General features: G+C 40.2%; 2 protein-coding genes across 2 annotated transcripts; one reads left to right on the top strand and one right to left on the bottom strand.

Annotated features, from left to right (window-relative positions):
- The first annotated feature begins 1696 nt into the window (after positions 1-1696).
- On the top strand, positions 1697-37728 carry LOC139911235 (VPS10 domain-containing receptor SorCS1-like). Its single transcript, XM_071898728.2, has 27 exons — positions 1697-2428; positions 13009-13076; positions 13899-13998; positions 14413-14571; positions 16208-16281; positions 19455-19519; positions 20262-20380; positions 20720-20809; positions 21898-22077; positions 23169-23315; positions 24960-25062; positions 25438-25514; positions 25776-25867; positions 26010-26117; positions 26455-26572; positions 26736-26869; positions 27902-28015; positions 28369-28540; positions 28904-29090; positions 29474-29607; positions 29727-29850; positions 29978-30090; positions 30988-31122; positions 33933-34032; positions 34368-34476; positions 35562-35716; positions 37670-37728. The coding sequence occupies exons 1-27, from the start codon at positions 1697-1699 to the stop codon at positions 37726-37728; spliced, it is 3768 nt and encodes a 1255-aa protein (XP_071754829.2).
- Positions 37729-42002: 4274 nt separating this feature from the next.
- LOC139929208 (VPS10 domain-containing receptor SorCS3-like) lies at positions 42003-79220 on the bottom strand. Its single transcript, XM_078288617.1, has 27 exons — positions 78504-79220; positions 64836-64903; positions 62365-62464; positions 62021-62179; positions 61751-61824; positions 60789-60853; positions 59647-59765; positions 57791-57880; positions 57304-57483; positions 55675-55821; positions 54637-54739; positions 54122-54198; positions 53896-53987; positions 52848-52955; positions 52435-52552; positions 52078-52211; positions 51401-51514; positions 51060-51231; positions 50248-50434; positions 49738-49871; positions 49257-49380; positions 48861-48973; positions 48367-48501; positions 47796-47895; positions 46726-46831; positions 44714-44874; positions 42003-42310 (listed from the first exon to the last, which is right to left on the bottom strand). Exons 1-27 carry the CDS (start codon positions 79218-79220, stop codon positions 42246-42248), a joined length of 3762 nt encoding a protein of 1253 aa, XP_078144743.1. The 3' UTR covers positions 42003-42245.
- Positions 79221-104433: the final 25213 nt, after the last annotated feature.

Raw genomic sequence — 104433 nt, 5'->3', positions numbered from 1 at the left:
AAACCAAACAGCACATACACATTCACAACCAACCATCCATGTCTAAACTAAGCAGACAGGTCAGGCAAAAATCCTCTATGATCATTCTGCAATTTCACTGTAGATGAATCTGTGACAGAGTCGCAGCAAGCAGAAACTACAAGTTCCAAATACATGCAAAAGTCACATACAAATGCCAAACACTCTTTTGCATTTCTATAGCTGGGCCAACCTTTTAGTTTACATTACAGTTCAGAGTTGAGCTTTTTAGCCAATGTTCTCCATGATTGAAATTCTCAATCAGCCATCAATCTAGATTATAGACTGGTTTCCTCTTGTCTGGTGGGGGCTAACTGAAACAGATTGAGACAGCTCTTGCTCACTGCATCACTAATGGCTGCCAATGAAAGACGTCTCTGTGCTGTTGACCCGTATGTGGAACAGGAGCACGTCGGAGCTCAGAGCGATGGGGGGAACAGCTCAATATAGAGAGTCTCTTCGGCATCAGTCACCAGTCAACAGCATCCTCATCCTATTGACTAAATGTTGCCCAGAAATAGAATCTAATCAGAGGGTTAGGACAGGCTCTAGTTCTCCTAATGGTTTACCATTAACTGGCTGGATCAAAGCCCAAAGTATAGTGAAATGTGAACAATATATTCCAAAGGTTCTTCACAGCCATACTGTAATAAACTATAGTTAGCTGTATTTTTTATCAAGTTTATGGTTGGCAAGAGTTGAGAAGAGTAAGCCTAGGGCAGCAGCGTCGACCAGAGTAGATTGATAGAGAATGTGATAATAACATACTTACCTCTGGTTTGGATTCTTCTAATCATCATCTGTCAGAAAACCCTTTAATAACCTGAAAAGAGGGCACAAAAGACAGTAGCTAAAAGTTGGACAAGATGCAGAAACACTTTGCTCCATTCAGCTGTGTTGAATGGATAATGCAAGAGTGTAGCCTAATTGAAACCATTTCCAAGCCATTTTCCAGCCCGGCCTCAACAGACTCATTACCTGCATGGCATAATAGACAGCGAACACAGGCGATGGTGTTAATTGATTATCTAGGTCTCAGCTAATGGAAAATATACAGCCTTATTGGATCTTCCATAAAGCCCCTGTCAGGAAACTGTCTGTAAAGACCCCCAGAGTAGGTACATACAGTAATCCCCATCTTTGCAGATTTTGCCCCAGGGACCCCCAGATTTGAAGATTTTTTATTTTTAAAAATGGTTTGGTTCAGCTTTTCATAATTACCTACAAGTGGAAAGATGACGATGTAGTCAAATCTGGCATATTCACATATGACAAAGCTGATCAATTAAAAACAGGGTTAAAGTATTGGGGGTCCATGCGCCTCACTTTGAGAACAACTGGCCTGTACAATGCTTAAATCATCATTCTACAGAAATATAATTTGAGTGCAAAACTAATTTAAGTGTAGGCCAGTGTCCAAAAAGTCATTGTATTTCCATCAAGGTTGAGATGAAGATGCGGGGGAATAGCTCCTTTCTCCTATCATGCAGGCTCCAGCCTCCAGCCCCTCCTCTAGTCTAAAATGCATCGTTTGCATCAGTACTTGGGAACACTTGTCCGCGCGCCACCGCTCCCTACAGTGCATTCACTGACTCGACTTTCCAAGCTAATGACAGACAACCCCCCAAAGAGTAAAATGATATGTTTTTAGCACGTTTGAAATCGGAATTAACGTAGAATGGAGACGCGCCTCGGTCGCTGCCTTTATAGCCTTTTTGCTAAGTGGATTTGGCTCTTCACCTTAACTTCCATCCCGGGCATAACAAGAGCGGAGGTAAGGTGCATTCCCTCATGCCAGCTGCCGGTTATCAGAGCTTTTCCCCGGGAACTCTCGGCGCTGGATTTGGTTGATTTTGGCGAGGCACCGGCTGATGAATCGATTGGATTTACCGAGAGGTCAACGGATGCCAAATCTGTGAACAACGCGGACCGAAAGCACAACAATGCGGAATTTACCGAAAGTTCGCTCAAAGTACAGCAGCCGTTGGGAAATAACACAGTTCGTCTCCAGAAGGACGCGTTTAACGGTCAACAAAAACTTCCCGAAGTGTCTCCTCCAAGTGCTTCACGCGCGGCAATCCCTTCTCCCAGCGCCGGCAATTTCACCGAAAACAGCAGCGGCGAGGGAAAAAATAACAGCTTCTACGGGGGAAATGGGGCGCAGGTCGGCGTGTCGGTAAAAGAGGACAAGGTTGTGGCCAGTTTAAGGAGTCGGTGCCGGGGACGAAATAAGCGCAGCGCTCCAATGGCGGAGCAGAGCGGAGGGACTTGGTCCGGATTCACATCTGACGGCGAGGATGCCTCGTCTTCGGGTCAGCAGGACTTTCACTTGACAAGTTCAACATTTGCACTCACCGGGGACACGGCTCACAACCAAGCCATGGTGCACTGGTCTGGCCAAAATAGTAGCGTAAGTAGCAGCTTATCATGCGTGGATTTCACTTTTTTGACGCAGTGTGGTCAGTATTCAGTGATAAATCATGTGTGGCGACTTTAGTTTAGCTAATAAGAGGCGTCAGAGTGATTAGTGTCTACTGAGAATGAGCTGGCAGACCAGCAGACACAGTGGAGATTAAATGTGAGGCTGCATGGTTTAAGGGAATCAGTCTTGGTGTGTCTCTCTCTCTCTCCCTCTCTCTCTCTCTCTCTCTCTCTCTCTCATACACACACGCACACACACATGAACCATGCTGTTGTCTATTGGTTAGCTGATTTGGCAGATGGGCTGAAGTGTACAAACTATTCAGTATTTTAGTCTACTTCAGGCAAATTACAAGTTGGGCAGGTGTTGCGTGTGCTGCATAGTTTAAGGGAATCGGTCTTCTTGGTGTATGTCCTCTCTGTCTCTCTCTGTCTCTCTCTCTCTCTCTCTCTCTCTCTCTCTCTCTCACACACACACACACACACACACACACACACACACACACACACACATGAACCATGATGGTTAGCTGATTTGGCAGATGGGCTGAAGTGTAAAATCCATTCAGTATTTTACTTAATACAAATTACAAGTTGGACGTGTTGCGTGTGCTGCATAGTTTAAGGGAATCAGTCTTCTTCGTGTATGTCTATCCCTCTGTCTCTCTCTCTCTCTCTCTCTCTCTCTCTCTCTTTCAGTCACACACACACACACAGACGCACACACACAAATGTGGGTCATGCTGTTGTGTATTGGTTAGCTGATTTGGCAGGTGGGCTGGAGTGTAAAATGAAAAATGTATTACAAGTTGAACATGTGTTGCATGTGCTGCATAGTTTAAGGGAATCAGAGTATCTGTGTTTTCTCTCTTGCTCTCCTCCAACCTCCCCCAATGCCTCTGCTTCTTCCTCTCTCTCTCTCTCTCTCCCTCTCTCTCTCTCTCTCACACTTATGCACGCTCGCTCGTACACACACACACACACACGCACACACACACACACACACACACACACACACACACACACACACACATAAACCATGCTGATGTGAATTGGCTGGCTGATTTGGCAGGTGGATATGTGGGTATTTCACAGATTACATGCTGAACATATGTTGCATGTACTCAAGCATTCACATTTTTTCTGTTGCAATTTGTGCTAATGTAAGTGAATAGTAGTCCAATGTTCTTGAAACTGACCAACACTGAACTAATTCCTTTATAAAAAAATGCATCAGCCACATCAGCCTTGGGACTTTTCATGAACAGCCTCATAACTAAAAATGATGGATAAAAAAAGTAATTCAAAAGAATCCGAATTTTAAGTTGATCTCCTAGTTTCAGTGGACAAATTTGAAATCCTGAAATCTATCTTTCTGTCTATCTGTCTGTCTATCTATCTATCTTTCTATCTATCCTTCTATTTATTGACTTACTTACTGTGCTGCAGTATGCACTCTCCTGCAAAATAGGGAGGGAGGCTGGGAGGTTAGGTACTGTCTGCTAGACTGTAGCTTAAAATAAAGCACACACATTGTGTTCTGAAACATAAAGTTCAGCTATGTTGGGAACTGGAGGGTTGTAGTGAAACCCCATTATAGGTGCATATTAAATAGGTTTTAAACCATTCAAGTTCTCTAATACTTGACAAACGTATTGAATCAAATTTTTGGTGTGTGCAAAACAGAGTTGCAAAGCAGAGAAACAAAACAAAATACTCAAAAAACATATAAATTCTAAAAGGCAACATCAAAACACCAAAAACAGCTTGATTGGAAGTCTTCCAACCAAAGTTTAAATTTTTGAACTTTGAAAATTACATTATCAGACTATTGTCTTTCTGAAAAATGAAATAATGTAGTGATAGTGTTCTGGTGACTCAGATGGCTAAGGCGCATACCATTCATATTCATGATGTAATGTGTTTGTGTCTGGCTTCCCACCTTTGTCACATGCCACACCCCTCCTCTCTGTGTTGGTGAACGGCAGTTGGTCGCCAAGGAAACTTGCGAGTTTTTCCAACTGGCCTACGCGGCTCGCTGGCTGACTGCTGTGTTGATGAGGGGTGTTTTTGCCGAGCAGGCTTCTTACTGTGACCGCCTTTTTACTGATCACCATATATGGTCACTCTAATAGTAATGTTAATAATACCATCAGGGATTATTAATTCTAATGTTTTAGTTTGATTTAAAATCAGAATTATTTCCCAATTTGCCAAGTTATTATTTGTTCAAAAAGTTGATGATCTAATCCTAATGATTACAGTCAGTTCCCCCTGCTATGAGCGGATTTGAAAGAGGTGTGAGGCAGACGCACATCAATAGACGACCTTAGCTTACTCTGAAAACAGCATGCCGCATTTAGGGAGAAAATAAATAGGCAAACACACTTACAGAGAGAGGTGCGAGGAATAGGGAACTGGTGAGATTCTTGGAATGTGCTTTTATGCACCTACTCGATATCTTTCTCTGTCTGTCTCATTAATCCGATCCACACTGTTTGTGTGTGAAAGTCCTGCTCTCACACCAGCTGTTTCACTTCAAGCAGTTGACCAAACACATATTGACGTGTGCCAGACATGAACTCAGCCCGATGTGAAAGCAATAAGCTTTTTGCACATCACCTGTCTATTCAAACAGCTATCCTATTTTACTGAAAAAACAGTTGCCTACAATTATTAGCTAATCTTCACCGTTCTGTGGAAAGTGAGAGTCAATAGGTACCTCTCCGAGTAGCAATACACCTGAATGCATGAAATACAAAAAGAAAAGAATTGGCACACCATGGCCCTAGACAAATGCCAGATTGTTATTGATGTAACCATCCACAGGCATTCACCCTTTGGAGCACCGTTGTCATTTGTCTGAGGCAAATGGGGATAAATTATCAGTTAAAGATCAAATCTTGAGGAAGAGTGGGGGCTATTCAGGATGGACTGAAAGATGGTCTTCATCATTGCAGATCATCACAAGCTGTTAATTACAAGAATGTGCCATGACTCCTTCCATAGCTGGACTAAAAACACTGACGTGATAATTGAATATATGGTGACATTTTGGTAAATCGGATCATTAGGCTATACAGTGTTGCTTAATGGGCATCTGAAATTATCCAGTTGAAAGCCGATATGAAGTTGCCTTTTAATGACCTTTTTTTGATTGATATTTTTAATGATTTATTCAAGATAAGATAAGATAAGATATGATGAAACTTTAATGATACTTGTAGGGAAATCGGGTCGTTGCAGCAGCAAATAGTAATAGGATACAGCAAAGAAAAATAGAATAAAAACAGAAGAATCAACAAGAATATAGCAAACAGGGGTTATAAAAACATATGCAACTATTATTTTCAACACTAGAATATGTTAAGTCGAATTTATGAATTAAAAGTATGGGAAAAATATGGATTACAGCATTGTTAGGGTGTGCAAAACAGCAGCAGTAGAACTTATTGAGACAAAGAAAAAAAATAATGCAGAATATGTAATGTGTAACAAATATAAAATATACCCTATGCAGTATGAAATACGTGGAAACATTATAGAAATATCAATACATATGCAACATATTACAATGAAAAGGATATGGGAATATGCTGGAAATAGATGTTAATTCATATATTAATATGTTAATAATATGTTAATGTATTGAGTGTGAAAAATGTGCGTCATAATCACATTAACAAGTCTACAGAAAGCCATGCTCAGAAAGTATGTAGACATGTAGATGTGCATTGTTAAAAACTATATATATACCGTGTCAGTTTAATCGCTTTACAGATGCAGGTAACAAATGTACCGAAAATTTAGATCTGGATATGTGCATTGCTATCTGTTAGTCTATCTAATCTTTTGGAGGTACCATATTTACAGAAAAATGTCAATGTACAGAGCACATGTGTGTTATCATCTGCTCTCACTATCATTATAGAGGTAGCATAATTACAGAAAATGTGTCCTATGTTACCCTGAGAATGTACAGAAATATGTACAGATCAGAAAACAGTGCAAGCAAGTCGTATAGATTGGTTGTGGTCCTGAGGGTTCAAGCACTGGAATGCAAGAAGCAATGTAGGAAGGCTTGTACAGACAGTGCAGGCACTTTGCTTCAGCACCCTCCTACTTGGTTGAGGCTGGGGCCATTTGGTCAGGAAACATTGTGCAGTCTGTCCTGTACAATGCTTTGGTTGGCACAAAAGAGCACCCTGGGCTCTCCATGTTGCACCTTGGGGGGAGGAGGGCGGAGGCTGAAGGTGCTCCGTAGCTGCATCAGCCCACTGTAGAGGTGGTGGGAGGGTTTGTCTCAAATGTCTCAAATGGCATTCAGTTTAGACCTCATCCCTCCCTCTGTTGCTGCCTGCAGGGTTTCTGGGCTCAAACCTTTTCCGCCACCTTGATGCTGCCTCCCGCAACGCAAAGAACAGTTTGCTGGCCACAGCAGATTGATACATGGGGAGTAGTCTGTTGCATATATGTTGACTTGCACATGCTCTCAGCACCCTGGGGCTGATGCTGTCATGGCCCACTTGCTTGCCTGTGTGGACCCCCCACTCCTCCCCCCAAATCCCTTCTCACCTGGGTGGCTGTGATGGGCAGGGTGGGGAGAGGGCGGGGGGGTGGGGACTGTGGTGTTATCTCCTAGAATGAACATCACACATCCTGCTAAAGAATTATACATAAATTCATGAAATACACTATGAAAAGAATTACAACACCATGACTCAAACTTCCTGCCAAGACAAAGATTTTTTATTCTGACAAATAAATGGATGGCATTGCCTACATTGCATGGATAAATAGAGCGGCTGGTCTTAAAGCCCAGCACTAGGCAGAAACTACTGGCAGCCAGCGCACAGCTCTACCAAGCCTTCCCGCGGTGAGGTTCTCTATCGCCTTGAAATCCTGCCGAGTGTTTTTTTCAGCAGGCTGGTGTGGACCCCTCCTGGGTTTCCTTTCTTCTCCACTGTGTGCCGTCTTAAAGAGCATAAATGCCATAAAAAATAAAAGAACAACATATTATTTTAGACCGAGATAAAGTTGATTTGGCTAGAAAGTTGCATAATGAGATGCCTCAATTTTTGTGTCGACGAGCCCCGCTTTGTGTTCAAATCCAACTCATGCTGTGCTGTTCCATATTTCTGTTACATATCTCTTGTATTTGTTCTGTCTGTCTTCACTGTGACTCCTCATTGTCCTGTAAACAGCTGCAAAAGCAAGTGAGCAAAGTGTCTATTTGTCCATTAGCAAACATACTTTTGTGTTAAAATCAGGAAACGTCTAGACACATTATAAAATTGCTTTCTGTATCTGTGAAATGTGTTTAAAGCTCTGCAGTGTGTTTTGAAACTCAACGGTGAGTGCCTCATTGCACCATTTATGAATCACATGAGTTGGTTGCTGTGTTGTCAACGTTCTTTGGTTGTTGCTCAGTTGCCACCACATTTTGTGTTTCAGACTGCAGACAGGGCACATGAACTCTTTTGCTCACCTCAGCCCTCGCTCTTGACCTTTAGAAACGATCGCCCTCCAGCTATAATAACCAGTATAACAATTGCTTTGTAAAAGGTACAAATCAACCTCCTCCTTCTTCTCTGTTTCATGTGTCAAGCTATGGTTGCTGGTTCATCATTTTACATCACTTCTATCTTCTATCCTAAATACTAGCTCATCATAGAAATATGTCATTGGCTGTTTGTAAATGGCAATGGTTTCTCTTTTGGCCTTTGGGTGGCCACCTGCATTCTTGAACCCCATGAGGTACATTGTCTGGGTGCTGTAAGAAAGGCCTCCCATTCAAAACCACCCGACTTTGACTCACTTTATGAAATTCTTTGACAGTGATACATTGTTCCTGTGATGGCTAACATAAGGTTTCAAACATTGTTGGCGAGCCTAGAGGTCAGTCAAACATAGGATGAGAGAAATCCTTCCCAACATTTTTATCTAATTAGCTGTTATCCTTTTTTTTTTTATATCAGAGGAGATGTAGAATTACTTTATTAGGGAGGCTGGGGAGCTTTTAGTCTGTCAACATGTAAGTAATCCTTTATCTCACTCAGCACCCCTAAATTTCAGAACGACTACTGAAGAGATATAAGTAGTTTCAAAAAAACATCCTCTGCGCAGTGGGTGCTACTGCTCGGCTGAAAAACATGCCCACTTGATGTTTAATCTTGCCTGCACTGATCAGACCCCCTCCTCATGCACATTGAAGCTTCTGGGCTCAGCAGGCTACTATAGCCGAGCTGTTGAACTAGCCTCGGCTCTCACTGTTACTGAAGAAGCAAATGATGCAAAAAGTATAAGTCCAGAGTGGAGGGAAGCCGTTTCAGATGACTTCTCAACCGAGCTATATCCACATAGGACTGTTGTCTTGACATGAGGAAGCCAATAAGTCAGGCAGTGTCTGTTCTGCTTGAAAGCGGTAGCTAGATCACGGAGTATCTGCTTGCTGTCCATTTGAAATGCTGACTATTTGATGTTGAGAGATCAAAGATACAGTGTGCTAAGGTAGCAGAATGTTGCCATTAATCACTTTATGGTTGAATTTTATCATGGTAAATTTCATTATTAACAGGAATCACATATTTTAAAAAACTCTAGTTGGCCCCCACCGCAATACAAGTGCTGAAAGGAATGACAAAACACATTATATTCACATTCCCCAATGTGAAGATGTCTGACTTCAGAATATTTATTCACTGCGATTTCACTCCCCAGAGGTTGTGCGTGTTTTATCAGCACACTAATGATTTATTTTTTTGTTTTTTTTCTATTGTGAAGTTTCTTTATAATTCATGATTGAAGTGACCTGTTATCCATGGGAGAGCCAACAGCTCTGACTTCAAACAACGCAGCCTCAGCTCAACATCTGGTCTACTAGGAAACATTGCCTTTGTTAATAAAGTGATATAAATTGATGTGGCAGACAAAAGCCTCTGTACATTACACTTATAACTGAGGTGGTATTGAAGTATACTTGATGTGCTTCCATACAGGCTTTTTTGCTTTGGCCTCAGTTGCAAAGGCTATAAACAATTGAACAGAAATAGGCAGTTCTTTCTTTTGTAAAGGTGTTTAGCTATGCTGTTTTATGTGGTGATTTTAACAAGTGAGGGTTCATACTATATGCTTCTCTGGCCCCAGGGGTCTTCAGGGGTTTTCAGGATTCCTCGATCAGTGGGTTTTTCAAGAGTGCATTAATTTCTTTAAAGGCATCTACTTTCACATTGTTATCATTTTTATGGTGTAAAAATCTTGGAGGCATGTGTTGCTCTGCTTTAACTACTCTCCTCCCATAGATTGTCTCGATTCTTAGATTTAATATGTCAGACTCTAAGCACTAATTTGAATCTCATTAGATACGCAAAAATCTTGTCCATGAAGGTTAACTAGGATGAATATATTGCTTTTTACATTGTTTTCTGCAAACTATCCCAAAACAAAAATATGTCAAGTTAATTGTGTTTTTCATTTTTTCTTGATATACAGTATGCATTTTTTCTATATTATTGATATTCTAGTCAGTAACTTCTGTTACAATTGCTTTTATGGAATCATCCATCTGTTTAATTGCGCTGGCTAAATGTGATGACAGTTTTATTGATGAGGCAACTTAATTCCAACAGCTGATAAGGCCGGATCAAGGGGTTGGTGAGAGTGGGAATGAATTGTAATGTGTACGCCGTCTCGCCTTTAATTTGTCTTTTTCAGGTGTTCTTCATCCTTCACTAATAGAGTGCCCCCTCTCTGTCTCGACACCCCCACCCCACCCCACCCCTTCTTCTCTTCATACAACACCTTAATTTCACACTGGTAATCTCTTCAACCTAAGCCCTTTAAGTCACCATTAAGCCCCCATTCATTCCTCCATAATGATCAGATTCATCCCAGTCCATTTTACCTCCAAGGTTTGAGATTTGCACAGGATTTAGGGCTTGGGAATCAATTTGCTTGCTCTTGGATGTCAAGTAATCCATTTGGGAGATATTTTAGTGCTACCTAGTTGTGATTTGTGCTACATGTTAACTGATATCAAATGTCTCACCTTTGTCGAGATTCAAAGCGAAAAATATGCCAATTCATAGGGGGATATCCTTTGTCTAGATACAGAGGCGAAGATATGCCAATAAAATGGTGTTATCATCGAATGAAGCCTTTGTCCAATGATTTTAAACTAAAATGTAATGGCTTCTGTGAGAGTGACATGCAACCTCAGCTTCAAACACCCATTTCACACTGAAAAATCTACAAAGTGAATATTGTATCGCTGTATAGATGCATTAAGTGATACAACCAGCCACGGAGCTTCACCTTACACTTTCAATGTCTCTCAGAACACAAAAAACTTTTCCAGCTGCCGCTTTGGAGGATGCAAATTATATCTGACTGTTATACTGGATCCTTCCCAAGTAAATGCATAAAGTTAATTGCCATACAGGAGGGGGGAAATAATTTGTCCTACTTTCCAAACTGCTACGGGTTGTTTTATTGTGTATGACAGTGTCCATGAGGCTGTGACTTTTAGAAGGCATAAAGGCCATTTTATTGGAAGACCATAAATCTCTGCAACCCAATCTGGACACTCGCTACCACTGTTTTAACAAGCTGTGCAGATTATTTCTGAACTAGCTCTCCTTATAAAGGATTTCATACATTCAGCACAAAGTAATAGCAGAGTCAGAGTTTCCTCAGCCAGCTTATCAACCAAAAGGACAAATAATTAAGAAATAAATTGAAACTGTAACATTTGAATACATTGCATTCCTAATAGGAATAGGTTCTTGGGAAATTCTTGTTGTGTCATCATGAGGCACAGTACACTATTTACAATACATAGATGGACATTGCAGACCGGCTATCCGTATGGTACACACTGACACTTAATGTAACATGGTACATACAATACAAAACACAAATGGACATAACAATATGTTTCATTTCTTTTACTCTGTTAAGCGCTTTGTAACTGTGTTTCGATAAATTGCTATATAAATAAAAGTTACTATTATTATATGTTTGTAACAAAGGAAATGCAAGCTAGGCTAATGTTTTTGACAAGAGTCCTGTACCTACGGCCAGATGACATACTGATGCTGATTATGGGTGTATTGGGTTTTTGAGTATAGCATGAGTTTTGTCAAGCACAAAACTCTGAGGTTTTATGGAATAATGAGATGATGCTTAATTAGATTCCACAGATTTTGTTAAAGAGAGTAACAAGTCTATTTATTGACTCTGTAGGTGTAAAACAGAAGGTGAGGATGCTTCGGATGAAGGATTTGTAGAATAGTGTCAGGTGTTTCATCAACGGTATACTGTTAGTCTCCACATGATTTGAAGTTGCTTTTATCACATTACATGTATTACATATGTGTTTGTGCGCCTGGTGAGTTTATTATCTATCACAGTGACTAGGTATTTGTACTCTTGACCAGTTTGAATGACCTCTGAGTTTATGGTGATCATAGACCCAGAGTTTATTTTAATTTCTTTCCTTTTTCTTCATGTTGAAAGAGACAATTCTCCAAGCACCACCCTGCAAAAGATTTAACTGCTTCACTATAATGTGTTTCACACACCCTGAGATCATTCCCATGAGAGCTGTTATCATCTGCAACTTTTATGATTGCATAGTGTGGGGTATTGCGTGAACAAGTATTTGTGTAAAGTGTGAAGGGCACAAAGTTGCCCCCTTCAAGGTGTGAAAGACCTTTGAGATTTTATCAAATGCAATGACCCACTGAGGAGAGTGCATTCTTTTGGACTAAGTTGTTGTCAATCGGTAGCTTATGTAAAAGAAAAAAGTTAACTATTACAGTTTCTCTTCATATTGTCCTCTTGCTGAGAAGAAAGAAAATTAATTAATTCATTCATTCTTTTTCCAAACCCACTTATTCCTAGAAAGGAAATTACTAGTTAAATATATGTAAACATGAACCTATGCATCAATAATTAAGTCATGTGCACAGGCTTTGATTTAAGTTCAGATACTTGCTGAGGAAAAGAGTTTCTCTTTTCAAATTAAACCGAGGGAAATAGACCAGTCCACAGAGAGCCATTCATTAACATCTGGAGCAATTTACAAGACATCTTGAAATTTATGGCGTTTTATTCGTATTAAATAAAGGCCTGTATAAACCTTATATCTATGGCATTTTTATGATCCTCTTCAAAAAACATGTCCATGATATTTATGAGGCTAGCCTTGCTGTGCCTGGGATGAATGATAGATGCATTGTTTACTTATTTATTCATTTATTTATAGAGCAGCAGTAGTAGCATTTGCTGTCGGTGTAGTGTAACCCAATGGGTCTTAAAAACCATTACATAGCATATATGCTTAGCTTTATCCTTTGAGAGAATATGCACTATGCTTAGCCTTACAACAAACAGGGCAGTGGGCTGACATGGCATCTGAGTTTTATTAAAGCCGTGTCTTTTGGGGGACGAAATGAACATGGATGGCTCTGCAGTTTTGTTTCAGTGGCTGACACCTTATTGCTGCAGTTTTCTAAACTGATGATACACCCCTCCACCTCCTCCTAATCTGTTTGATCTGTTTTGTAGGTGATCCTCATGTTGACAAAATACTTTGACTTCAACTCTGGCAGAGTAACGGAGAGTTCTTTATGGAGGTAAGATCCCCTGCTGCTCTCATGGAGTATTTGTCTTCCATGTATGGGAATGTGGGAGCTACAGTAAAACGAATAGACGCTGCATTTGCAATGCTATGGCTTAGATAATGACTACTGACTGCATGATTCCCAAATGCTCAGTGTACTACTATGACAGATAAGCTAGATAACAACAGATGGCATTATAAAAATCCAGAAATCAAAAATATTTGCTTTCTAATATGGAAAGTCTGACAAAATATTTGCTTAACCAGTTTATACCAGCGTGTCTGAAATATCACTAAGGAATTGAGACCAATATCTCTGATATAATGATTGTCGGATGAAAACCTCATATCTTCAAAATGTTAACTTTTCAGGAACTCTGAAAAACAGTTTTGTTTTCAGACTAACCACCATGTATTTTTGAGTTTATCTAATTGTTTTCGAAAGGGTTTCATAAACCCAAGGGTTGTAGAATATTCTGAACCCATAGAGGAGCATGTGATCCTTCACCTGAAGTCCAAACTTGAAAATTGGCAAAATTTGAATCTACAAGGTTTTCACTCGACAGCGACTATATAATAACAACATATCATAACACTTCAGTACAATTGTAATGGTTCCCTCACCATGCATGCCACACAAGATATTCTTGTTTATTCTGGTAATTAAAAAAATCTCCATTCATCTAGCAAATTACTTCATGACTTTTGCTGTTGCAATTTTCTGCTTGCCTGATATGCTTAATGATACTATCAGCATTTTAACTAGTAGGTATTATTCCATTCTCCTTAACTCTCCACCACAACCTATTTAGTTTATCCTGTAATTGAATTTTAGGTCAACCGATTATGGGACCACGTATGAGAAACTTAATGAAAAAGTTGGGCCAAAAACGATACTGAGCTACTTATACGTGAGTCCGAACAACAAAAGAAAGGTAAGTTCCCATATGCTTATCATAAACATATCTGCCTGTATGGAATGTTGTCAAAACTATTTCTCGGCATTGCTTGCTGTTCACATCAGATTACAGTAGATACAAGATATGGCTTTGTGGAATCAATTCCATGTTTAGGTTTTTCATTTTTTTTGTACATTTTTGTTTCGTTATTGTGATGGTGTAATGGCTAACATTTCACTTTTTCGTGCTCATTAATTTTTATCACTCTATAACATATTTGTTATCATTTTAAACCCCCTGCTCATGAAAGGAAACATTCGGCGCCCCACAGATGCCTACGCTGCGTCTGTTCTAATGCAGTAAATTGCACAAGTAGACCTAAGCCCTGTGGAATGGATGCTGTCAAGGTGGGCCGCTGATTCCCCCGTCTCCTTTCTTGTCTCGTCTCAGATCATGTTACTGACCGACCCGGAGGTGGAGAGCAGCCTGCTCATTAGCCTTGACGAGGGGGCGTCCTATCAGAAACACAGCTTAGCCTTTGATATCCTCAGCCTCCTTTTCCACCCTGAGCAGGAGGACTGGATCCTGGCGTACAGCCACAACCAAAAGGTAACATAGCAGTCAAGTGGAATGATATAGCTAGAATAAAAGTGAAAATGTGGCAAACAATGCCGCCTGACAGCAATAAGTTATGTTGTGGAGTTGTTAACTCATGAAAGTTAACAATGCGTTTTACTTATTTTTTGTTAACTACTTTGCTTATCATTCTCTAGTTCTCTCAGATTGTATATATTATATGAAGCCTGGTGGATCATGATAAAAATGAATATCCTGCATACAGTAAATGTTACATAAGATAGGCTGTTGTCATGGCCGAAAGCCCTTAGTTTGTTAATAGTGGTTGGCTTTCAGGACCTGGTCTTCATGAGCAGAGACATCTGCCACTTAAGCCAAGGCTGCAGCTGCCAAGACAGCGACGGCTAATCACCTGTTCCCCTAAACAAGCCATAAGGTCTGGCTGCAGACTCCAAGTTTGAATGAATGTGTCCTCAGCACCACAGCAGAAAGTTGACAAGGGAGACACGCCCCAAACAATACACAAGCTCACACATGCACACTCATTTGCACAGATGCGCGTGTGTACACACTCCCACGTACACACACACACAATTGTGAGCACAAACGCACACACACACTTCATTACTCTCAGTGAGAACCCTGCTGTCTGCTTTACTCAACACCACAGACATCAAACTCGGCCTCCCTAGCCTGCTATTGGAAGACTTGATTTTCAGCGAGAAAAACAGTCAAGGGCTGGAAAGTGAGATAAATGGCGCAGGGGGGGAAAATGAAAGCTTGGTTGAGAGCCATCAATGGGTCGAAATAAAGATGCTCTGGAGAAGTTTGCCTTCAGGTTATTGTGTATGTCTTTGTAAAGTAAAGTGGCATCTGTTTTTCTCTTTTATGGTGGCTTGATTGAAATTAAGCTTAGTTTGGTTTATTTTCCATTTATTGATTGTCTTTTAGAAATTGTAAGCTCCTAGTTGAGCCAAAATGATGATGGTAATCCTTGGAAAGCTCGGAGCTGAAGAAGCGTGGCTGTTCGATCATTATGGCAAGACGACATGTCTTTTGAGTGCTTGGACAGAAGTCCAACTTTGCAGTAAAAGGGAGTCTAATAGCTTTATGGGAAAAGATTACGATGACAGTTAAATGAGTCATTTTATCATGCCAATTAGGCAGGAATCCTGCTGAGTTACAATAGGGAGGAGAGAGGCTTCCATGAAAGATGAAGACAAACTGGCTTGTATGTTAAAATCTAAGTCCAATTTTCACCCTCTCTCTCTCTCTCTCTCTCTCTCTCTCTCTCTCTGTGTCTGTCTCTCTCTCTCTCTCTCTCTCTCTGTCTCTCTCTCTCTTGCTCTCTCTCTCTCTCTCTCTCTCTCTCCAGTAGCATCATAACAGTTCAACTCTTCTATTTTCCTTTGTATTCAAAACTTTTGAAAGCATATTTAGAGCTTTAGCTGTATTTATAACTAAAGCATTTTCAATTATGTGCTCAGTATTGGGACAGTCACAATATTATCCAACATATTATCAACTTGACTCCACAATGTCAGAGAACTGACAGCTGCTCCATAATACTGTTGGATGTGAAATCAGGAAAGAATTCTCCTGGATATTCTGTTTGACAAATGATTTTTCTTTTAACTCATTTGGTTAATGCATTCTTCTCATCTTTCAGCTCTACGTCTCTGTTGAATTTGGAAGGAGATGGCAGCTTGTGCATGACAATGTTGTCCCCAACAGATTCTACTGGTGAGATCCGCAATCAATCACTTGCAAACACACTATTTTTCTGGGACTCAGAGACGTGCTGCAATATTATAAAATATTTTAATATCCTCTAGAAATATTGTGAATAATAGATAAGCGAAGAACGATTTTACATTAATAAATTAAATTTTAGGTTTTTTAAACATTCTGTTTTACAAACAGTAGTGTAGAGGTGAAATGCCTTCACGAAATATGTTGGAATGAATTCTACTGCACATGCATACAAGCTATGTTAGATACTGCATACTGATGTAGGGGAAAAATTAAGAAATGGTTTCCAGAGCATTGACTGATACTGCAGTAACATTGCTTCTTCCTGATAATATGCAACTCCTTTAACCCATTGAATTCCACTGGTTAACACACGCTGGCCCAACAAAACAATTAAGGTTATCTAACAGTCAGACTTGTATTTATCAACAACTCTGTCTAGCATAATAGCTCTAAGAAATGTAATGAAATCTTTCAAATTGGTGACAGGAATAGTGATGTCTTTATTAAAAGTTCACCTTGAATAAATAAAATGCCATCCGATCTTGAGCAGGAAATTAAACATTCTCATCCCACTCTCACTCCCTTTCCTTGAACGTCAAGCTAAGTTTCTATGCAGGCAGATCCTGTACTGGTAAATAATGGATAATTTCTTTTTTTGTTAACATAATGTTCTAAGGTTCTAGTTTACCCATACTATTTAATATTTGATCCATTGAATGAAGTCTGCTCATGAAATATGGAGATGATCTCAACACTCACTATAGTAACTGTTGGGATACCACAATGTATTACATATCCAAACATATCCAAACATATCCATCAGTTGTTCATTTATTTTGGACAATGTTTGAACTCTATTGCACAGTGTCAGTGCTGGTGATGTGGCATCTGTGAGTGAGTAAGCTTTGGGTGCTCTGGGTGTTTCTGCAAGTGTTTTAACGTTATTAGATTTTGGATGGAGGTATAGGAATTATGGCCTAGGATAAATGCTTAATTTATAATGGTGATAGTGCCGTTTATAGCAGTTGGCTACAAAATACTTTTCACACACTTCTCAATGGAATTAAAAAAGTATAAATATTACGGCAACATAGATTAATCAAGGATGTTAGAATGACATACAGTATGATTTACATATTTTTGATATTCATCTAATTAGCAGATTTTGCATTGGTCTGGGAAATATTATGGCCCAATACATTAACAGTATTACAGTCAAACATCTTGACATTATACTCTCTATGTTACAAATTGACAATATTCATAAACAAACAATATTTCTTTCTTCATGAATTTGTTCTTTCTTTCTTTATTTGCTTTTCTTTGTCTATTGGAACAATGACATTTCATCATATTATACCCAATTAGGCCAAATATATAACATTTCAGCTTTACAAAAATCCTGTTCAACATTCACACATAACAACACATGATGACAAAGAATATTTTAGACAAAACAACAGCCAAAGAAAGGCACAAACGAGGCAGTTTATCATCCCAATAAAGACAAAGTTGGCCTCTTGTTAAAGAGGCTGATATTTTTATCCTCAAAGGGAAGGAGGGATATATGAACACTCATTTCCTTTGGGGGCGAGGAGAAATGTATAACTTGCTTCAGTAGTGGCTAACATGTTTTCCCTAATTTCAGCAGGATATTGTGGTAAACTTTGGTAAACAAACATCATATACTGTTAGCTTGCAATATTTGGAACAGAGAAAAACTCAGCTTAAGCTATAAAACATTATCAAAAGAAAATCGCCTGTATGAAGTCCACCCACATTAAAGGGTCCTAGTGGCTCTGTACTGTGTTTTCAGTTGCCCTTAGGAATATTCTCACCGTTATTTACCTAGTGATTCCAAGTATCACCAGCAGCATTATAATCATGCTAGTCAATATGGTAAGTAATGTCAACAGGAATGGGTCTGGAATGGTGTCCCAGACTGCATTTTCTCTACCGTATCGTTAAGCTGGGGGCTTAGATGATCAATCACAAACAATATGTTTGCAGAGATGTTGCAATATATTAGCACTGGCTTTTCTCTTCTAGGAGATGAGTGGGCCAAATGTATGGCAGAATAAAAGCCCCCCACACCATCTATGAATTAGGGAAGTGTTTCAATTACTTTCACCACACGCTGCATGTGGACATCTTAACTAACAAATCTGACAAACATGATTTACAAAACAATGTTACCAGAAAACCTTCCTAGGGAGACACTGTGGTATGTTCCCTATAGTCATAGGGGTACACACAGAGTAACATAGAAGGGGTCTATTTAAGAGCAAGGCCTGCTGTTCACTGATAGAATGGGATGAAGTATTTGACAGAAAGTCCATTAAAAGAGATGGAGCTGGGAGGCAATTACAGAGTGCTGAGGGAAGCAGGACGGGGGCTTTTTTTTATTATAGTTCAGACACAGTATGGAAAATGAGAAGAAACCCATCTTCTGTCACAACAGCTGCTATTAATACAACAAGTGGTCGCTCTGTACTTAACAGCTATCATGAAGAATCTCTATTGAAAAGGAATGAGATGGCTAAATATACCTTCCCCATAAAGGGTAGTGCAGGTCAAGTGCCTGGCAGGCCAGTCTGTATGGGAAAGGCTGTTCTATTGTTGCTCATGCGAGAAGTGTAATGAGCAGCCGCATCCTTAATTTCCCTTGTTCCTTCACAAAGTCAAGATGTAAATCACAAATATTGCTCTTTTCTTTGCTCTCTGAAACGTTAATAGGAAACTGGAAATGATCACTGAGTGCTGAAAGCATTTGCTGTGCGAATACTTTTCTCCATTTTTGTTATTTTCGTTTCTTTGTGTTTGTTATTGGCACAGCATCAATTTATCACATTTGCCTTGGTACACCAGAAAAATGGTTGATGAAAGCATGATGCCTTGATGTCTTATTTGCACTCAAGCCACCCGTTGTTCAGAATAAATAAAAAGGAAAAATGAAATCACAAGACAAATAATCTTTAACCAAGTCTGCTATGGCATACTGCATCACTCAAAATGTGGGTATATGATGTCAAAAATGCACAAACATACACTCTTTGATATGTAAATGCATAAAGATTGGTTTGATTTATGTGCAGATGAGATACATATTAAAGTACAGTTGAAATGTAGATGTTCCTAAGATGTTTGTCATGTTGTTACAGGTCGAGAATGGGTTTAGACAAAGAACAAGGGACGATCCACCTGGAGATCAGTGTGTCCGATGGACGTGAGTCAAATCACATGATGTGACCATGGCACCATAATCTTTTTAACAGACTGCAGTGCAAACATGAAAATAGTGGAAATCATGTCAGTTATATTCCAAACACAGAAAAGTAATTGTAAATTGTGTAAATAGAGGAAAAAAGCTCAGCATATTACTAAATCTCATAAAGTTCCTCCACCTTCTCTCTAATGTGCTATATGTGTTAAATTTTGCAGGTTCCAGTTATAGTTTATGGTATTCTCCATTGAAATGAGAAATGAAACAGATGACAAATCAAATTGCATTTTGCGCTAGTGCCAACCTTTATTGTAATTTCTAAACTTTCATTTCAAAGGAGGTGCGAGAGGTAACAGCTTTTTCATTGCACTTACCGGAACTCTCTCCCCCATCTGAACTGGCTGCATGGAGACTCTTCATACGATTAAGCTAATTCATTTTTCAAGGGCCAGGCTGCAACTTGGCTCTTTTCTTGGCCACAGTGCAGAGAGGGGCACTTCCATAAGGCCTCCTGTGTTAATGCCCTGTCCCTGGAGACCGGCTCATTTGGCTGATGCTAACACATTGGGACAGCTCTCTCTGCTTTATCTATTAGTGAGAACAGGAATTGGCCTCCAAAATTTTCCCTGTATGGCTCACTTGTACCATCAGCATAAGTAATGTTAAACCTTGATTGAGGACTACTGAAGGTTGTTTGTTTTTCTCTTTGTTACATTTTTAGCTCTAATTTCATGCTTATCTACAGGGTCACAGTACATAACGTGTAAACTGCAGAATTGCTCTGATGCAAACAAGGGCAAGCCTTTCCCTGGATTTATCATCCCTGATTCCCTGGTGGTTCAGGATGAGTACGTTTTCATCCAGGTGGGTTTTATTGCAAGGTCTGGCTTCATTAAAAGACAATTAAAAGCTGTAAAACCGCTGCATTGAATCGCATCTTAATGTACAGTCCTGTTTTTCATTAACTAAAAGGGGCCATTATCCTGGAAAGGGATGGCATCGAATTGAAATCACAGTGTTGTGTATCGCTGCTACCATACTATGCTGTAATGCACAACATCCTAATTAGTAGTAAACTCAGAGGCTTCCATTGTAGTTTAACATGTTTGATACATGCTGCTAGCAATGAATGTACACAATGAAATTTATAAGCATTTACATGAAATGTGATGAATTACAAATCACACTATATTGCCTCTCTAGGTGCCAATGGGTGGGCAATCTGTCCATTATGTGTCCTATAAAAGAAATGCTTTCTTCCCGATGAAGCTTCCTAAGTACACTCTGCCAAAGGTAAGCTTACTGAAAGGACACATTGCTTGGTGTGTTGAACACATGCAATGGAACAAGTGGCAGAACAAATGCAACATTAACTATAATTTACAACACTCTCTATTTCTTCCTCAGATTTCATTGTGGTCTCATGATGCTGACATAGTGTGTGACATTTATTTTGCAAATGATTTTAAGTAGGGCTGTCCCCCAAACTAAAGGAATTCTTAGTCATCTAATAGTCAAAAGGTTTGCTGACTAATCTTAAAATTGTTTTCCCCACCTTATTGTCCTCTTGAAAATGGTTCCAATTATGCAAAATAATTTCTTTAGATCTTGTGTTTATCAAAGACCCATACATACATATGTTGTAATCAACTGGCCTCCAATCCATATCAGCAGATATTTACTTAAAGATGAGGTCTGTGATTGGGCAGTTATCAGTCTTCAAGCAGAAAGCTCCATTTGCATCATCTGTTTGCCACAAAACGGCGTGCTGCACTGCATTCCATCTATTAAAAGCACCGCAGGATTGTCTAGCGGTTAGAGAGGCTGTCGCATAACCAGATTCACATTCCCAGATTCAGTCCCTGCAACAGCCAGCGTTGTGTCCATCAATACATTCATCCACCCATGCACCCATCAATGTGTCCTGTCAAAATTTCCTTGAGAAGGACACTGATCTCCTACCTCCTTACCTGCTCACTCGTTGTGAGTCACTCTGGATAAGGGTTTCAGCTAAATGCCTGAATTTTAAATGGTACTACCAGCAAAAATTCGACTGAGCCTTTAGTCATTTTTAGTGCGAGCTCTAAAAATGATCATCCTCGCTGGATGATGTCTAGGGGTGATGGATCACTATCTTGCTACACTGGCTGTATGGTTACTGTCATGGATTACTATCTTGCTATGCTGCAACAGCATCAATTACGCATCAAAGCTGCGCGCTACTGTGCAAATTTGCACTTGTTTGTTAAAAGCGCTCATTTAAACGACTACTTGACTAAAACGTCAACCAAAACCTTATGGGCTGGTTAGTTGACTAATCCACAGAAAGGGTGCAAGCCTTATTCAAGTAACCTACATCTACATATGAATTTCATACCCAGGACTTGCAGATAATCAGCACAGATGATAACCAGGTGGTGACAGCGATTCAGGACTGGCACCAGAATGACTCCTACAACCTGTACATGTCTGAGTCCAGGGGGCTATTCTTCACACTGGCGCTGGAGAATGTTGTGAGCAGTGGAGGACCTGAGGGCAACGTCATGATAGACCTCTATGAGGTAGGAGGATGACTGTTGGGGTGGCGCTGTCCTCTATTAACATTAACATTATTAAATTTTTTCATGTTATTCATGCCAAGCTGAGTTGGGCCAACTGTATCAGTGACCTGGTTATACAACCGCTGCAGCTTATGGGAACAGGGAAAGAACCAACAACCAAAAAGTTTGATCAGAGTTACTCTGTACTCTCTGTTGTGTAGCTGAAGTCTTTTTTAAGTGTACACTACTAAGAAGTCTTGGATGTCCTCACTTTAATGGGACAGATGGTGCTACACTGCATTTCGCTTTGTAGCATTTGAGTGTCTCTCTCTCATATCCAAGTTCTGGCTGTTCTCTTTCTCTCCCTTGTGACATTATAGTCACCTGAACTAAAACATTTAGCAGTCGCAGTCTTGAGAACCCACTTTTAGGTACATACACAAGTATAGGATATGCTGTTATGCAGTTATAGCGCATAGATATGAGGCAGGGCAAATAGCAGCTTTAACTTGCTCCTGGAACATATTGTATCTGTGTTGACAGATGTGCTACGAGGTAAAATATTACTAAGCTTAGAAAGCAGTGACTGCACATGTATGCATCACTCTAGATTATCCTCATCTGCAGCCAGCAGTAAAAGCATCACATTGTTACAATCATACAGCCAAGATAGCCATCAGCAATGATTACTCTTACTGCTCATTGACCTCTATCCATACACATTTTATGCCCATAAATATTCTGCTGCAATGGTTGACCAATAGATGTTATGAAAAGGTCACTCTTTCTCTGACAAAGATCTGTGCACTCTAAATATAAGAACAATGTGAACTCAAGTGATAGCTGCATGTGTGTGCCTGCATCTCCCTGCACGTAAATACAAAGAAGTAGAAATGTCTCAGGGCGGCGCCATATGTTGTTTTGATTCTGCAGAGTCCTACAGATGGTCCAAAATAGTGCTCCCTGTCAGAAAAACTATCACTTTCAGACATCTCTTCCTCTCGGAACTAGGCCTTCAGCTTTACTTAAGTTTGAATAATTCACGGTTGTTTTTTTTTCTCCCCTTTTTGTTATTTTTTCCCCTTCTCGCTCTCTGCCTCTCATGTTTGCAGGTAGCTGGGATTAAAGGGGTGTTCCTGTCAAATAAAGTTGTTGAGAACCAAGTGAAAACTTACATCACATACAACAAGGGGAGAGACTGGCGTCTTCTACAGGCTCCCACAACCGATCTCCAGAGAAACCAGGTCTACTGTGAACAGGTAAGTGGGCCACTGACAGGGATAGTATTGGTTATTTAGATGCCCCTTATCTGCCCACAACACCGCCGAATCGCATCAGAACATACCGTGGTCAAATAGTATTTGCAAATAATTCTCAATATTTGAATTTAGCTGCTTAGCATGAATTATTGTAATGACAATGAATAGTTTATCATTTATATATTGTGTCATAACACATAATGATGATTAGCGATCATTCATATGAATGACCGGCATTCCCTGACATTCAAATTTAGTTTCACATCCAAAACATTAAAATACTTTATCAACTATTTCACAATTATCAAGCTAACTCTGTGACCCTGCTTACTGAAATACCCCCAGGTCTGGTTTTCTTGTGTTTACAAACATAAAAATTAAAACAAACTGTTTATACCCTCAAATTATAAGTAGTATAGTATTAGAGAATGCATGCATAAGAACATTTAGTTACATTTGTTCTTAACAAAAGAGAGCCCATGCTTCACTCCATTAGACACACAACACTGCATGTTACCAGTTGAACTACATGAAAGTTTCTCTTCACCAGAGGAACCCAAAGGCTTTTCCAGTCACCTATTGGACCTTGACTCTTGTGGCTTTGTCTTTGTCTTCTTTCCACTTCGGGATAATAAAACAAAAACAAACACCATGCTAAACTGAGTATAGCACCCACAGCAGTAAGCTCACTAGTATAAACCACCCGAGCTGGGAAACAGTAGCATGCTATACTGAAATAGAGACTAAACAAATAAAGCTTTGGGGTACTTCCCGCTCTCCATTTACTTTGTCCAAACAAGTTAAGATTTTATGAACTGCATTTGTTAGGACTATTAAGTAGAAAACCCTCTTTTACGCTTCAGTGTGTTAAACCGCATTTCCAACAGTAACTCTGCTTCTCTCCTCCATTCCTTTCTCCTGCACTCCCCATCACACTCTGCCAAGTCCTGCCCTCCAGCCAATCATAATGTGATGTTTAGGCTGACAGGCTAAAAGTGACCAATCACATTTTTACAAAAGTAACAAGGTTGGTTGTGCTCGACCTGTGCAGATGTACCGAAATCTATCTAATTAAAATTGTTCAGGTAGTCAGTCATTTTATTTTCCAGCCTGTTATCTGTGGTGTAACAATGCAAGTTCATATTGACTATAAGTTTATTCCTAAATATATCCATGTGATTATACAAATCAGATGCATTTCTATTATAGGCACCTTAATACTTAATCTTTTCATGACCATTTATTAAACATTTAGTGGGGGATAAAATAGTCTGTCCTGATGCTTTACAAGCCACTTATTAGCCATTTACTAACTACAGTTAACTTTATAATAGCTACCCAAAAAATATCTATTGATGTCTTACAAATCATTGATTATCATTTTACTGAGTATAATAAACACCAGTTGCCACAGATAGTTAAAGTAATCAGAAAGCCATTCTCATCTCTTACCAGTTATGATACAATATATAAATGACAACTGACTAATGATGAATTCACCATTTTTTAAGGATGGTTATTACGGAGTGTTACCCAATTTTTTTTTGCAAATAATATTTGACCTAGGTCTGTATCAAACCTTTCACTTTTATATTTTGACCATCACCAACCTAAGCCAGTCTTTTCTATGCCACTGTTTCTCAGCCCTACTGTTCGTTACACCTGCACCTCCATGTGTCTGAGAATCCTTACACCTCGGGAAATATAGTCAGCAAAGATTCAGCTCCAGGAATTATAATAGCATCAGGTGAGGAGATTATCTTATTTCTGCATCCATACCATTTTTTACTCTCACCCTTAACACTGGTTACCACAGTATCTCCACATTGTATCTCCAGTCCCCTCAATTATCCCTGACAAATCCATAGTCTTTGCTCTGTTCTCTGCATAAATGTAAGAATGTTTCTTTCTCAATTGAAATTAGTCTGCAAAGTAAAATCAATTGTACTTTACCTGCACATCTGTTCCATGTTGCTTGAACGAAAAAATAAAACAAAAGCATATTTACTTTGTCTTGTATGATTAAGCACTTAATTCTGAAAGAAAATTGTACTGATGTGCCTGTGCATTTATTTCTGTAGATATACTAAAAAAACAACAATTATATACCCTCTGTATTCAGGTGTGGTTGGGCCTGAATTGACCAGTACCAATGTCAGTATTTTCATCACATCTGATGCTGGGAACACCTGGAGAGAGGTACAGCACGATGACTACAAGACATGTGCATCTCTAATCTGTAAAAAATTAATCAAAGGGACCATATAGATTTTTTTTCATTGGCATAACATACCATAAATATGCAAGGAGAGCAACCCTTTGAAGAGTGATGCATAAAAGCATTGCTTGACACTGTTTACCCAACTGAGACAATAACTGTATATTGTAACCAGTGCATGCTTTATGTGGACTTACATTTATCTCCAGTGTGTGACAGAGTGATCCTGGTCCTGTTTGCAGGTTTTTGAGGAAGAGTACAGCGTGTTGTTCCTAAATCAAGGAGGAGCTCTGGTGGCCATCCGACACACACCTCTGCCCATCAGACACATTTGGTAAGGCTTTATCACATCTTATTTTATAATATATGCATCTTCAACACAGAAATCGAGATTGTTTGCCTGCTGCTGCTCTTCTTATGAATTCCTCTCTATTTGTGGCTGGTCCTCTCTGATCCCACCATTGTTCCCCCCTCAGGCTGAGTTTTGATGAGGGCAGAAACTGGGACAAATATAGCTTCACCTCCTCTCCGCTTTATGTTGATGGGGTGTTGGGGGAGCCCGGAGAGGACACCCTCATAATGACGTAAGATATGAAGAACAAAGTCAGTTTATTTGTTTCTAGTTTGTTCATTACATTATACTCTGACTCTAGAATTGATCTATATTCTTGAAATTCCGGAAAAACATGTTGCTGCAGGGGTGAAAACCTTGTATTTTTGAGTTTATCCAGTATGGCTTTGAAAGGGTTTCATAAGCCCAAGAGGTCGGAGAATTTTCTCAACGCAAAGAGGAGCATGGAATCCTTCAGTGCAAGTGAAAATATGATAATCAGCTAAATTGGAGTTACTAGGTTTTCACACAACAACTGGATATACTGTATTTTCTTGACTTGAATTTTCTGACTTCACTTGTCTGTGCAGAATATTTGGACATTTCAGTCATCGCTCTGAGTGGCAGCTTGTCAAAATTGACTTCCGGTTCATCTTCAATCATCGGTGCACAGCTGAAGATTATCTAACTTGGCAGTTACACAATGAAGTAAGGAGATCATGCTGTTACTTGACTGTTGATAACATCAATATTCAGTTAAGTCTTTGATTGAACTCAAATGAGCTTCTTTGCTGCACTCACACAATGAAAACAAAACAGTAAAAAAAAATCTGAAATGTTTATCATTGTATTGATGCATAATTCATTACAGGATGAAGTGTGCATCATGGGAGTGAAGAGAATCTTCCAAAAACTGAAAGCAAATGCCAGATGTGTCAAGACCAGAGATCAGCATATTTCACAGATGTCAGACCCCTGCCCATGCACAGAGGCAGATTTTGAGTGGTGAGTGCGCTGCTACGCAGCTACTATTCTCACTTCATTAACTCCAAATCCAAACACTTGATCAATCTCCATAGGCAGAATTTGTGAAGTAAAACTGAGGCACAGCAAGAACACATGAAGAGTTCTGTTAAATTTATTTTTTTTTTCATTAAAAAAAATCATACCGTTATTTGTTATCCACTATTCTTTAAAACCATGCCATAATGTATTTAAATGTTTTGCTATAAATAATTTTGTAACACCAGATGTCATGTTTTTCAAATGCGGGATATGTCATTCTGAAACCAAACTTGTCACATCAACCATGCTACACTACACAATTACACAGAAAACATACAGGAAAACAATCAGATATAAGAAAGCAGTACACAGGTGCTTCATCTCTATATTTACATCAAGTGTGTAGTACACTTAAACACTTTTGCATAATGGCAAACACTAATGGCTCACACCACACTCTATCAGACATTAATTCTGTATGTCTGATCATCCCTCTTGTCAGGAGTACAACATTTCAGTGCTTGATGGACAGCGTTTCCTACTTTCTTTTATGTTTCTGACCTCATCAGTGGCAAATGAGCAGCGCTGACTGGTGACATGCATTGGCCCATATTTATCAAGTTTATCACCACATCATTTCCATCATAAACTTTTCAACTCTGGCTTCTAAGACTGAGTCCCTCTGATTAGAAGGCTATGATGAAAGGAAAGTGATACTACATCTCTCCAGGATAAAACATGGGGGGCTTTGTCAAGGTATAATTATAGTTTGTCTAAACAAATGCAATGTCTCTTCTGCCTCAGGAGTTGGGAGTTTCATTCATATAACATCAAATTTCAAATGCTGTGGGTTGGTGTACTGTGAAAACCTTTCTCTAGTCTAGAATACCTCTATTCACAGTAGATCTACATTTATGTTTTATCATTTTGTTTAAGATGAGTTTTGATATTTGATATGTTTTAATAAATCATAATGCATCGTTTTAACACCCCAGTGTGTCTTTCTCTGTGCTCGTGTGCCAACTCAAACAGCGACTACGGGTTTGAGAGGCAGAGCGATGGGAGCTGTACTCCATCGTTCTGGTTCGTTCCATCAACAGCATCTAGAGACTGCATCACTGAGGAAAGTTTCCTCAACACAACAGGGTATGCCAAATTTGTCTGTATTGACAAGAGAAAAGAGGATTGTGGGTTCAGAAATGTCTTAAAACAGTCAATCTCAGCTCCCTTGAAATTCAGCATGCTGTGATAAAAAGGTTAGAGAGATACGTTACCCATGAAAGGTTCTTAACCTTCAAAACAGATAAAAAATCAGAGATGACAACCATGCTTGCAGATTTATTATTCAATATTATACCTTTTATGTCTGCATGCCTTTGCATACAGCACTTGCATGTGTGTGTCTGCTCATCTCTGTATGTTCAACTTGAGCGTATACTATGTCTTTATTTCTACAAGAGTGCGGTGCTCACCTGTGTCTTTTTGGGTGCATATTACAGATATCGCAGGGCTTTGTCCAATAACTGCACGGCGGGAACCCTGTTGAAGTACAGCCCCAGGCGACAGAAATGTCCCAGTCAGGCCCCCAGAGGCCTCCAGCTCCTCACCAGTGAGGGAACAGTGGTAGCAACACTGGGAAGGAACGTCACCTTCTTGGTCTTCCTGGAAGAGGTGCTGGCTTTACTCACCAAAGCAACAGTAGTGTGTATTGTGTGGTGACGCTGGTGTCCTGTGTCCAATGTCTTTCTTGATTTGATTCGGTGCTGTATCCGTATATTGAGATGCAGTCGAGATGTAGCATGAAGGCTGGAGTACCGGCACATCCACTAAATATGCAGTGGTATGATTCAGCACCTGATGTTATTCCCATTGATATTATGGAAAAGGTACTCCCTTGGGTGCCAGCAGGAGAATCTTTGATTTTGGTCACAAACGTGGAGGAAACCGAGGAATGGAACATCGTTGTAAGGACAGCGAAAAACAACTGTGGCTACAGCGAGTGTGACAGTATTTTGTCTGTTTTTATGATTGTAGGGTCTCGGCTCCACAACAAGCATAACAGTGGACTTTGGTGACGGTACGGCTATATCCTACGTTAACATCAGTTCCATCGAGGACGGGGTCAAGCATATGTACAATAAAGTGGGCATCTACCAAGTGTCTGCCACGGCACGCAACACTCTGGGCTTTGACTGGGTGATCCTCTACCTCCATGTCTCCTGTGAGTCAAGAAGACCTTTGACATTTTTAGTAATTAATGATTCACCAGTTGCTGTCAAGACTATAAACAATAGTATGATGCATAGTCTAATGATTTTTGGGTTTTATTATCAGGAAACTATTGGAACATGTTTTCAGAACGGTACAGAAGTTATTGTCAGCGTTATTTTGATAGATTGTGCAATACATAGTCTTACTGCTGTGGCAATTGAATTTTTCTATCTATCTATCTATCTATCTATCTATCTGTCTATCTGTCTGTCTGTCTTGAGCACTATGTGCAGCTGTGTGTGAACATGCTAGCAAGTTATTTTATGCTGCCTTTCATTTGTGCAACCTTGCTGCAAGGTGTGAGTTCATACTTTTTGTGTTTTGCCTCTTAAGGTCGACTTGAACAGGTCCAACTCTTAGCTCCCTCTGTGGTTGTCAAGAACAAAGCAGTTAACCTCACAACAGTGCTGCGCCCCAGCAATGTAGGAACAGTCACCTATTATTGGTGGTTTGATAACAAAACTGAGGTCAGCCTTACTTTCTCTTTCTCTACCAATTGCTTCTTCGTTGAATGACATATTACACTTGCAAGCTACATCTATGATTGATTCTCTCTTTTCTCTTTCTCTCTCTCTCTGCCTGTTAGCCTGTGATGACCTTGGACGGTGGGATGTCCTTCACTTTCTCTAAAGAGGGAAGTCACACTGTCACTGTTCAGGCTTCAGTTGGCAACACTGTGCATCAGGACAAGAAGACTGTGGTGGTCTATGGTGAGGCACATTTGGCCATTTGACCCCCAATTCTACTTTGCTCAATACATTTCCAACAGCCTCTTGATATATTGTGTGAGTGGAATGGTATGGAGTTGCTTGTAGTACTTTTTGTTCTGTGTTTCAGAATATTTCCGGTCACATGTTTTGGCCTTCTCTTCTAATTTGGATGAGCTGAACCCCGGGGTGGCTGAGTGGAGAGAGGACATCGGCAGAGTGGTGAAGAGCTCCATGGTTCAGGTCAGCTCTCTAGCTGCTAGCTGGTGTTATAAATGTGATGACATGATCAGGGATGTTATGTAGTTAAGTCCAGAGGTCCTCATTCAAATTCTGGCTAGTAACGACAATTTTGCACTAGCCTGGGGTGAAAAATTCTAGGCTCTGGCTAGCCAGCCAATAAAATTTCCATTTTTGGTTATGCTATATTTGTGATGTGGCCTGAATGTTGGATTCCACTATGCAGTATCTTTAACCTCTCTTGCTGTGTTATTAGTTATTAATCTCTACACTCTGACATAGCACATCATCATAAATGTTCATTAGCAGTACATGCTTCAGCTGAACTTGTCAAAACATTAAATGGCAGTAAAAGCACAACTATGATGGTTGCCATTTGCTTTCCAAGGGGCTGTATGCCATTGCCTTGAGAAAACACCAAAACCTCAAGTCGGGGGAACTTTGTGGTGAAGTGGCCCTGGTTTCCCTTCATAGACTCTGGGGATGTCAAAAAAGCAGCAGGTTATGTAAAAGACCTGGATACTGAGCTCTATATATATCCTACAGTAGCCCTCAGTATGAAACATTCACTTTGACCTTCTGTCTTGTCAGATATTACCATGGTTTACACCAGGAAACTGACAGTAGACCTCTGGTTACGGCACAAATGCACTTAAAAGCCCTGCCCTTTACCAAAGACTGTCAAATTGAGCTTGCATGTTTCAGTTGATCTGTGCATTATATCTTGACAGTGACTGGTACTTAGGCAAATTATATCTGAAGCAGAAAGCCAACACTATTTAGTCTTTCATATAGTTAGCCCGCAAAGAATCATATCCCAGGGCCGGGGCATAGAACATCACTGAAAACAGTGTGAATTAAGACGCTTTTCAATTATGTTTTTTGTTGTTGTTATTAAAGGTCACAGGAATCAGTGAGGATCAGATTTTGGTCACAGTGCTTCCAGGTTTACCCACCGCAGCAGAGATTTTCATCGTGCCTGAGAAGAGGTCGAGAGAGGGACCCACGGATGAAAAGTGGGCGCACCTAGACCAGGTACCGCATCACAAAACCTCTGTAATGGAGCCAGGCAGTTTACCCAATTAAATCTGCACAAAAGTAAGCTGAGCAGTGTGTACTCATGAGATTGTCTCCTTACTGCATCCCTGGGAACATTGCCTTTACTTTAGAGTGTCATACAGTAATATTAATTTTTCTGTTTAAACAGAAAAAAACTCTGTTTAAAATATTGTTGTATTAATTAAAGAGAATATTTAATCATGTTAAGATATTTCTCTTACCTGAGGGTTATATCTGCTGTAATTTTAGTATTATGCAAATACAGATGTGCAGATGTTGCACAGATACCTTCTTTTATCTCAGATTTCTTGGGAAGGTGGCTTAGTCTGGCTGCCTCTGTTGTCATCCCAATGCCTTCCTCTTAAAGTCACACCGAAATGAAAAATGACTTTTTCACCTTTTTAGCTCATTCTAACTATCATACCACACACCAATTTGACAGTTTCTGCCAAGAAAATGTAAAAAAAAAATATTATATTGTATTTTTATATCAGAATGTCATTACTTTTCCTTACTGGAAAATGGAAAATCTTTAGTGGTGGCTTCATCGTGTACCAGGAGACATACATAAATATTTCAACCAATAAGCCATCACAGATTTTTGAACAATCTGGTCCCTCTGGCCTTTCCATCAAATACACCTGTGTTTCTCTCCCTAACTGATATCCCATAGGTTTACACTTTTCAGTGATCCCTGCCAGACCCAATATCCCGTTTCAACGGGAGATACATCACATTAATGAAGCAAGATGCTCTCAAAATGCTGTTTCACTGTGACTTTAACCAATCCAAAGACACACAACTTACTATACAGATGTTTATAGTTGCTCATCTCCTCACATGAGGGAAAAGACATGAAGAAGAGGAGGAATGTGTTCACTATAGCCCTATTTCATTTAGCAAGGAACAGACACTCAACATGACACATCACCACAAGACCAAAGACAGAACCATCTGTGATCGCTCAGTATGGACACTGTTCACAAATAAATAACATGCCTATTCTCATATTCATTGAAGCCTTCTAGATTATAGGGTATGCCCGTCCTTGTTATCCTACATGGTCAGTGAATCAAGTGAGAAATTATAGTTCTACCTATTTTAATTGTTTTCGTGATATTATGATGGTTTAATCATGCAATAGTAACTGAAATTGTTAATTTAGATTTGTTTACTTAGCCACCTAACAAGAAAACACCTTTTTCCTTGATTGCACTCATTATATCACAGTGGTTCATGTTTTTTTTTTTGATTTTTTTATAATTAGTTTTTTCTCTTCGTTGCTTTAATCACACATGCTAAGAGATTTTAATGTTCCCGCACGTGCACATGGTCCTTTAAATCTCTACAAGAGTAATGCATAAATTCAACACTAGAGGGCAATCTCTTCCCGTCTACAAGACTTGATGCAGTAAACCAGCATCCATCAGAGCACCGAAGCTTTATTACTCACACCTCACAGCCTTACTGTCACCTTTGAGAAGTTGTGAGACTTGCACAAACTTTTACTCAATCATGTCAGGGCCATAATAATTTAAAATCATCATGCTTTATGTGTGTTATTGCACTCTGAGGGTTTTGCAACGATGGGATTTCTGGATCTTCTGTAGTGCTGTCAATGTTTTATCTCTTTCCATGCCTTCAAAAGCCATGAAATATGTATGTGAAACAATAAAACAGAGTTGTTGTTGAAATACTAGGTAGACAAGCTAATTTGTTCATCATGACAGATAGGACCTCGATGCATCACAAGTACACATAATTCCGCTGGCTCGCAGTGAGTCTTGAACTAAGTTAATAGGTATTTAATTACATTGATGCATCATATAATTGGCACCATCTAGAAAGGAGACAAACTGTGGGGCAGGCAGCCTGGATTGGGAATTAAAGAGATGTATTTATCTAAAGCCTGTCTGATTACCTGGCAGAACCTCACAGACAATAGGGTAATAAATCTTCAGCTCACTGTTCCTCATCTCCAGTGAATGAGTTGGTGTGCAATGTGTATGCATGGAGTGAGTGTGCGACGTGCGCACACACGCGCATGGTTGTGTGTGTGTGTCTGCAGCAGCTTATTAAAATGTGTAATAGATTTACTGACCCTGATATGCCACTAGAATAAAAAGTAATTATTCATACTGTGTAGAGCAGTCTAATTTTAACCAGTGGAAAGATTTTAGAAAAGAGCGAGATGGAATTAGTGAGGCATGGCTAAGGACTCAAATGGGCTCTGGGAAGGCATTTTGGTCTCTTGTTAAATGACTGCTTCATCTAGGTGTGAAAAGCAGGGGGAACTCGGGGCACTTCAGGGAGAAAAATTAAAACAGCAATTTCATGATATTAGAACATGCTTTGATTTCCAATACTTTTTGCGTCACTGAACTTCTAAATCATTTAATGTGTGTTTTTTCTTTGGAAATAAGTGTATCAAAGAAACATAGGTGAAAGAGACTCCATTGTGGTAGAAATAGCAAAAGATTAAATTTTTTTTTAAAATGTCACTACCGTTGCCATTCCAGAAGCAGAATGCCCTTTTAGCTGATAGGGTTTCCATCGTCATTATAAGCCTGCCAGGTTAGGTATTCTGTGCAGCAGGAATTGAATTACGGTTTGGTTTTCCATGTCATATCAACGTTTGCTCCTCTTTAGAAGGAAGCAAAAATTCTGATTCATAATTCAGGCTGGTGGATGAAATGACTGAGGTTGAAATATTGATGACCGTGGAATATTGCCGCGCCGCCGCCGCTGCTAACAGAAGCTTGTTTCCCCTCTCACTCTCTTCATAGCTTTCTCAGGTCTTGCTAAGTGCTTTGAACCAGGACCTCATCCAGTTCACACTCAGACCGGGCGTGCAGGTGAATGTGTACGCCACACGTCTGTCTCCAGGTGAGTCTGCCGTCTCTGCCGTAGACCTACCTGTCTGTAGATCGTCGCAAATGAAGTGCTCTCAAATGGCTGTTCAGTCCATTTGCAGGGGAATATTTCAAGTCATTGTTTCAGCTGTCTGTCTTATGTGAGACCAGACCATGCGCAAGTCTTCCGCTTGGGAAATGAAGTGTGAATTTGACATTTTCCATTAGCCCAGCCCAATCATAATCGTAATTCTCTAGCATTGTCAAGGAAATAAAACAGGTGTGATGTTATATTGTTACTTACTATCTGTGTAAATCCTTATTAAAATTCATATTTCACTCTTGTTTCCCTCTTTTTCCTTCTCAAAGCTCCTCTTGTGGACAGCAGTGACAGTGGCCACAATGGCGCTGCAGTCATCATGCTAGTGTCAGTCGTGCTGATGGGCTTGGCAGTCTTCGTAATATATAAGTTCAAAAGGTACGGTATCTTAAACATAATATACTGTAATGACACATAGAGCACAGTGAAAAGGGAAACTCTTAGGAATAATAATTCAAAACCAATCAGGGAATTTTCAGACTCACATCACTGCGAATATCGATAAGATAGATTTTTTTGCATAATGGCCCTAGTTAGACTTGGCCCCATTATTAAGCAGCAGGCACCTCACTCCTGAACTCCTAAAACTTTCCAAAAGTATTCAGACTCACTATATTTCTGAGTTATGGACATCTGCGACACAATAATAGCCTGAGGAATAAGACAATTCCCCTCTGTCTCAATCTGCAGAATATTACTGGGAATGACAGTCTAATCAATTCTCCCAGAGTGCTGAATGGGTGTCAGAGTCCTGCAGTTATCAATATTCATCTATCTGACAATGTGAGGGTTGACCTTTCGGAAATGCTAAACACAGCCATTCAAGGAGAGGCATACTCTGCAGAATGGCAGGAAAGGTTGAGGAGATAAGTCCTGAGACAACATATATTATACAGTGAGGGTCATATGACATACAGTAAATAGCATCCTCTGCTACAGTGAGCCCCCTGCCTGTCGTAGGAAAATGGTTTTAGTTTCACAGTAGTTTGTAGCATCTTATTCATTTGGAAGTAAAATATGAAACTTTCAGGATTATGGTTTGTAGTGAATATCCAAAACTACCACAGCAGTAAATAAACTTGGAGTTTCAAAGTCTGTTTCAAATGTCACAGCACCAGCTGCAGAACAAAATCACAAAGGGAGGATCTGAAATTAGCATTGGAGGACTTTAGTCTTAAGTAGAATTGGGGTGCATCTGAGGGAATGAAAAATTGATTGAAAACTGAGGTGAACAATGTGACTGTGAGAGTGCAATGCCCAGTGGAATGCAAAATGCCCCAGTTTCCTGCTTTCAAGCAATTCTCCGCTATCCCTAACCGTTAAAAATAGTGTATCACTCACATTATGCTTAGTGAAATGCATTAGTGAGACAGAACTGATGGTAAGTTTCCACTCCACTCCATCAACTTGCCTTTTCAAATCTTCACTTTTTCTTTTTTTTTCCCTCTCTGTACAAACTACAGGAAGATCCCTGGCATCAACACATACACAGTGGAGCAGCCAGACAAAGAACAAGAGGTGATCCCTACAGTGACCTCTCTAGTCGTCCCAAACCCCGAGGGCGACATCGTGACCTCACTGGAGCATGTGGATATAAAGTTGGACTCACAAAGCAGAGGTATAATAGTGTCTTATTTATTCCCTTTAGGCTCCAATCAATCCTCAAGAATCCACATCCAACAAACCTCATTCAGAATTTTTTAAACTTCTGCTAGACAATGAAGTTCTATTATTATTATTATTATTATAATTATTATGTTTATGTTGTTTTATTCTGCTGTGCCTTTACATATACAGGGGGTAGAGAAAATAACAGAAACATCACGTGAAAAAAAGGACTTTGACTTTGAAGTAAATGAATCACAATTACAAATGCAGCCGCACAGATGAGTCATATCAAGTCGAATGCCAATTAGCAGTACGTGTCGACTCTGAAGGGGGCATTAAGCAATCTATGTCCTTTATCGGCCTCTATTGGCAACCAGCAGGAATTGCAATATCGATAGAACTTACATCCACCTACACAAGTCTCTGGAACAGCTATCACCCCTACTCCTCCTGTCCCATTGAATTATGGAAGCCTGTACAATTCTTCCACTTGGGAAGAGCATGTTGTGTGTCTTTTGGGTATGGAAGCATGCACAAGAATGCAAAATACTGCAATAATAATACTGCTGTTGTGAGTTTTGAAAGCCAGAAATCTCAGCACCTGTCAAAGTAATTGGCATTGAAAAAATCTTACTTACTGAACCTTTAAAAGAGGTCTGACTATCACCACTTTTATGTGCGAGTTTTCAAAGCAACACAAGGGCAGCCAACTTCATGTTTGGAAGACGCCAAATAGTCAGTGTGTTGGTCACAAAAACTGTGAAATTGAATATGACAAAGACAGTAGTTTCAAAAATCATGACAGCATATTCCAAACACTGACAAACTGCATTGCCAAAGACAGCGATCAGAGCTCACTGACAGGGATAGACAGACATTTCTTAGGATAGTTGCTAAACACCACAAGATTACAGCCTGACAAATTACCACAGAATTGGATCAACAACTGTGTGACACAGACATGTCATTCGGGAACCATCTGTATTCAAGGCCATTGCACAAAGACGCATAATCTGGTGTAGGGAGCACGAAGCCCGGAGCCATGAGCAGTGGAAAAATGAGTCAGCCTTCACCCTTTTTCCTACATGGTTGTAGGTTGAAAGCCAAAGGATGCTTTCAAATCACAGTGCCTGTTGCCTCCTGTTAAACATGGTGCTGGATCTGTAATGGTCTGATTTCTCTGCATGGTCGTAGCATATGCTGCCATTTTACAGGACCAGGTGCACACTATGATAACAAACACTGCTCCCTCACGATGCTGCCATATTCCAAGATGGTAATGCCCCCACTGCTAAACAAATGAGTGGTTTCATGACCACCAGGAAGTCAAACACCTTCCATGGCCTCGCCAGTTACCAGATCTAAACACCGCTGAACCTTTATGGAAGTTCTGCAGCGCAGGGTTCAAAGTAGATTTTCTCCTTTATCCCTCAAAAAACTGGAGGCTTTCCTTCTTGAGGAAAGGTCCGATTTCCCACTACACACATTTCAGGACTTTTCAGGACATAACACCATTTGAAGGAGGATTTGAAGGCAAGAGGTGGCCCTACTCCTTATTAGGTACTTGATATTCATATATTGCTAGGTATTTGTTATTTTCCACCCCCTGTATTATTTCACTCATATGGGTTGCCAGATACACTTTTTAATGTACTGGCCAACTTGCTTTGGTAATGGTATGGTGTTAGTATTCACAGGTAAGTGAAGTGCAATAAAGTGCAAGGCAAAGTGATGTAAATGTCTTTGACCCTATAAATTAATTAGTGCATCAAAGTAGCAGAGTGGTGCAAGTGTTTTCATCAAGAAATATCTATGTAGTTGTAGTTGATTTACCTCCACCCATAGCTAAACAATCTACCTACTACCCTCCAAGATAAATGTGTTTGCATGCAAAAATACACCCTTATGCAAATAGCTGCATAAAATTCCTCCTCTGTCTCTTTCTTTACTTCTCCCTTGCCAGGCTACCTGCCATCTCACACAGACATCAAGCTCTCTGATGAAGCGCCCCATGTGTTTTAATGTTGAGAGTCTATGACCGACTCGAAAGCAATACATCTTCTTTGGCAGTTACTTCCAGCAAGCTATGAAACCATGGTCTCAATGAATGGTCTCGAGTGTTTTGCTACCCATGCATGGATGGACCAGTTCACACTGTGCTGCCTAATCCCTCTGAGGAGACTGTACAGATTTATACTTGCTTCTTGAAAAAGGGACATTTTTTGACTGAAAATACTTGTATTTTTGCAAGGACATTGATCTTTTTATGTAAATAATGTACATCCAAAGTGGAAGAAGTAAAAGTTATTTGTCTCAGCTGCTTACAGCAATATGTCTGCTCAAAGATATAAAAACAATGGAAGTGTTGTATAATAATATTTCAAAGTATGCTTCTATCTCTGGTCTTGGGCTTGTGTTTGTGAAGTGTACTTAGTTTAACTACGTGGAAATAGCTTATCTGAGTAAGACAGTGAGGGAACCAGATTCATTAAGCTTTGTACAATCAGTAAATCTTATCACATGAGATTCTCATCAAATGAAAGCTTGCAATATCCAGGAGATGAAGGAGGGCTCTATCTGAGTTCCAGATCTGTGTATTCCATCAAGCCTGTCTCGTTGGAACTCAAAATGTTATGTATGTCATAACAAAAATAAGAGCAGATGATTAAAGTTGATATATATAGGTATATAGATGAGCAATTGAGCAATCCCCCTTGTTTAGGGGACTCAAATAATTCATACTGTTCCACTGGAATGAATCCTAACATGATGAATGTTAAGCCTATCCTTAAAATGGATCATGCACTGCAGTGTATGCAGAAGTCTTATATCAAATATAGATCATACATTACTATTATTGCAGTGGCCACTACAGCTTATATTTGATTGCTTCAAAGTCAGTCTGAATAGGCACATTGCAAGAAAACCCATGTCTCATTTTTGTGGTTTCCCGATCCATCTTTGCACATTCTGGTGTCTGAAAAGAGAATAAAATGTAAATTTTCTGAATATGTTCTGTCTTACAAGGAAGCTACAGTGCAGCAAACGCTTGCTGTAGTGCAGCAAGTGAGCAGTAAAAAGTGCTACAGTGCTCCATCTGTGTTTTAGTTCCATCAGTTATTAGTTCAAGACGTTTTTTTTATGAATCGTAGTTTGTTCTCCGATTCCAAGATTCCATGTCTGATAGCAAACAAAATTAGTGCAAGACTCTGTTATGCTCCTTGGCACACAGTACAAAGTAATTCTAATGTTTTTGTTGTTTGAGGTTTTCTTTCAACTGATATGAGGGTTAGGTCTCACTGTAAAGGTCTGTGAAAGATAATCGGTATTGTTGATACAAGTATGGCGCCTACCATGGCATAAATGCGCTCTAAATGGGCTCCAAAGGGACATGTGTGCATATTGTTTTATTCTCAAGACTAGTGTTACTCTCATTCTGGACTGCTTATCTACTGTGATGATACCAGCATCTCTTTACTGGCACTTTCTCAGTTTACAGTAACGCAGAGGACATAGCCTTGAGTTTGTTCTAGGTTTGCCTCCAAGGACTCAACGGGCAAAAGGCTGCGGATCTGTTCGTCTCCTTCGCTGCAAGGGACACAGAGATAGAGAAGACATATCTGCTGTCAACAAGGCTCAGCCTACGCGCAGAGCTTTGGTCAGCTGCTGTCTCTTTGGGATAAGTACTGAAGTTCTTCTTCATCAAACTTTTCTTTTTAAGTGTTGTCAGCATCATATGTCAGTAAGACAAATTGACTAGAGGCTTCTCCATACTTCTCCCCTCCAATCCTCAGATTGAGCCTGAAGCATAAATAAACTCGTACTCCTCATCAGACAAACTCTGTCTCTCAAGACCAATATCAGAAGATCTGTTTTTATTCCGTGCTTGTTATTTATACAACAAATTTTGTTAAGCTTAATTAAGCAATTTGTGAATAGGATTGTGTACATATTTGCATGATGTTTTCTTCTCCCTTAAGATACTTACAGCAAGTCTTTAATAGGAGAAATGAACTGTTAGAAATGTGAACTGCTGTATTTTATGTTTGCCAGAGGCTAGACAACTCATTCATTACAAGTGACGTGATTATTCTGTGGGTTGTTTATTGTGTTTTTGGTTTTATCTTGCTAACAATGGGTGCAGAATAAAGCAGAAACACAAAAGATTATGCAGTATGGCTTGTTAAACACACACACACTTCTAAAACCATAAACAATTGATTTCTGCTGTTGTGCACCTGTCAGAATCCATGCAATTGACTGCAGATTTCAGTTTCGTTTGACCTTTGATTCAAGTCAATCAACAGACTTCATGAAGGACAAAATCGCAAATCTAGATTTATCACAGTTGACAGCGAGTTGGTCAGCGAGATGAAATGAGAAGAAGAAAAATGGAACATTTGATCGACAAGGGCACTCTGTTTGTCTAATCCGTTGCTTTTCCTACTTTGTAACAAGTGTTGTTCAGCATACCCAAAGTTTCAGTGCAGCCATTTGCATGATACAATAGGGCCGATTGGGAGGACAATGAAAAGCACCAAGTAGCCTGGAGTGATTCTAATGGGCTAGTTCCTTGGCTCTCCCACTGTGCAACAAATTAATTATCCCCTCTCCAGGAAATCAACACTCACACTCACACACACGCACACACACACACACACACACACACACACACACACACACACACACACACACAATCAAGGAGGATTTTCACAGACAGGGTAGCACCTTGAATGAAAAATGTCCCACAACAATAGCCCACAGCAATATTGTGTTAGCCGCAGTGTGAAATTGATGAGCATGTTTCCTTTCATTGAGTGCTGCATTATAGTGTCTGGCTGCAACGAATCATCCATTAGTGATTGTCACCGTTCAATTTGATTGTGTACCGCAGAGCATCCCAGGGCAGTTAGAGGAAGGCCCTGGTGTTAATTCAGACTGAGAACAGCAGAGAGAGTCAGACTCTCAGGGAGTTGATGGCTTTTGGAGTGATGAAGATTGGTGTGTGATATCAAGGTGTTGAAGTGGCAAGGAAAATGTAAAACAGAGAAACAAGGGCCTTGTTGCTGCGGCTTTGTGCCTCAGGAGTTATTTCAGCCAATCATCCACACAGTTCATCTCCGACCTTCCTGTCTCTTTACCACTATATTGTACAGTTTTTTTCTGAGTCTGAGGACAGAGAAAGAGCAAATACTGCACTCTCATTTGGTAGTTTTGCTTGCCAAAATAATCTGTTTCTCATCATTCTGCTAAGGGCTCAGTAATTGTACATTTGCACACTCTTAATAATCAAATTCATTAAATGCAAATCATCTGTAATTGGCAACTTGAGTGAAAGAGGCAAACTGAAGCCCAGTCAGTAGTAAGGCAGTTGCAGTGTCAGATGGGTGTTATCTCACTCTGCCTATTAAAGGTCAGTTCAGAGTCTTTCCAGGATCATAAGGAAGCGGTGTGTCTAGCCTGATACAAGGTAGCTGTGTTTCAGGTCGGACTATGTGTGTGAAAACAGCTTCATGACCCCGTGTGTTTTCAAGTTTATGTGAGAGGGCAACACAGACATTTCCCATACACTGACATCCATTTGGTGTTTCTCTACTGCTGCCAACAACAGCGTGCCATGCTGGCACTCTTTAGTTCTTTTCTGTGAGGAAAACAAAATCATATTACCAATATAACACATACAGTGGGCATATGCGTGATAGAAAAAAAACAGAATTCCATATAAAAATACATTTATTTTGAACAATTTGAAAATGGTAATTTGTTCACAGTAAGAAATATGATTCGAAACAAAGTGGTTTTCATATCATTAACATAAAATGAACAATATCATAGATCATGCACAACTTTTGGCAATTGCACAACTAGACTATTAGACAAGGTATTGAATAATTTGTGTAACGTGTCAAGTAAACTTTAAAATCATTATGATATATGCTCACTTACCCTAACATTGTCTTATGTATTTTTTTCATTTATTAATTAGGGCATGCTACTGTAAAAAAGGTGGACATATTACAGACTGTATTGTGAAACAGAAGGTCATGGAAACATTTTCTGCCTTTTCAGTGGGTTGACTTTACAATAAAGTAAGAAGTAGGCTACTGTATAGATTTACATTCCATCTTGTTCTATGTACATGTTTTCAATATCTCCACTTCTTAGTTTAGAAATCCATGCCGATCACATTTATTCAGTGTGTAACAGCATCTGAGAAACAGTCAAGCTGAAAGCACCATGCTATCTAACATAGCATCACCAACTACATTTTCCATTAGACTTTCTGATAAGCATCCACAGGGGTCAGATTTTCTGATTTCAATATATTCAATATATTTACAGCTCAAAGAGTGTGGCTTTGTAAATTGATTTTCATAAAGTATTGTAAAATACATATTTAGTCTATCCATATGTGTTAAAAACATGACTTTGAACGATAGCAGCTATCAGCGTAAAAAGAAACAATGCCAACAAAGCAAACAATATCAGCACAATTGAAACACCACAATCTGTACTTACTCTGTAATACAGCGCACGTCTTAGACATTAGTACAGTTTGGAAATTCCCTTGTAATAACTCTTTCCACATTTCTTCCAATTCCTCCTGTAAATATGCAAACAAATAATAAAAAAGGCTAAATACAGGGACAGCCAACGACTTTGAAATCACATACACAACTTGCACACAAATGCTCCATAGGGGAAGACGCCCACACTTTATATTTCTGTTTTGAGGACATGATGGTAAAGTACTTTATGTGAACATTTCTGAGAGGGAATCGCCTCCTTTACAAACAAATTTGTGTTGGAAATGCTGATAATTATTTACATGACCATGATTTTTTTGGGGAAAAGCAATAACTGCTCAAACAACTCAAAATTCCATCCGTCTTTCTCTAATCTTCCCACTACGAGATCAAATGGTTTGTACAAGCTGATGTTTAACATTGTTTTACATATAATTACAAATTCATGATCCATGTATTGTGGTTAAAAAGCCGCCCTCTTGTTGAGGGAGCAGGCCCGACCGGAGCAGGGCTGAGTTAACGGTGGAGAGTGGATAAGATGTGAGCGCTGTCACAAGTGGGCTCATTAAGACTGTGCAGACACCGGCTTATTCAGAGGTGACAGTTTCATCTGTGAATTGTGTCAGTACTTTAAATTCAGTGATCTGTTTTCAAAGATGACAACTTTCATATTAACCTGAGCAACTTGTGAGATGGCAGTAAATTAAAAAAAATGATAAGCATCCTGTATTCAGTTTAGGTGATTTTGAAAAGAAAATATGATATATATGTGAAATATAAACTTGTTTTGAGATTTAAAATGGATTATAAATGGTGCATATTTAAGATTAAAATCGTCAAAGAACGTCTGGTGCATTATTTCACAATCTCTTGTTATACAGTCTAATGACTAAGGCATTACTGTGACAACTATTGATGAAATTAGATAAAATTTATGACAAATATGGTTCTTAGAACTTAAAAAGACATTTAGCATTGTTACAGCTTGTTAAAACATTTACACAAAAGACATGAAAACAGCTGGACTCCAGCATTAATTTGGTTAATATTCCCCCAACTGGCATTTTACCTCTGGCTGGGGGCATCTTTCTCATCCCCCTTTTAGTCAATGAAAAATGCTGTAATTCACAAAATGTTTTTCAGACACATGCTGTTCATATCATCTATTTTTAATACTAATCGCATTCTAATTTTTAAAAGTGCAACACTGTAGGAAGAGAAAGTCTTCAGAGTGGGTGTTTTCACCTCTCCTGCCAAATGTATTGTGGACAAATCGGGCAACTCCACAAATAAACCAAACAAGTCTCCACATGAAGGAAATACTCTCAAAATGGATAGATGGATCACGACTAGTCTCACACTGGTGAGTTCATTCTGAAGCAGATTACTTTTACATGTTTTGATTTATCTTACTGTATTCCTTATATATATCTGTATGTCTGTCTGAATGGACTGATGCTGGATGCAGTAGATTCAGCTCTGTGAGAGCATTTGTATCCAAGCCAGAAACAGACTGCATGAGACTCACACCAAGCCTCAGAGTAATCATGAAATCTTTTAGCAGCAGGTTGTAAATTCATTTAATCTAGCAAGCCCAAATCAAAGGTCCCATGCTACTCTGCCCTTAGTGAATAAACACTTTCGATGGCAACCAAAAAGGAGTTAATTTGTTTCAGATCAGCAAGGTCTTGGAAAGGTAGAAACAGCTGAGAAATGAAGAATAGCCAAAGTGCTGAGTGACCAGAAAAAAGGCCTGCAGCCCACATGTCTGTGTCAGGAGCACTGCAATGCTACTTTTGTCAAACACAACCCTCTGCCTGCAGGGCCCAAAAAGTTTTCATTTAAAAGACATCACAATGGATGTCAACCATGGCAATCAAAAAGTTTGCTTGTCATCTTTACAAGTGTCTCGCATCTGAACAGTTACTTCATCTGGTTACTGTGCAGCTGCTGCAGCAGCACATGCTTCAGCAATTGCAAAAATACTGCAAATTGCATTGATAACAAAGAGATTGTGGGATTTCTGTTGTGTGGTGGACTTTAATGTACAGTAGCCTCGCACGTAGAAACGTTTACACTGTTTAAATAAGACTGAAACAATGTAATTGCAGTGCACGGTTCATCTAATTAAATTACTGCCACTACAACAAATACAGTTAAAAAATTGTTCAAAGCGAATCCTCGCTGATGCTGTTTTTAGGGCAGTAAAACATTAATGAGCATGTCTGCCCTCAGTATCAGTCTCTAACACCGTGACAATCATCATTTACATCTTGCAGTAACATGCGCCTCAAATCCCAGATAGAGTCCAGATATGAACCATCTGTATTTCATTTACTCTTGGCATTAAAAAATGCATCTCAGCTGTCACACAGGCTTTGAGTTGTAAAATGTATAGATCCTAAAATAGCTGCACTGAAGAACTATGCCTACTTAATGATTCTAGGCTGTGGTAAACAGTGAATGTGAAGCCAACTGACCTCTGCTCCTGGCCTCCAGGTCTTTCTCCATCAGTTCTTTCTGAGAGGGAAACTCGCTGAGCTTCACCTTGGACATGTTGTCATTCTGACCCACTGTGCTGATCACCTCCGGCTCCTTCTCATGGCTGTCCTCAGTCTGGACATGGATCCAAGGGATTTTCCTAATGGCAAGGAGACTGCTGAGCATCCATGTAATGAGAATTTTCAACATGTTACCACAGATCAGAGGTGGAAAGTTACAAAGTACATTTACTCAAGTACTGTACTTAAGTACAATTTTGAGGTAGTTGCACTTCACTTAAGTATTTCCATTTTGCGAGACTTTATACTTTTACTCCATAAACTACTTGTTACTTTGCAGAATAAGGTTTTACATACTAAAAATACGATAAGCTCATAAAATATGATGTTTAAACTCCCCAACAGTATATGGATTAGTTAGACCTAGCGCCACATAGACCACCTACAACATTTACAATTTACAGGTTAATGCATCAATAATTTAACACTCTGAAAGAGGCCATTCTTCAGAATGAGTACTTTTGATACTTACTGCTAATACTAATATACTTTTACTTAAGTACAATTTTGAATGCAGGACTTTTTACTGGAGTATTTGTCCATTATGGTATTGCTACTTTAGTAAAGGATTTGAGTACTGTACACAGATGCTACAATTTAAGAGTTTTCATTTTGTGAAATTTAGGGATGCACCGATCCGATACTGATATCGGATATCGGTCCGATACTGACTCAAATAGCTGGATCGGGTATCGGTGACAATGGGGCCGATCTATTCAATTCAATTCTATGTTTATGTCTACGTGCGCATACTACGTCATGCGTCAGCAGCGCGCCGGTAGACCCGGCCATTTGCCTTCGGTCCGTCTGGTGGCTCCTCCGGTCCAGCAGCTCCGGAGGATCCCGCCTGCCGCGCGCAGCGTCTCCCGCACTGAATTCTCGCTCGTGGGGCGCGAGCCTCCCGCAGCTAGCATCCAGGCTAACAAGCTAACCTGGCGCCCAACCCTCATAACAGAGCCGGGGTCGGGGTGAGCTGACCGGGGGTCGGTGCTGATGCTCGGTAGTTAAAAACACACCTGCATGAATACTTTGTCTCGGTTATATGTTTAAACTCTCCCGGGTCAGCGCGCGGCCGAGCAGGCTGCCATTTAACCTGCGAGGTAAAGTAGTTTTCCACCAATTATACAATCGGCGCGTCCAGCCAGACTCCATTCATAAATCCAAGGTTTACAGGGACTCGGCTGTAGGTCAGCGTTTTTCCTGCCACAACACGATTTAAAGTGTTTTCCGTGTTCGTCAGGTACTGCTGCTCCATTCGGCCGACACATAGTCAGACTAACATACCTTGATTTTTTTTCTGAGGGCTGTTTCATAAAGCAAGATTACCAGTTAAGCCAGAGTTATTTCAGTAATTTAGGCTTATTCTGCATATTTTGAATGTTTTGTTTTTACCAAGTTACTTGTTTATACTACTTGTGTGAATTGTGATTTAATTTATCAAGTTTGTTTGCACTAGTTTGTGACTTAATTGTGATTTAATGTTTACATTTTGTTCTCATTTGATGCAGTTGTATTGTTTTATACTGGAATTTTAATTCCTGACCAATTTGTTGCTGCATTTAAAAGGTTTACACTTGAATTGTAATTCCTGTTAATTTTGAAGATGTTTTACCAAGTTGCTGGAGCATGATTAGTTATTATTTTAATAATAAATAACAATTGAGTACATTTATATCTATGTATTTATTTGTTACATTTTGTTTTACAAAGTTAGGAAAGCAATGTTAAAGTCAAGAATGACCCCAGTCTCTTCCACACAGTGAGGCATAGCCTACAGTTTATTAATTAAACACTGGTATCGGATCGGTACTCGGTATCGGCCGATACCCAAAGCCCAGTTATCGGTATCGGTATCTGGACTGAAAAAGTCGGATCGGTGCATCCCTAGTGAAATTGATAACAACACAACATCCTTGACTTGAGTGAAATACCTTTTGAACTTGTAGATGAAGAATGCCGCTAAACCCACAAACACCACAGTGAGCAGCATCAGCATGGCCGACCCGCTGTGGATGGAGTTTGAATCCACAAGTGGTGCTGGAGAAACACAGAGAGACAAGACACATCAAATAAGTTTCACATTTCAACAATATATATAGGATCACTAAGACAAATGCGTTGAATCTCTTCCTTACTTTCCGAGGCGATTTTTCATATTTGAACAAAGCTAAGAGATGAATTTCATTACTCTGTGTCATGGTACAGTTTGAAGAGCTGCTCCCTGTCTGTCATTCCCTCGAGGCATTAAAAGAAGCCTTTAGGAGGTCCTGCTGTCTCTCCCTGGTCTCTCTACATCCTGGTGGTTTATGCTTAGTCATGGCTTTGTAAATGCTGAGGTGCAATATTCAAAGTATTGCCCCTCGCCACCCATCTTTCTCTCCTTTAGTAAGAAGCCTATGAAGTCTATGACCTTTCCGGATCCTTTTAAAGGCACCCCAGACCTTTGTATGCAGACACAAATGAAGACAGATCAGTCGGTGGATGAAAAGGGTAAAGCCATGCCGGGTTGATCGACACGTTTTTGCGATATGCTAATATCCCACTGACCCTGACGATTTTCCTCAGCGCATACCAAACACCGTCTTTGTCAATCATCTCATCGATTGGCTAATTTCAAAGAGAACTACTGTCTAACAGCCTAAGCTCGTGCGCTACAAAATTGATGCACTGGGAAAGATATTCAAATTTTGCGATATACAGTATGAATAAATCGCCGCCAGGGAATTCTGTTGATTATCTCATGTTTTATCATTTCAGTGTATGGGTAGAAAAGAATGTCAAATCATCCCAAGGAAGACACCTGTCTTATCTTATGCACATCAACAAAGGCAAAGATAAAGCAGAACAAATGCATCATGGATTTGTGGAGCTAAGCTGGAATAAATTACACTTCAGGTCTGTTAGAATGCTTTTTTATAGTTATCTGCTCAAGGCTTTTAAATGTAACAGCTACATCGTTCCAACTGAGCAAAAGTAACTGGTTAAGATTGCAAAAACTTACCCAAAGTTTGCTGTGTGATGTACACAATAATGCGAATATCAGCTTTCAACTCAAACTGGATCAAGCCTTGGTTCAGGGCAGTGACGAAAATATCTGATATCTGTTTAAGGTATTTGACAAAAAACATGACACATTATGCCACAGAAAACAATAATATCTAAAAGTTAAAGTGATGTTGAACTTTGGTAGTACCTTGGGTTGTGCAGCTTCCTGGACGTGTTACTAAACCAACACACTTTAGGTTTTATAAACATAAAGAAAGCGATTCATGTAAAAAAAATCTGCAGAATGACGAGTTGTTTTATATATTGTCAGAATCTGCTTTGCTCGCAGTCGTTTATGTGCTAGACGTGTGATTTTCAGACCTGTTTGGCCATATAATGGCAGTGAATGGAGAAAAAAACCCTGCAATTCTCCAATCTCCTCTACCAGAGCCCCGGAGCAACAGATAACAGATAATCACCGATTTTGGGGTTATATCATGGCCAGGAAACTACACAACCCAAGGTACAACCAAAGTTCAACATCAGTTTAAGGTTAAATACCATGACTGAGCTTCTGTGGTTCTTACCCTCTCTAGCGCCTCCTCACTCCTCCTCCTGTGTTCAGACGGAGTTTGTATGTCAGGCAAGATGAAGAGTTCTGCTACAGTTGGAAGACCAGGATACAGCGACACCAGCAGCTGGTCTTCAGGAAACCCAGACACCTGCAACAACAGGTCAGGAACAAAAGACTGTGTAAGTCTAATATGGAGGTTAAACTTTAGGCTATCCAGAGGTAGATTTCATACATAAATCTCAAACGGTGTCACATGGCAAACATTTTGACATCAGGGTCAAATCATATAATACCATGTCCAGTTATTCTGTCCTATCCTGTCTTCATAGGCAAATAAAAAAAAACACATTTTTCACATTGACCATAAAACTTCATGAATGCTGTATCATCACTGCAGGCAGACAGCCATGCCATGCTGCATGGTATGAAAAAGTAATGGCCTAGAGAGCCGCTGCTGGCCCGCGGTGGCTCCAGGAGACGTCCCAGAGCAAGAGGGACGTCCTGTACCTGTGACAGAGCTGTCCGCACCACGCGCCCCACGTCCTCCCTCCACTCTGGGATGTCAGGGTTGTGCTCGTCAAGAGCCGGTGAAAACGACAACAACAGCGACCTGAAGAACTCTACGAAAAGATGACATGATGGCCGTTGGAATATGAATGCTTTTACTATTTTCGCTTTTGATTAATCTGATGTGTAGCTTTATGTCTTTTTCCATTTGATAGCAGAACACTTGAAGTTAATTGCACCTCTAGATCGTGTCATTTTATTCATTAGATAAAACGGCATCAAAGTGGCAGCGCTTGCAACGTGGACCGAGAGGCATCTTCCTCAAATAGCATATTGCATATTAATGTAATATACATCGTACCAATTAATGTTTTGAAGACCGCCTCCCCCACTCACCTTTAACAGTTATAACTTTTGAATCCTGCATCACGGTGCTCCCAGAAGCAACTTGGACCGTGACCTTGTTTACTCCCTCTCTCAGAAACGTGTACGAGATGCTTCCCTCCAAGGTTATAATGGGCTGGGTTTTCAAAAGGAAAAATACAGAGAATTGCACAGAAGAATCCGCATCCTCTCAGCCGTACTACATACGGCCCTTGACATACTGTATAATAATGGGTTCTGCGGTGAACACAATCAACGTGATAAATAAATATGACCAGCCATCCAAGGTGGATCCTCCACAAAAACACGGGGCAGTCACGTGGAGCCGCAGCACGTTTTACATGATTTGCGTGAAACATTTTTAGACTGTAAACAACACAAGGACATCAAGAGAAAAGGGGGAGAATAACTGCAGTAAACATGACAAAAAAAAGTCTGTGTGGAACAAGAGCATGAGGAGAAGGAGGAGGAGGAGGAGGAGGAAGCATCTCACCTCGGAGCTGTTTTCAAACCACCAGAAGAAGGTCAGCGTTCTGGAGAGGCTCGGCCAAACCACTGCAGTGAGATTAGCCTCCTTCCCCCTGATGGCTACAATAGGAGCTGAGAGATATACACGCTCCACCGGACCTGAGGCAGCATCACCATACACCAGCACACACGCATTCACGCATGCATGCACACACACACACACACACGCACGCACGCACACGTGTGCAGACAAATATTTGCATGCACACATGCAAGCACACACACACACACACACACAGACAGACATATTTAGCAAATATTGAATAGTTTTGTGATTTCAGCTGCTCTACATTTCGCCCCAGTTGTACGGTTTTGTGTTTTTTGAAGCTAAAATGTAAGTAATGCATGATAGTGATAAAACGAAATGAATGAAATGGAATTCCACAGAGCCGGGACACGACTGTCCATAAGAGAGAAGGGTTGCATGCCATATGCACTGTAGGGGAATGAGTAATGATATTTCTTATTCACATACTAGTGATGTGTAAAAACAGTGAGCTGCTGTCAGATCCCTGGTTGTTTTCGGCATAAGCTGTCACTCGGTAAATCCCAGTAGTTCTGTAGATGTGTTTGATTCCATCATCTGTCCTGCTCAGATTAGAGTATGTGATCTTGATGCCGTCTCCGAAGTCTAGCTGGATATTGGTCCTCAGCGAGTCTCCCTGTGGACAAAAGGTAAGACATGGCATATGTCAAGATGGCTTAAGTCAAGATACTGCTCTGAGACCAAATACAAGGAGGTGCGGTCCACTAACGGGCTCGGGATGAGATGTCCTACTTGTATAAGTTGTGTCACAAATACTTCACAGGAGAACAGGAGGAGAAGGAGAAAGACGCTCGACGGAGAAAAGATGGGAAAAGTAAAATGTAGCGCTAGACAGGCAGACAGTCGGTGAGAAAGTGCACCTGTCCAAAACTAGAAAGGAGCAGTTCATATTCTGGGGACATCTTGTCATCTGATAAGATCCTCCAAAACAAACAAATAAAAGACCTCATGAAATGGCATCTGAAACAGGATGTTGGGGTGGGATATGATGCAGTGAGAGATCATTCAAAAGTCTAGTCGGGAAGAGAAAGGCAATTTTATTTGATGGGAGGGGTGTGGGATTGTTCAAAAATCTGATGGTTTTATTGGTTAGAAATTTAGATTTACGCCTACTAGTGATACTCTGTTTTCTAGGAAGCAAAAGTAATGTGAGTTCATTTCATGGGGACTTTAAATGCCATCATGAAGCTACTGCTTCCAATAATAACAATGAAGCCCGGTCTTTAGGTGATATGACTCACATCGTCCAGATAGACCAGGAAAGTAACATTGCTTCCAACGTTAGCAGTGAGCTCTCCTTGACCGGTGGACAAGCGGAGGCCTCGGGGCGGTCTGGGACGGCAGGCCTGCCTCCTGGGTGAGTACACGTTCTTCCCTCCCTCCTTGCAGTTGTTGGACAAAACCTTCCGATACCTTCCAAGCACAACGAGTCAGTGTAAGCCCTGCTGCTCTAATCAGAATCTTTTTTTGAACGATGAGGGAGTAAACTACTATTTACTGCATGTGTCCTAGGCTACACAGCAAACAAGCAGGAAATGAACAATATTGTTTTGTGATGGATGGAGCATTGGGGGCCACTTACCCTGTGCTGTTAAGGAAGCTTTGGCTTGTGCTGCAGCTTTTAGCGGCACCATTTGGATTAAACCAAAAAGCAGGGGAGCACTTCCCATCCGCCTGGCGCTCATACCCATAATCACTGCCAAAACACAACAGTTCATAAAATGATAAACACTACTACTCAAATAATCTCGGCAACAAGCTTTTGTAGTCAGGCAAATACATCACAGCTAGAGCTTCATGACATATTTTAAGGCCATAACTAGAGACATGATTGTCAGACAAGCAGGATCAAACAGAATTTCAGACAGATGGGTAAAAGACATTTAAAATTCATTTAGCAATTCATTAATTATTAATTGAATTCTAATAAGTCATTTGACATTATGCAAATTATGAAAAGTTCCTAACTCACATCTACAATTTGCAAACTATAATTCGATTCAATGAATGCATGCATATTGGCTATCCAGTAAATATGGGAATATAAGATAAGAGTATTAAGGCATATGAAGTTGAGCAAACTGATACTTCTATTTTTGATTACAAACGTCTGCAAACAACCGTAATTAAATACAATTGAATTAGATGTTCAAAGGAGATGGGCTATCTGGTAAACACGTAATGAAAGAAATGAAGGATCGCTGAGGATACACGTGTGAGATATTCCCTGGTGTGAAAGCTGACAGAAGGAGTCATTACCATTCAAAATCATAGGCTCTGCAGGGGCATGGCTCTGAGGAATAGATCCTGGAGTAATCCTGGGCCAGCATGCAACGGTTGCCTGGCCTGCGCTTCATATAGATCTGTTTCTCACCCATCACACATGGCTCTTCCTATCAAAAACAAACCATAATGCCCTAGTTTGTTAGGAGATCGATGGGAGGGGGAAAGAACAACGGCGAGACAGAAAGAAAGAGGGAAGGAAACAAAGGAAGAAAGAAAGAAAAAAGATTCCTGCTTATGCATATGCGAGTGTACTGTGTTTACAGTGACAGTAGCCAAACATGCATCCCTTGATGTTGACAATAAATCAATAGCGTTCAATACGTCTGCTACCTTGTTGTGTAGGTGCCATGTCTGGTAATCTCCATCCATGCATCTCCTATTAAAGATGCCCTTGTAGTCTATCTTTATCAGCTGCCACTCTGACCGATGGCTGAAGTGTCCAAAGAAACTGAGAGAAGATTAGACAAAATGCAAGATTCATGAGAAACTACCAGGGGATATAGTCATTTATCTGACATGATAGTGTAACAACAAGACCTGCAATCTTAAGTCTGATATCCGTGTTGACAAACAAGATAACATTGCCTCTGATGAGAAGTTTGAACTGGTTTTATTCACTGGGGACCAAACACAAAGCAAAACCAAGTGAACCTTTCTTTGTTTATTCTAACAGTACACCTCATTTCTCAAGCTTGATATTTGTTTTATTCCTCCCGGACTATGCTTTCCCTCTCTCTACTTACGTGATAATGTGATTTTCTGTCTCTGGCTCCATTAAAACTCCATCCACATACAGAGGTGCCAAGGAGAAACTGTGGCGGTCCCATTTCTTCCCTTCGTCTAGACTGATCCTATACGGCATCAAAAAACAAGCAGTCAGTGCCTGAGGTATGAAAATGCATATCTATCTATCTATCTATCTATCTATCTATCTATCTATATCCATCCATCCATCCATCCATCCGTTTGTTTGTTTATTTGACTGTTAAAAAAGGTTTATAGTTTGTTATATTTTCATAATGTAGTAGCTAAATATATATTCTGCAGGTATAAACTTAAATAAACATTCACCAGCTAAGCAACACAATAAAACATTTCATGTCATTTGAAGTATTATCAACAAAATGCCCAATATTTCACATGATAATGCTCAGCAGACAGAAACAAAACATTAGCTAATGCCATGGTTGAAAAATGAAGTACCTCAGACTCTTTTTAATGGGAACAATTATCTAGACAACACATTCAACAATATAATAAACGCTCCTCAGGTCCAGGTAAATGTTTAAAGGCGACAAAACCCCCCCAAAAAACAGAGGTATGACTCATATCGCAATACATTTGAGAGATTTCAAATCATCTTTCATAGAGCTTAATCACTTTTGACAGGGCTGTAGTGTGTGGGGACATCAAAGTAGATAGTGTTACAAAGCTCCAACAATATGAGGACTTGGGCCTTCAGAGTCTCATATTTCCACCCTGCTCTGCTCCTCATTTACATAAAAGCACTCAAACCATCATACTCACCAAGAGTACAAAGCAGTAACAGACACTTTTCTGTTGGAAATGATTCAGACAGGTTTGAAGCCATTGTGCCGATACAGTAATCATGCAAACTTATCCCATCTGCATTTCAAAACGCAAAGTGTAATCGCACGCTGCATCAACCCCAAAAAAATAAAACCACAGAGAAATGGATTGTCTGCAGGTAATTTGCCACTACAGATTCGCTGCTATGGTTTGCGCACCTAATTATGAAATCAACTATTGCTTGACAGTAGCTACACCTACCATAAGTGTCGAATCGGTGCCGTTGCATGTAAGACTGCCAGCAAAGCACCTCCATTGTCAAGGAACCAAATGTTGTGCTCCTCCTCAAAAATCTGCATTGATAAACATTTTAAAAACATCAAACATATTTGCTCCGCTAATGATAGTACACTTTCAATATGAATGCACATCATCTGTTCAACGTAAACAAAGCCAAGCGTATTATGTCGGCCCAGATGGGTCTCACCTGTCTCCAGCTATTCCCCGCATCAGATGTTATAAACATTCCAAGGTTGGTGGAGGACAGCTCTGTTCCGATATTCCCTGAGCACAAAAACATGAATAATTTCATATATATTTACATAGTAAAGACTCCGCTAACTGGGAAGCTGTAACACACCTGTGCACAAGCATCATCTGATAAAATTCTTATAGCTATTTTGTGAATTTGTGCGTGTCCTCTTTCTCCACCGGAGGACAACTTTGTCGCTGACTGCAGTCAAATCATCTAACCCAAGATATGAGATTTAGGGGTCAACTTTCCAGCTACATTTCAAATTACTATGACAGAAAGAGAGCACAGTGTGATTAGTTTTGTGTATTTTGGTGGTTGCACTGCTATAATACACTTAACCTGGGAAACCAAGGATAGTTCTGGTGATGCAAAATTTGTTAACACTTTACCTCAGTTAACTGTTTAAGTCTGATCAATGACATCTGATAAATTTGATCTACAACTTCATGCCCTTTTGATGATTGTACCTGTAGCCACAATGATCCCAGGTACAGAGTCTTTGCTGGAGATGCGTCCAGATGTGTAGGGGTTCTCTGACATCTCCAAATGCAGATGCAGTGAACAAAATGGCTGTCAACAAAGTGGAGTCCAATCAAGCACAAGTTGAGACAATACGAATCAGACAGATCTTAACAGATGCAATTATAATTGGCTTTGCCTTCAAACTATTCTCCCTTTTGAAAGAAAAGTGCCAACATTTTCACAGACCGTTTATAAAACAAAGATGCTTTTTTTCCCCTCATCTCCTCTGCCAGCAAAATGAAAATGGCTGAGAGGACAAGGAGGGCATTTGAATTGTTTCATTCTAAAGCAAACAAGGCATGTAATTAAAATTCCCCAAGATGCACTGATAAATCTGGCAAAATTGATTCAAATCATTTTGACTCATCTCTCAGACTCAAGCACTTTGAAAACATCAATAAGGCTTTTCAAACGGCTAAGGTTGGAGGGGGGCAAGAGCATAATGGACATTTGTATGTCAGTGAAAAAATCTTGTAACCTACTATTAACTGAGCAACGCAAATTATTTTTGTGTTGCTTTGTGCAAACAGTCTCTGAAGAACATGCTGACTGGATTAGCGTAGGTGAATATTAAACATGTCTGCCGCATAACAACATGTGCCACTTACTGTAATTCAGTGTAATCATTGAAACATTCATTAGTCCGATGCTGACAGTGACTACAGGTAGTAAATTGAAATCACTGGGGTTAATGGAAAGTCTGAACCCTTGAAGCTAAACGTGACGACACTCCGTTCCATACACTAAAGGCATAGACCTTAAAATAAGAATATTCTAGCCAAGCATTTCCTTGGCCGTTTAGGAAACTAAAAAGGAAAACTGGTGCTGAAGCTGGCACCCGGCCTTGTGCAAATATGGCTCTAAATCAAAGAATATCCAAAGCACAGCCGATGAGGTTTGAAACATTTGATGAATGACATATGTCAAAAGCTTCATTTCCCATGAATATGAACATTCATTCCGGCCCAAAGGCTCCAGCTCACCAGAATGCAGTGAAGGTTATTTCCAGCTCTATCAGTGGGAGGAGCCGGCAGCAGGGCCCATGTCTGCCCCTTGTTGTATGTGATAAAAGTCTTCACTTGATGATCCACTAGTTTGTTGGCTAGATACATGCCGCTTATCCCCTCAACCTACGAAGGAGAAACAACAGCAAATCAAAGCAGAGACATAATAGCATAAGCCATGATCATTTTAGCCTTTGTATACCATGACAGCTACAAATGTATGCTCGGTAAAAAAAACATCGGGTTATTTACAAAACCCAACCACTGGGTTAGTGCTGTTGGGTTATTTTGTTGGGTTAGTGCTGTTATAGTCTCGCGGGAAGTAGCGTAGTCACGTCTGGCTCCGCGAGACTAGTGCTGTTGGGTTGTTTTGTTTGGGTAATTATTCCAAGCATGAGCGCAAATTAGAACGTCCAAGAAAAAGCTGCTAAAAGTCGTTACTGCAAATCTTCAGCAACATTTGGTATGTAGTTATATTGTTTTATTTAGACCTAAACTGTTTTATAATGAATAGCTGTAAAATTAATTAGTCTAGAAATCGCGGCTAATGTTAGAAACGTTAGTCTCTTGGTTGAGACAGTACTGTCACAGTAACATTAGCTGTAACACGGCCTCTGTATTAAATGTTACTTTGTGGCTAACTTAATGTCAACGGTTAAATGACGTTAGCGTCAGGCAACGTTAGGCATTAGGTTATTAGTAATCTCGCTCTCAGACCCTTGATATTATATCAAGGGTCTTGTAGCAGCGTATCCAGATTCTGTGCAGAGGGGGCGTTGACATAGAAAACCGCCAATCATGGTTGAGGGGGCGATGATTTTAAGCCTCAGCGCCCTCTCAGCATGTTTGGTGTGCAGCTTGTAAAAGAAACGTAGGGGGCTAATGATTTATAATAGTGTCCTCCATGCACCTGTATCCCTCTTCAGCGTGGAGCTCAACGTCGCCCACGCCTGATATATTCGACTTTTCACAAATCCTGTGGGCAAACAAGCCAGAACGTCTTGTCCAGATACTAAAGTTTCTGGAGCGGTTTGAACCACGCCACGCCATGTTTGCGTTCCACAACAGCAATAAACTTGTTAAAATCCTCCTCACCCCTCGGCCCATTTTGACTGTGCTTACTATTTAGTGGTCTTCTTGTCGGTGACTATTCACTGCAACAACAGTGGAAATATCGGGGCGTGTCCTCTGTTAGACCGCCCCGCAGCCTCGTTCTATTTCCTGTACAGGATTTCTATCCGTTGCCCCCAAATGTTCGTGCGACGCTCTCGCTTTGTGTCGTGAGAGCTTCTGGGTTTCTCAGATTAGGCTATTAGGTACCCAACTATTGGGTAATTTATAAACACAATGCATTGGGTTAAATCACTAGGCATTAGGCTATTAGGTATCTTACTATTGGGTTATTTTTAACCCAATATATTTTACTGTGTATTTAAAAAGGTGTTTTAATGTCTAAGAACCTTTCCAGGGCAGAATGACTGTAATGATTATAATCGCAGATAATGGCGAGTGCTTTGTGCTTTACTGTGTGTAATCATTTTGCACTAAAAGAGTAGTTAAGTGTACAGTGAAAGGAGAAGCTCATGTGCAGCAGGACTGACTATGCACCTTATAAAAGTCAACCAGCAGGTTGCCTGCGGGTCCTCTGCCAGTTCTCAGATTCTCCAGCGAGAGGGTAAAGTAGACCCCAGGGGAGTCTGAGATGTACAGGCTGTAAGTGTTGTTCTGGTTCCACTCCTGAACCGCCGCAAATACCTGCTTCTCATCTGTGCTGATAATATGCATGTCCTGTATGTGTGAGTGAGAGACAGACACAAATAGAGAGAGTGAGAAAGAGAGAGAGAGAGAGAGAGAGAAGAAAGCACAAGCAAGCAAACACAAAAGAGACAGAAAAAGAGACTTAAAAGAGAGGCCATCTACTGCTGATGCGCTGTTTAATAAATGGTGACATTTCTGCATAAAAGAACACCGGTTTGCCACAAAGAAAAAAAAAAACCCATCTCAAAACCGTTCTGAACAAAAACGAGCTTCATGTTGCCTTGTGATACATCAACCTGTTATTATCTGAGGGTCATTTTGTTCCTTTGGTGCTTACCTTGGGTAGACAGTATTTAGGTAATTTCATCCGCTTGAATGATTCTCTCATGTAGGACACAAAGTAGCTGGCTCGTCCCGACTTGGTCACCTTTACAATGAAGTCAGAGAGGCTTTATCAAACAGAAAACCTACTGTTTATACAGACATACAGAAAAGCAGCTTGATTTTCCCCATTTTGGTTAGGTAGAATTTAATATTTTACATTTTTATGTTGATTGGTCCCATGTGCATGAAATGATTTCTACACACAAAGGACTACATAGACTGTCAACTATGCTTAAAACAAAACAAAACAAACAAAAAAAGGGATGCAAGGCTTTTGCCGGACATGTGTGGAAGGAATTGCCATCGTCCAAAACGTAATCCTGTTGTAAAAGAGGAAATGAAGCTTAAAGCATCTCCTTGAGGAGGAGTGTATTAGTTCACAGCACATGACTGACTAATAAAACACACTCCACAGCGTAGAAAGCAGAGCAAAATCACAAGCAAAACAAAAATTATGCTCATTATCTCTATTAGCCTAAAGCTAAGAGGCACTGAAAATTGTGTTGGCTTTATCTACAGTGCGTCTTGAAGATCTTAATGCACTACCACTTTCCCATCCACTTACGGGCATAGCGACACTACTTGATTGCTTATTTTCTAATCAACTAGAAGGATGGTGTTTGTCCCCCAACACACTACATTAGGGCTCTAATGGAATAATCTATCGAAAATCAATGAGCTGCATTTTCCCAGGCCACATTTTTGAGGATGTTGCACTTGGCTGTTCCTTCTCTCCCAAGAGACTTTGGAGGTGTTGAAGACTGCTTATTTCGTTGTAGCCCAATCGATAACCTCATTACTCTTTGTCAAGTTAAATCCAACTGCCCCGAGCAATGAAAGTCACAAGAAAGTCATCTGTGCCACCACAGCTCCTTGCAGACACACCAGCTGTGTCCAGTTATTTTCACCAACATCTTCCTCATGTCTGCCTCTGCCCACGGTCAATCTCATCTCCGCTAAATTCAATTTGGACATTTTATTGAATCACCATTTTTTAAATCACACTGTGATATTTTTCCCATACATTTTCATTCTTACATCGCAAACCATTCCAATCAAGCCTGTGGATTAAGTGTGTTGAAAGTAAAACTGGGTCACCGCTAAAGTATTGCTGCTGCAACATCATATCATATCAAAAGATTAAATCTATGGATAAATACATTAAAAAATGAACAGCAAACATTTAGGGACATTTATTCACATCGAAGGAGTGCAGTGTGACTCACGACAAACCTTGCGCCCCAGAAAATATAACGGTTTGATTTTGTTTTTCATCAAACTTATTTAGACTATAAGCCTAACAGAGCTGAGCAAATGTATCAAGGCTGACCAGTACAGACAGAAAATTACTCGGTTGTAGATGAAAATCAATGACAGCAGAGGGCACTTGAAATTAAATCTCTAATAATGATACTGACTGCCACTGTCTAATGGGAGTCAAAGTCGATGTGAATGGTAATAAGGACACCAACCTGTCTATTCACAGTTTCCCTGCCGTGCACCCTCACATTTTTCAGGCATGGAGTGTGTCTGTGCAGAGGCTCAAATACAGAGCGTGCCTTGACATGAGCAGGACAAACCATAATCAAAACGCACAGTGGGCAAGCGGGGGGAACAGGTGTGTTGGGAAAAGCCATTATGCAAGTTTTGATGGAAAAGCATGAATTGGATGCACAAGGGAGAAAACCAGAAAATCAGAGTTCACAGAAACAGCAGCCTTTGTGGGGAAAGATGAAAACACCTGGTCTAATTTGATAAAGTATTGACTTACAAAGCTGAAGAAAAACATAAAGTTATGAGTAGGCAAACCTGTGTGAAAACATATTCATCCTGCACAACCAGGGAGTTGGTGTCGACGTGTCCAGGGAAGAGGTACTGCCTGTTGGCTTCTGTACACCGCTGGGCTCGGCACTTAACATACTGGGCGCCTGGAAAAGGGCAAAGGGAAATCAATCAGCAGTAAATTACAATCACTTTACTTTAAAACAGTACTTTGTATGCATTGGAGTCACTCAATATGCAATATACTGTATACCTTATAGTCACAAGGAAATTAAAATGAATATTAGGCTACACCCCTTTTTTTTTTTTTGCATTTTCTTGCATTTTTATATCAAAATCCCATTACTTTTACTTCCTGGAAAACAGTATATCTTCAGTAGTGACCTCATGCAGTACCAGTAGGCATAAATAAAAACTCCAATAAAACCATCAGAGATTTTTGAACAATCCCGCCCCTCCACTCCTCCTGTCAAATAAAATTCCCTTTCTCTCCCCAACTGATATCCCATTGGTTTACACTTTTGAACGATCCCTCCCCGCCTTATGTCCCGCCCCAACAACCTGTTTCAACAGGATCAAATTAAGGAGGCAAGATGCTCTCAAAATGTGGTTTCACTGGGACTTTAAGCTCACAGGTCTGAAATCACTTTAAGGTCGGGTAATTGCATAAATAGTAAAAAATGAAATGTTGGAGCACTAATGCTAGACAGCACTCCCCTTTACAATCCAAATTAGTTTACCAGATCCTAGGTCAAGATAAATAGAAGCTCTTATATAGCACCATGAGAGACAATAAAGTCGTAGTAAAGAATGTTTTCGTGTGAGACCAAATTTGTTTGCATGCTAATTCAGATATAGCTTTTTCTCACCACAAGAGGAATCTAGGTAGGAAAACCCTGTAATTGCTTTGACAGAATATAGTCTTCTGTTTTGGGGGGAGAGTTGAGGTTCTTATATGGGACGCGGGGGATAGATTAAGGAGAAGAAACATCGATCAACCCACTATAACTCTCCCTTTTTGTCAGAAGACACCTATTCTGCTTTACAAGACTTCTGGGACCAATCTGAACAGCAGAACAGGTCTCATCTTCCCAGTGACCTCGCTCTAAATGAGAGGCAAGGGGTCCTGTGGGTCTTGCTACTGCGGCGAACTGGAGTACAGAACTCACGGCCTTTTGCAATGCGTGTCTCGATGTGGACCACGTCCGATTCTCTGTCCAGGCCCATTACCGCCCTTGAAAGAGCAGGAGGAGGAGGAGAGGATGGAGAGGAGGAGAAAGATGAGAGGGAGGAGGGGTGGGAAGAGCAAAGGTGAAAAAGAAAGAGGAATAAAGGGAGAGGCAGTTGAGAGAGGACTGTGAGGATGGGCTTCCCTGCTCTGTGAAAGCCATAACAATAAGTTGTAATCTCTTGTGAATCAGTCAATGTATTGGACATAGAATTTGTGCCACCAGTGGCAATTAATCTCAATTTGTAAAAGCATAAACAAAGGACAAGGCAAGGAGAGGGGTGTGGATTTACAAAACAAATGAGATCAGCAATTCCCAAAAATATCTACTATCTACTGACATTGTTATGAAATTGTACATGTTTTCAATACCATTTTTCTTTTAAATATTTGAAATATTGCGTATAAAGCATTGGTTTTCAAGGGCAACTATATTGTGTTGTTTGGGCTGCCGCAATACCAGCCGTGCTGCTCTTGTTTATCAAATGTCTTGCTGTTCATGCATGTGGAGAGGATGTCCTCCAAACAATGTCCTTTCTTTCTCAGCTCAAAACACACTTGGGCTTGACACATACCATGGCAAACAGGGATAAACGGGCTCACATCAATATTCACTGCCTTGTGCCCGAGCAGCTGAGATTACCAAATGACAGCGACAACAAAAACAGCATGTCATATTTGCGCTATAGAAAAAGGAGCACAGTATTCATTCAGGCCTACGTGACATGGATATAATCAGAGCAGCACTTTTATGGTTGATTGTCTTGGGAAGATCTGTTTTTGACAAGAGATCACTGGATCCTTTTGACAGCATAAGGTCATGAACGCTATAATTATGCAAATTACAATCAATCACTGCAGATGCAGAAAACACATTCAGGGATAGAATCCACATAATCATACCAGTAGAATCGCCCTGGCATCACATCGTCATGAACGAGCTGCCATTTTCTCCCAAAGTCCATTGAACTGTACAACTGCAACATAAAACAGCACCGACCATCAGGGGAACATTCAAAGGTCTCAGGAGAGAGATATTGTAAATGAACACCGAGCTTATGATCACATCCAGAGCAGAATGAATTTTAAAAAAATGCAGAACAGAGCAGGTTACATATTTCATAATTTCTAAGAAAAAGATTCACTCCGGATTCACTGAAAATCTCCTGCTACCTTGCTGTCATGACTGTAAGCCAGTATCCAGTTCTCCTGTGCAGGGTGGAAGAGCAGGCTCTGGATATAGAAGTTAATGGGATGCTTCTCAAAGCTTGCCCCTTCATCTGAACTGATGAGAACAGCGCTCTCTATCTCTGGGTCGCTAAGCATCATTATCTAAAGTACAGAGGGCCAGAGGAGAGATACAGTATTAGAGGGAGAGACAGAGAGAGAGAGAGGCAGAGAGAGTAGAGTAGAGATATATGCTGTCATTTCACAGCAATTTGAAAATCAGCAGTTTGACATCAGGACTAAGCTTATAAAAGATGAGACAGAGGAATAAAGAAAGAGAAATCGCTGACCTTCCGTTTGTTGGTTGGGCAGACGTAGAGGTAACTTAAAACCGTCCTTGAACCCACTTTGTCATTGAGTTTGGAATAGGTGCTTCCATAATCCACAGATCTGGAAACCGCCACAAAAACATTTTACATGTTTGAAGAGCAAATTATGGACATTTTGGTTTATCCATCCAAGACCTGAGACGAATTTTAATACACCATTCTGAGTGACGAACACATTTTCTTATGCCTTTTTTTATTATTTCCTCCTAACTTGTGTTTTTCTATTTCTAATATTGATTCTTATTTTAATTCTGTATTTATCTTTGTGAATATATGTTACTATTCTTTTTACACTGAGAGGATCCATCATACAAGCATTTCATTGCGCCGTTTACCCTGTGTAGGATGTGTATATGAAAAATAAACAGACTTGGACTTGAACTTGAACTTGAACACTGTAATCTTATATCAGGGATTACTCTCTATCCACTCTAATAGACATTTACACAGTAAATACAGCCAGGAAGGAATATGAACACATCCTCTCTTCCAGTGCAGCGGTGAAATCTTTCTTGCATCTGTTAAATTAGTGCTAGAGTGTCATTTCATGCCTATTATTGTCAACAGACTGATTTACAGAGATTTCCTTGCATCCCCTAGTATTCTGTTTCCTTTTCAAACTTCCTTTTTTTTTACCTTCCTTTTCAAGGGGGCGAATGTGAAGCACGCTCTTGCTGTGGTGCAACAAGCTTGCAGTAAAAAGGTGACATTTACAATGGCGACATGCTTAAGGTGAATAATGTTATATCTTGCAAGAAAAAAAAGAAAGAAAGAAAGAGAGGAAAACAAATGAGGCCCAATTCCTGGCCCTCATTAACTAAATGGCCTTTGTTTGAATAAAATGGGACATTTAGGTCTGCCACAGCATACTGAATTACCCAGCAGGAACAAACAAATGAAGAACATGTAAAGACACTTGTTCTTCTAAGCACTGTCTGTCCCCTAGCAGTCCATGCATCCCACGACAAGGGTAGATGTGTCTGCCTCGCCATTCTTCATGCTTATATTTCTCCTCCCCGCAAACAGCCAATCCACTCTCTCAGTTCTACCTGAGTGCCTCCAAATGTAATTTCACTGCATAATTGGATAGATACCCAGTGTCTGCTATCATTGCCTGTGCATTAAGCTGAATCATTCCATTTGCTGTTGACATTGTTTTCAAAGGCTTACCCCTAAACACATTTGTATTTGTGCTTAAGTATTTCTTTCAGTTGACGTATCTCTCTTTGATTGTGGCTATGGACAAAGCCCCTCAAATGAAGTTATTTACGGCGTGAAGTTACTTCAGCAGAAAAAAGGCAGTCATCTCAAAACACAACGGAGCTTGATGCTTGTTAGATAGCTTCTGTACGTCGCCCATTGATCTTCACATTGCATTTTGCCACCAACAGGGGCCTGGGGCTGTAGTCATAAATCATTTATTGTGTTATCACAGAAATCATTTGCTCCCATTTCTTTTCATAATATTCAAATCTCCCTTTTTCTAATATCCATACTAAGAGCCTTCATGCACCCCCTGAGGTACACTCTAATTTACTTGTGGTGCCATTGTTAAGCAGACACCTTGATGATGGAAGACCTCCTGTACACAATATGGGATTTCAAAACGTGTCAAGTCGGGTGTAAATCTTAGCGGCGCCTCTAGTGAAACAGATATTAATTTGAAGCTCTATGCTTGGCGAGCTGATGGTCTCTTTTTCAGGTGTATTTCAAAATGAAATGAGTTTTGTGCAGGCTCTGGGAAAGGTGAGAAAAAAAAGGCGTATCAGAAGCTGGATTGGGCTCCATGGTATAATCCTTAATGAATTCCATTCTTATTTATGATCTGACAGCGCACTGTAACTCACCTCTCAATACATAGTGAATGGTATTACTACGGCTATACAGTAGCAATTGCATGTCAATTGCTTCTGAAACAAAAGGTTAGGGATGACAATCAATCAAAAACTGCGTCAGGAAGTTTCTAGGTCAGGGAGAAAGAACCTGAGACCCAAATAAAGAATACCTTAGATACGTCTTCTGGATTATTTTCTAAAAATATAACCTTTTAAAAATGAGATGATGGACAGGAACCAGTTGTTGCCTTGTCCAAAAGATTCTTCCAATCTAAAACTTCTTTTATGTTTGGGAGCGTAGGAAACAGAGAGGAGGGCACTTCACTGTGAGCTATTTCAGATTTCTTTATTAAAACATATTTCATATTGGTTTCCAGTCTAACTTTGTTGTTCACATTCAAGCGAGGGAGAATGCTATAAATCATAGTTACTGTATACTGCATTTCCTATGAATATATTATTTTCCTACTGTATTTAGGGCTCTGCTTTTGCATTTTTACACAATTCGTACAATGGTGGCATAACTTAACTTTCTATCTAGATGGAAAGGGCAAAATAACAACGAAAAAAGAAAAAAAGAATAATTTCACCCCTTACCTCCACAGGGAGCTTTCAGTAACGGCCCCCAGGTTGAAGTCATACAGCTTAGTCAAGATCAGAATCACCTAAAACGTAACAGAAATAGACAGATGTAATTACATGTAACGCCAAGGTCTCCATCTCTCAAAGTCTTCAGAAAAATCAAGTGCCTCATTAGCATACATTACCTGTCTACACCTAATGACGTGGAATGAATGCAGCCAGTCTGGTACATTAATATAACTATATCATATTAGCTACATATAGTATGTAATTTCAATGACAAGTGATCCTCATGCTGTCAAGAGAAGCCAGTGTGCTGGTGGCAAGATCTGAAAAAAATCCATGTGGGCTGTCAAGAGTCGTGTCTGTATCTCATGTGGAACGATACCTACATGACAGCAAAATCTGAAAATTGTTCAGTGAACAACGAAAAGAAATTCAGACAATGGCCTCACCTCTCTCTCTCTCTCTTGTTCCCGCTTTCTTTTTCTGTTTCTCTATCTCTTTCTCTCACTTTCCAGAGAGTGAAGTCAGTGAGGCCCAAAACACAAACAAACTTTGATTTGAATGGGATGACTTCCTCGTGATGAAAGCTGTCCCGCTAAGTCACAAATGTTACTCACTGGAGGACTTCCACTTCTGAGTGCTTTTGGCTAAATGCTTTTGTGTTTTCGCTGAGGATAGTTGGGAAATGTGTTTCTGGGGAAACGGAAATTCAGGCCATAAAAAGCCTGCCCAGTCACAGAGGGCAGAGTGAAATGGTGTGCGAACGCATTATTGTCAGTCCAATGGCATTATAAATGACTTCCCATGGGGATGCTCATAACTCAGGATAGAAGGGGGGAGAGGGGGCAGGGCATGGAGGGAGGGAGTGGGAGTGGTAGATAACGATCAAGGAGTGAAAACATGGCATAATATGATGAATAAAAAAAAACAGTCTGAAAGATAGGTCGAAAGCTCAATTACAGTGAGTTTAAATGCATTAACCTTATGGGACCCGTGGAACGAGTCATTAAACTGAAAAAGCCACACAAGACTTGGAGGAACAAAGGCATGCCACTAAGTCTGCTTTGAAAATGTTAAAAACCCAATTGACCCACAATTTAGCCATCAAACGGCCACTGTGCATGGCCTGGACTATCTGCATTACAGGTTAATTAACCAATCACGCAGAGAGATAAGCATTTGCATAACTAAATGCACCATGTCTGCAAGGTCCAACACCAGAGTCTGAATCAATTTGGAGTGTAGACTTAGTTAAATGGCTGTGATGTTAGGCCTAATTGCCTTCTTTGAAAAATAGATAGGAGGGGAAAACTGCCAAACTGTTGATCGTTAGTCTCTTCAGTTCTCTCTTGCCAACGACAATGAGTCAGTGTCATGGGACCTTATAATACTATGTGGAAAATTGAATCTATAACTTATTTGATCAGTGTCAACCTGGTGTAGCTCATAGCCAAAAAGCTTTAAATGCCCAGCATTGCCAAATAAATTGAGTGAATTATATTGAACCAACAGCATGGCTATAGGTTTGCGGATGTTCATTGTTTTACGGGTTACCTTCACGTGTCTGGAATCAAATTTAACCAAATGCCTAAGAATTTGGCTTGGGTTGCAAAATGGCCACTAAACATAACTCAGGATGGCAGTGAGGACATCACTTGAAAGCAAAGCATTTTTCAGCACCTTTAAAGTCACAATGAAACAGCATTTTGAGAGCATCTTGCTTCCTTAATGTATAATGTATTTCCTGTTGAAACAGGGGGGTGGGACATAATGTGAAGAGGGATCAATCAAAAGTGTAAACCAATGAGATGACAGTTAGGGAGAGAAAGACTTTGATGGGAAGAGTGCAGGGGCAGGATTGTTCAAAAATCTGTAATGCTTTAACTTCCTGGTACATAATAAAGTCACAACTAACGATTTTCAATTTTCCAGGTAGTAAATATAATGAGATTTTGATATAAAAATACAAGAAAGTATATTTTTGGAAATTGTTTTGGCAGAAAGTGTCAAATTGGTGTATGGTATGATAGTTTGAATGAGCTAAAAAGGCGAAAAAGCCATTTTTCATTTCAGTGTGACTTAAAGCTCCCCAAAAAGCAACGAGTAAAAAGTGAGCGACATCTTTTAAAGTGGAGCTATTGGAAAGCTATAATTACCAATTGAAGCTCTGTCTTAACTGTTGTGTTTGTGTTTGTGCCATTGGCTCATTAACAAAAGCTGACCCACTGAAATGGGTCAGCGAAGATCTACCGCAGGGACCAACGGACTAGTGAGGCAGATGACTGTTTGGATGATTTGTCTCTAAGTGGATACACCGAGAGTACATCATGGGAGACAATGTGTCCCCACGCCTCCAATGTTATTGATAGGCAGAGCATCTGTGGCTCAAGTCAATAGAGAGCAACTACTATACATGCAAATGCTGCAAACCAAGAGGAAGAGCACATGGCTTACACACCGGATATGTGACTTACATTATTAGAACCTGGCAAATGAAGTTGCGTGAGACGCACGCTAAATTCAAAGAGTTTATGGTGCAGTATTGCATTTATGTAAATACTGGAGACAAACAAACAAGAATGGCAGCAGGAATTATTTTGAGCCCTGGAGGTAAATACAATTTTCCATGCATATCATCCCTCACTTGCATACATGAAATTAAGTAAGGACCCTGGAAGGCCAAAAGCAGTGCATTTATTCATGTTTATGTTTTATTGATGTGAGGAAAGAGAGCTTTAGCCCCGGGAAAGTCAACCAATCATTTTTCAGATTGGCTCTCACCCTCTGAGGAGTTTAGTCATCCCTTTATCCTAACATTCTATTCTTGTCTATTCTCTCTTTCTTTCCTCCTTTCTCTCTTTCTATCTTTCTCTCTCTCTTTCTTAATTTCTTTCAGTAGACTCTCCAAGTTCTCCATTTTGCCGTGGAACAGTTAGTTCATGAGGAGCCGGCGCATGTAGACAAGACAGAGAACATTAAAGGCGTAGCACAGCTAGGCGCTGTTTGGCCATGCAAAGATTTTGACTCTTTGAGATGGTTGAATAGACGGCCTCCATGGCAACAGAGGTGTTCCGGTCATAATTTCATTTTGATATATCAGCTGGACACAAATATCCAATCCGCACACCCTACACAAGTGGAGTGTGTAGGGTGTCTACACACTCCACTTGCACAAGCATTCATGCATGCAGCATAGGCATGTATGGTATACACACACACACACACAGGCAAACCTTTTTTGACTGAATCAGGTCCTTAGAATTCCATAACAATCCATTTTTTTTAAGGGAAATGCTCAATATTTCAAAGTGCTTCCTTGGGACGTGCGAGGCATCACAACACCATGTTGGTGGGCAGAAGTGTTTCTACACAGCTCTCAATCTGGGTATAAATTATCACCGTGTGCTGTGTATTATCACTATTAATAAAATAGGAGAAACTGTCGCTGCACATCAACACTTGTCAGTCATGCAGATTCACTGTGCATTCCAACGCCAAGCCTCACATCTTACCTGCTGCTTATTTTGCCCCCAGTGAAGCATCATTAAGATGGCACCCCTCAAATATTATTTCTCTCTAATTAGGTAGGCAAGGGAGAAAAGGGACCCTTATCGAAACAGATTACACAGCACACCTCCAGATTTTTTCTTTTCTTTTGTCTGCTCAGGAGTTACACATCATGGGAAGCAGAAACAGTGAGACTATTGCCACTTTCATGTAGATCTGGCACTGTTTTTGAACCTAACCGGAGGGGACAAATGAAGGATCTAAATTAATTTCCAAGGGACCCCCAAGTTGATATCAGTGAATGATGTGAGGCTCTTTGTAATACCGTGGCTGACGGCTCATGTAACATTTACTCAGAGAAGCACTGACACATATGTTTATTTTATTTACCTTTGGCATCCAATGAAAATTTCACTGTGAAAATGGTACACATTTACATTCTCATGAATACGCATTAGCCTTTACATATCATAGGGCAAACACACATATAGAGTAAGCCATCTCCCGGGAGAAATCCCTGACGGCTTAGCTTTCCTCAATCTAGCCCCTATCAAAATGTATGACAACACATTTTTCCATGCATCGCTGTTGAACTTTCCACACCTAGATGTGCCAACAACTAATTAAATCATAAATCTAAACTTTCATAAGATGATTTTAACCCACATTTTCCAACTTTCCTCAGTCTGTCAGTTGTAAGACTCAGCTGTCTGGAGGTCAGTTTTTGTGTGATTCAATAAACAAAGAGAAAAGATGAGGTTTGAATCGATCAAGTGGTTGCTAACAACATCTCGAAAGGCTAGACTTTGCCCTTCATTTACTTGGGGCTGTGACACACAACACCACGGTGTGTGTGCATGTACAGTATGTGTGTGTGCGTGCATGTTTGCATGTGCGTTTGCCTAAAGAACATGCTATGAAGATCATGTGAGAACAACTGGAGAACAACTCTATTATAGGCATGGTAAAATGGAAGAAGACGGCCATGTCCAGCTTATATATAATTTTTTATACCTGTTATACCTTTTATACCTAGTATAAAATGCCCAAACACTGACCTCCACTACTGCCAGTTTGAACAAGAGGCAGAAGAAATGTTTTTTGGATGAGGACGCAGGATTAAAAACGCCAGCCGTGTGTAACACTGCGGAAAGGGCCAGAACATGCAGATCCGTGGGGGCCTCTTAATGCATCTAGACCATTATCAGACACAAGAAGCTGGCATATAAATGCGAGTGGAGCTAGCTGGGACTGTGTTGTTCATTGCACTACGCTGCATTTCACCGTGCTGCTGTCCAAGCAGACGCAATCCAGAGGACACAGAAATAAAACCCGTTTCATTTGCTGTTAAACTCGTTACATTCCGTACTTCATTAAGGGAAGCAAGACAGAAGCCAAGGGCAAGAAAGAAAGAAAGAAAGTATAATTTGACAAATACAGTGTTTTCTTTGGATCACCAGTCCAGCTCAGCTGTGTTCTAGATCTCCTATTCAGAAAAGTGAAAACATTGTGTATACTGTCAGTATCACTTTTTATGTGCTTTGAGGGAAAAAGACCAGCCAACAATGTGACAAGGAACATTATTGTTTTGCGTCCTTTGATAAGCCAAATGTGATTTAGAAAAACATGGTTTAAATCCAAGTGTACCAGTGTAGATCTGTACATCAGAATGATGGTAATGCAAACAAGCTTAAAACTTAGAGATCACAAACAATGAATCCAAACACTGTAGACATAATTTGTAACATTTTTGCGTTGCTCATATGATTAAGAATTAATATATTCACGCATCTATTAGAAATGATTTGAAGCAAACACCTGCAGAGAAAAGAAATATTGGCTGCAAATTTGCATACATTTCTTTAAGGCTTGACAGCAGTGAGGGCAAAATAAAAATGCATTGCAAGTGGGTGGAGAGCTGAAAAACAGCACATCTTGATTGTGGCTCTGTGAGGACATCTTCAAAGTGGAGCACTTAGCAGGAAAAGACAACCGTCTTTTAAGAGAGACGGTGAGGCTGTGGAAAGGCCTTACTCTTTCCTCATCTTATCTGTGGACTAAATTGATTGTTTGTACTTTTGTGGGTGAAAACATACTCGGGGGATGCTGCTTTCATCAAGAAAACCCCAGTGAAATGTCTCTTGTGCATTAGTCTGCTTTCTGTATGTTTGCTTATCCTCTGGACTACTAAGTCCAGGGTCATATAGCTCTGATGCTTCAAGCTTGAGAGGTTTCAGCAATCAATTCAGTCCATTTTGGGGGGAAATTAATGAAATGGACTGAATGTAAAAAGGTTTCACTACAAACACAGCGCTATTGTGGAGAGATTGTGGAGGCATGTTATGTCTCCCTGTTGCTAACAACATAACACAATGAATTTGTCTAAATTGTGCTGCCTGCCATTAGCGGAATAAAAGATATGCGATTGGTCTGCTTCATTTCTTTAAAGAGAGCTTAGGGCAAATAGTCAATGAAATCTGTTCAATGGAGCAGGTATGGAAAGAAGCCCAGCACTTGGTCCACTGTGGTAAATTGACATTACGACACCATGCACTGTGGTACATGCTAATTTTGGTAGCAAGTTTGGATTTCATTTAAGTTTTAGTCTTTTGACGTATGTTGTTGTTAGTTTTAGTCACCTTTTAGGCACTTTAAAATGAAATTAAACACTACATCACATTTTCCGAGCTGTAAACTTGTCTGTATGCCTTCAGTATGGTGGTGAAATGTATCAGATCCTGGAAATGAGCGCAACATTTCCGAGACAATATCATACAGATGTTTTTAAGGCAGAAAATCATATTCTTCCTGCCGCCCATCAGATGAAAATAAACACTCTGCTGGACTCAATCTGTGATGTAATACCAGGGCTCTTGAGGTACTACTGTGTTGAGTTCATAGGAATCTGATCCGAGTAGAAAATTGTTGCCGCCCCCAACGAGAGATTGATGGATCCATCGATGCGAGGACGACTATCCCACTAATTTTTTAAACTTGTACCAGCTGTGTGACTGAGCCTGCACTGTTTTTTATTATTCTACTATTATATTGCCCTTGTTTGTTCATATTTAGTAGCTGTAGTTTTTAGAAGTTCAACATAGTGTTGATTATATTTACTTATTAAGGTATTCCAATTATACTGTTCATTGGTAATCTTGTTATTCACCAAGCCACAGTCTACAGCCATGATTGGAATTATGTCAGGATGGACTGTGATCATATATATATAAATCCTACGCAAAATAATAAATGTATGATGAGTTTGAAAACCAGTTAGCACTTTAGAAAACTACAGGTCACAACTTAATCCCACTCTGCCACTCGTCCCAGTCTCTCCTGCTCCTCCACAGCCTCGGCCCCTAAAGGCTCGTCTTCTGCCCGGAGGCTGGAGCTGCAGCCAGCGGCGCTAGAGGTTCAAACTGATGAGGCTTCAGACCTCCTCGGTCCTCTGTTTCTGTATCAGATGGAAGAGAGAAGACCTCCATCTCCACTGACCCCTCAGTGGTCAAAGTGTCATTAGACTCATAGCATATAGGCTAAACCAGTGGGAATCTGAGAATCTGGGGTGCACCCCCCCATCACAGAGACACGCCCCCTTTCCCTCTCTGTCTCACCTCACTCATTTGCATCTGTCGTAATGTGTGGTAGGCAGAGACAGGCTGAAGACAGAGTGCTCTTTAAATCCATGTTTAACAAAAGATGTTTGTCACTTTGTCACACCAATATATTGGTTTGTCGATATTTCGGTCTTTTGTTGGCGGATATCGGCCCGCAAATGTCATCCACGTCTGATATGATTTTGTTTTGATATGTATATTTTTTTTTATAAATTATTGATCAATACTACACTGGTTTTCTATGTGGAAGCCTTAACCTGAATTGATTCTAAAGTGACATTTTGGTCAAATGAATTTCTTATTTATTTACTACTTACTACTACTACTTATTTATTATTATTATTATTATTATTGTTGTTGTTGTTGTTGTTGTTGTTGTTGTTGTTGATATTATTATGCTGGATTACAAATATAGAGTTTTAGTGTCCCATGGTCTGAATGCTGTTTCAAAAGCTTTTCCACACTGAATACACAGAATACTTAATTACGCAGCTTTTTTTCAGAAGCTTTTGGCATGAAAATTGTCAAAATAAAACATATTGAATATTTGCATAAAATGTTGGCTATAACTTAAATCCAAAAATACAGATTTCAAACAATGACTTCAAAAACCTATATCGATCGAATCCTATTTGTCACATCCAGTTCAGTCTTCTTTTTATCTATTTTTTAGTTTTGTACCATTGCTAATTGCTGCAATAGACCAACTAAATGTTTCCAAAATGTTTCCAGAACATCTCTATACCAGAAAGGGACATGCACATGTGTATGTGAGAGCTGGGTGGACAATGGGAGGCAACAGAGCCTTCTGTTTAAATAAAAACATTACCAAATATAAGATAAATTAAGATGAAACTTTAATCTAACTTTAATTATCCCTGTGTGGAAATTTGGCCATTACAGGAGCAAATAGTAACAGGATACAGCAAAGAAGAATAGAATATAAAAACAGGAATATAGCCAAAGAGGGTCATATAAACATGAAACTGATAATTTAAGGGTATGCAAAATAGGATCAGTAGAACTGCTAGAATATAATTTAATGTAAAACAGCTTCATCAGATTTAATGTCTTCTAGTCCAACAGATTTAGTATTCAGTCACATTTTTGTTGACAAGAATGCAGAATCACTTCTGGCCAATCATTGTTAATTCATGCTCTTGATGTCTAGTTTTTGTCAGGTCGCACTTGTGCTAAAGATATTGATGAATATGTTTTGTTACAATTAATCAACAACATTAATCCTGCTGCCATCAACAAATTGTTTTGTTTTTGATCTGATGTGCAAGAAGTATGGGGCTTAAAATTTTGCTATAGCTCAACTAGTTCCTTAGGACAAAGCAAAATCAACCAATCATTTTAAAGGATTTTGACGGAGTTTAGAAAGCTGTTGTGGTGGAGGACAGGCCTGGAGTGAGTATTCTATTTCCTCAATGTGTCAGCTTGTGTTTGGAAGTTTTCCATCATGTACATTGATTACACAGTGTGTGGTGCTTTAGGTTGGGTCTTTTGTATCTCACGAGATAGGGGAAACCATTTCGCCACAGCTAATACATTCCTGTCACTGTAAACTGCCAAGTCAAACCATTATTTAAGTTGACTGCCACCTGAGCGACCCAAGTCATCTTTAAACATGATAGTAACTGCTGTGTTGCTCCAGGCAATGTGCTGCTTCAAGACCCATCGAGCATCATCTCATAATGTTACGATGCCCGTGTTGCTTGTTTTGCCTGATTTTGGGAGAAATGAAACTAAATACTACAAAGTCAGGGTGCCACAGAAAGTGACGCAGTTTTTGTTAACACGGTCTCCATGATGCTTAATGCACTAGACTGGAAGTTATCTCCAAGTTTTAATTTTCATTTTATGATTTTCTCAATCAAAAAATGCATAAATTTGTTTTCATAACCTAATCACGGCTATAGTATCTGTCTACATTACCACGCTGTGACAGTTATTAAACTAATTAATCACATGCAAACCTGTCAAATATGATTCTGTGCCTGCTTTATCACTTTGATTAAAATTGCAACATAAAAGTGTGTGTGTGTGTGTGTGTGTGTGTGTGTGTTTGAAAGAGAGAGAGAGAGAGCGAGAGAGAGACAGATAGAGACACAGAGAGAGAGAGAGAAATCAAGAAATGAGAGTGTGCTTGAACATACAACTGATGGCCTTTATTTGGTACTTAAAATGCACTTTGTGAGGCAATGCTGCAGTCTGAGTGCTGAGGAAGTGCTGAGAGCCCATGTTGATGTGATGCATTATGGTCCCCGAGCACAAATGATTCATGGAAAAAAAGGGCACACATGCATGTCATTTTGAGGAGTAAAAACTAGGATTTCACTGAATTATTACTACAGAGAGGAAGCAACTTGCCCATCGAGCCTCAGAAGCAATAGATTTGCTGTAACTAGTAGCTATAGCGTTCCACCTCTTGTATAGTACACAGGATTGCTGCAGTTTCTATCAGCATCCTACAATCACAGCGCTGGACAGTGCAGCCCTAAAGGCTTGAGCTGCTGGATTAATGAACAGACGTATGGGCCTGACACTCTGGGGGCCAAGCAAGTCGAGGACCGAAATGGCTGGAGCAAAAAAAAAAACTGATGTTGATATTTGTTTTTTGCAATGAAGACCGCTAACACACAACCCGTATTAAGTCAAGCTTCATTTTTGTGGTATGTTTATTTACTATCTGACCCATGTTGGGACCTACTGGTGATACACACAAAAACTCATTGTTGAAATTTGGTGACCAGTTGCAAATGCTGAGGCGTCACTTCAATAACTGGCAGCAAAAATATTCAAACACAAAGTGTACCAAAGGAGTGAAATAATTTGTATTGAAAGCTAGCCACCTGGAGGCTAGAGGATAATGAAAAGTGCATCAGTGAAGGTTTAACAAGGTCACATATGAGCACTTTTGACGGAGCATCATGCGGCTTTTCATTAAAGGGATCTTACCCCAAATTATAGCTGCAAAGCCAAACAAAAAGCAATGGTCTGTGTATAATTTAAAATGGAGATGTGATGTGGAAAACAAGCCCCAAAAACACAAAAACACCTTTAAACTTTCGCCACCTTAACGGTGGTCTATCCAGTTTTTATTTACGCACTGTTCATCATCCACTGACACCCACAAACTCTGGTCAAACACCTCTGTGAATTGGGAACCCTCTCCATTTGATTTTATGGATCAAGGAGTTTCTATGCAACCGGCTCTGGCATGTTAAACGGAATGGCGGTCTATCTAATGAACCGATTTTAAACACAGGTGTCCCTCAGGGCCGTAACACTTCCTCTTTTTTATTGTCTATTTATACCAATGAGATTATGTGCAACAATAACTGCCTCGTTCTGATTAAGTATGCGGACAACACGGCCCAGGAGGCCTGTCTGATTCCCAGTCTCTGGTGGCAAAAAAGACAATGTTACAGAGCTGACAGATCGGTCTGACTCGAGCCACCTCAGACTGAACATAACAAAAACCAAGGAGATTTACTCCACAGCCAACAGGAACAGCTGGCCTCATCTAATGTCCAAGCCCCTCCAGATTAGTGACCTGGAGCAAGAAACCAGTTTCAAATACCTGGCCACTGAGACGGACCAGACCCTGTCATTCTCCAGGTACGAGCACACTGTTTACAGCAAGGCACAACGCACACTTTCCGCTGCAGAAGGTTTCTAGTATTGTGCCGGTGCAATAAAACGTTCTTTCTTGGGAAAGGGGTGCTTGTCAAAAAGTCTCAATAACATGAAGATTCTCACTCAGCGAGGACAGCAGCTCCCAAAGACAGACTGCAACATTATGTCTCTTAAAATAGCTCTCGTTATTGTTAAAAACTGACACGTTTCAACATATTGTTTTTGTCAAAGTCCCCTTTGTCTGCTGCAGAAGCTCAGGGGATTTAATGTCAATAAGGATGCTCATTAAGTGTCCTAAGCTTTAATACAATGTCCTCGTTTGGTCAGTGAGGAGGAAAACCAAGCTTGCAAAAATGGTCAATCAGAGGCCTAAAATCATTGGCTGCCAACAGTTCCCTGGTCACCACACAGTCAGCTGGCTCCCACACTAAGTCTTTTGCCTTCTGGGGGCGGCTCTGCATCCCTTGTGTGGGGGATGAGCTGCATGTGCTGTTTTAAAAGATTATTTATCCACATAGTCATATCTCAGGTCAGTGTGAGGGACAATTCAGAGATATTGATCTGCCATACAGGACATTATGAGCCTAGTATATTTATATGTATTTGTTTATGTTTTTACAAAATTTATATTTCTGCCTGTATTGATGGAGCAGATTTTTTTTTAACGTTTTTCTTACGTATATTGTTAAGTAACCATCACTGCACATTTGGGGCAGATTAAAGGAGCAAGAAACATACGCAGTGGATTAACTATGTAGAGAAAGCCTATATAAGGAGCATGAATTTAAAAAGGAATCCATATATGTTTTCCCATGGTCTTGTCCAATCAATATTTGTCAACATGAACAACTCTCGCTTAAAGTCAGAGACCAAAGACAATCACATTAATGTGTTAATAGTTGGGTGATTGATTTGTGGACGCAGAAAATACGTTTATTTGAGCTTTTACACCATAAAGTGCTTCAGTCTCCAGTATTGTTGTCAAGTCTGAACCCTTAAGATCCCTCCTGGTGCTTTGAACATCACCTTCTCCATTTTTCCCAATTCACTCCGTATGGGTCCGGATTTTACATTTTGATCACATCACAGGTGAAGTCTTAAGATTTGACAGGACTACCGTCGACCACAGGAATAAAATGATTTCCACTTCAAATCTGCCTGTCAGATTGGGTTTAGTACCAGTCATATACATCTAATATAGCTCAAGCTCGAGCCATAAAATGCCATTAATTCACTTTTATAAAGGCTGCAATTTTAATCTTACTTTGGGCCCCTACAAAGGGTCTAGAGTTATATAAATCTGAAATGTTGACTGGCTGGCCTAAGTGAAAAGCACATCAATGATGATCCAATAGACAGTATAAAGGCCCATGGTTGGACAAGACATCTCAAGCTAACAAAAAAAAATAATATATAGTCATTCAGCTGTCAATTTAGCTATATAGTGTTCAACTATTACATTTCACAAGTCCAATTTTCAAAGGTGTATCTCTGATTTATCTCTACAGAGACTGTCCACCACCATGCATCCACACATTATAGCCAAAGCCCATGACGCCTCTTAAGTGTGTTATATATACAGGCTGCATATCAGAAAATTCAATTGAGAAAAAAGATTTAGAGATTGAAGGATAGAACCATCCAATGTGAAATATATCTACATTTACATCAAATATCTGCAATGTTTTTGGGGCAGAAAATGCTTCAGATATAGTCCCAGATAAATGATGCTGCTACACACCCGTGTGACCTGCATACTGAGGTGATCTGAATTACCTGAAGTAAAAAGCCAGTAACCCCTCTCTTCTGTACAAGGTTGTTTGTGGTTTTAAGATCTTTGTGTCTGATAAATGCAAGAGATTGCAAGCACCACTTTTGCATGCGGTACCCTATGTAAAGTAAGAGATGCAATCACCATGATACCAAGATGGGAAAATGGTGTGTAGCTGTGTGTGTGTGCGTGTGTGTGTGTGTGTGTGCAGGGGTGGGGTGGGGGGTGGGGGGGCTCTAGGTAGCTGGTGCAATGGCTTGTCATCCATATAAGTTGTTCTCTTTCCCACCAACCCCTATTGAAGAGCAAAGCACCATTTGGACAACAAATATATTGCAATGCCATATTCATCCAAGCAATTAGAGCTCTATCAACTATGTGTGAGTCAAATGTCAAAGACAAAGGCATAGTTCATTTGCTAAAAGGTCAGACTGTGTCTCATCAGTGTCACATTAAGGGCCAGATTGGGCACAATCCCATTTAATTGTAGCTGCTGCACCTTCCTGAGAGACATTACTTGATTATTTCATAAATAATTAATGTGTTTTGATTGCTGCCAACAGTATATTCAAAATGCCTTCACCTTCCCATAGCTCAGTGTCAAATGAATCGACCTGCAAGGTTAACTATCAATTAAAAGTTATGGAGTTTGACACAGTTTGTTGAAAGAAATGATTCTGCTGTCGTTTTGCAAGCCGACAGAGGGAATCCTGCGAGCGCACGGAAAAATCCATAATGCGTCCACACAAACAGGCGCGCAATGCGCATGTAGTAATTAAGCTATCCATAAGCAATGACAAAAAATAAAATCGTCCTCGAGAAAAAATGGATAGGTGTTTTTGTTATGAGCAGTTTAATTGATGAGTGTATTGTCCAATTCAAAACTGTGTCTGACTGAAATCAGTTCATTTACAGGGACGGAATCCCTCCATGCGCGCTGGGAAACAACTGTGCGTAATGATGTGACTGATTAAAAGCTCATGTAAATCTACTTTGACATTATAAAGAATTATCATTTTACAGTGAGAAATTATAATGGGCAGTATAATCACAAGCGTCTGCAGAATTATCGCATTTTGTATTTTGTAAAACCTTTATGAGTGTGTTTCTGTGTGTTCTTGTAAAACTGAAACTCACACTGCTGTTGTGTCCAGACCAATGCACCATCGCCTGGTTGTGTGCCGAGTCTCCGGACAGAGCAAAAGTGGAAGTGTCCAGATGCGGCTCACTTTGCCTCGGGTTAGACCCTCTGGCATCCTCTCCAGCGCGCCGGTACTCGGCTCTGGAGTTGGGAACACCTTGCGCAGTCTCCACAAACCTCTCTCTTGACTGCGCGTCTCCAGTTGTACTCCTATCCAAAAATTCGGCGTATGTTGTACCCGCACTCCGCGTTGTCCTCTTCCTGATGTCAGGAAATCTGTTTTCTAGTTGTATATTCGATGTTGGACGTCTATAGCTGTCCTCAAAAATGTTGTCATACTTTTTACCGGTTGCCGCGAGACGCTTGGAAGAGTTTGGTGCCGTTTTGGTGCCAATCCGCGCTTCCTTTCCAAGTCCACTTCGCGAGTCCTTTCGCATTTGCCTGCCGTAGTTCGGATCCATAACACCAACAAAAACGGACTGCGTTTTAAAAGCGCTGAAAAAAACTGTGCTATTGCCAACTTTCGGTGAGACTTTGACCCTCGCTGGTTTTCGGGTCGCCCCTGCCTCCAGCGGCGTTACCTCCAGGCGGTGAAATCTGTTGTTGGTTTTTAGGGAACTTATTTCCGCTTGTGCCACAAACTTGGGGTGAAAGGGGAACAACAACACGAAAGGCAAAAGAGAAAAACACCAAAATGACCACAATCCGACCATTGTTTTCACCCAACTTGACACCGGTAAGAAAAAAGGTAACCACTTCAATGTTCCAGGGCCATTCAACTTGTAATATTCAAGGTATCACCGTTACGACCAAGAACCCATTCAGCAGACCTGCTCACGTCCAGGAATTTGTCAAAGTGAGGGACCAGTTGGGGAGGCGCTGCGCATCAGGCAAACGCGCCGACGGAGAGTGACTGCAGGAATGGTTAGAGCTCATTGTTCAAGAGGACTTTAGGAAAAAGAGGATTTTAAATCGCTAAAACCCTCGTAACCATTTAGAAATTATACGATTTCGTATTCGTCTGAGGCAGGATAGACTGTATTCGGCACCTTATTTATGTAAAACCTCATGCCAGCCAAAGTTACCCCAAGCAGCACATGATTCACTCGGAGCTGCTGACAGCAAAAGTAATTTCGTGCTTTGCAGAACAATGTTGTTGTTCCTGCTGTGGCCACATTTTGCCTTTCAAAAGGACAGAAATTAGATTGAGCAAAGGTGCAAAATGTTTGCAACATCTGATCAGAATTATGTACACGTCAATTCTCTCTCTCTCTCTCTCTCTCTCTCTCTCTCTCTCTCTCTCTCTCTCTCTCTCTCTCTCTCTCCTGTCTCTCTCTCTCTCTCTCTCTCTCACACACACACACACACACACACACACACACAAACACAGAGAGAGAGGGGGGGGCAGAGCGTACGTGTGCGTGTGCGCGCGTGTTTGGGGATACATTTCAACCTGAACACAGCCTGATAAAAACATCGAGATATGATCTAGATATCATTTCCCTATGCAGTCTGTTAAATCTGTTACCTAAGAGGAAGAGGTAGACTTTCTACCTTTCTTTTTGGTGACACTAAGATTTTTTAATTAGGCCGCTAATGCAACACACAGTGGCCATAGGCGTTCTATTGAAAAACAGCCCGGAAAACAAGGAGTGCTTTGAAGTCATACTATGATATGCTTGCTGTCATCTACATGATTTCTGGTGCCATACAGGCAAATCTAAGCTTCCAACAAACATGTTTTAATCTTAGTTTTTTCATATTTCATATTATGCATTCACATAATTCATTTTTACTGTGAGTGTTTGAAAGCTAGAGCTTCCTCTGAATCAATATGCCATTTGAAAGGTATTAGTTTCAATTAGTGGAGCCAAGTGAATCCTGAGAGGTAATTCTTATTTCCTGCTGACAGAGCTTTCAGTCGGTTCTTGCAGAAATTGTATATAAGTCTTTCAAAATAAAAAAAAAGAAGAGAAAGCATGACTTTTGGACCCAGAAAGAAAACATATTATGAGGCGTGGTGATAAGGAGATAAACGCATGTTACATTTGCACCAGCTGCCAGACACACCCCAAGGGAGAAGAATGAAGATAAAGATATCCATGTTCTTCAGGGGCGATTAGCAAGTCTTTGGATCACGGGAACAGGACAAAGAGCCTAGCCAATTATGTCCTTGTAATGTGAGGGCAGATGTTACATAGATTAAGTGAGAGCAATTATTCCATTCTGTTGAGGTTAGACCCATCCAGGACCTGTAGGCGTTTGGTGCTAACTTCCACACTTACATGAACATGTCAAGCAGCGCTGGCTGTTGGTTATTTATGAGAAAAACTGTAACAGTGAAGTGTGGAATATTCCTTGTGGTGTCAACTCTTCTTTCTACTACTTACTCCTCCATAGTGACTACAATAACTTATCACAAAACCATGTATCATGTATCATGCACAGGATGCAATGGAAGCCCTGCAGCTTACCACTGTACTGCGAATGAAGTCTCAGCAGGAAAATCACACATTTTCACCAATCTACTGAACTGAAAAACAGTGTAGAGGGGGAAAAAAAACTTTCAACGTCCTTGAGAGTTGAACACGGTATGAACCGAGCACAAAACAATCCACTAGGTGGAAAACATTAAAGCAAGGGCTGACATTGAGTCAGTTCATTGCTGAAAACAACACTGTACTGATCTGGCATGCATCCGCAGACAATGCATAGAGCGCAGGAATCAGAAGGCTAGCCAGTGGCAGCATCCTCAGAGGGCTCACTTCTTGGTCACCGTTTTTTGGCATGGCTGTACAAACAAATTGAGATTCATACAAGTGAGGGCTCCGGGCAGCAGGTGCTACTGTTGCAACTCTGCCCCACGCCAGACAGCTCACTCTCTCCACAGGCCATTCCCGCCAGAACGCCTCTGCAATGAGGGGGTAATTGGACTGATCACACTCTGTTTACCCATTATGCTGCTAAAATGAAGTGGGTTGCTCCCAAACACACTCTGACAGGCCGGGGAGGGAGGAGGAGCCTCCTCCATCAATGACACATCTTTTAATCTGTACTAACCTTGGGCCGGGGGAGCATTGTATGTGTGTGTGTCGGTGTGTTTGTGTCTGTGTATACATGTGTGTGTGTGTGTGTGTGTGTGTGTGAGACAGACAGAGAGAGAGAGACGAGCGAGAACGTCTGTGTTTATGTGTGTAGAAATGTCCGTGGGGGAATCTCTACATGCGCGTGAGTGAGAGATTTTATGTCTATGTCTGTGTGTGTGTGTGTGTGTTTGCGCGTGCTCGTGTGTGTGTCTGTCTGTGTCCCACATCTTGAGTGTGCTTAATCTTAAACTATAACAAGGAATTTTGCATATCTTCCTGGGTGGAGCACATCTCAGATTCTGCATAAATCTGAGACTCAGTGAAAGGGAATACGAGAAAAAAAGGAAATGGAGAGGATGAGACTGAAACTGTGTAGATCGGTGTAGCTCATTCAATTTTATGTGCTCTCCTCCCCAGTGTAGATCATTAGCGAGATTATCAGATCTAATCATCTCATTCTGGTGGTGCATAACTCAGACAATTCAATCCCTGCACCCCCCCCCCCCCCTCCTCCCCCCTCCCCCCCATACACACAGACTACTGAAGACAGGGAGCAAACTCAGAAGCTTTCAGGACAAAATCCCATTTGTGCATCCACTGTCTGCATCCCAAGCTTGTTAGTTCCAACACTTCAGTGATCCCGGCGGAGCGGACGCACAGGCAGTAGCAGGAACCATAATGGCCATCACCCAGACAGCCCGCACTCGCATGCAGGAGATGAACAGCAAGGTGCACTCCCCACTCGGCAATACCCATGCCATTAAAAAGAAAAACTTTCTTTTATTGCAGGCGGCAAAACACTTATTTTTTACCTCCTTCATAGTCTAGATAAAAGGAAGGCGTTTTAAAATCACAGTGGGAGGAGCAGTTTAGGACAGTTTGCCACAGCAATGAACTGGCCATGCCACTGACAACACAGCTCTCCTGATTGGCGAATCGCTGTCTTACCATTATCCCTTTAATGTCTTTGTTCTGTAGCCTTTCTTGTACATGGTTGAGTAGAGGGACAAGCCCGTCGAGATTCTATACAACTTACTTGATTTCCCACTGCTGTAGCTCGCTTGTGGTGTATCTATTTGCAGAAAAAATACGTTTTTTTTTGTTTTTTTCAATCCTAGTTTTCCATCAGCATTATTTACAATAATGCATATTAAAAACAGAGTGGCATGGTGCCGTTGGCACTGTCGCCTCTCAGCAAGAAGGTTCTTTCTCTGTGGAGTTTGCACGCTCTCCCTGTGTTCACGTGGGTTTCTTCCCGCGTTCACGTGGGTTTCCTCCAGCTTCCTCCCACATGCCAAAGACATGCAAGTCAGGAGGATTGGAGACTCTAAATTGGCCATAGCTATGAATGTGAGAGTGAGTGATTGCCTGTCCAGCAGTGTTCGCCCTGTGATTTTCTGGCGACCTGTCCAAGGTGTTTCCCTGCCTTGTGCCCAATGCATGCTGGGATACGCTCCAGCTTCCCATTACCCTGAATAGGAATAAGTGGGTAAAGAAAATGAATGAATGACCAAAAAAAAAAAAAACACACTACCCTTCTTTCCTCTATTAGACCACTCCCATGAGAAAATTATGTGAACATATGTGGCTCCAAACCAGACTGTGTCACTCCACACTGGGAAGTAATCATGACTAACAGATATAGTAATACAATTATAAAGCAGGCCCGCTCATTTCTAATGAACATGTTTGTTTATTGCCACTGGAGAGCAAACACCATCTGCTATCAAACTGAAATTCTTTGACCCACTTTGAAAATACCAGATAGAGCTTGGCCAGATCTGTCTCTTAAAGGGCAATACCACTGATTTTAATCCACTCATTCCTATGTGCTGGGGCAGTGATTCTCAACCTTTTTCATATCAAGGACCCTAATTTAATCCACATTTAGGCCACGGACCCTCATTTGATGAGATTTTGTCTCTCGAACCCAAATCTGAGAATATTTTTATTGTTAAATATGATTTTGTTCAGAATTCCATGACTGTCTGTATTTTAGGTAGAGCGATAACAGTGAAACTATGATCAAAATAATCATTATTCTACATTCTCTAATTGTGTTAACGTCTTATAAATGAAATAATGGTAAAGTTTAAGAATTCATCAATTTGCTGGGGACCCCCTGGAACCCCCTCAAGGACCCCTGGTGGTCCCCGGACCCCACGTTGACAACTACTGTGCTAGGGCATCTTCTTGAACACCTTTGATCTTGTACACATGTAAGGTGATTTGGATAAAAGCGTCCACCAAATGGCGTTTATTTTTGCTATCACCCATTGTCAGAAACAAGAAAAAAGAGTATACACCTGTTCCTGATCTGTGAAGTCATACCTATGTAAAACTGCAGTGGAGTGGATGAATAAGATGCAGAATGAATTCATAAAGCGGGAAAGGATAACTGTGGTACCCATGAGGTACAATTTTCTGGCTAAGATCAAATGTCGCTGCTGTAATATAAAGCTCATTTAAATGTTAAAGTTAAGACAACCGTTCCCTGAATCCACAAAGTAAGAGTGTCCTTTGTTGTCAGAGGAACAGCTCCAGGCCGAGTATCAGTGCGGCATCGCATGATCGCAATCTTGGTTCTCTGGTTTCTAGCTTTAGGAGATTGTTATTTATTAACAAATGCTGATTGGACTATAGGCCATGTTGCTGAAATAACATATTCATGTGTGGACTTTTAAATTGAGTGGTATTTTCATTCAAGATGCGTCTGGCAGCATTTAATGACGAACAGCAACAGGAGCAGATTACACACCATAATAGCGATAATAACGAGCATGACTGCAAGTTCATCCAAATCACGAAGGGCTTCTCTCACTGTTAGCATTGGCATGACGTTGGGGCAGATTTACAGCAGAATAACGTGGCAAATTAAAAGGCAAAAGTACGTGTTTGGAATGGGAATTGATAAAACGCTCATCTCCCCTCCCCCAACATCATAAACAAGTAATGGTTGTATCAGTTTATTGTCGTGTTATATTTTATGCTGACAAGAGAGAAGCCAGAGGAAAGAAATGTCTTCCCCATTATGGATTTTGCCCCACATTTACACATTTACTATAAGGGCTAACTCAGATCTTCAGTGGGTTTCCTTTAGGCTTTCCACACAAACTGAAGGGAAAGTCGATACTTTTTAGAACCCTTGGCAACTTTTCTGAGATTTTTTAAATGAGCACTTTAGAGCTGGGCCAAAGGTGATATGTTCTCTGTGCTCCCTTGGCTTTTGGGTCTATTGGCAAGCAATTGCTTACCACCACCAGCCCCTTTCCTCCCAAAACACATACACACACACATACAGAGACACACACACACACAGACCGACACGCACACTCACAAATGCACACACTACTCCCTTTTTGTCTCCCTCACTTTCTTGGTCTCTTGGTCTCTCCGTCTCTCTTTCAAGTGCGTTCCCTCAAACCCCCCCCCCCCCCCCCCTTCCCCGTCTCTCTATGTGCCTCCCTCTTTCACTCGCCTGCTCCTTTCCCTTCTTACCCCTTTTGAAGTCTGAGACAGCTCAAAATCCAACTCACTTCTTTTGGACAGCCAAGGGGAAATGGCTCAGAGAGAGGGGCTCAAGTTCGATTACAGCTGTTAATCAAAAATCTACACTGCCCAGCATGGCGTGATGTGAAAAATGATTTTGGCTTCAATCTGTCACAGCCGCTATATGTTATATGCACAAGTCTACATGAAGATATATTGTAGCCTTACACACTCCTGCTCTCCACAGAATTAGAAAAATGAAAACTCTATGTACTATATATTATACTATATATATTTTGTACACTCTGTATACAAAATACACACCCAGATATGCAAGAGGGCACAAATGAAACCAAAAAAGTACCATATAGAAACAAATACAAATGCCAAATACTCCAGCCTATCTTCACTGGATCAGCATGTTGCTGCTTGACCAAACGTCATCACAGAATCAGGTGACACCACTCATTCAACATATTCAGACTTGCCCACTGCTGTATGTGATGGATGATATCCGTACATATCAGCATCAAGATGCATCTTCTTTCAACAGCGCTTTCATATGTTGTTAGCAGGTTACAAACTGCATACATTCTAAAATACAGGTAATGCACATGTAGCACTATTAAACTGAGCTGAGAATAAATAAAGCCGTAACAGTGGAATTCCCCATTCTCATGATGATGATGTTTTGTTTTGCTGCCGTGGGAATGAACACTAATAATTCAAGGTGTCTGCATTCATCCACCAGCCACCACCTCTACTTGTTGCATCTATATCATTATCCCATCTGGCGTGGTCCAACTAGTGTTCGTAATCCTGCAGTGTAGTGGACTGATGGCGATGAATTGCATGGCATAAGACCCGCTTAATAGTCATAGTTGGATTTTTCACTTTTCATTTGGGATACCGAACTGTCAAATTTAGATACTGCGCAGTAAATCTCATAATACAATTTTTTAGACAAAGAGTATGAGGAGGATGCATTAAACTCATTCAGCTCTCCCAGCTTTCCCCCCAGTGCAAATGTGTTCCTAGCAGTACACCAGACAGCTAATTATGAAGCCTGGGTCAACGTAGGGCAGAATGTGGAGACAAAAGAGGGAGGAGGATGTGAGAGCCAGGAAGACAAAGTTGGAAACAAAAGCTGGATTGAGAGACGCCACAAACAGATATGCAAATGCATAATTGATACATATATTTAAGGTCTATGTAAATCATAGAAAATGACACTGAATCCTCACTCTCTGTTATCATTTTTAAAAATAACTTTAATTGCCTACACAGTTGGTAATTACAGCATGGGAACATGTTAACAGCATCTTTTTAATAGCGTACAGATTAAAAAGTTTGCTGTACTTCGATGAAAGTAGATGACAGCATATACATTTCTCCTACGGGATCAATAAAGTGCAATCTTAAACACTGTCTGAATACTTTACATATACATACTCATTATATACATGTCTAAAACACTCGTATCTAAAACACTCTTTGCCCGCAGTTCACTCGCCTTAAGCAACTAAGACAACCTGATTTAGCGGCCTATTTAAATGCATGTCTTTAACATCCCTATGGTATTTAAAACATCTCTCAAACACTAAGTGATGAAAAAAATCATGAATAAATGAAGGAACACTTTTAATTTGGTGTTTCACCAAAGTGCCAACATTGCCAATGTGAAGCTACTGGAGCAAAGAATAATTCATAGTGCAGAGCTTTTTGGGCTGAGGAGACGAACATGGCCTGAGAGTCTGGTGGGCATTCATAATTTCCAAAGTTTAAACTGCCTCCTGTAGGGCCAGAGGCTGAGTCTTATCTGGGGTGACACAAGTTTTACTCTCTGGATCCCCTGACTACTCGCTGTTGTTAACTCTAATGCCGTACGTTTTAACACTGCATTGAGAGGAAAACATACCGGTTTAGCTGCTGCACAATAGCTACACCAAACAGTACCAGCAAAGAGAGTATCTGCACACCTATTACACAGTCACTCCTCATCACAACAAATCTGATGGAGGCGCTCTGACGGAAGTAAATGGGAGAGGGCAACGTAAGGCTGCAGCGCGCCATGCTGTGCTCTCTCTCCCCGGTAAGAAAGAGGCTTAAACCTTTCCTCTGAGACTAAATTAAAGGATCCTCCTCCTGTGCCCCGGCTCCTCTGTGCTCCTCTCCCTCCCTGTTGGGTGGCTTCTACCACAATGAGATGGAAATGTGACACAGTTAGCTGGGACTCCTGCCTGGGCCTGTATAGAGGAATGGAGGTGTGTGTGACACATTTCCAGCGACTCCTAGCTGCTCCCAGAACAGCTGCTGAGGACTGTTATGACAGCTTTCCACTGAGAGCACAGGAATCCATCTTCCCTCCACGACACTTCTATTCCAGTTCAGTCACTCTCATTTTTTACCCCTTTTTCCCGAGTTTTTGCAGTTCTGTCATTCAAGCAGTTTAGATTGGGTTTTAGAGGCTGAGAGGGGTGAAAAGCATTACTTTTTTGAATAACACTTGGCAGATATAATTACTGAGTCCCATGAACTTGATATCAGGAAACACAGCCTCTGAATATGTCTTCTTACCACTTACAGACGGATATTAGGAAGATGCTCTTTGATCCACTCAAACCAGGTTTTCATGTGACAGCTCTCTCAATTCAAAGGTAATGCCTGTGGACAAGTCTGGGATCAGATGGAGAAAATAAAGGCGAAACAAAAATTCTTTTGTTTCCTTTAATCCATTGGGTTCATGCCATTGTACTGTATTTAATTTGATATGCTGATGAGCAAAAAAGAACACATCTTTTTGTACTTTCCGTGAACTCTGCAGGAGGCACAGTGGTGTGCAGTTCAGTTTTGATTGGTACTAAATAATCACTAACACAGGCACCTGTTTATCCAGGCTTTGCTGTACAAGATGCGAGGAGACAGAAGATCTTCTCAACAGCAGCTTATACATAAACCAGTGCTGCAAGACACAACATTTATGAGCAAAAATTAAAATTATCCCCCCCAAAAAAACCCAAAACAATAGAATAGGATTTCCTCTGTTTGCTGTGAGACATTCTGAAGGCACAAGACAAATTTTTATTTCTTTTTATAATCTCTCTGAAACAGATGACATTCATGTTCCCACTGATATTGTCTAGCTCTGGGTAAAAAAGCTGAAATATTCATAGGTTGTTGCATATATATGAGTGCAGATGAGTGAAAAAGTAAAAAGCCAAACAGTCAACCACAGGGTAGTTGGGCAGGCAGGCTCACAGCTAGGCGCGCGTGCGTGTGTGTGTGTGTGTGTGTGTGTGTGTGTGTGCATGTGTGTGCGTGTGTGTGCGTGTGTGTGTGTGTGCGTGTGTGTGCGTGTGTGTGTGTAAAGAGTGGGGATTTATTTTCAAGCAATGGAAAAAAACACAAAAATACAAAGGATGAGACTCCCACAGATCACACACGTCAGTCACAGTGCAAGAATTAAAAGTTCCGAAAATACTGTGCACACAGAAAACAATGATGCAATGCAGGTGTGAAGAATTATTCACACTCTTTAATTGTGATCTATAAACAGAGGTGGAAAGAGTACTGACAAATCCTACTCAAGTACAAGTATTGTTACTTTCAGTGAAAATTAACTCAAGTACAAATTAAATTACTAGTCCAGGAAATTACTCAAGTAAGAGTAAAAAAGTAGCCTATTTAAAAGTACTCCATTACTACATTTGCGTTACTTTAAAAATGTTTTATATTTTAATTATTTACCCTAATAATTACATTTCACACATCCAGCACATGTTACCAGTGTTACCTAAGCTGTCCCAATGCAATGTCATTAACCAGGAAGAGAAAAATAGTATTCAGAAATACACTTTTAATACAATTTTCTCAAGACAAATCTGTATGTAAAATACATAAAAAATACATACTGTTTACAAAAAATCAAATATGCTGATATTGGAAAGGACATACAACCTGTACATGTACATGTACAAATAAAAATATAATACAAAAATAAATTACATAAAAAAAATACATACTATTGCATCAACATATCAAAACATAAATAAACAATAGTTAACAGCCTATGGGTCCCAATTGCAATTTTGTTTTACCTTAAGGACAATAGATCTAGCCTTACCTGTACATACTGTGATGTAATTATAAGCTACTGTGCTATGCCAAATAACTGAGTCATTTTACACTGAAAAATCATAACTGCTCCTTAACATCTTAATATCTAAACCAACCTTGACCAAACATTCATGGTCTAGCTGACATGACCAATCCTCAACTAATTCACACTCCTGAGACAGTCCTGAGAACACCTCTGCAGTACTTCTGCAGTAGTAGTGGCTATATCAGCAGTGTCTGAAACTGAGATTTCTGAACTAATGTGACGATGGGGATCATTACAATTTTGTGGATCGTCTACGCCTGTTTAATTCAACTGGCCAGTCTTGAGCGCGATTTAATTTCATTGGCCACTGCACTAACGAGCCACCTGTTCTGGCGCCCTAAATGCAGAAGTGATTCTGGACCTGTTAGCGAGCAGTCCCAATGCTACCGTGCTATTTTCATAGTGCGGTGTGCAAAACAAAAATCTGAATTTACTCAGTAACGGAATGTACATTTAAAAGTAGCGAAGTAGAATATCTATTATTTAAATTATTCGAGTAAGAGTAAAAGTATAGCATTATAAAAATACTTTAAAAAGTACAAATCCTCAAAAAAACTACTTAAGTACAGTAACGAGAGTACTTGTACTTCGTTACTTTACACCTTTGTCTATAAATGACAGTCAACTTTGCTCGAGTCCCAAGTCAGTCTCAAAGTCTCAAGTCAAGTCTTATCACTGGTTGTGTAATATGTGCAATATGTGTAATATGTGCAATATGCATAATGTGCAATATGTGTAATTTGTGGTTGTGATTTTCTACAGTATGTGTTGCTTTGTTATACGTTGTTGATTTTTACTATTACTACTATGGAGGCAGTTATATGTGTGCAGCATTTGAGTCCAAGACAAATTTCCCCACGGGGACAATAAAGTATATTGTATTGTATTGTATTGTATTGTATTGTAAGTCCCAAGTCTAACTGTAGATTACCAAGTCAAGTCCAAGTCAAGTCCATGTCTGTCAAGTCTCAAGTCTAAATGTAGAACACAAAGCCAAGTCACGACAAATCAAGAGCGCAGTATCAATTTAATATCTTAAAGCTCTATGTGATAACTTGGCACATTAGCAGCTACTCTGGTCAGAATTCGCAACTGCACTCGATTTTACTGCCATCGCACTTTTAATGTCAGACAACAAACAAGTGTGTACTTATTGATCATGTAAATGATAACATGACACTGTGGGATAAAACTATTTGTACACATAAACACTCACAATGCTGTAAGATGCTTTGGTTATGTCTGCCATTGTAGAATACTATTCACAAAAGCTAACAGGCTAATATATAGCTATGATGCTAACGTGGCCACGGTAGTTAGCATTAGCGTTAGCATCTACTAACATAGTACCCAGATGTTACTGTTCCTGTGTGACACTAGCCTACTATTTCCCGCCAGTTTTCTATCCAGTGCACTGCCACTCAGAATTGGCTCTTCCAGAGGGTTTCATGTTGCAGTGATGGTTTTGTTGGAGCTTTCTTTATGTTATTAAACCTTTCGGTTTGAACAAGTGTAATACTGAAATTCCTCCGACCGGATTTCGATGTTACACTTGTTGCTTTAAAGGTCCCATATTCTACACTTTCCAGTGTTTTATTTTATGTCTTCAGGTTCATTCAAAGCTGTTTGTGTGGTGTCATGTACCAAAAACACTCTCAATCCATTTTTACACGTTCATTTTCCATCTCTCTGAGCCTTACCAAGAACAGGTTGTTTCTGTTGCTGTGTCTTTAAGGCTCATTAATATTAACGACCCCTCTGTTCTGATTGGCTAACCGTTTCAAGAGTGAAACATGAGACACCACAGCCAGGCAGCTACAGGCAGAGCTGGGGAAAATAAACAATGACAACTGCTCAACTGCTTTGAAAAAAACATTTTGTTAGCCTATTATTTCTTACAAAAATGATAATGAGTGAACCTTTGTGACGCCTCAAAGCTACGGAAGTCCAAACAGCTCATTTAGTTGGCTGCCATGCGTTTACATAGCACATCCAACTCCTTTATAATCAAAGAGGCAAGGGAAATCCCATTTTCCACAATTATGGGACCTTTGATAACATAAACTAAGTGACTCACTTTTTTTTAACATATTGTCAGAATCTGCTTTGTTCGCGTTTGTTTATGTGCTAGAAGCGTGATTTTGAGATGTTTCGCCATATAATGGAAGTGAATGGAGAGAGAAAAAAAACGCAATTCTTCAATTGTCTCGACCGGAGCCCCCGGAGCAACAGATAACAGAGAATCACTGATTTTGGGATTATATCATGGCCAGGAAACTACACAAACCCCAGGTACAACCAAGGTTCATCATCACTTTAAATACGGATATCAAGAACTCTGATAGTAACTACAGTCCTGAATCAGGGGTCTAGGTTCAACATATATCATCTTTGGGATACTTTTACCCAAAGTGCCTTATAGCAGCATGAGTATAAACCTTTCCCAGCATGGGATGCCCCAGTGGAATTGTTGGCACCGGACAGAGAGTATACTGGTGTTGTTGGCTCAAGACAGATAAAGGTTACATTGGAGGGCAATTTACGCTTTCAAGAGAACTGAATCAAAATGCAGTTCGGGTGACCTTGCGATCAGGTGAGCACAAGGCTAGACCTATAGTCATCAGATCCAGAATACTGTAGAGCAGATCGAAGTCTGCCTAAAGCCTTTCAAAACTCAGAACTCTCAAATCACCAGCACTCAACCAGCAGACCACAGTGCGAGACCTCTCTGTCTCTTCCTGGCTTATATATTTCTGCCACTTTATTCTGAGCCTTTATGCCTCACACCATTAACAAGCCATCTCTCTCTCTCTCTCTCTCTCTCTCTCTCTCTCTCTCTCTCTCTCCCTTTCTCTCCATCTCTCTCATTTTCCTGCACACGCCAGCAGGATTTAGATACCCCATGTATTATGGATGGGAAAAATAAACAGAATGCACCAGCCATTTATATGACACACTTGTGAGATCACAAGACAGGAGAGATTAGAATGGTCAAACAAGAAAAAGGAAAAAAGAGATAGAGAAGGTCCTATAAATCTGGTTCATTTTTCCTGACGCTTCCCTCTGCATGTCGCCTTGTAACCAATTACATTAAGCTACCACTCCCCCCTCTTGCTGGGAGTCTATTAAAATGGGCCTTAATCTAATAGAGGGTTTATGTATGTGTTGTTGTGATAATTATTCCTCTCATTGAGGGTGATAGCACCTTCATCAAACACAGCCAGGCTTCGGAGGACCTCCCTTTGCACCACTAAATTAAAATAGCTGTGCACGCTACGTTGTCATGCACTGCGGCTTTATGCTTATAAGAATAATCACTCCCAAGGTTGGGAAGGGGCACTTTTCTATTAAATGGTCCCTAACTTTATGGCTCAGGTTGTAGTAGGTATCAGAACTCCACACAACATTTACCCTAATGGTCATGTATACTTTCCACCTTGAAATATAAACGCTACACCAGGTACTACAATAATGCTGCCCTATACAAGACAAACAGCAATAACTAGTTTTTGTATCTTATAAAAGTCAATGGTCATGAGTAGGGTTTAGATTTCATATAATTAGAAATTGTACCTATAATTGCTATTAAATGATATACAGTCCACTTCTGTAGCAACGATACTTTTGTCTGACGAGGAGATAAGCTATTAAATCTTAATATATATGATATTAAATTACCACTTATTTTCCCTTTAAAAGTTGCCCAGGTTACAAAATGAAGATGATACATGTGGTTTTACTAAATAAGAAGATACTTCCAGATCAGTGATCAGTTCATCTGACTCATTCAAACGTCTATGGAATACTAACATTGATTCAAAAGATTTCTCAGTCTTTCATGATGAGACAATGGGCCAAGTTTAAGGTAATCTATTGTTCCAAAGCTAAACGCACCCCAGCAGAATCGTAATTTCCCACCCTAGAAAGTTAACTCACTAATGATGCGTAGTTGGGAAGTTTGGCAGGTCAACCTATTGCTGCCTAAGGTAATCTTTAATTACATTGTGATGAGCAGCAGACGTAAGTGGAATTCAACACCTGTGAACGGAGGTTATTTGTAGCTTGCATTTAAGTTTCACCCTGCGGGGCAAATAAAGGTCTGTGAATGTGATATCTTCCTATAAACAAGTTGTAGTGAAAAATCCTCAAAAATATTGTGGTCAACCCCAAGAATTACCCAGCATACCTCTATAGGAAATATAAGAAACCTTTCATACAGTGCTCAAAGTTCGTAACATCAAAGCGCCCTCGCCGTCACCGATGATAAGATATCCAGGAGATTCCATGGCCTGGGGAGAAAATTACACATCTAGACAGCAATATCATGGCCAAAATGAAAGTGATAAGTCTGTAACCTAGGTGAAAATAAAGCTATGAATATATCAGTGTGTTAGGCTACAATTTTTATGATTGTCCAAGTGGATCTAAAGCTCATGCTTTATACATTATTGAAACGAATAGAAAAAGGCAGTTATGACCTCTATTTACCAAATATGGTTTGAATGTGATGCATCAGAAAAGCTTACGATATATCAGCAATCAGTAAGACACCGCTACTTGTATCTACTCTGGAGGGGCAATCCAATCCTCTCTGTGGATGCCTGGTATTCTTCTGTATCTCAGTAAACACTTTAGCTGGTATCACAGGATGTGTTTTCACTGTGCTGCTTTGCAACTGATTTTAGTACTATGATTAGGAAAAAACTCTTAAACCCAGGCTGCATCCAACAGTCCTTTTACAGAGGAGTATCAGATAGTTGGCTATTGACTCCAGGTGTTACAGTAAGATAAGTTAAAAAGTACAAATTGTTGCACTACTATTACTGTAAAATGTTTGGGCTTTTTTCTTTGGCTTCTCTTTTTTTCCTTTCTCCAGTGAAACCGCATCCGGGGGTTTAGCCAGACGAGGCAAGTGGCACTGTTATACAGAGCATTACACACTCTCCTAGGAAAGGATGGTACTTTCTCCCAAATCCATCTCAGATCAAGTCAGAGAGGGGATAAAGGGTCCGCAGGAAGTGTAAGCAGACAAATTGTTTCCTCTCTTTCCTTTACTCAGCGTCTCATGGCCACCCAAAGCCAGGATCACGGTCCACAACGCTGTGCAAAACTGTTCCGGTTGGCTCAGGCACTCAGCCCATTTTTAAGTACCAACCACTGCGCTGCCTGTCAGCTGCATGACAAATAACACTCAGGGGTCCTCAAACGCACCAACTTTCCGAAGTTGGATAAAGATGAATTCAACTTCTCATTTATGCATAATTCATTATCATTATTCTTTCTATTCTGTCACTCGGCAATGTGTTTGAGTTCAAGGGCAAAGATGAAATGATAGTACAAAGGGGTTGGATAACTCACAATGGTAAAATGGCATTATATCTCTTCCTTAATGTTTAATCAACGCTGTCACTGAGCCCACACAAGGCTCAGTCAGACTACTCAATTTCAATGACTCTACTGTGAGTCTGTGTGTGTGTGTGCGTGTGTGTTTGTCTCTGTGTGCATGTCTGTGTATGTGACCAGCTTAGAAGCTAACATTCCTTATAAAATGTCCTAGAAACTTTCTGTTCTGTCAGTGTATTTTTGGTGCAGAATAAGAGCTGAAAATCACCAATTAAAATGTCAAGGGTAGAACCCGCAGTCAGGACAATGACAGACTTTCATCACATTGATGCAATGTGTTCCACATATATATTTCGTAATTGCTTTACCAATTAATTTAATGAATTCTGTCCTTTGATCCAAAGTAGCTGCGCCAAACCTGGTCATCTCATTCAAATGCCCGGCCTATTCAGAAAGTACTGGACCAGTGAAAGTTTTAATTATTACTAGCTGAAAAGATCTTTTTTTTTTTTTAAAACAATAAACCGTGCAGTGCTGACCACCATCAATGACAAAATCTGAAACTGTGACGAGTTGTAAATGATCAGTCTAGCCTTAATTCTTTGCAATTACACATTATAGAATGTACAGCAAATAATCATTAGTATTGACATTTTTTTGATTAATTCCGCCTTTGACAGTTATTTGATTTACACTTTATCTTGGAAAGATAATTGAGTCGTAGCTAAATATAAAAATGTAGCTGCGTCTTCAATTCATCATTTTCTTTAGCTGATGCTTTTATTTTATGTGATGCTGAAATGAAGCAGATAGATGTATCCTTGACATTGTTTTGTAATCATGAACGCTTTCGTACTGTACGTCTCTACCTTAGTATGTAAATCCTATTTCTGTCCAGGCCTAAAGCTCATCTGAATGCACAATATCCCTCTGTTGCAGACTTTTGAGATGGCCAAATGGAAAGTCATTACATCTGACAAGAAAATATCACTATCATTTCCCTTTCAAAAGCAGTCCCTTGAACACAAAGCAAACAAGCCAAGGCATCACAATATACAAGGCATCATGGGAAGAGAAGATTATGTTCTCTTGACAAGTCCTATTTAGTTGTGTGCAGTAGAACACATTAGACTCTTTATTTACTGTCTCTCAAGACATTAGAAACACTTTGTGGCCCAGAGTGCCTGCCAGATCTATGTCTCGCTGATGCGTGTTTAAGATTCCAGGCGGCGAGTGGGTTCAATTTTCATTTCAAATTACATGATTGCCAATTTGAGGATACACGTGTAAACAACATTATCGTGTGTTTTTAGAGGTGCACGTGATCAATAATTCCACATCATATCCTGCCCAATAAAGATAGCGGATTATGAAATGTTAGATTTGCAAGATAAATCGTGCATGAAACTCTCCCACGCTCTTCAAAAAGGGAGGGGGGGTGGGGGGGGGGGGGGGTGGAGAGAGACGGGGTGGTTATGCACCAGGCGGGTCCCACATTGCTTCTGTTTAATGTCATGTAAAGTACATCCATCTGAGTGGAAGCAAATAATCTACTACTACAAGAAGCGCCTCTGGCAGCAGACCACTCTCATGGTAACAGATAGTGCTGGGGTGTTCAATCAGCAGCCAGGAGTGTAATAAGAGTGAAATCCTATCCTGTGCTCTCTTATAGCTTAACTCCTTCCATCACCAACATGGGAGGGAGCCAGGGCCAAAGGTGATTCTGCCTCCCGTGTTATCAGAGCCATGGCGACAGATCTTGGACAGATGTGAGCGCGGAATACAAAAATAGCTCGGATTTAATGACTCTGGCACCGTTCCAAAAATGTGTCCCGCTCTCTCTGTCTATGAACTGTGAAAGTTATCTGACTGGGGAAGAGGTGCTCTCCCCTGCACCCCAGTCAATTTGTGTCTGGAGTCAGGGCCTTTACAGATCAAGCTCTTTGATCCGGCTCTGTCAGCTCCGCCGTCTGCCCCGGCGCTTTACTCCGGTGTCCGTGAGCAGCTCCGGCCTATTGACCGAGGCAGCTGTGTCACCTGCACCGGCCCATGCCATGCAATTTCCATTCACTTCATCTCTGAGTTTTGGGGAACGCTTCAGCTCTGGAAATAAGAACGTGTCAACATTGATTCATGTCAAAAAAACTATTGTATCCTTGTCCATGATTGGTGTGTGTGTTTGTATGTTTGTGTGTGTGTGTGTGTGTGTTTGTGTGTGTGTGTGTGTGTGTGTGTGTGTGTGTGTGTGTGTGTGTGTGTGTGTGTGTGTGTGTGTGTTGTGAATGTGCATGTTTGTGTGTGTGTGTGTGTTGGTCCCTTGCATTGATCTTCAACCACTTGCTTTTATCAGAAAAGTCAAACATTCCACTGGTAATCACAAGCTAAATATCGCTATAACATTTCCTCACCATTAAGACATTTCCTTACACAATATAATTTGATGTGATAAAACATATGATGACATATTCTTTAAGTGTACAAACACAATAATCTGTACAGAGAAAATGAGAAAACCGCATTCATGCTGTCACTTGGGATCAATTTTTTGATTTGAAAAACTTGAACTTTCCTTTTAGAAGTGATTTCTAGAAGTCAGAAAACTTTTACATCAGTCACATTAACTGAGCCGGCAGAGTAAGACTAAGGAAATTGAATTGCTGCGAGTCATGCGTTCCCAAATTGGGGGACATCTGATGCAACAGCAGGCTGGCAGAATGAAGCTAGCACATTGTAAATTAGACAGAGGCATGTTTGAGAAAGGATAATAAGAGATCTCACTGTAATGTGATCGGATCAATTTGAGTGACGCTATTCAAACATTCAAACAAACTGAGAAAAATGTAATATTCAAAGAAGGAATTTGAAACAATCAGAGATGTATCACAGAAGCAAAGCTGTCTCCATCCCTTCAAAAAAATAAAAATAAATAATATAATGCCTTAAGGAGGGCAAGAGCAAATTCCATATAAGAATCTTGTCAATAACATTTTGTACACCGCAGATTACACATGGACTGGAGATAATAGAATATGTCAATCACGATACATAATGATGAAAAAATAGCTATAGTATAATTACATTGGTTGTCATTATATTGTAATTATACCAATTACTCGTCATCTGCATTTCATTATTGCAATTTCAGTCAGCCACTGTTGTTTTTGGGATGCTAATTGTTTTCGTAACAATATGGTGTTCCGGTGGGTTCGAATACATTCGCACTCTCAAGATGACAAGTGGTAATAAATGCAAATAATTGTCTTTCAAACAGTCAAGTAGTAACCCCATCCATAAAGACCAAGTGAAATGAGTTTCAGAGAGTAGAGACCATTTTGATCTCAGCAAATATTGGAGGGAGAGAGAGAGAGACAGAGAGAGAGAGGGAGAGAGAGAGAGAGAGAGAGAGAGAGGAAGTTTGTGCTTGTGGGATGCATTGTAGGAAGGCCTTGGCATACACTGAACTTTATTTGAATGCAAGATGATCAAAAGATACAACGCTAAATAGTGTGGTTTTATACGCCGCTTGAGCATTCAGGGTGTTTCCACTTATTAACATCATGCTACTAATCAGCAGACAATGAACTGCCTCGTATATTTTGTTGATGCGCATAATTTTGACACTAAAAGACACAAAAGGTCTCAGAGAACTGAGAGTCAGGATCTGAGAAAAGTCTTCTGCGCTACATCGCCTGCCACACATACAGTCGTTCCAGACAGAGAACATTGAATAGGTATCCCTCGGCTATTATTGAAAGACACTTTTTGGAAAACAGATGCTCTGTGTACTTAATTAATTTAAATTAACCATATACCCAAGCTAATAAAGCCTCCAGGGAATTTATTTCAGAGCCATTATTTATAGGTAGCAGTGTGGGTGTAAGTGTGTGTGTGTGTGTGTGTGTACATGTACAAGTGTATGTTCAGTAATGAATTAATTTAAGTTCCATTAATTCCTTTGAAAAAGGTATCCAACATGCACACGTTTTTTATCCTCCTATTCAATACAGTCAGATCATGCTTGAGGAAATAGGCCTACAGTAGGTTTTGCTATGAGTAGATATGAGAAGAATGAAATTGTCTAAAAAATGGAGGCAATACTCATCTGCTCAGAGATTGCTGGGTAGACTGACATTTTGATTTCTTTCCTGCAAGTTTGATGTTAATGATTTGGCTTTGGATGGGGGCCTTCATAGAGTCTGAGCCGTATGAGTGCAATTTCCGTCCTGGGGATGAAAGCACATCGATTGCCCTCTGATGGTTTTTATGGGGGGCTGCTTTCATCCAGACCGAGACATTATTGAACTGCGTTCGCTATTAATGCTGGGCTGATTCTGTGTAACTATATCAACAGGAGTCCAGCAAACATTCAATATGCTATACTAGTATGATGCAGCTACTAGAGTATAGGAAACCTTATTGTTTTTGAGTAAATATGCAAATATTGAAGTGCAGTGGGATGATTTCATTTTCATAAAATGGAGCACAAATCATTAAATATGATCCAGTGAATATAGGCTACAGGAAGTCAGCACACCAGGCACACTTGGTAGGCGTAAAAATGAACTTGTTATTCTCTGTAATTGATTAATATTGCAATTAGACTTTGCAATCGGAAAGCCCCTCTGTATTCACATTAGGAAATTTCAGCCCTGCTGGTCTGCAGCAGGAAGGATGCTGTTGGAAGCCTGTCTGCCTTTATGAATCCTCTCTCAGTGTCTGGTTGGATTAAGGAATCATCCGCAGCTGCCTCTATTGCACTGATGGGGTTTATGCTCGGGTTAAACACTGAAATGTGCTCAACTGATTCCCTTAAAGTCCAGACCTTACTGAACTGACCCAAAAGACACGGAGGAATGCAACTGTCTAAATGGATATGTCTAGACAAAAGCTACTTGTAAATGCATCACACACATGCAATAAAGTAGCCTGTATTTAGTTTGTGTGGTTTAGCAGCTACCGAACAGATTCAATTTCATCTAAAATGGACATACTGTATGTAGATTTCAGGTTGATCAAGATATTTGGGTGTAGTAGTAGTATTGCAGAGAATAGATCATATTTTCCGTCCCAGTGTGCATCGATTATCATCTATTTTTGATGCAACTTTTATAGAAATAGTGCTCCAGGGAACATGCTTTACTTCTAATATGACATATGATAATATGATATGGCAAAGTCCAAGGTGCCTCATTACAAGTATCAAGTACCCACAGAATACAGTAAAACAAAAATCTCAAGGGTATTATGGCTTTTAAACAGTGGTTACTAATTTATGTGTGCTGTCTTAAGTCGTCTTCAACAAAGATTACATTCATGACTAATGACAAGATAAAGAGTTCCCAGGTTAATGCTAGTTATCTGTGTAAGAACCCATTCATGAAGCATAGGTAAGTGTGCTTTTCTGCCTCTTAAAGCATGAAGAAACGTTTAATCTATTTCCCACTGACTGGCTGAGTAATCAGCGATGTTGTTGTCCTTAATCATTTCTAATTTCTGTCTTAAAGCTGAAAATTCCCAGTTTGACTCAAATTCAAGCCGGTAACAGGAACACTTGGTGATATTTAGCACACAACACAAAACTGCAGAGTCTGCACTTTTGCCTGGGGGGGAAGGCATTGACCTCTGCTCTTTGTACTTCATTTACTGTCAAAATATAAATATGGAACACAGAAGACTCACCTTTGCGCTCTAAATTGGCACAGCAAGAGGTGAGTTAAAGGGCAGGGGTGATTTGAGAAGTCAGACATGTTTGCATTACACTGGTATAAACATAAGCCCATATGCATGTCAAGAGGTCCAATTAAGTCCTTCATTACAATACACAGCTGTATACAAAATGGGCTCCACTGATTTAGAAGGCACTGCTTTTCCAAGACAATAACCAAGAATCAGAATTCAACACTGCCCACAAACAATCTAGCAAATGAATTTAGATGCTGCTTTTCCCTTGCTGATGTGAGATCAGCTTAGCCCTCCTCTATCCTATCTCTAATGGTCCGGAGTTAGGGAAGCAAAACTGATTTTAGATCAGACCAGTTGCACAAACTAATACACCCACAAGAAACTTGCATCTCATCCAATCCAATTTGCAGTTTTGTTCTTTTGCCTGTTCAATTCTCTCTTTGTGTTTTCTTTTTTCTCTCAACTAAGACCCACAATCGCTTCAGATCTCAAGAGGCTTAATCAGTGTCTGTGTCAGACTACTTCACAGCAGCCTTTGGCCACAGCGGATATTATCCATCTTTTCCCTCTAACAAATCTGTCAATCCACTCAACGGGAAATGAAACTTCTAGTTTTGCAGGCAAGCAAACAGTTTGTCTGGAACAACAGACTGGCAAAACTGAGGAAGCCGAACAACATGAAATTCAACGTTAAATATGAGACCAGGAGAGAGGTGATCTGAAAGTGGAATATCAGGAAAAATATCGGACTCCAACTCACACTGTATGCAAAGAGGAAACCAACCAAGGGAAAGCTTGCTTTGATTTGACTCAATTTGCATAAACCCTCCCAACTATGCTTTTAATAAGTGATCTTCACCCAGGGAGTTGCCGGTGCATGGAAGATTAACATATTCCAGACAACATAACCATTGGCTGGTTTAAAAAAAAAAAAAAAAGTGGTACGAGGGCGAATTGGAGGAATAGCAGGGGAGAATGAGAGGAAAGTGTACCAAACAGACCTGTTTGTTTTGAATTTCATTTTGAGTAACACAGCAACAAACAGTTACTGCTGGAAAACCACCCTTTATGACTCCCTTGCTAATTTGCTAATGGCTGTGTTGTTTCATAGTGCCCCCTAGTGGTGCAAAACAGTCCAGCCCTGTCATGCTGGTGGACTAGGTAGATGTGAAAAGCAAACTGATACAAGTGCAGAATAAGACCAGCAAAAGCTTTGCTGCTGAAGACAGATATTTGACTATAATGGGGGGATACCAGGCCAAAATTTCATCAAGTATGGTATTAAAGCCTGGTATTAAAATGTAATTGTCTTTGTTTTTCCTTTTACTGTGGAAGGAGGAGCTATTCGCTGTAGTCTTCAATAACTGTTACAAATGCAGCAATATTTGAATACTTTACTAAAACAGGCCGATATTAAATGTATGAAGGTTGTATGCAAAGAAGCCTTTTGAGGCAGAGGTCTCCTACACTGCAGATCATAATAATTCACTTTCACACTAGGGGGGGCTAGATCATTGGAAGCAAGCTAACTGCAGACTGATTATAATTATAAACAGAACATTGGCCATATCTCTTTTATCCCATTATTTATATCCTCTGCTTGATAGAACTCATAAAATATTAACTAACTAATAGCAGTTATCTCTCTTTCTCTCTCTCTCTCCCTCACTCTCTCTCTCTCTCTGTCTCTTCATTCATTATCAGAACAGCAGAGAGGGACACGTTTCTAATTTCTTACAGCCAAATGTAACAGATAAACAGCTACATCAGTGTCAGCTACATCAGATATTACCAGTGCAGGTCAGATTAATCCCTTCCCGTCATATTACCCTTGAGAATGAACCCGACTTCTGCTGGAGGATGAAACAATGAGAGAATAAAAGATATAGGGCAGTGGGTCCACACTTCAATGCCTGGGATTAGCTGGAAAGCCAGTTAATTTGCTGCAACTTTAATTTGCATGATTTTGAAAAGACAGAAACTAATTGGTATTAGATGGTTGTGTGTTGATAGTAGGACTGTCAGAATATTGGCAGGAGCAGGAACACTGCAGTCCTTTGTTTGATTGCCTTCAGAGGAGAGCAAACTTTCATTAATTGGCAGAGTGGAATACGATTTCATAATAAAATCCACATTTAATCCAAAAAGACTAGCCTCTATGAAATTATTTTCAGATCACTATGAATAAATATTTTTGCAAAGATCCAGTGTGAAAATTGAATTAGATCCAGAAAACGGCAAATTCCATCATGAGGAACTTCTAATAAAGCTTACCGTGATGTGAGTTTACTTCATATCATTCTGTGTTGCAGTCTCTTTCACAGATGTGTGTCCTCTGTCTGTGAACACACACATACACACACTTACACACACACACACACACACACACACACACACACACACACACACAAATCATGAATTATTCTACCAGACTCTCAACTACCAGTATCTGAATTGATTGTTTTATGCTAGGAGCATCACAGCTACGGCAGTTTTCAGAAGTATTAAGAATGTTTCCCACAGATTTTGAAATAGTGTCATTAGTTAATTGTAACCTCATATTGAAATGATTTTCATCTGAGCAGAACATTTTGTCACATGCTTGCTTCCAGAAGAAAATGTCCAACATGTCAGATTTCTAGTTTTAAGAAGTAATTTTACCTGATTTCAGTTGACAAAATCAAGCATAGAAGAAAAACCACGCCTATGGATTTGTGCCAAAAGGAATACAACTGTTACCACATTCATTTACCTGTTGAAAATCTTCCATCCCCTTCAAAATTGCTATTTTTTTCAGTGATTCATGCATATAACTTGCAACATATCATGTGTTTCTAGAAAGCTTTTGACAAGGAAAATATGTTCCAAGGTATCATAAGTATGTTTAGGATTTCTTTGAATTGCAGTTTAATTGTAGCTCTGACAAAAAGGCTAGGCATAGAAGAGCTACAGGAAATAAACACAAAGTAATATACATTATCATACACATTCACAGTCAATATTCAATAGGTGAACAGGTGATAGTGTAATAACTTCTAAATCTGCAATTATCTATAAAACCTGTTAAGCATCTGGATCAACTTCCAGGTCTGCAAATCCGCAGCAGGCCAAAAGCAAATTATAGAAGCCACAGTCTCCCATGCATGATTCTGGCAGAGACACATTTTTCCACTATGGTTTGGAGTAACGTCTCTGCTGATGTTAAAAGGTCACAAATTCCTAATGTAAAACATCAAAATCATTATTCCTCGTGTAAAATGTACCTGTAGCATTGAGTGCAACTACACAGAGTGAATGCACAAATAAAAATGGGTGGGAATTTAAAGGATCCTGTTGATAAATAAGAAACTGAATGGAGTACAGAATGAGGTTTTATGCTTTTGAAGTGGGACTTTCTATGTATTGAATGCAACTGATGGTTTTGGTCAGAGGTTTAGAGTGAGCTTCCAAGGCCACCAGGCCTATTCAGACCCGTTTCCTTGACAACAGGAGTATGACACCTCAACCATTTCCTCAATGGTATCCTTGGTGATTAACTCTCGCTGTTATTAGTTTGATTTATGGGGAGCGAGAAAGATAAAGAACATGGGAAATTTTGGTCTTATTTGCTTGCAGGCTGAAACACAGAGGCAGTGCTGTGTTGCCTATTTTCCACTGACCTTCATTGGACAGTAGAACTGCTTTGGGGCTGCTTCCTGGATTCTGTCAGTTGTTTCAAACAGATGCCTGTTGTTGATTTTGATTTATTTACCCTTCCCCCCACAAGTGTCTAGAGGGCCTGTGTGTGTTTGGGGGGTGGGGGGGTACATGGGTGTGCATGTGTGGAGATGATGTCAGTTTTACAGTGTGAGTAAAGACAGATGTGCTGAAGATGGAGTCTGTCATGAATATGGACACAGTCGAGGGAAACACTGTACTGTGCTGCACAAAAGCCTCCTCAGTTTGCCTTTACATGCGCAGTCCCTGCAAAATACCATACACATTCATAATGCAGTGTGTTTTAGGGGTTTTTGTTTCATAAATGGCAGTGTCAAATTACAATCAAAATCAGCCAAACTGACGCTGCCTTTTAAAATCACTTATTCCAGAAAGAGATGATCTACAGCCTCAATATTTAAAGCACTCCAGCACTTTGGCGTTACAATTGAAATCCATTTTACGCAT

The sequence above is a fragment of the Centroberyx gerrardi genome, chromosome 15, assembly GCF_048128805.1.
Source record: "Centroberyx gerrardi isolate f3 chromosome 15, fCenGer3.hap1.cur.20231027, whole genome shotgun sequence".
Classification (NCBI taxonomy): domain Eukaryota; kingdom Metazoa; phylum Chordata; class Actinopteri; order Beryciformes; family Berycidae; genus Centroberyx; species Centroberyx gerrardi.
Note: the sequence above shows the minus strand (reverse complement) of the source record. Positions and strands in the feature narration are given on the sequence as shown.

Coding starts and splice junctions, on each gene's coding strand:
- LOC139911235 (XM_071898728.2), top strand. CDS start 1,697: ATGGAGACGCGCCTCGGTCGCTGCCTTTATAGCCTTTTTGCTAAGTGG. Junction 13,077..13,898: donor ACGGAGAGTTCTTTATGGAG/GTAAGATCCCCT, acceptor ATTGAATTTTAG/GTCAACCGATTATGGGACCA. Junction 23,316..24,959: donor ACCAGGTCTACTGTGAACAG/GTAAGTGGGCCA, acceptor ACTGTTTCTCAG/CCCTACTGTTCGTTACACCT.
- LOC139929208 (XM_078288617.1), bottom strand. CDS start 79,220: ATGGTCGGATTGTGGTCATTTTGGTGTTTTTCTCTTTTGCCTTTCGTG. Junction 46,832..47,795: donor CATCACACAGCAAACTTTGG/GTAAGTTTTTGC, acceptor GTGTTTCTCCAG/CACCACTTGTGGATTCAAAC. Junction 42,311..44,713: donor CCTGGAGGCCAGGAGCAGAG/GTCAGTTGGCTT, acceptor GCATATTTACAG/GAGGAATTGGAAGAAATGTG.